The 143,275-nt window shown below is 47.1% G+C and overlaps 2 protein-coding genes across 4 annotated transcripts; one reads left to right on the forward strand and one right to left on the reverse strand.

Moving 5' to 3' along the window:
- Window positions 1–22,800: 22,800 nt before the first annotated feature.
- Window positions 22,801–100,093, forward strand: WASF3 (WASP family member 3). Of its 3 annotated transcripts, XM_072976038.1 has the most exons (11): window positions 22,801–22,941; window positions 56,811–56,905; window positions 63,554–63,667; window positions 65,577–65,719; window positions 79,548–79,682; window positions 81,785–81,938; window positions 83,537–83,654; window positions 88,209–88,384; window positions 92,051–92,314; window positions 93,570–93,937; window positions 96,987–100,093. In XM_072976038.1, exons 4-11 carry the CDS (start codon window positions 65,587–65,589, stop codon window positions 97,142–97,144), a joined length of 1,506 nt encoding a protein of 501 aa, XP_072832139.1. In that variant the 5' UTR covers window positions 22,801–22,941; window positions 56,811–56,905; window positions 63,554–63,667; window positions 65,577–65,586; the 3' UTR covers window positions 97,145–100,093. The 3 variants fall into 3 exon arrangements, with proteins under 3 accessions (XP_072832139.1, XP_072832138.1, XP_072832140.1); XM_072976037.1 differs by lacking the exon at window positions 63,554–63,667; XM_072976039.1 differs by lacking the exons at window positions 63,554–63,667; window positions 88,209–88,384 and adding an exon at window positions 91,132–91,298.
- A 35,806-nt stretch (window positions 100,094–135,899) lies between these two features.
- Window positions 135,900–137,221, reverse strand: GPR12 (G protein-coupled receptor 12). Its single transcript, XM_006208988.4, has one exon. The coding sequence runs from the start codon at window positions 137,036–137,038 to the stop codon at window positions 136,034–136,036; it is 1,005 nt and encodes a 334-aa protein (XP_006209050.1). The 5' UTR covers window positions 137,039–137,221; the 3' UTR covers window positions 135,900–136,033.
- Between the last annotated feature and the right edge of the window lie 6,054 nt (window positions 137,222–143,275).

Here is a 143,275-nt window from a genome sequence, read left to right on the forward strand (position 1 = left end):
CAAAGGAAGAAGCACAAGAAGCCAGAAACGCCTCCATTAATAAAGATCTTGCTGTTGTTGTCTGGGTCTCTTAAGTAATTAAGCATGCCTGCTCCTACTGCTGGGTGCCTGGATATGCCAGGAACCAAGCCTCTGCAAATTGAAGAGGCAGGTAGATGTGCACATGCTCCCTTCCCCCAACACCTGAAACAGCCCGTGTGTTCCAGCCAAGTGAGCGATAGTACATTTTGTCTCCATTTTTTATTCTTTTGCCTTGAATTACAGATTCTTGTTCTTGGAAACAGACATTCTTGAGCCTGATTTTCCAAGCTTAGCTACCCTAAGAACCAAGTGAGATTAATTTAATGAGTTCTCTAAGAAATCAATTAAGTTCCTTTGTTTCAGCATATTTTCATCCTTTCTTCCATTTATGCACATAGATATGTTTGTATCAAGGGGCATATATTTACTGTATACGCAGTAGTATCAATGCCATTTCAAAAAAAGATGTAGTGGATACAGCAATGTTGAAAACATAAGATGAACACCCACCCACACGTTTCTCTGTAAGTCATGGCTAGCTATGGAATTTTGTCCCATCATTTCTTATCATTTACCTTATACATAGCCCTGATGTATAATTTAACTTGCAAAACAGCATTAATAATAAGCATCTGGTATTTTGAAATCTTTTTACTCCATGACGACATTTGCAAGTTTTTTTTTTAAAATAGCAATATTTGAAGGCCTAAGGAGATCTTTCCAAACATATTGAGAATTAATCATAAGTTAGAACTACATTAATAAGGTTGTACTAGACTGCAGTAAAAGTAAAATTCCAAAAACAACAAGTGGTAAGATTATGAGCTAGGCACTGCTCTTAGTGGTTGCCTGAGTCCCTATGTGAATTTGTGTGTTCACTCTCATATCTGCATATGTATATAAATATGATTTTACACTCTCAAATACGCACATATATATTTTCCTATTTGCATGTATAAGTAAACAGAGATGACTGAATCTAAGCTATTTGCATATGGGGGTAGGGAGGATTCAATTTTTTCCCCCAAATTATCTTCCTGAAAGATTTGCAAGGGAAAGAGAGTCTTTAAAGGGAAAATTTTGAAAGTCTTTGGAGTAAACAGTGAACGAGGAGAATTCCCAAATCAAGCCAAGGAAAAGAAGCAGAGAGCCTGGTATCTGATGCTCATCCCAGCCCTAAGGTCTAAGACGGACCTTAGGAAGAGGAGTATTTTCCCCAATTCATGCACAAAAAGACAGGCCCTGTGGCTGGGGGCTCTGAAGGGAACAGTAGGCTACGTAGGGTCCCGGAGAGTTTACAGGGAAGCCCTCTGGGAAGGGCCAGCGTCACTGCACAAGATTGTGGCAGAAACAACTACCGGAAGTGGAGGTGCCCAGCGTTCAGGGTGCTGTCCACAGGCCCGGGCAGGCAGCAGCAGGGAGCAGCTTGTGCGGACGGAATAAATTCCTCAGAAACCAGCAAGGACCTAGGGACAGCATTATTTTAGCTGTGTTGGGGGAAGCAATGTCAATTTCCAAATCAGCTACGATACTTTTTTCCCACATGATGATTTATATTTTTGTAAATTTTAATTGGTAGGTATGTTAGTAGTACATGAATATATGCTTCTCTAGAAAACATTCAACAGTTAGAGGAAGACTAAAATCCCATTTGCCATCAACCCCAGACCTGTTTCCCTCTTCCTTTCTCCAGAAATAACCACAATTTATTCCTGCTATATTAAGGAACATTTTTCCAGAAGAAAAATTATTGACTGAAAGTTAATGAGAATGCAAGTTTTGATATTGCCTTTTTAATGAACTTATTTACAAAAGAGAGACAGACTCACAGATATAAAAAAACAAACTTGTGGTTACTGGTGGGGGAAACGTGAGGAGAAGGGATAAATTAGGAGTTTGGGATTAGCAGATACAAACTACTATATGTAAAATAGGTAAACAACAAGGTCCTACTGTACAGCACAGGGAACTATATTCAGTGTCTTGTAATAGCCTATACTGAAAAGGAATATATATAATGTATAACTGAATCACTATGCTGTACACCAGAAATTAACGCAACATGGTAAATCAACTATATGTCAATAAAAAAATCTTGCCTTAAAAAGAAAAGAAACACTTGCAGCATCTAACGTATAGGCAATACAAGATGGTAAAAAAGGCAATACAAGATGGTAAGTCCAGCCTCATAAATGCAACATGTCTCAACAGAAGGAAAATGAAGTGAAAGCTCTGGGCCTCAATGACTAATTGATGTACGCTCCGAAGTGTTTCCCTGAAGAAGGAAAGAAAGAAAAATCACAGCCCTGAGGCAGTATCTCCGCAAGGAAGCCTCTGCCGATGTTGAATACCTTTCTCCCCAAGGCTGTTGAAGTCTTCTATACTGATGATTCAAGGTAGGCTGGAGGCAAACAGCTGGTGCCAATCATGGGCGACCTGTTAACAGTTCACCAGGAGAATGGTATGTGAAGACGTTCATAAAATATGATAAACTCCCCTGGTCTGAAGTGTTTCAGAAAGCAGACGTGATTCCTCAGACACAATGAACGGCCCCCATGGGCTGGGTAATTCCTTCTTCACACGTTTTAGTGGAGCCTCTGGTTATTGTTCTGTAATTCAGTGAGTCAGGTGCTCTGACTGTTCTGTAACAGGAGTCTGGTCAACGGAAGCTTCATGGCCTCACAGAGTTCCTGCAGTTTCCCTCTGGCTGCTTTTCAGGGCAGAGTCCTCGGCACTGGGCATTTCGTTCTTTTGACCAGATCGACAAGGCGCATGACTGGGATGGGCTGACTGGGTAGTTCTCCCAAGAGTTAGGAGGAGAGGGGGATTCTTTCCCACCCAAGGGAGTAAGTTAGGGATGAACGAGCTGATAAGCCCCTAGGGCACGATGCCTCTGCTCTTACAGCCAGCACCCTGGTGCCCCTGGCAGGACTCGTGGACAAACCAACCACCACGCATCCTGGGCTTTTCTTCCTCAAGAAAACACGCTTGGAGGAGAGAGAGCACCCTGGCTTTCTCTCTCTGTCACCGATGCTCAGGCAATTGGCTCATGACAAGTTTGAGCAGAATATTTCTTAGAAGTTATATGGCAGCCAGATTGTTTTTGGACTGATACGGTTTTCAAAGGATTTATGAAAAGAAACGATTAGTTGGGGATTATGATGACTGCACACCTGGTAGGGAGTGGGGGACAGGTCCCTGACTGGCTGCCCTGAACCTAATTCTTGACTGCCCCATCGTGTTTGCGCGTCACGAAGGATCTGGGGAGAAGGAGAACCCCCACCCCCACCCCCACCCTGGGTAAACTTACGAAGCCGAGGAGAGGGCCCCTCGGTAAACTTCCCTTAGCCTCCAGGCTGAGAATCAGGTCTGTTGATGCAACAACCGAGGGACTGTGTAAAGTGAGGGCTACCAACAGAGCACAGCCCGTCCCTGCCCTCGGGGAGCGGCAGTTATGTACTAAACACACAGGACGGCTGTTCACCTCGCTGTCACGGGCACCACCAGGCCTGGCCCATGGCAGGTGCTCAACACATACACGTTACTTCAAGTCGTGAGTATAGGTAGGGCCGCGGTGCCCGGAGGGTAATTCAGGGAACGTGACTGCAGGGGGCGGGCAGGTGTCTTCACAACAAGGTGAGTCTCCGCATGCGAGGCTTTGCTGGCTGCAGAGTGCGGGTGGCGCGCACAGGGAGCCGGCCCGGGATGGAGGTGGGGGGGCCTTGCAGCGGGCTGTCGTTTCGCTGCGCTCCTCTGCTCACTCTGCGTCTCCCACTTGCTCTCAAGATCTCTGAAGATGCACTTTCTACTCCCAAGTTTTCTGTAATCTTCTGAGGTGAATAAAGAAGATGTGGGGAATACAAATACTGATCTTAGGGCAAAAAGCCAAAACCAAAAACCTCTCCAAAACAGGAGTTCACCACATACCAACTCTTTGATCCTGGAGGAGTTACCGAACCTCGGTTTCTCCATCTGGACAATAGGGATAGTGGTTCCTACCTCACAAGGGCTGCTGTGAGGACGCAGGAGAGAAACTGCCCAGTGCGCGGAGGCACCCAGGACTTGGGAACTGAACCCAATACCATTGCTCCTGAGCTTGACAGTGACAGTGAAACAGAGCCTAGCACCACCCAACGAGGATGCAGAGACGGGAGCGCTAGACAGAAAAGCAGTAACCACAGCACATCACTCCCTTCTGCCTCTTAAAAAAAAGAACAAAAACAAAGGTAAAAACAAGTGTTCTCTCAGGGCCTGCTCTGTGCAAAATCCCAAAATAGGTAAAATTTATTTTTGACTTTCACTACCTTTAACTTTTTTGTTGTTCTAGTTTTATTTATTTTTGATTGAAGTAGAGTTGATTTACAATGTTGTATGAGTTTCTGGGGGTACAGCTAGTGATTCAGAATATATATATTCTTTTTCATATTGTTTTCATTATAGGTTATTACAAGATATTGACTATAGTTCCCTGTGCTGTACAGGAGGACCTGGTTGTTTATCTGTCTTATGTATAGTAGTTTGTATCTGCTAATTCCATACCCCCAATTTATCCTTCCTCCCTCCTTACCTTTTTGGTAACCATAAGTTTGTTTTCTATGTCTGTGAGTCTCTTTCTGTTTTGTAAATAACTTCATTTGTATCATTTTTTAGATTCTGCACATAAGTGGTATTATATGATATTTGTCTTTGTCTGACTTCACTGCGTATAATCACCTCTAGGCCATCCATGTTACTGCGAACGGCATTATTTCACTACCCTTTTCAAAAAAATTGTGATAAAATACCCATAACATAAAACTTACCTTCTTAGCCATTTTCAAGTGTACAGTTCAGTGGTGTTAAGTACTTCACATTGTAGTGGACCCAGTCTCCAGAAGTTTCCCCATCTTGCAGAAATGAAACTCCATATCCACTAAACACTGACTCCCCATAAGCCCTACCCAGCCCCTGAATTCTGTGTCTTTGCGAATTTGACTCCTCTCAGTACCTCATGTAAGTGGAATCAAACAGTATTTGTCTTTTATGATTGGCTTATTTTGCACAGTATCGTGTCCTCAAGGTTCATCCATGTTGTAGCAGGTGTCAGGATTTCCTTCCTTTTCGGGACTGAATAATATTCCACTGTATGGATGGGCCACATTTTGTTTACCATTCATCTGTTGGTGGAAGCTTGGGTTGCTTCCACCTTTTGGCTGCTGTGAATTACATTGCTCTGAACATCGACTTACAGATAACTCTGTTCTCTCTCTCCACCCCCCCCCCTTTCTGATTTGTAATCCAAGTTTCTGGTGATTTCACCTTTTACTCAACATTCTGTCATCAGGAAAGGGGAAGTCATTAACACTTGGGTGCAAATGTGTTGAATGTGTCATCCCTAAATGAAGGAGTCTGAATTTTTAAAAGAGGATTAAAGGGAAAGCAACACAAGGCAGTGAACATCGCACTGTTGCGTTTTGGGCTGAGGGCCCTGAGCGGGGGCGCTGTGTGGGCCTGTGTTCTGGGGAGAACATCTCCGAGCGTCCCCGCCAGTGAAAGCACGACTCCGTTCCCATCAGGCCAGAACTTCCTTGTCTCAGTGCCAATTCCACCCGAACCGACTCCACCACTGAACTCACACAGGAAATCTGAAAGTGAAGCATACACTCATCTTAAACTGCAATCATTTCGTTTTATACCGGGAGGGAAAACCCTAATAACTTGCTGGAGGAAGCTCATTCCGCTCGAGTCATGGCTCACGTCAAACCCCAGAACCTTCCGTCGCCCTGAGCTTGGCCTCGCTCCGGCGTGGCGGGAGCCGGCGCTCGCGCGCGGTGCGCCCCCCCCCCCCCCCCGCGGGTTCCCTGACCTGTGGTCTTTTCCTCACGACGGCGGCGCCTCCGCACCCGCCAGGCCGCTGCAGCCCGAAGCCCGAGGGCGCCTGCAGCCCAACTCGCGCCGCCTGGGAGGTGCTTTTCCGCCTCCAGACTCCGCACTCTGTGTTCTCAGAAGACGGCAATGAGCTGCGGGAGTTCGCGGCTGCTCAACGAAACCTCGCTCTTCGCGCTTCAGTTGTAGCCTGTCACGTTCGGCACCCGCCAAGACCCGCGCGTTTCCTTTTGCGGTGCCTTTCAGATCCTCCGCGGGCAGCCGCTCCCCGGTCTGGGGGTGGGGGTGGGGGCTCGCTGGGAAACAGCCACGAGCATCCAGCCAACCCTGGCAGCACCCGAGGCTAAGCCCCGAGGGCTGGGGGGCTGGCCAACCGAGAGTCGGGCGAGTAAGTAGGGGTGAAGGAGGCAGGCGGTGAGGGTGGGTGCCAGACTCGGAACTGAAGCAGAATCGAGAGCAGGCACCAGAGACCCAGGGAGGAAATGGAGCGGTAACTTTAATCCGGGAAATAGTGTTCTGTTGACTGCTTTTGTTTATTTAGATTTAAATATTAAAAAAATTTTTTTGATTAAAATTTTTTACTTATTTTTTTGATTTACAACGCTGTATTAGTTTCTGTGTGTGGCACAGTGACTCAGTTCGACGTACTGCTGACTGCTTTGAAAAGAATGAGTAGGCCAGTCGGCTGCGTTTTGGGGCTATGTCCTGTCTTTAGGATTTCCTATTCCCAGCTAAAACTCTCAATGGTATTTAAAAAGTATCTTTCTCAGACAAGTTACATGACAGTCTCTAAGGTATGTCTCCCGGGCATTCCATGAAAACCAGCAACTTCCCAGGAGATTTCAGAGACGCCAGAATCAACCCCTACTTGAGCCCCTCCCCCTAGACATCCGTCCTCCAGACCACCTCCGGGCAAGCCTTTCAAAGTCTGGTGCCTAAAAACCCATCCTTGACTCTCCATTTACTTCTGAGTTGACAGGATCCTGGCCCAGCCCACCTCCACCTTAGCGCCTGCGGCTTCCTGCCCTCCTCTCGCGCGGCCCGTCTTGCTGTTTTTCCTGCAATGTTCTTAGACGTCCTTGGGCGGCGCCTGCTTCGCTCCTGCAGTGCAGAGGAGGGTGGGGCTGTACAGGTGCAGGTGTGGAAAGGACAGCCCACCTGGCAGGCAGAGCAGTATCTGAGGCCCTGGGAGCGAACACAGTGAAGCCAGAGCAGGGGTTAGACGGGAGCTGTAAGGGGGTGTGTGTGGCCATGTTTGGGTTCCAACAGACAGGAAGACCACAGACCAGAGCGGGCTCCCAGCCATGGATCCGCTGTCCTCCAGCCCTAGAAGGAGTCCATAGCAAGCCTAGCTGGACAGCGAGAACAAGGTCCAATGTGCAGCTTGGCTCCAGTGCAGCTCCACCCCAGTGTTTCATTATAAGCGCTTGGAAGTCTGCCCTCCACACCCCTTCTCCATGCAGCAGCCTCTGCCCAGGGAGGAGAGCTACCACCCTGGCCCTATGATGGGCAGGATTGGCACAGTCCTTGGCTGCAGACCTGGGAGGCCTGGAACCCCAAAGGCCGGGCAGGAAGGCCGGGCCACCTTTGGTGGGGCTCAGCCTCCTCTTCCCAGCAGGCGACCTCGCTTCCAGGGGCTGGCTTGCCTCCTGCTTTTCTGCGTGCCCCTCCTCACTTTTTGGATCTCTTGGCTGACCCGGCTCTGCATCCCCCACCCCTGGCCACTCTGCTCTTCTGCAGTCTCGTCGGGGTGCCAGGCCCTGACACGACAGCTCTGCGCTCCTACACCAGCTCTAAGTGGGGTTGGGTTTGCCGTCCCCGCTGCCCCATCTGGACTAGGTTCATAATCGTGAGCCCCTTTCCAAGGCCATCACCGCTCCTCCCATATCAGCCTGTGTTTGTCAGCTCCAGGACCTTCTGCCCGGCTCAGACCCCAAGTGACACCTCCCCCACCTGCGTGTGCACCTAACTCCCTATCAGGAGACAACATTGGAGGGAACGAGTTAAAATCAGGCTGTAGGTAAACGCGTACTGATGCAGACGGCTGTATGTGCTGAAGCTAAACGGTGAGAGCCGATGGCAGGGTACTTGTGTGCGCTCACCCCAGGTGTGCAGCGTATGCACGGAAATGGTCTTCAAGGAAACTCGGCCCTGTGTTAAGAGTGGCTGTCTCTGGGGGAAGGATTATGGAATCTTTTAATTTTCTTCTTTTTATTTATCTCTATCATCTAATCATTTTACAGCAAATAAGTATTGTGTTTTTAATAAGGAAAACAATAAAAAATACGCTATTTTTTATTAATTAAAAATGTAAGGCAACTCCAAGGGTCCTGGTTCTCAGAAACAAGGCGAACGGTCCCCAAGGTAAGAACCCTGGCCCCAAAGCAGAGTCAAATAAAGAACTAGAGGTTGCAGCCAAGTCCAAAGAAGTGTGGGGCCCAAGCTCCCTAGGGCAGGGTAACGGGTGCTTAAGATGATAATTTTTAGCAGTTTGCCTGGGTTTGAATCCAGTCTATCATCTGATAGCTGTGCAGCCCTGGGCAAGCTGCTAAACCTCTCTGTATCTCATTTTTCTGCTAAGAAAAATGAAATAAGGCTATGTTATGGATAATTTCATAGGAATATTTTGAGGATTAAACAGATCACATTATGTGACAAGGACTTCAAATGGTGTCTGGTACACAATTAACGCTGGCTTTTAGGGGAAGGCAGGCAAGACTGGGTTGAGAGCCCCCCCGGACCCCCTAACACCCTTTGAGTTCCTTCTTTTTATATCCCTGAAGTCCCACCTAACCTTTCAACTCCATCTCCATGCCACATCCTTTACTCAAGACTTTCTCTCTTGAGCCTCCGTCCAGGGGTGGCCTCACTGTCCCCTGCATCTGTCTGTCACTCTGCAGCAAGTACCCTGAATGGACCTGCCTTCCGCCAGTTTATTGTGTACCTGTTTTATGCCTCTTTGGACCTATATGCTAGGACACCCTATCATGCCTTCCACACCACAGTCCACATGAATTATTGGAGTTGAACTGCATGTTTTGAAGACCATCAATTTGCCCTACAAAAAATGCTAACTGGAATCGCCCACCTGTGATGGGGCGAGATTTACTGCTTCAAGGCGACTATACTTCATTTGTGGCTTCACACATGTAAGGAAAATTAATTGCACATTTAAAATATGATCCTTGGTCAAATGTAAAGGCTAAATGTTTCAAAGAGTTCCACCATGAACATCTTTACTATTTGCAAAGTCAGTTATAAATAAGATTTCAGGCGGTCTGAGTAAACCAGTATCTGGCCACAAACTTGCAAACGTCTGTGCTGGCTTCTCAGTGCTGAGCAGTGACGGCATCTCCCCAGCCCATTTTAGCGAGAGGAAGTGTGCTTTTGGTGAAGGCTGTGCTGTTGGCCTACAGTCAGCAGCATTATATTTGGAGAAGGAAAACGCTAAGCTTGCTAGAGTTTTGTTTTATACTTACCTCCTACACGTCTTGGCAAACAAACTATAAATCGTTTATTTTCCATCTAGACCATCCTTCCTCCTCAAATGTTTTTGTATTTCATTGGCCAGGGAGCTGAAGAATCTTAATTGTAGGACTTCATCAAAACCCGTCAGGGAGAAGGGGCTGGAGAGGACGGCACCTGTTTGCGCGAGGCTGTGTGTTAGCCACACCCACCGACGTGAGGGTGAGCTCGGTGCCACACACCCGTCCCGTTCCGTCCGGGTTAACGGGCGCCCCACACCACCGCCTGCCCAGAGCCCACCGGACACTGATCAGCACGGGCTGCTGCCGCCCTGCGCATGGAACAGGTGCTCCACAAACGCTTCTTGTTCGGTCACCTCGAGACATTAATTTAATGTCACTTCTCGGAAGGTGTGGAATGGAGCGTACAGACATGGTGTCTGCGTATGAGGGACTACAGGTTAATGAGACAAAGACTTTCTGAATTTGGCTAGAGAGCTGGGAGTCTGTAAAGGCAATAAAGAAAATGACAACATGACATGAGGGTAGCCCAGGGTAGCCCACGGCCTGTGGGCTCCTGTGCTGAGAGCTGAGTCCTCCTTCTCGGAGTCACGTCTGGGCAGCAGGGCACTGGGGCGATGTGGAGGTGGCGGGAAGGTGTCTGCCTCGGCTTTGGCCCAGGGTCTCTGTTTTTCTGGAAGCATTCCTGCCTTTTCCTTGGCTGTGGGAGCTCTACTGTGTGTGTGCAGGGGAGTTAAGCATGGATGGATGGATGGATGGAGATCTGCTTAATTGGAAAACAAACCTGGGAAACTGGGGAAATACACGGGTCAAATGGCAAAGTTGTTGGGAATGGAGATGTATTATTTATTGATTCAGAAAGCCTTTAGCCTCCAGTTATAATTTCAAAAATACAATAGGGACCATTGAAGGAGACAGTTACTGTTCTGAGTCATGTGAGGAGGGTTCTCTCTCTTAAAAAAAACTGGAATTATGGAAGGATTGTGGGCACTGTTGGTTTCCCCAGCCTGGCCGAGCTTGACCCCCTCTCCTGGTTCCACTGGCAATTGAGTGGCAAACGGCTTTGACAGGGCTCCGCCACAATAATCTATAAGTCATTAACTGTGGCTATATTTAAACCCGCCAGAATCAGTCTCTAAGAGACCAGCAACTGTTATTGACATAAAGGCCAGATCCGCAACAAATCCTTAAAAAACGATTCTCAGTCTGGGGGTGGGGATTTGCACGGCCCCCACCCTCCAGTTCTGACTCGTCCCCTCGGCTGGGGCACACCCCACCCCCACCACATCCTTCTTACAATAGTCTGTCGCTGGAGGGTCTTACAAGCAGGACTGGGATGCATCTTTCATCTGTATTGGGGCGGATACAAGATTGGAAACGACTGTACAAATGTAGTAAAGTTGAAGCCATGTCTTCTGGTTAGATTTTATTAATGACGCTGTTACGTGCTGAACTGTGTCCCCTGCTCCAGTCTCATGTGTTGAAGTCCCAAACCCCAGGACCTCAAAATGTATTTATATTGGGAGATGCGGACTTTAAAGAGGTAGGCGATTAAGTCAAAATGAGCTCATTAGGGTGGTGGCCACACAGGGACAGAGCTGGTGGGGGAGAAGTAGGCTGTCCCCTCTCTCCTCTTGACCCCTTCACTTGGGCTGGTCACTCCGGCGTCGGGCTGTGTGATGAGCAGGACTGGCTGCGTGGAGGCCAGAGGGACTCGGGACATCGTGAAGTGCCCTGCCCTGCGTGCTCGCTGCTGGTTTTCCTTCTTCCTCTGCCATTTCAGTAGAGAAGCTGGAGCTTCTCTGTATCGAGACGATTTCAGGGGACACCATGGCTTTGACTTCTGGGATTTTCATTGTTTTTTAAAATACTTTCTATATTCCTTCTTTTCCTCTGATTTTCAGAATGCTTAGATTTATTTTCTTTAAAATTGTTTTCTCTTCTATTACTTTTCAATTTTGTTTTTACTTGTGATTTGTTAGTCTCTGTAATTCCATCTAGCTTTATATTTTTAACTCTGAGCGCAGTCATTTTTCCCTTTCATATCCTTATTCTGAATCTTATCCTTTCTACTTGTATGTTTTAATTTTTTTACTCTTCTAGATTTTTATCTCTTTTATCCTAAATTATATTTATCCTCTATTTCTTTATTTAAACATCTCTTTTTTTTTCCAGTTTTTTGGAGGGGAAGTGGAGGTAATTAGGTTTATTTATTTGATTTTTTTTAATGGAGGTGCAGGGGATTGAACCCAGGACCTCGTACATGCCAAGCATGTGTTCTCCCACTGAGCTACACCCTCCCTCTGCCGTGTATTTTACTTTCAGTCTTGATGTGGTTGAATATATTCTTCCTTAAAGTGCATATGTACTGTCTTAAAATGCCATGAATTAATCTTAACTTACTAGATTTGTTTCCTCTTGAATGACTGCCTTCCCTGTTGTCCTTTCTTTTCTCTGGTGTTTTCGTTACTCTGTGGCTTCATTTTAGGGCTCACACATAGTTTAGGATTTTATTCAGGGATCACAAGGACCAAGTAGGAAACACAAATGTGTGACTTGGGCCAGATGTAAGGCCGGTGGCACGGGCGCCTAGAGGTGGCACGTCCTGCTGGGAAGACCCAGATGAAGAAAAAGCCACTGGAGCAAACATCTAGGATAAAAGGTAGGCGTGAATAGTGCCAATTTCTGACCAGGATTGTAGTTTGGGTTTTTTTTCTATATTTTATATAGAAAATACATTTCTATATTTTAAAATCTTACAAATATATTGCTTTTGTAACAACAGTTGAAGAGCTAAACCAAAAGTATCAGACGACAGTAATGAAAACAGGACACCAGCCGGACAGGACAGCTCTGCTGGCTGCGTGTGGCCCGCAGGCTCCGGTGTGCGGCCTTGGTTTATCCTTGTGATGGTAGAAGACGAGCCCACGTGGCAAAGACGGGGCGCTGGAGGCCTCGCGCCTGCCGGCAGCCCCCTCTCAGCCTCCCACCAGCCTTCATGCCTTTCAAGGTCGGCTCTCCCCAAATCTTTACTTGTCTGGTCTCCGTGCTCCTGTCAGCTCAGAACCAAATCAGTGATCCGCCTTTGACAAAGATTCGTGATTTCAGCATCATCTGACAAACGTCCAGCCCTCAGATGGACTCGTCCTCTTTCGTCTTTTCTAATTGATTGTATAGTTGATTTACAATGTGTCGATTTCTCGCGTACAGCATAGTGATTCATTTGTACATATATACGTTCCTTTTCATCGCCTTTTTCATTATAGGCCTTTACAAGATATTGAATACAGTTCCCTGTGCCCCACAGTAGGACCTTGTCGTTCACCTATTTTATGTATATAGCAGTGTGTATCTGCAAATCACGATCTCCCAGTTTTACCCCTCCCCTCCCTCTTCCCCCACTGGTAACTGTAAGTTTGTTTTCTGTATCTGTCCGTCTGTGTCTGTTCTTGTAAATAAGCTCACCTGTGTCCTTTTTTTTCAGATTCCACATGTAAGCGATGTGGCGTGGTGTTTTTTCTCTTTCTGGCTTCTTCACTTGGTATGATGCTCTTCAGGTCCCTCTTCATCAGTTTTTAATCCTGTTTTGTTAAATACGTGATATGAGACACCTTCAGTCTTCTTTGCAATAATATAACGTGGAAGCAAATCAATTGACTAAATGAGTATGACCTGCCTCAGTTTGCCTCCTGTCTCATTTCTGTGTAACCTGTTCCACACCTCTCTCCTACTCTTACCAACACACACACACACATGCATAGAGTTTCCTGGGCCGGTCCAGAGTGAACAGTGATGTTTACCTGAATTCACCACACATCCTGATGCCTTTGCGTTTGGAACAACTTTGGCCTAGAAGTGGCTCTTTGCTCAAACTTAACAGACTCCCCCTCCTTGGGGATTTGAGAAGCCTTCTTCGGCGAGCTTCCCTGTCTTGGCCTTTCTGCTTGCGATGCTTCTCCCTGCCCTCACGGAACCCTCTAGAAGAGTGTGCCTCATAAGCGCAATAGTCTGTTTGCTTCGCTTGATCTTCTCCACTAAACTGTGAACTCCTCGGCCATCTGAGACTTCTAATTTTTTGAACATCTCTGTTAAGTGCAAGTGAAATGCTCTCCGGACTCTCGCCCACATTGGAATGAGTGACAAAACGTCAAATAGAAAACCAGCAGGAATGCCTGTAGAATGCAGACCTCTGAGTGAATTATTACAGTCCATGCAGAGTTAATGTAGTCATTTACTCACGTGTCAGTGCCGACCAGTGACGTTACCTAAAATTGTTTGATTTCCCCCAGAAAGCAAGGTTTCACTCTATTAATAGCTGTAAGGATAGGTCATTTGCTTTGATACACATTGACCTCATATTCAGTTTTGCAGAGAGATGGTTCAGGTTTCCAGATTCTAATAAGTCAACATCTGTACTGATATATTTTTGACTATTTCGATCTTTTCATTTATGCAGGGCCCAGTGACTTTCCTTAGCATTCACTGTAAATCTCCAGATGTGTTCTTTCAAGCTTGCCCTTTCTCCAGCCTCCCCTGTCTATAGTAGCATCTTCCTGCTCCTCCCCAGAACCTTGAAACCTTCACCTGCACTCTGACATTTTAATGTCCTCCTCTTCTTTCAAGTCCAGAGCCACGTGGGCAGGGGGTATCCCCCTACCCCATGCCCCACACCTGCCTTTCCTGTGTTATCTCTGCTTCTTTCCCGGTTTGGGTCCTTGCTACCTGTCACTAACTGTGAGAATGTAATAACCCATCTCCTTGCCGCCGATCCCTCCTCTCCACTTCTCCTCCCCCCCCACCCCCAGGACGGAAGTCCTTCCAAAGCACAAGTGCCCTCCTCTGGACTCCTCCGCAGCGCTGGGCGCAGCCTGCATGCTCACACACATGATTGGATGGATGACCTGCCGCAGGGGTCCTCACAGTGTATGCAACAATGTCTGAATTTCCTAGCAAGATGCTCATGACCCTACAGAGTTGAGACCTAATCTCTTCCTCCAGCTTCTCCGCAACTTTCTCCAGTTTCTCCCCAACTCTGCCATTTCACACACCTGGGTGCCCTTCTCTGGTGTGTCGCTGGTCAGGATGACATCTACCCTTTAAGTTCAACCAAAACGCTCCCTCTCCCACGCTTCCACTCGGCTGGATCTACGTCCCCCTCTGTGATGTTCCAGGGAAATTTAATTTAAATTTACGTCTCTCCTAGAACCTATGACCTTTCTTTCTTGACTTACAATTTTTGCATTTGATAACATGCGTGGTTTTCCCCTTCCAGGCGGGAGGGAGTCTCCTTGGTGGCAGGGAGAAATGTCATACTCTGCTTGGCATCCTCCTTGCGACCTGTGTCTCCTTACAGAAATGTTTATTGAACATAATTAGTGCTTTGTAGTAACTAAGAAAACTTGATTATCTCTTATGGGCAGTGAGGGCCAGTGAACGGGACATGGGAATCACAGGAATAAAACAGCCCTTTCCACCAAGAATGACTCAGACTGGGAGCTAAGACAATTGGGAAATCTTCTGGGATTTGTTAAAATGAGTGTTTTGCGAGGGGGAGGGTAGAGCTCAGTGGCAGAGCTTGTGCTTAGCGTGCAGGAGGTTCTGGGTTCAATCGCCAGTACCTTCATTAAACAAACCTAATTACCTCCCCCACCAAAATAAATAAAGTTTAAAAAGACAGTTGCCCTGAGACCCTGGGCAAGTTATTGACCTTCCTTGTGTTTAGATGCCTCATCTGTCAAGTAGCCTATCTTTAAGGGTTTTTCTAAGGAAACATACATTCTTTTAAAACAACCAAATCTGTTAAGGTCTTTAAATTTTATGGGAAAAGCCATTGCATACTAACCCACATATGCATAGGTTGGAATGGTTAACCAGCAAAGCCCCCAGGCCTGATGGTCAGGGGAATGTCCGATCCTGAAGGCATGTTTCTCAGGTACATCAGAATCTGGGAGCCGTTTCCTTCCCATCAAAGCCTGGCTGGCTTATGTAATTAGACCTCATCAAGAACGGACATGAAAGCCGTCTCGGCGGCTGCCGCAGGTCATTCTGCAGTCTGCACCGCCAGAGAGGTGTGTATCTGTTTCAGGAGCAAATTAGGAACAGTAAAAATCCAAGCAATACAGTGAAGACTCCGTAGTTTAATAACTGAATTTGGAGCAAGTGCACTTCAGTTTTGGTGATACATGGAAATAAGGTACATGTGGATCCCAAAGCAGTGCGGGTCCCAGACAGAGATGACCTTTCCCTGGGGGGTCTATATAGGACCAGCAGGGGTCATTGTCCTCAGCAACATCAGGTTAGTGTTTGATTTTTTAAAAACATTTCTTATTGCAATAACTAGACCCATCTCATACCCTACTTACTGTGTGTTTTAACTAAGTACAGCGAACTTGGGTCTCTAACCCTTCTGCAGTGTTTGTAAAATACTGATTTAAAACAGGTCTCCTTCAGGTGGAGAAGGGAATAGATCTGATAAATCAAAGAGGGCAGTCTGGACCGGGAGAGGGTGGAGAAGGGGAATGATAAACGTTCCCTGAACACCGTACCACCGTTAAGCTCCTTTTATATGAGCCAAATGGGGCTCAGAGGCACTAAGTTACTTTCCTAGGTAAATGGGGTGGGTGTGGTATGTAAATCCGGAGTGGTTTATTCAAGAGCTCATGCTTTTCCCAGCCCATCCCCCGGCCTCCCCAGGCCCTGGGGTCCAGAGTGTGTGGACGACAGATGGAGTGGAATCGTGGTCTGTGCTGACCTTGTAGCACAATTGGCAGCCAGGTAACTTCTGACCCAGGTGCTTTCCCGCCCCTCTCCCCACAGCGAGGTCAGACCACGGGGCTATTGGATGAGGGTCAGGAGAGGCTGGCCAGTGTCGTGGGGCTGGGGCAGCGGGGCAGCGGGGCAGCGGGTGGCCTACATCGGACATGCACTGCGGGGTAAAGCCACCTGCGCACCTGCCACACCTGCCCTCCTCCTGATGCTGCTGCCATCAGCGTCATGGCCTCGGGGGGATGGAAGCCTGTCTCCCACACGCTCACCATGGAAATGTCTCAGCTGATGCCTCAGAGCCCTCTACCTTTAAGTGCTAATGATACAGGAAAATGTAGGGCGAGAGGGTGGCTGTGCGTGTCCCAGGTCTCAGCTGAGTCTCTGGGACATGCCCCGCCAAGCGTGAGTGTTTGGCTTCATGCAGGAAAGAAATCAAGAGCAAGCCACAGTTGAGTAAAAGTAGATTTATTCAGAGAGATGCAGACTCCATGGACAGAGTGCAGCCTGTCTCAGAAGGCAAGAGGAAGGCCACGAGGTGCAGGGTTGGGAGCTTAGTTTCAGGTAGAAGTCGACCCATGCTCCATAGAGTGTGGGCCGTCTCTCTCAGAAGGGAGTGCAGCCCTTCAGGACCCAGAGCCTGGTTCACGCTGAGCACAGGCTCGGCCACTGAGCCAGGGAGGCAGGTGTTGGGGGTTAGTTTTTATGGCCTCGGCTATTTCATATGCTCACAAGTGGGAGGATTACTCCAACTATGGGGAAGGGCGGGGATTCCCAGGTATTTGGACCACGCCCACTTTTGACCTTTTAAGGTCAGCCTCCGAACTGTCGCGGTGCCTGTGGGGGTGCCATTTACCATGTTAGTATATTAACGATGAGCATATAATGAAGCTCAAGGCCTCCTGGGAGTTGAGTCTCCTGCCATCTTGGTGTAAATTGCTGTGTCATTCCTCGAATGGCTGTTCCTTGCCTCCTTTCCTCCTGTCTTACTATTTGGATTGCTTGGGTATTAATTATTCCTATGATGTCATGGAATCCATTCAACAAATATTAGCTGCATGTCTAGCATGTGGTAGGGGCTGGGGAGTCAAGAGGATAAGAAACAGCCGCTGCCCTCTCGGGACGCCTTGTCTGGTGGCGGCAGTGAAATCACTGTGGTGGGAAAGGCAGTGAAGGGCTGCAAGGTGAGCACAGAGGTGGGTGTGAGTAACCGCAGGAAGGCTCCAGACAGGGTGACATCTGAGCTGCCTTGGGAAGGGTGAGCGTCCCAGGTGCAGAAGGGAAGGGCCTGGAGGCACGTGGGGAGCCTGTTAGTGGTGCGGGATGTTTTAAGAAAACTGTTTAGAGCCAGATCATGATTAAGGGCTGTACGTGACTTACCTTGTAGATGGTAGGAGCCTCTGAAGGTTTTCCAGCAGCAGAGAGATGCGATCAGATCAATACGAGTTTTAAAAAATCACCCATAAATAGTGTGAAGACAGACGGAAGGGGGATGAAGCCAAGGGACCCGTGTTAGAAATACTGTCACAGCATAGCAAGGGGTGGCAGCGACCTCAGCTTGGGTAGGTGGGCCGGGCACAGACAGGTACTGGTGTCAGAGTGTACGTACACATCACTCTGCTGCCTCGCTTGGCCACCTTCATGCCTGTCCCGGCTCATTGGAAAAACAGCTTTGCCACTGAAATATCCCCGACGCTTGAGTGCCCTGGGTAAACAGCAGAATTTCTCTGTGCCCTGCCTGTGAAGTGGGCATGATCCCATGTATCCAGTAGATGCTACGAACGTTAAATATAACAAGCACATCAGACTGCAAATTCGAGCTGTCAGCACGGGCTGTTTTCACCTTCCCTTAATTGTCCTCACTTGAGAACAAGGTTAACACCAGTACCCTGACCTGCTCTCGGGGGAGCATTGGGCTAATATTCCAATCGAAGACAAAGCTCCTCATCTGGCTGGGGTAGATTGTATTCTTGGGAGATGTGGGTGTGGAGACGTGTGTATTTATTTCACTCTAGTGTCAAGACAAAAATAGATACTCCCCTTCAAAAGCGAGCTGGAGTAAGTGAAGCGTGTTTATAAAGATTTATGTATGGAGCTAAATTAATTCTTGAGAACTGAGGTATTTGTAGTCATTACTTCACTCCATTCTGAGAACAAGTACAAATGAACATGTCAAAAATGCTGACAATTATTATGCTTTTATAATTTGATTTCTTACTTATTCTAATTATGTTCTTTTAATTAGTAACCACTTGTTCTTTTGCTTCCCCAAAGTGAGACTGAACTCACTTCCTGATGCAAAACAGTTTGTAATTTTCATGTAAGATGACATGCTATTAAGTAAAAAGAATGACAATTGTTTTTTCCACTAAAGACTTAGTGATGATAAAAGAGAACTTAAGCAAATCACTGAGCAGAGATCTAATTTATAAAGCATCTCGCAAAAGTCTCTGTGTCATCACTCTCAGATTCATCGGATTCAAAGTAAAGAAGACACTACACTTTAGCTTTGGGAATTTATCCAAGCTTTTGACCAGGCAAGGGTAAAGAGGGGCAAAGATGGCACATTCCAAAAGGTTTTTAAAAATACAGTTGTGAGGATCTCATGAGAAATATGCCTGAGAGCTTGCTCGGTTGTCATAATAGTACCACCGAACAGCGTGCCTTCAGCTCACCGGCGGGTCCAGGACCCGCTGCACACACATCACTTTCCGGAACACAAATGACTGATCACCTCGCATTACCGGATTCTCGTTAGCATGATGCCCTATCGTCACCTCCCTTGCTCCCAAATTTAATTTTACTGCTTCAGCATGACACCAGTTCGTGGGGATACGACCACTATATATCAGGTTGGACAAATGTTCACAGAAAAAAAAAAGGGAGTGATGAAGTCTTGAGTGGCTGGAGGTACCTGGTCTCCTGATCCCATTTTGAGGCTCTGCTAGTGTCTCACACACCGGAACAATCAGGACAGCTTTGCCCTTGAAGACACATGCCGAAGTGTTTAGGGTAGAATGTCTCGGTGTCTACAATTTGCCTCCAGAGGTTGAGTGAAAAAAAGTCCTGTGCACAGAGACAGAGAGACAGAGAGAGAGAGAGATTAATGAAGAGTGAAGAAGAAAATGTGGAGTGTGTAGACAGTTGGTGAATCTTTCACCCAGAACTAAAACTTCAAAAAAAGTATATGTGATGAAGAACTTCGTTAGATTTAGCAATACTTGAAGAGCAATAGAATGAGTCTGTGAATGCATTAAAGGTCCATAAATAAAGCAAAGGTGACTCTTCTAAAGCAATTTTTTCCTCTTTATTATGGTGATTTCACTATGTAGACATCATTATATTAACTACAGTTCCTATTTTTTTTAAATGAATAGACTTTATTTTTAGTACAGTTTTAGACTGACAGAATTGAGCAGATAGTACACAGAGTTCCATACACCTCCCACACCCTGGACAGTTAACATCTTGTATCAGTGTGTGCTACAACGAATGAACCAAAATGGAAACATTTTTATTAATTACAGTCCAGCGTTTACATGATGTTGGCTTTTGTGTTGTACAGTTTGTGGATTTTGACACACATATCGTGATGTGCCCACCACTATAATATCAAAGAGAGCAGTTCCACTGCCCTAAAAATCCTGTGTGTTCTGCCTACTCATTCCTCCTGCCCTTTAATCCCTGGCAACCACTGGTCTTCTCTACTGTCTCCACAGTTTTGTCTTTTCCAGAATGTCAAATAGTTGGAGTCACACAGTCTGTAGCCTTTTCGGACCGGTTTCTCTCATTTAGCAATACCCATTTCAGGTTCCTCTATGTCTTTTCATGGCTTGATAGCTCATTTCTTTTTGTCACTGGATAACATCCCATTGCCTGGATGTACCAGTTTGTTTATCCATTCACCTACTGAAGAACATCTTGGTTGCTTCCAGCGTTGGGTGATTATATAAATAAACACTTGGGTGCAGGTTTTGCGTGGACCTAAGCTGTCAATTCATTGGGCTAAATACGAAGGAGCACGAGTGCTAGATTGAATGGGAAGACTATGCTTAGCTTTGTGAAAACCGCCCTGCTGTCTTCCAGAGTGGCTGTACCCTTTTGCACCCCCACCTGCGGTGAATGCGCGTTCCTGTTGCTCCACATCCTCGCCAGCATCTGATATTATTAGTTTCTTGGACCTTAGCCACTCCAGAAGGTACGCTGTGGCATCTCACTGTTGCCTTAATTTGCAGTTCTCTCACGTAGCACACTTATCTGCCCCCTGAATATCGCCATCTCTCTTCTGGTGAGGTGTCTCTTCAGATCTTTAGCTCATTATAAAACTGGGTTGTTTGTTTTCTTATTGAGATTTAGATGGCTTTTTTCTTTTGAAGTGTGTCATCTCATTAATAAATAGAGTGAGGGAATAGAGAGTATGTGATTTACTCGGCTGCTAGGTGCATTCCCCTTCTCCCTTCCTGACAGAACCCACTGGCACAGACAAGGTCCCTGGTTTAAATTACTCGGTGTTTCAGAATCTTGGTTTTAGGAGTGGTCAGTGTGACATGGGCCTGGCCAAGAAGAAGCAAGCAGAAGGTGCAGATTGTTAAGGGGAAGACTCAGTTGGCAGGCATCTCTTTGCTCTTTTGTCCTTGACCCATCCCCCACCATTCTCCAGATTGTGATACAATGCCCAGAAGGGGAGCAGCCATCTTGTGAGAGGGAGACAAAGTCACGTGTCAAGGACAGCCAAGCCCATGGGCAGGAGCCTGAGATGCACCGACACCCTGGAGATACTGCAGAAGCTCTGGGCTGTCTCCAGACTTCCAGTCATGTGGTAAGAAGCACCCAATTTGGTATGCACTTTACTCAAGTTTCTGTTACACGCAACCAATTCATTCCCTGATTTGGCAACATTTTTCAAGCTCTATTAAGGATGAGGCACTAGTTCCTTTATGAAACTACTCTGAGCAATTTTATTTAAAGGACTGGTTCACAGAAGGACCATAAGTGAAGAAAATTCCCTGTATTATGGACACAGTACTGAGGGTAGGGCTCTATTTACCACACGTTCAGCTGGAAATTACAGTGGGAGGAAACAGGAGTATAAAATAAGTTCCTTACCCTCGTGGAACTTACCATCTAACTAGAGATAAGACCGACCTATATGAAACAATCCTGAACACTTCAGGACAGTGCGATTAAGGGCTCATAAAGGGTGTAAACTAAGTGTAGCAGCAGTTCATTTAAGGTGGAGGTCACTGAAGACAGGAGGAGCAAGGGAAATGTGATTAGCAAGCCTGAAAACACACTCTGGGTATCCCATCTCTTTATATTTTTGAATTTTACAGCAATGACCTAAATATAGACACGGAAGGTATTCCCCTGGGTAAGTGAAGACAAAATTAAGGAAAGCTATTTTAATTTGAATGCCAATTCAGCTTTGAATTCAGCAGAAAGTAGTCACTCTAGTATCAACATTTCAAATACAGAGCAGTGTAATAAAACCACAAAAATCCTGTTTACCTTAATAATTACCAGTATATTTCATGTGGACATGATATGGAAACTAAGATTATGTCATCTTAAAACAGACTTTGAAAAACTCTTCCATTGGAAGTAATGTGGGTTAATAGATTACACATGAAGAGGAGTACATGATTTTTCTTCTGCACTGCTGGTGCTGCAAACTTTGCTAAAACTGTTATCAATGGCCATTCATTTTTTCTGAGCATTTAGTTGCTGTTACTCGCTGGAGCGGATGTGTGTAGTTGTCACTGGTCTGTAAAGACAACCTGAATTCATTTTTTTCTAGCTCTCTTTACTGGGTTTTGAACTTATTTCCTAAACATTTTTCAATTTAGTGATCTTATTGGTAAGTCAAGAAGAATAAAAGCATGCAAGTAAAATATAGATAACATTTCTATTTGATGTTTTTGAACATCCCCTTTCCTCCAGGACCTAGAAAACACTTGGCTTTTTTTCCCCCTTCTCTTCCATTCCCTCCTTTTCCCCTTCATTTCCCCCCTGAAGTTTACATCTGAGTCAGTTCCATTGCCAAGGGGCTTGGCTTGGTAGTTTCAGGGATGGCCCGTGTTTAACAGGTATTGTGGATATTCTCACATTTGAGTGGAGGAAGACTGGAACTGGGGGAAATAAGGAAAGAATCTGTGCAGGGAGGTGAGACGATTCTGCAGGCAGGATGGTAACAGATTCCAGAAGGGCATCTAATGAACCGAGGTCACGGCTATAACCTTTCCGGGTTGGTAACCTTCCACCCTGCAGCATACAGGTAGCTGGATCTCTGTCTCCAAGAGCCCTCAAACCCAGGTAAGGTTAGGGTATGGAGGAAACTCAAAGGGCTGCAGTGGGTATATCGTAAGCAGAGGCGACACAGGGCCCCTAGGATAAACCGGGCCCAAAGTGTCCCTACCTGTCCACTTGGGAAGGGACTCCGGCCAAAGCCTCATCCTGAGGCGGGGGCGGGGGACCAAGACTGAGAGCCGCCTCCTCCGCAATCCCCCGCCCCGCGGCCCCGACGTTTCGCGCCCCTGCCGTCCCCCATTGGCCGAGGCGCTCGCCAATCCTGGAGCAGCGGCGGGCGAGCGCGCCCTGGTTGGTGGAACCGGCGCTGGGCCCCCCTCTCGCTCCGGCCAGGCCACCAGCCGGGAGGGGGCGTGGCCGCGGCCGTGGCCGGGCCGGAGGCGGCGTCGCTGGCGCCGCTGCGTGCGGGGCGGTGCGGGGCGGGGGCGCCGGGCGGCCGCGGCGCGGTGGGACCATGGAGCTCGGAGCGCGGCGCCGGCGCCGGCGGCGGAACCGCGGACCGGTGAGTGCGGGCTGCGGCCGGCCGGCTCCCTGGCCTTGACCCCTGCCCTGCTTGGCTCCGCGCCGGGCGGCTGCCCCTCGGGAGAGGCGGGCGCGGACCGGGCCCCGCAGCCCCGCGGCCAAGTGAACTTGCTGCATCGCCCTGGCGCTCGGGCGTGCGGCGGGCCCACTGCGGCCGCGCCGCCGCCCGCGCCTGCCCTGCAGCCCGGCGCATCCTCTCTGCCCGGCTCCCGCGCGGCCCGGCGCCGTTCTCGCCCGCGGCTGCCCCCCAGCCCTCGGCCCCGGCGCTGCCCGGTGCGCGCCGCCCGGCTGCGGGACAGGCGCCCGCCCTCCCGGCCGCAGGTGGCGCCCCGGCCTCGGCCCGCGCCCCATGCACAAGCCGGGGGCTGCCCGGCGTCTGGGACCCTCGCGTCCCTCCGGGCTGCGCGCGCCCTCGCCGCATCTGGCCCAGTCCCCGCGTGCCCGCTGCCCGGGTCCGGCCCTCTCTCCTTGGCTTCGCCCTCTCCGGCGCCCGGTGCCCCCTCCCTCGGGGCTGCGGGCGTGCGTAGTCTGGGCCTCGGCAGCCCGAGTGCTGGGAAAGGGTCGGTAGCCCGCGAGTGGCGCGCTGCGGGGACGGGGCGCACGCCGGGGCCACCTCGCGGGGATGCATCCTCCCCCGGAGGCTTTCCCCGCGCGGCCGGCGGGGCCGCGGGGCCCGGCTCTCGCGCCTCCTCCGCGCCGGAGCCTGGGCGAGCAGAAAGCCTTTGCCTCTCCGTGTGGTGCTTACAGGCAATGGCGATTTCTCCTTGGTTCAGCCTCTCTGCCGGGGATAGTTCCCTGGAGGAGAGCAGAGTTCTTAATTATTAAGAAACTAAGCCCAGGGTTTAGGAATGAATGGAGCATCTCAGTTCTCAGCTGCTATTGGGCGGATTAGGAATTCCTTCTCATTTGGGGATTAATTTAAAATTTGCAGTTACTACCAGCAATAATTTCTGAGTTGTTAAAACCTGACAATTAGAAAGGCCCGTTTTCGCTTTGAAGCTGTTCAAATGAGATGCATCATGGGGCAGGAAATAGTAACTCAAGAATTGGAATCCACATTTTTTAAGGGAAGGAGCTAGCCATTAGACATTCTTTGCATCTTAAAAATTAGGTTTGCCTAAAACTTAAAATGTCTGCTTCTCTATCAAAACTAGGTTCAAAGTATTACCATTGACTTCTCTGTTGCCTCTAGGGCGGATTCTGTTGAACTCCGGATACTTCTTTTTGTATATGCTTTACCTAACTTTGCTTTTCTAGCAGTGAAACAATGTGGTGATTCTTTAAAGCTGGTTCTTTTATCTGCTTGAGAGGTTAAACAAAAGAAAGCTGGATTTGGCTTTTCCCATAGGCAGCTCTCATTGTGTGTCTGGTCTCCTTTCTAAGAGTGTCCACGGAGTCCTCATTTTTCTTCATTTTTAAAGACCTTCTTAATTTATATTCATGAGAGTTGTGCCTTTTCAGATGTTTCAAGCTCACTAGGTTGGAAAGTTCGGTTAGCTTTATAAATTTACTGTCTGATCTGTCATCACTGTGTTCTTAAAACAGTGGAAAGAAGCTTGTTCTAGAACTATCTACATATAAAAATTGTCCTTCCACTTCTGGTTACTGACATGAAGTTGCTTTACAGCAATGCTTTATCTGTTTGCCTAAAATTTGTGGCCTAGCAGTCAGTGATACGCTACAGCATTTTTACAGAGCCTGAGCATAAGCGTGCAGCAACACACTTGTCTGAGTGGTCCTGCCAACACCGTGACCTCCCGTCTCTTCTTAGTGTGTCCTTCTAGGTAGATGTGCTCTACCCTTCCTGTAGAAACCTTTCGGTTATTGGAACGTTTCCATTAAAACAGTTGCCTGTTCTGAGTATTCAGAGAATTGTCTAAGCCGGTGAGCCAGTGCTAGTGGTCTTTGAGAGTTGCCAGAACTTTCTCTGAGGAATAATTGAGGTTGTGTTTTCCGCTCATAACGCTGTCACCATGTGTTCTCGGGAGCGCGTCCGGGCACTGTACAGACCTCAGATGCTCATTTGTGTCTTCAGTCCTTTTTTCTCAGAGACCGGTTTTCCTCTTTAAGGTCGGGTTTTTGTGGGACCTGCTCTTGTCGTTGGGCACAAGCACCCTGCTTCAGGGCTGGTTCCTTTCCCTGACTTGATGTAGGCTGGTAATCCAGGATGATTGTATACCAGCAATGCATGAGTAGTGCACACTGTGAAATAAAGAGTCGCTCTAGAGACAGGCGGGTAAGACGTCTCGGTTCCCCTTTCCTCACCTGTGGCCGCCCTAGTCCCGTTTCTTTCTCCAGAGGCGACCGCACTTCATACTGTGGGGTGTGTGTAGCCTCCCAGATTTTTTCTAATATATTTTTTAAAATTTAAAAACCATTTAGTGAATGCTTGTGAAGCCTCAGGCACTGTTTTAATACCGGGGTTGCAGAAATAAGAGGTGAGAGCTTTCAGGATGTTCATGGTGTTGCGATGCAGTTTCCGTGTGGTGTGGTCAGCGAGGGGACAGGGTCAGCAGTGAGGGACATGGGAGCATCACACAAGTGGCCGGATTGACTCCTTCACGGGCTTTGCTCATTCAGTGTACCCCAGAGTTTATAATGCTTTCTGGGGACACAAGGGTCACAAGGCAGACACCTCTGTTCAGCGCAGTCTCGGCTGCTGTTAGCCGTCGGTTATAAGTGCGGCGTGCAGTGAGTGCCCGGAGCCAGCCGCTCCAGGAGCTTGTAGGATGATCACCAACCCGAGCTTAGGGGCTGTTCAGGGAGATGAGAAAATCCTCCCTAAGAAGTCCAAAAGGGGACTTAGAGACTGGGCTGAGGAGAGGGAGTATAGAGAGAGGCTGGTCGGGGAGATGGTGCTTTGGAGCAACTAATTTGCATCCTGGTTAGAATGTTGGTGTGGCGGAGGGCAGGGCAGTGGGAGAAAGAGATAGGAGGGGTGACTGGGGCCACGGAAAAGTTGTGAGTCCTGTTACGTGGAGTTTGGCCTCCTCTGTGAGTTCTGGGAAGCAGTGGAAGAATTCTGAGCCAAAGATGGACACAATCAGATGTGCCCTTGGAGGACGGATGGACGGGCAAGGCTGGGAGGAGAGGGACTTGGAGAGGTAGGATGTGGTTGTTGGTTGTGGGGAGGCATTGGGAGAGGGTGGGGTAGGGGACAGGGCCAGCCCTGGCTGGGCGGTTGGTGGGTGGCGGTGCTGACTTTGGGCAGCAGGCATCCCAGGGGGAAGATGGTGGCACTGTCAAGTTCATGGTGCCAATGGGACATGGTACTGAGTGGGCAGCATTGGGATCTGGATATCGGGAGGTGCCTGGACTGGAGACACACGCGTGAGACTTCTTAGCACCGGTGCCAAACTCCCTGCCACGTGAACTTGCAGGGAGACTGTGGCATATTGACTTGTGGCAGGAGATGCAGAAGCCGGTAGCACCTGTCAACCCTGTGGGAACCACCTGCTCGGAGTGGTCACCAGTTTCTGCAGTCGTTTGCACCAGGTTCCTTTTGACGACATCATCTTTGCAAGGCTGGGTTTGCACTGGTCGCTGTTCCTTGTGTGAATCAGTGTGGAACAGGCATGAAGGAGGTCGTATCCAGCCTGACTCCAAGATTTGAGAAACTGTAAGGTGTTCTACTCGTGCACCCAGGCCGTTAGTGGTTTATTTAAGAGTGAAGTAAATATACCATCTTCTGTCCGTTGAAGTGTGCTTTTTCAAACGGGTGCTGAGTTGCTGGGAGATAAACGCTTGTTATTTGACCACGTCTGAGGATTCCGCTACTCAGTAGGCACCTCTCCTCGTATTCAGCGGTGCAGTGAGCAGAGCGTTCCGGAACCTCGACTTCTGCCTGCGTTTGCTGGTGGAGGCAGTGGAGTAGATTGGGTTATTCAGGAAGCATGTGTTGAGTGAGAAAAGGGATTGGGTAGGATGGGTTCTGAGCGATTCGTGTTTAAAAGGTAGGTGCCTGTGCTGAGACTGAAAGGATGGGGCCGGGGACACGAATGGTGTCTGGGAGCCACGGTGCAGGCAAACCTCAGCAAAGAGGGATGATAACATAGGTGACAGCAGTGGTGACTCAGTGATGGGGACAGGAGCGAGGCGGCCAGTTTGTAAGAGGTTTTCCTTGTGTGCAGGGGCCAGGAAGTGGGGGGAGTGTGGTGGTGAAAGGGGACGGAGGGTGCTGGGTAAAGGGGAAGTGTTTTTTTAATAGAGGGGTTTGAGCACGTTAAAGGCCCGAGAGAGACAGTGCTCGAGAGAGACCCCCCCCCCCCCCCCGTTAGGTGGTGGCTTCAGAGTCTCCACTGGGATTAGCCCTGGGACGCAGGGGCTGATTCTGACAGGAGACGTCTCGGGGAAGCCTCACCGCTGGGGGAGAGGGGGTGACGGCGCTGCAGGGGGAGCCAGTCGAGGGAGGCTGGGTTTGGCGGGGCTGGTGTGGGGCGACTTTATTTTCTCTTATCGAGACAATTCTAAGGTGCTGTTTTCCTTTTAAGGCGTGCTTTTCCCGAGGGTGTGTTCGCCTTCCCACGGCCTTGTCCTTTTCTAGGTCCTGGTGTCCTGGAGGGCATGCTGGTGATGACTGTCCTCGCTGGGGCCGTCCTGTCCTGGCAGGACTTTCTCTGCTCCTCACCTGAAGGCCCGTCTTGTTTGTTTTGTGTCGGAGCCTGTCTCCCTGACTTAATAGATGTCCCTAGATAAGAATATTTTCCTATACTCAGAAGTCACTCCTCGTCTTTGGAGCCAGTCTGTTCCTTTTCTCCTTGTCCGGACCTGGGCCTCTTCTCTTTGACGTTAGCTCTTGGCTTCTCTTGACTTTTGACTCTTTTTTTTTTTTTTTTTTTTTTTTAATTTGGAACATCCTGAACATCCCAGGGTATTTTCTCGTCTTTCGGGTCTCCTTCAGAACTCTGGGCCTTGACTCAGAGCTCAGCATCCGGGATGATTCCTCAGCTTTTTAACTGTGAGAGTTTCCCTTGCGTCTGTTCTTAGAGCGCGCTCTGACCTCCTGGAGCAGTGGCCTTGAAATTAATCTAGAGGTGTCTTCTGTCGCGTTATATATTCTGGAACTTTTTCAGTGTTTGTTTATTTATTTTCTTTTAGTTTTTGCTTTCTGCTTCTTTCCGAGCGGCCCACAAACGTTTGGTTGCCTGCTTTGTACCATTTTGATTACTAGTGGCGACGCTGTTGATGTCGCCAAGAGTCTGTCCTCAAAGAGCTAGGGAGGCCAGAGAGGGTCGATTGTCTTGTTAGCTGTAAACTCCTATTGGGCAGGAACCAGACCGTGCGGTGCCTGTCTCGGTAGGCTTGTTCTGGCTTTGGGAAATAACCTCCTGTAGAGACTGCGTTGGGTCACAGCCTTTGCTCAGAGTGGTAACACTGGCTGCCTTCCCCTAGGTATTGTGACCTCTGGTCTTTAAGTGCTTCTGGTTTCTGAAACCCGTATTGGACTTGTAAAAGTTGTGCTCTGGTGCAAGCCGAAGATTTCGGTATCTGCTGCGGCGTTTCCATCCTGGTTCGTCTCCCAGCCTCCTCTCAAGCAGGTCTGGTACCCACTTTGCGCGCACGAACAGTGCAGTCCTGTTGCAGCATAAAAGTGTGGATGTGACTGAATGTGAACTGGAGTCCACATGGCCGTATATTATCAGCTAAATGGATGAAACAGTGTATTCTTTGCACATGGAAGAGCTTCATCAAATACCTTTTCACTGACTGAATATGTTCCAAATTTGGTTCATGGCTATAAGCAGAACTCTGTCCCTGCTGTGTAATTTTAATAACTTGCTCTGAGTCATTTTGCGCTACTAGTAACACACTTATTGTTTCAGTTCCTTTGTGCACAGTCGTTTTTGGTGTTTGCCTGTTTGGTGATGTAGTCCTGGGCTGGGGGATTACTAGGCAGAGTTCAGCTTTGAATTGACTTTGTAACTCTTTGCCGCCCAGTATTCTTTCCTCAGTTTAGAATTAACGCTTTCGGAGAGGCTCAGGGATTTAAAGTTGCTCCCTGTGTGCATGGAAGGGGTAGTGTCTGAACACTTAGGGAGCAAGGTATCTAGTCCTGGGGGAGGGGTGACATTAACCAGAGAGGTTGCAAGGAGAGAGGGAGCAGCTCATGTTGATCTCATCCTGGGAGAGGCTGTGCACAGCCTAGAAGGAGGAGGAACAGACTCGCTTTCCGTCTCTACAAAGTAAGATCTTAATTTGAGGGGAATGATTGCAATTTTTCAATATAGGACATCCATCTATTTCAATATTGCCATCTATTTCAATGGCAATAGGAAAACAAATGTCTTATAACCATCCTTCTAGATTTAAAACATATCTTGGTTCTTCGTTTTCCATAGTATTTTTGTATTTGCATTTTGTACATCTTTTAATTACCCTGATTATTGATTTAAAGACCAGCAGTACACAGAAAGCCCCAAATTCCCCCGTCTTCATATTTTAACTACACACTGCAGTCAACTTTGATTCCAAAGGCCCTACTAAAGCAGGACTTGCTCTGTGAGATATTCCAGGGAGGAAGACTGTTGAAATGTTACTCCTTTTTAAAGGTTGGCGTGGTGATTTTGAATGGTCACAAGGTTTATCAGCGATGCTGAAGGCCCAGTCCCTGCCTGAGATGTAATTAAAAATGGATAGCTTCTGCACTGGGTGTCCATTGCATCACACAGGCTAATAGAAACCTCCTCCATTTCTCATCTGTCTGGTTCCTTGCAGGCCGTCCCTCCAAAAAGAAAATTACAGACACAACAAAATCTCAGGGCGTCATTTAAAAGAATTGTGTACGGAAGAGGCATTAAAGGGTTTAGAACAGAATTTTTCTTTTAAGCTGTATTTATGGCTACTTTTTCCTGCTATGCAGTTTAGAAGTTTGTGGTTTTATTTCTGAGGCTGTTTAGTTTCTTAAGATTGGCAGATTTCATCTCAGACAAACAATATTGCCCTGCATTTTAATGTTTATTCAGCATTTTTCTCTTTGTGGACACTGATATAACTTAGATCAACTGTGTAGTGGAAGTTCCAAGTTTTGTTTAAATGGAATGTGTCCTATATCCAAATAGTGGGGATTTGTCTCTCTTGGCCTCCATTAAATAAAGATGTGAATTAACTTACGGGAAATCCTCATAATAATAAAGCTGTAAGCTGTGTATAAATAGTGAGAATTAAAACTCTGTGAGGATCAGGAATTAAAACAACAAAACCTGTGCTTTCAGTGACAGTCAAGCCTCCCAAGTCAGTGTTGTAGACTTGGCGGCTTTAATAATGCAAGCCGTCAGTGACTCAGCATGGGAAGCATCTCTAGGCTGGCAGTGGTGTGTGGTGGAAGCTCTGTAGAATTCAGTTTATTCCTCTACTTACAGGTAATTTCAAGGCTATTGTATTCTGCCTCCTCTTGATGCTTGAAAGTGTGGGTCGTGTGGATTTTTTGCTTTCCTTATAGATGTTTTGGAGGGAGGTTGTACGGAGAGATTTGAAATCAGATGGACAAAATCCTCTAAGCCTGGAAGTCCTGCCAGGCCAGCTAATCTTAATATCTAATATTGTCAAGGATGTTACAAGAAAAAAGAATTACAAGACAGTCTCATTCATGAACATGCCTGTAAAAAATCCTTAAAAATAACAATTAGATCTGTCAGTGTAAAAGGGTAATATATCATGAGCAATTTGTGTTTATTCTAGAATGCGGTGTTGGTTTAACATTCAAAATCCAATATATCCCACCATATTAATGAAGGAGAAAAAACTATGCAGTCATCATTAGATGCAGAAAACACTAAAATTTAATATGTATTCACGATGAAAAACTTTTAAGCAAACTAGGAAGAGTATCAGAAAACTTATAGCAAATATCTTATTAATGATGAAATAATGAAAAGTTATCCTCTGAAATCAGGAATGAGATAAGGATGCTTTTATTACCACATTTAGTCAACATCATGCTGTAGGTTCTACCCAGTGCAGTAGATTAAGAAAGAGAAATAAAAGATACAAGAGTTAGAAAGGAAGAAAAAAAAAAACAATATATGCAGGCAATACTATGTGTATGTAGAAACATGCAGAAGAAGTAGTAAGTTATTAGACTTAAGATGTATGTTTAGGATAGTTGCTGGGTTCTCATAAACAATTAGAAAATGAAGTAAATAAAGGTTTATTTATGATAGCATTAAAAATCCAAATATATAGGAGTAGAGCCAGCAAGAAATTTAACAATAACTTTACATTGGAAACCGTAAAATATTTAGAGAATTTAAGGAAGAGGTAAGTAAAGGAGGAGTATACCATGTTCATGGATTGAAGGACTAAAAACAGAGATGTCAGTTCTCTCTACATTGATCCGTAGATTGTGTTCAACCCGAGTCCATAGCCTGAGAAATTTGGGGTGGTGGTGGAAATTGACTATTTCTAAAATTTATTTGAATGTAGAGGGCCAAGAATTTTAAGATGCTCTTGAAGAATAACAGGTGGCAGGACTTGTCAGATATCAAGAGTTTATAAAGTCACAATATTTAGGAAGTGTGGTATTGGCATAATTATAGGCAAACAGGTTGATGAAACTGAATAGAAAGCCCTGAAACAGACCCACACATGTAGACATTTAATTGTTTAGTGCAAAATAGTTTGGAAAGGACAGTCTTTGTGATAATTGGCACATGATCCTGAGGTGGATGTCCGTAAGTGACGTTTGACCCCTACCTTACACCATGCATAAAAATCAATGCCAGAGAGACTATAAAGGTGAAAGATAAGAAAAAAAATAATATAGGATAGCTTCATGGCCTGGAGTAGGGGAAAATGTCATAAACAGGAAGCCCTGACCATCAGTAGATGCTAAATTCAACTAAATTAAGAACTTCTGTTTGTTAAAATATACCACTAAGACTAAAATGTAATCCATAGGCTGGAAGAGAATATTTGAATCACAGGTAAACTGACATGTCTTCTACCTTGAAAATTGAAAGAACGGCAGAAATCATTAAGAAAACCAGCTAATCCAACAGAAAAAAATGGGTAAGAGATTGGAGTAAGCCCTTTACGGATATGCAAATATAGACATACACATGGCCAGTGAACATATGAAAAGAAGCTTAAACTCATTAGGATTTGGGAAGTACAGACTGAAATAATCCTGACCATAGAGTCATCAGATTGGCTAAAATTGGAATGACCAGCAGTCTGTCGTGTGGACAACACTGAGCACCTGGCGCTTGTATACCTGATTGATGGATGTGTAAATTGGTACAAACATGTTGGAAAATTGTTGAGCGTGGTTTACTAAAGTTGACAATTCACATACCTTATGAACCAGAATCTCTTCTGGGTATACAAACCCCCACCAGAAATGTGTGACTACCAGGATACATGTGTGGTGCTATTTGTAGCATCATTGTTTGTAATAACCCCATTTGGAAACAACCCAGATGTTCATCAGCAGTAGAATGATTAAGTTGTGGTGTATTCATACACTATTCGGTGACAGAAATGAAGAAAAATTAAGCTACATGCAACAACAATGATAATCTCACAGATTTAATGTTGAGCAAAAGATGCTAGATGTAACAGAATCCATAACTGTGAGATTTCATTTAAATAAAATTAAGAAGAGATGTTAGGAGGAAAGTGGTTACCTTTGGGATGGAGAAAAGATTAATATCTGAGCGGGGCATGGTGGGCACTTCTGAGGGCACTCACAATGCCCTATTTCATGATCTCAATGGTGGTCACCTGGGTTTGCCCACTGTGTGACAGTTCTCCAGACTGTACATTTTTGAGGCCATGAACTTTTCTGTGTATGTGTAATACTTCCAAGAAAAAAGTTTTAAAGGTTTAAGTAGGAAAAGAAAAGGAAGGAGATATTTGAGTATTCTAATTTTTTTAATGTAACTGAAAAAAAAACCCCTCTGTTTTCACCTTGGCAATCTGGAATTTCTTTAATAGCTGGATTTATTTTATAGATTACATTTATACTTATGTTTGGATATAGCTCTCCTTTTTAGTTCATGTCAAGTTTTAATTTGACTCATTTTTAAGTGATAATCTTGTCAGTGATAATCAGCTTAGTTTTTGAGCCAGCTCCTCCCCTCTTCCTGTCTCTTGGGAACTTTACTGCTACATACTTTGGAATGATGGTACATCATATGCTTATGTAACGTCTGTTCTTGCTGTCTTGAGAAAGATATAAGACAGTGGTTCCCAAATTTGCACAAAAGAATCACCTGAGGATCTTAATTTCATTTTTGATTGTTGCCTATTCTGTAGAAAAACACTTGACTTTTTTTAAAAATAACTTTTTATCTTGAGACAGTTGTAGACTCAGGAAGTTGCAAGAGTGGTGCAGAGAGGTCGTACGTACCCTTCACCCAGATTCCCCCAGTGGTAACATCTTGTATAACTATGGCACATTATCAAGACCAGAAAATTGACATTGGTGCAATCCATAGACCCTATTCACTAGTTTGTGCTAGTGAATTTTACTAATCTGTACATGCACTCATTTGTGGTCCTATGCACCTTAATCTCATGTAGGGTCATGTAACCACCATTGAGTTGTGGACTGTCATTCCCACAAAGGAACCCCTTCATGCTTCCTCTTTGTGGTCACTGCGGTTGATTGCTGTGTATTGATCTGTATCTTGTGACCTTGTAGAACCTGTCTTTTAGTTCTAGTAGTGTCATCGTGGATTCCCTGGGACTTTCTGCATGTAGGATCATGACATGCAGTAGTCATGAAATTGACTAGCAAGGCAGTTTTAATTCTTTTCTGATCTGGATGGTCTCCTTTTCTTTTCTTTTACTGCTCTGGGTGGAATCTCCGTTACAACACTGAATAGAAGTGGTGAGAATGGGCATTCTTGCCTTGTTCCTGATTTTAAGGGGACGGCATCAGCCATTCACCACAAAGTATGATGTCAGTTGTAGTTTTCGTAGATGCCCTTTATCAGGTTGAGGAAGATTTTTTTCAATTCTTAGTTTGCTAGGAATTTTTAATCACAAATGGGTGTTGGATTTTGTGAAATGCTTTTTCTGTGTCTATTGAGATGGTCCTATGATTTTGTCCTTTATTAATAGGACATACTGTACAAATTGATTTTTTGGAGGTTAAACCAACTTTGCATTCCTGGGATGAATCCCATTTGTTCGTGGTATCTAATTCTTTTTATATGTTTCTAGATTTGGTTTGTTACTATTTTGTTGAGGATTTTTGCAACTAATTCATGAGGGATATCAGTTTGTAGTTTTCTTGTGATGTTTTGGTCTGGCTTTGGCCTGGGGGTAAAACTGGTTTCATAGAATAGTTAGGAAGTATTTCTTCTTCTAGATGAATTTGTGAAGGATTGGTGTTTCTTTTTTAGATACTCATCTGTGAAGCCATTTGGGCCTGAGCTTTTCTCTGTGGGAAGATTTTAAATTACTATTTCAGTCTCTTAACTTGCTATATGTTTATTCAGCTTTTCTCTTTCTTTTTTTAGTCAGTTTTATTAATTTATATGTTTCCAGGAATTTCCATTTTCATCTAAGTTGTCTAGTTTGCTTGCATAAACTTCTTCAGAGTGTTCCCTTAGAGTCCTTGTGAACATTTTTATGGCTGGTAGTGATCAGTGTTTTTTCTTTTGTTCCTGATTTTGCCAGCTTGTGACTTCTCTTTTTTCACGGTCAGTCTAAAGGTTTGTCAGTTTTCTTGATCTCCTACCATTTAGGTAGGATTTAACCTCAAAATTGTTAAAAATTATTTGTGACTGTTTTGACTATAGAATTTTAGAATGATGATTGTCTGGGACTGTCTTTCTAATGTGAAACTGCAAAACAAGAAGAGAGAAACCAAATTGAAGTACAAAAGTAAGTAAAATATACAAGCTAGAGAAAGGGAAGGATGTGATGATTCATTATAAGCAAATTATTTAAATATAATCATTATTATTTTTTGCTTACCTTTTATTGAGTAATTTTGGATGATAGACATATAAAACTCAAATATTTCAGTGTTCCATAGATTATATAGGTGAGTAGTCTGGTTCCAGACAAAGGTTAAATTGAAATGCCAAGAACAGGAAATAAAGTTGAAAATAATTTAAAAAAAATTGAAAATAATTCTTCCTCTTTACTGAGGAGACATTTGTATTTTGGGTTGTTTTGCAGATACGCCAAAATCTTATATACATTATCACTTTGTCTATTTTATCTTTTTTTTTTTTTGGTCTCTTTGAACTCCTTTGGCAGGGGGAATGAAAAAAAAGACAGAAAAACACGAGTCTTTGCACCCTGCTCCCCCGTGCCCCCACCTCACAGTGATCTTCAGACATGATGCATAATGCCTTGTGATGCCCCCTTCCCACCCAGAGACGACACTGCAGACGGTTCGTGTGCTCACCGTGCGTGTAGTCTTCAGAAACGAATGAACGAGCCCAGAAAAAATGAAACAGAATTGTGCCAAAAACACATAATTTCTAGATTGACTGCGTTTCTGAAACCTTAGATGTCGAAAATGAGAGATGCCTGCATTTGTAGTCGTTTCTTACTGTGTATTTTTGGCTTTCCAGTATGTAAGATTGGACTTAAAAATAACCTCTTAGGTTTTTCCCTTGAGAAGAGTATTAGGATGGATTCTTATTAATATGAATGTGTCCCAAAGTTGGCTTTCATGTTTGGTTTTTTCCCCTCTGAAGTGCTGTAGCATAATGCAGCTTAAAAATATGTGCAGTTTCTATTTCTATCAGGAATGTCTGAAAGAGCCTCAGTGAATGGTATTCCACTCTCAATGGGCTTTGTATAAACGCGGCCAAGCATTAGACTCATATGCTTTTGAAGGTCCAATTAGCATTCAGATATTATTCTGAAGTGTTGGGTTTCATGTAATACATTTTGGAGCTTGTTGACCACCCCCCCCCCGCCAACTCTACTGTTAGCGTCAAATTATTTCTGGTAATGTTGAAATTTCTCTTCTCTCTCTTTTTTTAAGGCTATGTTTGTTTTGCAGGCAGTGGTTGTCGGTGAAATGGGGGGACACTTCCTTGTCCAGATGGAGAGAATGTGATTTTTGTTCCTAAATTGAGTAGAATTTTATTTATCCCAGTCTTCTCATTGAAGTACTAAAATAAATCAGAAGATTCCACAGATTTCACTTAAATTTACGTTTCTAGAACGTCTGAAGCGTTAGGGGTAAAACAATACTGAGTTAAACCGCATTTGAGGAAAGTTGAATGAATACAAACCAGAGCGGTGTGGGTCGGCCGGAGCTCTTCGATCTGTTTTGTGCCCCCACCCCCAGATGCAGAGGTGGTAAAGACTGTATCCTAAGGTCATATTCCGATGCTGTCTTGCTGTTCAATCTAGCCGTTTCATAACTTTTTTGTCCCTAATATTTTCTTGCGACCTCATGTAAGTTGTCCAGTTAGCGTCAGTTTTCTCACTTTGCTGAGATTTCCTGTATGTATGCGTATGAATGTATATATTTCATGGGCTTCTTACCTTGAGTTTTACTTTTGCTGATAATTGCTCCTTTTGGAAGGAAAATAAGGGCTGAACTTCACAAATGCATATTGTGGTGGGAGGAAGCCGCAGCGGCTGGGTTAGCCGGAGAAGCTGGAGACGGACTAGGAATTGCCACATTTCTGAGAAATTAGGATGGAGAAATCAGTTGGAAGCTTTCACTCTGGTTCCAACCAGGGTCACTCATGACCGGCTGCTGGGCGTTCAGATGAAAATTTTATTTAAAAACAAGTTTACAAAACCACTGCTCTGTGGGCAAGGGCTCCCAAGTTGTGTTATCAGGGAAGACAGTCAAAGCTTCTTGGCTTTTAATTTTTAATTCGCACTCACCAGAGATTCTTTCCTGGACAGCTGTTTGCAGGACTCCATGCCTGCGAGGCTCTGGGATCAGAGCAGAGGGGCCGTATGGAGCACTGAAGAGAGAGGACTGTGCAGAGGTGATCGTTCAGCCCCTGCTCTGGGACAGGACGTTAGCAGGTGTGGACTCAAACGTGTTGGCTGCAATTGCCCTTGGGTCTTAGGAGCAGGAGTGAAGGCACCCTCTCTGATTGGTAGGTAGACGCGTGGCTCCTGGACCCTGAGTTCTGTGATATACTCCGATTCCCCTTGCCAAGTTCTCGAACCAGATTTGTGGCTCCCCTGAAGCAGACGTGCAGGGGTTGAGGGATGGCGTCTGTGGGTCCCATCTCTACCCATTTAGTGCTTCTGTCCTTATTGTTCTTTTCTCTTTTTCGCCTGCCTCTGACAGATGCTGTCTTGCCTGTTGGAGCACCGTGGCGTGTGCGTGAATGCCGTCCTGTGTGGATGATTTCAGGCTCAGGGCTGGGTGACTGCTTGCCTCTCAGACCTGATGAGATAGAATTGCAACCCAGTCACGAGCAGGGAGGAGTTTGCGGCCAGACTGATCTGGGGCCAAATCTTGGCTTTGCCATTTATTAGTCATGTAGTTTTGAGGCCTTTTCTTTACTTCTGAAAGCCTGGATTTCCTCATCTGAAAAAGCAATGCCTACCCCACAGAGTTGGTGTCAGAGTAAAGGAGGGCACGTGAATAATGAATGAAGGGTAGAGTTCTGTGCTGAGGACGGAAAACCGCCCAGTGATGTGCAGAATAAAGCACAACAGCAACAGCAAGGAAATTCCTCAGAAACCTTCAGACCTGGGTGTGCATCTGGGGCCACACTTGGAAGAGAGGCAGGGCAGCCTCCATGTCCTTTAGCTCTTAACATGTCTCCTAAGAGGGTAGGTAACTTGAGGGCATAACTAGTTATTGAGAAAAATGTTGACAGGCACCCTTCTGGATATTTAAAAGTGGGGCAGAAAGAAATTAATACTAAGTTAGTACTTTGCAGCCTGAGGTCTCAGTGAAAAGAGGGCAACAGCCATGGTCCCGCGGTTCTCATGATCTGTGGTGTTAGGTGTCTTAGTTACATGATCGAATTTGATGTTTACAGCAGCCCTCTTTCTTTTCTTTTCATTTTTGGAGGGGGTGGTTAATTAGGTTTCTTTCTTTCTTTCTTTATGTCGAATGGAGGTGCTGGGGATTGAACCCAGAACCTTGTGCATGCTAAGCACGCACTCCGCCACTGAGCTATACCCTCCCTTCTTACAGCAACCCTCTAAGGTTGCGTTTTACTCAGATGATCCTGGTTTGCATGAAGGTAAGTTCCAGAGGCAGCGGAGAGAAGCAAGAATCAGAAAAAGCAGGATTCTTAACTACTCAGCCATAAAAAAAAGATAAAATAATGCCATTTGCAGCAACATGGATGGACCTGGAGATCGTCATTCTAAGTGAAGTAAGCCAGAAAGAGAAAGAAAAATACCGTATGACATCACTCATATGTGGAATCTAAAAAAAAAAAGACACAAATGAACTTATTTACAGAACAGAAACAGACTCACAGACATAGAGAACCAACTTATGGTTACCAGGGGGCAAGGAGGTGGGGAGGGATAAATTGGGAGTTCGAGATTTGCAGATATACACTATTATATATAAAATAGGTAAACAACAAGGTCATACTGTATTCAATATCTTACAGTAATTTATGGCGAAAAAGAATACGAAAAGGGATATGTGTGTATATGGATGACTGAAGCACCATGCTGTACACCAGAAACTGACACAACATTGTAAACTGACTATACCTCAATTAAAAAAAAAATACAAACCTGGTTAAGAAAAGAAGAACTAGGATTCTTTTCCGTAATGGATGACGCACAGAACGGGTCGCCTGTGGCGCAGGTCGCAGGTGAATGCATAAAGCTGGGCGGGACTCCTGATGGAGCAAGGGCCTTTTCCCCTCTAGCGTGTGCTATTATTTTGTCTGTATATTTCTTATTTTTGTTGTTCCTTGAGCAGTTTTTCCCAGCAGTGGCCCTGAACACACTGCACAGTGGATTTGGGGTTGTCTCTAGAGTCCCCTCCTGTGTTATGGTTACAGAAGGTCCCTGTCTCCCTTCTTAAAGCCTTGACAGTCGTTTGAAGCCACTTTTGCTATCTCGTTGTTGGTCGGGAGGCTGTGGAGGACCGTCTTCATCCCCCCCCCCCCCCCCGCCACAGCATGTGGTGACAGGCGTCGGAGGTGTGGTTGCCCCTCAGGAGCCCTGGAGGGCGTGGCGCGCAGAGGCCAAGGGCTCCCCAGAGAAGTGATCTGCCCAGAGGCCCTGAGAGCTCAGTGCAGCGAAGTACATTTTGGGCTCAGTGCACTGAATCTCTGCCCTCCTGGAAGATCCTGCATTTTTGCCTAATGTTTACTGAAACCTCTGAAGTTAAGTGGTACCCCTGGGGCTCTTCCTACCCGCCCCTCCAAGAAAAAGAACAAAAAGACACTTGGTTTTGCCCGATTGTGGACAGCCAGCTAGCATTACCACAGGGGCACTTCAGCGTTGGTTAGTCACAGGGCCCAGTAAATTAAGAGTGCGGGGCCTTTTCCTATTCCTCTTTTTAAGGGCTGATCATTTCTGCTGGAATACAAATGAACTGTCTCAGGATTTTAAAGATCTTTGCTATGAAAATCCCTGACTGTGGCAAATGAGAATGTCTTACTATAATTCATGGGAAATAGTTGCCAAGAGTACTTCCCTAGAGCGCTTAGTTTTAAAGTAAAAGTGTGCCTTTAATTTCCAGTACTAGGCGGCGAACATAATTTTTCTCAAACAGTAGTCATAGAATCTGGAATTAAGACTCTTTGGCCTCTGTGAACCGAATCTATATTTGGTATCTTCAGTGTAGTATGTTGAGAGTTCTGGTTGTTAACCAAAGAATTATTTATTGCAGAAATTATTAAGGACAGCTTATTGGAATTGACTTATAATTTCATCCATTTCTTCACAATTACCGGGTAAAAGGATGATTTATCTTGAGTTCAGTCATTTCCGTAATTTAAAATAAGGAACTTATCAAATATGTTTCAGTTTTATGTTCAGTTATCTAGGGACATTCATAGGCAGTGAAGAAACACGCGAGATAATTATTCAGGAATTTTACTTGCTAGTATTTGTGTGTTGAAGGTACATACGGGATAGAAGGCTTTGGAATCTCTTGCAAGGCCAGTGTTGCCCTGTGGACGACCTTCCAGAAAGTTGTAACTGTTTCAGAGCCTTTGTGAATAGAAAAATGGGAACAGGCCCTCCTTTGATGGTTGAGATAGTCTGTGCTGTTTGGCTGGGGGGCCGGGGGAGGACCTGCATTCCATCCTCCAGGAAAAGGCGGTGTAGAGGACAGAGTCCCTCTGAATCCAAGCTTCCGTCATCACATGCATGCTGTTCTCCCAGGTGACCAAAAGGAAGAAAAACTGAAAACACTGACAGAAGTGAGTGAATATGTACTTGTAACAAGTAATATTTTCATGTTAAAGAGAAAGAATGAATTGATAACACTTGGAGAAATACCAGACAGGGATAAAGGGGGAAGAGTCCATAGACGTCCGAATTACACGGTTTCAGGACCAAGACGATACTGAGTGATGACCTGAGTTTAAATAGCAGCCTTCGCAGGACCCCGCTCAGCTGGTGGACTGCTGCAGGGGTGCCTCCAGGTTGGGGCTGAGTCACTCAAGTGTGGCCTTAAACTAACTTTAAAAAAATCGCATGGTTAGTTATGACGTGCTTACAGCGGTATGGTAGGTACGTGTGATTTTGCTTTGTTGCTCACATGGGGAGATATGAGGATGAAAACGTGACACGTGTTGCTCCTGTTGACAAGGACATCCTTTCCTTGCGGTTTGCTTGACTAGTAAGTTAGATCGTACGCTTCTGGAAGGCAGAAGACCGGTTCTCCTTCCTCCTAGGGTTTGGCGTACAGCTTGTGCACAGCGGGTGCCTGATAGTCTCTGTGGACGTTACCAGCGAGGTCAGCATTCACGGCTGAGTCTGTGTTGTGACTGTCGGGCCGTACGTCGTACGGAATTTGGAGGAGTGCTGGGCTTGGTTGGCAAGAACCTGGTTTGAGTGCTGCTTGGAACTGTGATGCCCTGATGGGTCTTCATTTAATGCATGGTTTTGGCTGTTTATAGAATTTTCAGGAACAAAGTAATTTTTTCTTCAAGTAGTTTGACACTTGCATTCTTTTATTCGATCATGCTTGGAAAGACCTCCATTGCAAGATTATTTTAAAAACTCCTCTGTGTTTCTTCTAGTCCTTTGTTGGCTCCATTTAGGACTTTTGGTGGCAGGGGTAGGGAAGGACTCCGTTTGAGCCCCCTACCCCTACCCCAACCCCGTAGTGGGTACTCAAGTTGTTACCCGTTTATTGAGTGGGTACCTAATTAATGAATAATCTTCACTCCAGTGATTGGAAATGCCACATCATCTCATTCTGCGTTCCTAGATGTGTATTAGTCATTTTCTGCATTTTCTAACCTGTTCTGTAGAGGTTTATTTACTCAGAAGTCAGCGCCACACTGTTTTAGTTTTCATAGCTTTCTAGAGTCTAGGTGTCTGCAAGGAACGCAGTCTACTCTTGTCTCCTTTTTCAGAACTGTCTCTCTTTGCTTGTTTTCCCAGAAGAACTTTAAAGTCGGCTTGTGTAGTTCCTAAGAGGATTGTTGGGGATCCTTAGAGACAGTCGTCCATGTGATGAATGACCCTGTGGTTCTTGGGGCCCCATCTGTACCTTAAGTCTAGAGACTTGGTTTTAGACCTCGTTCTGGTATTTACTGGCTCTGTCATAAAAAATCATATTCATGTTTTACTATTTTACAGGTGTTTGCAAGTGCTTTTAAAGAATCACTGTGTACTCACCGTTTTTTCCTTTACTTTCTCAACCTCTGGACATAACTACTGTTAAGAATTCTTTAAAAATTTTTTTAGCATCACAGAGGGGTCCTCGTCATTGCAAAAGTTGGAAGCAACTGAATTAGAATTCTCTAAGCTCTTTTTTGTGCTCAGATTCAGTTCTAAGTAAATGAAAGGTGGTATATCATCAACCCAATCAAGGATGGAATTCAAATCTTTGTAGCCACTGAAAGGGCTACTCTACCCAGAGATACTGGAGAACTGGTTCTTGGCAAGATCATTTGTCTGTTTCTTTCTTTTGCTCTGTAAGCAGTTGGTGTTTTGAAAGGAAGCATATTGTCTAGATTTTCAAAGTTCTCTAAAAACAGGATGGGGGAGTGCGTTATTTTCGAAGCATGTAAACATGATTGCATCTTCAGCAGAATTAAGTGCTTTGAAAGCTTGCATTCTTTGTGTTGTCATTGTTGGCTACTGTGATTGAAGTAGGTATGTATATATCTTCTTCTCTTTTCTGAGTGTTCATTGTTAGCTTGGGCGAGAGCCCCTGGACAGAATGATTGTGGGAGAAGACAGTCAAGGCTGTGATAATTCTCAGGAGTCGAGCTTTACATTTTGAAGGGAAAATCACATCTATAGTCTGTATGATTCTGTAACAGATTGGAAAATAACGGAACGAATGATGAGAGGAAATTGGCCTTCACCTGTTGGTGCATGTCAGTCAGCATTAAATCAAAGTGAATTTTTAAAATGAGGAGATGACATTTTTTTTACCCCCTTTGGAAAATTACTTTCAGGATTCATTGATTTTAAAATTGTTATAGGACTTAAAAAAAAAAGCCTGAAGCAATCTAGCAGACATCCTGTAACCCCATCAGGGTAGTGTTCTGAAGCAGAGGGTGAGGTCTGGGATTTGCTGAGTCTGGTTACAGCAGACTCAGTCTGTATAAGAGACGGAAGTCGTGTCTTCAGCAGGAGCAGATATGATAACCAGATAAACTGAAATTACCGCTGTGAAATTAGAAAGATTAGAGAAGGGAGTTTAGGAAAGACAAGAACATAAGCAGAAACTAATCCTCGAGTGTATGTTTGAAAAATTCAAAGTGGAGGTCTCTTTACTGAATCCAGACGTGGTTCATGTGCTGAATAGGAGCCGAACGTGCCCGGAACGCGGGGCTTCTTTAGGCGAAGCTCTCCATGTGGGTTTCATTTCCTTCGTTCAGGAGCTTGTGCAGAGAGAGTCAGCCAGAGTCAGTCTCAGATCCCATCCCTGGGAGGGAAGCTGACCGGCTCATTACGGGTCGTGTCCGCCCCGTCCCATCAGCTGTGGCCAGGGAGTCAGGGGAGGGGGCGGTGTCACAAAGTCCAGGGCTTAGGGAGTCCCCTGCGTGTTTCCACTGAACAGCACCCCGAACTTGCCTTCTGTTCCAGTACGCGATCACAGGTTACATACACTTGGGGAAATACATACTTTCCCCCTTAGAGTCTAATTAGATCTTGGGCACCCTTTGCAATCTGAAACAGCTTGATTTATCGCTTATACTTGCACCAGGGAAGTGTAAGAGTGCCTGTGTACCCCTGTCCCGGCCAGCACTGGGGTTTTCCACGTGGTTTGCTCTTCGCTAATATAAGTGAAAATGGTCTTGAAAGTCACGTGAGGGCGAGCATTTCTTCACGCCTGCTTTCCTGTTAATCCCTGGGTGGATCGTGACCTGGTTCCCGTCTGTTTTTGTTCAGCCGAATTGCCGGGCAGCAGGGAGCCTTCTGTTTTGTGAAAAGATGCGTTTGGGAAAAGTTTCAACTTGTTCCATCAGACATCAAATATAGCACGAGAAACGGTTCATCTCGGGATGGCTGGGGCGGCGCAGAGCAGGCAGGTGGCCACAGAGCACAGAGGGAAGTGATGGCAGAGCCAGGAGCCGTCGTGGTCGGGGCTGGCGAGCTGTGGCTGCAGACCGAGCTCGGCGGGCATCCAGGACTGTACAGCTGGGACGATCACTGTACTCAGCTAGCGGCAAAGACCCAGGAAGGCTGTGGATTCCAGGCTGGTACGGCGTTGGCCGTAGATGCTTCTGTCCAAGGGGTCTGGCTGGTTTCCCCTGAGCTGAATGCTCAGAGGGAAACCGGTACCGTGATACTACTTTGGGAATGATTTTGCACACGTCTGGTATTTAAATCTCCCCTTCCATTATGTTGTTTCTCCAAAGCACCACAGAGCTGGGCTGGATTATACCTGTGCCTCTCTCAAAATTAAACTAAAAGCAGTCATGTTGGTGGAGGCTGGGGTGCAGGGAGCCTTCCTCCTCAGAGCACGTGCTGGACCTCATGCTTTGGATTGTCTTGAACATAAGCGAAACCACACAGCTGGGCTGGATGTTTCCTTGGATCAGAACGTCCGTGCGCATTGCCGTCATGCCTCACACACTGAATTGCGGCGAGGCGGTGCTGGGAAGGCATCGCCCTGTTCCCTGGGCACCCTTTCCTCGACTGGCCACCCTCCTGTCCTGGGTTTCCGCCAGTGCAGGCAAAGGTGAGCTCATTAGCTCAGGTTACAGGAGTGGATGGAACACGTAAACATGCCTTTGTTCTTGTGTGTGTAGCTTTCCCTCCCCCTGTGAATGAAGCCAGTTCCTTGGAGAAAATGGACACCGAGGCCCATGTCTGAATAGCACAACAGTAGTTTCTCATTAATATGCTCTGTCTGTCCTCAGCTTGCAAGATGCTGTCAGTATGTTCTGTTTTTAGTTGTTTCTGTGCTAATAAGATTGCTATCTCTTGCTCTCTTTATAAAAATGTAACATGGTATTTACTTTTGCTTCAGTAATTTTTAAAAATTTTGACCTTTTTCATTTGAGAAAAAACTAAAGAGAGGCATAAGGTGGAAAATTGATGATCCTTGTAAAATGTATTTGTTCCTACAGATGTCATCTCCAAACGCAGCTCTTAGGCCATAGATATCCCCTAAAAATCTACTCGTAGAAAGTGATCTGGCTAAGATTTAAGGACAAGGTGGATCTAGATGAGATCCCTAGATGAGATCACCAAAGAAAAGTTCCAAGTAAATACATCAAAAATCTGGTGGTCTCATAATTCTCTAGTTACTTCTGCATAAAAAGTAGGAATGAAATGCCACACCAACTTTTGGCCAAAGCTGTTGACTGCGTATTATGTGCCATGTACTATTCTGGGCACTGGGGATACATCAGATAGCAAAATATTTAAAATTCCTTGTCCCACCCTCACAGCTGCCATCTTAATGGGAGAAACAGAGTAAATATGGAGATAACTTAGCTAATCACACACGTGCACACAGGGTGTATGGGAAGATGACAGGTGACGTGGAAGAAGGGGAGTCGACGAAGGGTAAGGAGGGGGCCAGAGGCAGAGGGGAGTGAGAGAGAGATGAGGGCGGACTGGTGGAGGGAGGGAGGGAGGGAGGCAGGTATGTCTCTTAGGTCGTCGTAAGGGTTTGGCTTTTCCCCGAGTGAGGCGAACAGCTGTTAGAGAGTTTCGAATGGAGGGGAGACATGACCAGACTTCCCCCTTGACAGAATTGCTCTGGCTTCTGAGCAGAGAGCAGGCTGTTGGGAGCCAAGGTGGAGACAGGAGAGGATAAGCTTTGCTGTATTACGGTTTTAATGAAGTTTATGATGTCACCTATCTCTGCAAAGCTCTCATATTTAGCCAATCTCTAATAATATAATATCCTTCTGAAAGCTGGCTTTTTAAAAAGCAAGTAATTAACATGCATTTAAATTATATTTACTTGTCAGGAAATATTCCGGAATCCTTGGAAATACTTCTGTGCTTGTTTTTGCAGAGTGACTCCCAGGAGTTCTCCTCATGGAGTTATATGGTATTTTTACTTCATCATGTTTTCTCCGTCTCTAATATGAGGACTTCCCTGTCATTTATCTGTTGAAGAGTAATTTTCTGAAAGAGAAAGGTCATTCGATTGTGTGTGTGTGTGTTGAGTACAGGTTATTATCAAAGAGTGTTGCTTAGCTTGTGTTTGGAAGGACCTCTTGCCTTGGGGCATTTCCTGCCTTTCGAGTTACTCAGGAGTTCGTTCGGCTCACGGCGGCTCCGCCGGGCACAGGCTCCCAGAGGCCTGTTGCTTTGTGTGCTTCCTGAGTTACCTTTGAGGGTAAGAAAGGTGAGAGCTTGTGAACATTCTGCTTCCTGAAGATGCTGGAGGGTAAACCACAAAGGGCCAGACCCTTTCCTTTTTTTTTAATGCCACTCTATTTTTCTTGACCATTTATTGAGCCACCTGGAACTTGCTTTTAGTTTTTATTTTGCATTATTTTTTACTATTAATCTTGTAGCTTAGTTATGGTAAGTCAATTTCATATTTTTAGATAGTTGATAATATCCTTATGTCACCTGTTATGTTTGCTTTATAAGCATTTATTTCCTCTGAGGTTCTCTTGCCGATTGATTTATTTACCCTTTCTGGGGCACTTACCAGTAAAATCCATGCTCCCCCCAAACAAGGAATTACTTCTTTTACTTTATTTTGTCCCCAGTACCTCGTATATACAACAGTACGTAGTAGGAATTCAACAAATAATTCTAAAGAAATACCGTAGGTACTGTTTTGTATACTTTCCCAGAGTCTCACGTTGTGAGACTTTTATCATGATTTAAAAGTCTTCCAAAATGCAACATAGATGGTTGTTTGACAGTGTATTTTATAGATCTGGCATAATTTGCTTTAAATTAATTCTTTTGTTTGGCATATTTTGTTTCTTCTGAGCTTCAGTGTTATAAATAACACCAAAGGGAACATCTTTATGTATAGATCTTTGCACACATTTGTGTTTATTCCTTTGGGATGTATTACTAAAAGAATTACTCGCTGAAATAATGTAAGTCTCTTATCCTATACTGACAACAAAAGTGTAACAGTTTCTATTCCCACTGACATTCTAAGAGAGACCTCCTTCCTGGAATCTGGCCTCCAGCGGTGTTTCCTTCTCGTCTTGTCTTAATTCCCTTTGGCCTCCCACCTACTGTTCGTCTCTTCCCTTCCCGCAGTCAGGCCAGTGCTGACAGTTGGTGGACTCGTCCCCCCAGGCTCCCCTCTGTATTCACTCGGGATCTGGAGGTTCCCCTGCGCCTCAGCTTCACCATCTCCAAGGGTGTGATTATTACCTTCCCATCCAAGTCTGCTCCCTGCTGCTCTGTTCTCTGTTGAGATGAATGAAGGTTGGAGGTGTGGGTTCTCAGTTCTTCCCTCGTCCTCTGTATTCAAAGGTAATGAGTTACTTTCTAGGCGACTGAGATTTTGCCTTGTCTCTGGGGGGTAGTAATTTCCTGTTTCCGTCTCCTCTCGTGGGCGGTGTCCTTCTCCGCTTGCTCCTGGTGCTGTGCACTCAGCTCCGTCGGGGTGTGACTGGAGGCTGAATTGAATGTAGACGCATCGTAAAAGGTGACAGCCACGTTTATCAGTCTCGTTTGAGCACACGGGTCCCCTGCAGGGAAAGTTTATGGGCCCATTTGTTACAGTGGCGGCTGCTATACTGGATCCTTGGGGAGAAAACTAACTGAAGTTAGTTGTTGAATTGCACCTGAAATCTCTGTGTCAGGTTTAGTATCATATAGAAAGCTTTGAGCTAGATTTTGATCCTGGACTATGTAAAAATTGTCGTGGTAATTGGGAAAAAAGAAAAAGCCCTCTGCAGTGCAGCATTTACATCTGCTATTTCCATCTGATAATGTGCAGATTTCCTCAGTATTTTTGTGCATTTATGTAATAGTTTTTTTTGGTCCAAATTCAAGATTCAGCATATTTAATGAAACTAAATGGTAATAATCCTGATTTGGTTGTGATCTCTTTGGTGTCTGACAGCAGGTGGCTTGCTGACTGCGTGGTGTTTTAGGAGGCTGTTGCAGTGTTTAGTCTAAGTTTGAAGAGGAAGGATGTCGGGTCATGGGGAGGTAAGAGTAGGTGCCACTGGTACCCAGGTGCACTCGTCCTCTCCTCTTGGAGGAGCTGTGGGAATGCGGAACTCCAGGTGGGAGCTGGAGATACAAAAGATGCAGCATCCCTTTTCAGTGGGTTGTGGACGCTCTGCAGGTCCCTGTGAAGGGCCAGCCTTGGCTGACGTGCTGTGGGTGAGTTAGAGAGTCAGGGTTGAGAGGACCAAGCAGGGCTGGAAGTTAAAGGTGTGGGTCCTGGCGTGAACAGAAGCCAGGTGGACGTGGGAATCAAGGCAGGTCACATCAGGAAGCTGGAAACCATCTGGATGCCCAGGAGGTCAGGTGCGCAGGTGCCTAGGAACCGGCACACAGTCAGAAACCAGGGACCGTTTCTAGATGTGTGGGGGGGGCAGCCAAGACTCAAGCCAGCTGAAGATGTGAAGCTGTTCAGTCAGCGCAGAGAGCACCTGTTTCATATTTATTTACTGGCCTGGGACAGACTTCCAGGATTCTCTAACCAAGTTGTAGCTCAGAGTCAGGCCGTGGTTGGGATGCTGAAGTTAGACTTTGGTCTCCTTGGTGATTCTCTGATCGGTGGCGTCATAACAGTAAGCCGGCGTAGCCCTGTGATGTGCATGGTGTTCTAGACAGTACAGAGTGTGAGCTTCCATTTTTACCCTCAAGGGCTTCTCATTGTGTTGGGAAGACCGAACATGTGCATCGGAAGAGAAACCACGATGGAAAGGAAAGGTGTGGGCCGCACCTGGGAGTTGGAGGAAGGGGTGGTCTGGCCGGGCAGAGGCCGTCCAGGAAGCGTGTGAGTCACAGGAGGGGCTGAGGCTGGAATACAAGGTGGGAGCTCAGGTGAGGAGGGCGTGGGTGCGTGCCTCTGCACCTGGACGTGCTGCTTCAGTCTTGCAGCTGTTTCCTGATTTGTCAGGTAGTGAAAGTAACATCTGCCGTGTTTGTGTCACGGCTGTTGTAGAGGTTAAACGAGATGATTTATGTGGAAGCCCTTTGTAAATGGCACCATATTCAGATGTAAGGTGTTATTAATAATTTGCTGTTTGCAGTGGGAGCCTGTTGGATGACAGCTCTGTTTTAATTCATTCATCGTATGTAAATGAGATTGTATTCTTGCAATCAAAGGTGTTTAATGAAGGTCGTGATTAGGTGTCGGGGGAGAGTCAAGAGACTGCTTTTAGGTAAGGTTCATATATATGTGTCTGCGATTTTATTTGTAAACTTATAAATACAGAATTACTTACTGAAAGTTAATGTGTGATGTGTATCTGAAGTGTTCTACATTTTTGGCTAATAAAAAGGAGGCACATTTGACGAGTGCGTTACTGAGCTGTGAGGAAACAGGAGTCCATTTAGTAGCAAAATTACATGACGCTTCTCGTCCCACATTCTGGAACAGACTATTTTTAGCCTCTCTTTGATTCAGTGACGAATTCCAGTTACAGGATTCAGTAATTAAAGCAGAGAAACATATAGCATCATTCAGGCAGGAAGATGTTTTTACTTGAGTTGGATCTGGCTCAGGGTTTAGACTGTTACCCTCTGGGTCTCCGGAATCACTGGTTCGTCGTCTCTGTGGGTCACAAGCAACAGGAAGAGTGCCAGGACTTCGGTCAAGGACACAGTGTCCCCTTTTTAAGGAAGGAAGTCTAGAAAACTCTGGGATTTCTTAACCGGTGAGCTTGTGGTAACTGTGTCAGCGGCAGGATTCTGGAACAAGCGTTCAGGGACCCCTGGGCCTGCCCCGGTCTCCTGTCCTGGAGTCTCTGCCTTGGCCAGCCTTCCCCATCAGGGCCTCCGTCCCTCTGTCCCCCGCATCTGTCCTGCCGCTCCTCCGTCTCCTCCGTTCTCAGGCTGCCTCTGAACATTGTGAAAGAAAACGATGTGAGGCTGCCAGTTGGTCCCACTCCACATTCGTATTTAATGGTTGGGGATTGTTCCATAATGTTGCTCAACAGCTTTTGGAGAACTTGCTCCCAGTCAGCGGTCTCCTCAGGCTGGAAGCTTTGTTTTATCTCGTGGGAGTTATGGTTATTCTCTTTGTGCCTTTCCGCAAAAGCTCATTAACTGTTTGGTGGACCTGCAGCGAGCCTTCTGCGGACCCCACTCTCCTGCCCTTCCCCTGGGGGAGCCCAGCCCTTGGAGCGGTGACCCCGGGGCCGACCCCAGGTCCTGGGACATCTGTTTGAAGTGGGTCAGGAAGACGCATCATGATTTTTTTTTAACCCAGGCACTTGAGAAAATTCACCTGTTTGACAAATTTCTTTTGAATGTCGCTTGTGTGCTAGGCATTGAGCCAAGTGCTAGGAATTAGGAAAAAAGAAAATGAAAAAGCTCTTTGACAGTGAGGAGTGCAGTTTTAGGACTCATGTGGCTGCCTAGGGCCAGACCTCTCTGCCATGAGCATTAGAAATCTCATGTATTTAAAAAAAAAACAAAACAGCTTAACAGTCATGGGTAGGCAGAAGCAACACATAGCGAGATAATCCGTTTTTTCTCCGTCTGCTGTGAGTTTCTGGACTTTTTCAACTTCGGTTCTTTGCGCTCTTAGCAGCCTAGTGCTGTGTGTTGCAGTCGTGAACTACTAGGCAGATGTAAGACTGGAGCTCAGTCCGGGCTGCTTGCATCGTCTTGGTGTGAGGCCCTGTGTGCTCATTTACTGATTCACTGTTTCATTCTGGACCCAGCACTGTTTCGTTGGGCTCCTTTCTGTGTGACGCCCTGGGGATATGGGGTCACAGGTGACCCTCTCCCAGCCCAGGGGGATGTCACAGTGCCCAGGGGACAGGCAGGAACGGTGCTGGGGGAGCAGGAGTAGCAATGACGGATGCTCTCAAGAGCTTGTTCATCACGTGCGAGGCCAGGCTTGTCCCGGGGACCAGCTCCTTTGATTCTCCTACTCTCACTTTTGTAGTTGGGTGAATTTAAGCTTAAGTAACCTGCCTCAGAGCCTGTAAGCGGGGCAGCCAGTTAGAGCTCAAATGTGGCTCAAGAGCCCACTGCACTGTGGCATCCCGTGCTGCCTGGCTGCTTCGGTGGGCACAGAGAAGGGGGTGGACTCTGTCTGCAGCCAAGCGGGGCTTTGCAGTGGAAGTGAACCCTTGCTGGTCAGAAGGGGGACATGGAGGCCCAGAGGCGGGAGGGCAGGTGTGGAGGGCGTGGGCATGATGGAAGCGTGGGGAGAAGTGGCGGGAGTGAAGCCTGGGGACGCTGCTCTGGAATTGGCCTTGGCCGCCCCATGGGACAGGGGAGACTTTCTAACAGGACTGCACCCAGTGGGGACCCCACAGTAAAGCCGATGGGACAGGCAGACTGGCTGCGTTAACAGGAAGGATGCGGCTTCCCCGGCCATTCCTGACACGCCTGCATCTGCGAAGGGCAAACTGGAGCACCTGGGACAGGCCGGAGGGACCAGACCCCTAACCCTCCTGCAGATCCTTGGAGGTTGCAGGGTTAATGGGTTTGGTAGATTCGGTTTGGTTTCAGAGGGCAGAACAGAGCATCGGTTGGAAGTTGTAAAGATGCAGGCTCTCACCAAACATGGAGCTGGCCGTCTGAGCGGGTGGCTACAAATTCCCGTCCCTGCACAGTGTTCATGCAGAAGTGTCCGGGCTGGCGGTGAGGAGCCTGAGCCCTGCCAGCGCCTGCCTGTGCGTTTGCTGCAGCTCCAGACACAGGCGGGCCGGCAGGCTCTAATTCATGAGACGCTTGGACGTGGGGGCTTTTGACCTCTCAGTGAGCTCTTCCTGTCTGGGTGGTGACACAACTCTTGTCTTCACGTGCACCTTGCGTCCTCTGTGTGTCCCAGAGGACAGGGGTCAGTCTCTCGGGGTCATTTGTTCAGCACACACATTTTCAGTCTTTTCCTGGTTATTGCAGCCTCTTCCCCAAACGTCCCACACAGATCGCGCCTGCCACCTGCACCTCCGAGCCTTGACGTGCCGTCTTTCCGTGTATCACCTCTGCCTGACTCTTGGTTGTGTCTCATGTGTGGTAAGAGGATGCTCAGTTTGACTGGGTCATGAGGGGTTCACGTGGCCCCGATCTCGGTCTGGGTTACTGTTATCTGGCCGAGGACTGTTAGTGCAGAGGTGTGGGCTGGCCACGGTTCTCTGCACAGTCAAATCGTATCAGGAATTGATCGTTTTTGTCTTCCTATTTTGTGAGATAGTTATTGTTCATTAAATAAAGGGGAAGAAACTGTTGTTTTATGATCCTAGAATTTAGGTCTGTGATAAATACTTTTTAAATGAACAGATTACTCAACACTGGGAGACTTTTCCTTCATCAGCACTCTCATAGAATAATTAATGTAGTTTTATTAATTATTAAATGAAGTGTCCCTAGCTGGGAGTGGGGTGCACGTAGGTGTTCAGGGAATGTCAGCTCACGTTATTTTTGTGTTATTTATAGCAGCATCCCTCCTGCTGCTTGCTTTACACACACACACTCACACACACTCGTCCTCACCAGATGGAGCTTCCTGGGCTTCGAGTCTTGCCTCGTTCCTCATTCACCTTCTACATAAGCGCTCACTTACAAACTGGGTTGAACGGTGGGGCCAGCTAAGTGTGTTCCTGGCGGCCCTGATTTAAGCGACGTGGGACTTCTGTGGCGGGAATTGAAACTCAGGTAACCAGCCAACCTGGGAGGCCAGGGATGGATGGACAGAGATGCTGTTTTATCGTGTTGCTAGACACGTGCTTCCAGGTAGAAACATCCCTAGCAGACGTTCTGACGAGTTGTGTTTCTCTGATAGAGTCTGCACGTTTTCAGGTGTCTAACAGTCTTGTGCGCAGAGCTTTCCGTGTGCATCGTTAAGAATGCAGGCGACACGGTCTCCTGGACGCAGAGGAACGAGGCGCTGAGTCTGGTTCCGAAGGTGGCCCCGGGGCCACGCGCAGAAGCCGCCGCCCGGGACCGCGTGTGAGCGCCGCGCTGTACGCCTGCGGCGTCTCGTTTCTGGAAAGCTGGGATTCAGAAGCTTAGGAGAGCTGGTGGGACCGAAATAGCAAACCAACCGTAATAAATCAGATTAGGGTGGTACTGGCGGATTACCAGCCTGTTCTCAGGGTAGGTGTTTTCGGGTCAGTCGCTTACTTCGTGTTGACTTCGAGGTCGTGGGTAACTAGGAGGAAGAGGCACATTACTGGGGAGGACTTTGTTATCACTGGCCTTCCAGGACGCTCTGTGGAGCAGAGTCAGGCATTCCGTGAGACGGGTTCAGCCCTTCCTCTCACCAGAGTGCCCAGGAGTGCGGGCTGACTGCGGCCTGAGCTGCTCGGAGCTGAATGGCCTGTCCCGTGTGTGGCATGACCTGGACTCGTCCTGAAGCTGTCCTCCCCCCTCCCCCTTTCTTTCTTTGTTTAAGAAGAAGACATATTTTTACTAGACAGCTGTCTATCCTGGCTTGATTACCTTGGGCTGTGAATATCTCCTAAATTATGACTTGCTGTGATTTCAAAATACAGTTTTTTTCCTTTTTCCCCTTTATCCCCACCCCCCAATTTTTTTTTTTTTTGCACTGTGTAGCATAAGGAATTTCAAGTCAGTAGTAGGATTTTAAGGGTTAGGCTGAGGTCTGGAGACTGCACGAGTGCATTTTGATGCCTTGAGGGCAGATCCAAAACCCGACCGGCAAGGATGGACACCTCTTGAGGGGCTTTTAAAGGGAGGAGCCCTTAAAGGTCACCCAGTTTGCTCCTCCGTCCATTGACTTGTTCGTCTATCTGTTCAGCAGATATTTGTGTGTTCACACACCTTCCTCCTGGTGTCCCTTTCCCAGGTGTGACAACCCTCAGCCCAGCGTCTCGAGCCCGCGGCATTGAGAGCTGCGCTGTTCAGTCCGGGGCCACTAGCCACACGCCGCTGTTCGAATTAGCACTAATTAAAGAGAAAGAACATGGGAAGCTCAGATCCTCAGTCACACCCACCACATGTCGGGGTCCGTCCAGTGCCCTCTGTGGCTGGAGCGGCCTCGTGGGCTGGTGTCCCCCTGTGGGACAGTCCATCAGTGCAGGAAGGTGAGCCAGGTGGGGCTGCCTGTGTCCTTGGGATCCATCCCGAGACTTCCCAGCACCCACACAGCCCATCACCCGGCGCCTACCTCTCCCAGGTTCGTCCCCATGAAGACGTTCTCCCCTGTCTTATTTTAGGTCTCTCTCATCTGAATTAAGCCTGCAGCGTTACCAGGACCGTGAAGCCTTCCCTGCCCGCCCCCCATCCCCATGGCAGCCGCCCCCTCCCGTGTCCTCTCGCAGTACCACGTGCACACCGTCATCACGCCGAAGCTAACTCCTTGTTGATAGGACTTTTCTTCCGGGGACCGAGAGGTGGTTGGAGTGCAGGGTTGGGCTTTGACTGTCAGAGTAGGGGCACACACAAAGCCTGACACATCACCCCAGGAAATGAGCATTTATTGAGCAGAGGGAGGAAGCAGGGGGTGAAGGAGGCTGCACCAGGTTGCACTGTGAGGACCGGAGCCACTCTGGATGCACGGAAGCTGGAAGAGAGGAGGCGTTTGTGGCCCAGGGAGCATCATGGATGCGAGCCTGTCGGTGGAAAGTCACAGGACAGCTATGCTCCTAAGGTAGCCACAGAGGAGTGTGTGTGCTCAGCACCATTCAGGGCTTAACTGAGGGACACAGACAATTTGAATTATGGTGTCGCATGTGAATGTGTTTCTCTGTGCAGATACGACATCTCTTACTAGAGGTGCTGAACTCCACACTTAATAGCCTTCACTTGGAACTTCAAAGGTGTGATAGGGACCCTTTCCCTGTCACAGCAGGTGGCACACCCTCAAAGCCTAGTTAATTCTTCAAGACCGTTGTGGCTCCTGACGTACCTCAGTAGGAAAGAAGGATGCGTGTGTGCACGTGCAGAGGAGGCTGTGTGATGCGGACAGTGAGAACAGTGACTTAGCCAGGCAGCCCTGCCCTGACCTGTCTCTTGCAGGCCATGTCGTCCTGGGCAGGTGGCCGTCTGAGCCTCAGTTTCCTCATTTTTTAATGGAGGTACTACCGTGTTGACTGAAGAAAATCACACAACCTAAAAGTTATGTCACATTTTGTTCAGGGACCTTACTGAAGACTGCAGCTCGGGAGACAGCCTGTCAGAGAGCTCTGAGGAACTGCTCCACAGAGGCGAGGGAGGGGCCAGGACATATAGGAGCTTTTGCTGAAAAAAATAACAAAATCATAGAGCCAGACATCAGAAGATTACTACTGATCACAAAAAGCAGACATCTCAAGTTAATGATTTTAAGGAGGGTGAAGCTCAGTGGTAGAGCGCATGCTTATTAGCAAGCGCGAGGTTCTGGGTTCAGTCCCCAGTACCTCCTCTAAAAATAAATTGCCCTCCTCTGCCAAAAAAAAGGGGGCATTCTCAAGTTAACGATTTTAGTGCTTTTCTAGGTATAGGAAGATGCAGGGGTCTGGCTCATTGAGATTATTCCTTAGATCTGCACCTTAACTGTCTAGGGCCGGTATCCTGTTTTTGTCCATCCTGAAATCTCCTCTGGGCGCACCGTCCGGGCGGCCACAGTGGCCGATGGCTTCGTGGCCGGCAACATAGGTTGTTGGCTGGAATGGCCAGCAACGTCCTTTGTTTACTGAAAAGGCATTTTTCTGTCCTCAAGTGATAGCTGGTAACACAGTCCTAGCCCCATGGCCTTTCACACAGATGGGAAAATTCATGACTGTGTTTCCCACGGGAAGAGTTAACCATGATTGTGAGCACGAACGGTCGTCCGGGAAACACCCTCGGACACCTGCCTTGCCCTGTGTGCTCGATCAGCTGGATGTCACTGTGTCTGACTGGTTACATTCAAAACCATGCAGATAAGGTGATGTGGTTCAGGTGGAGCTGGGCCTGGATGATCTGAAATCCAGGGGTACTTCTCTGCGTCTGGAAACAGGGTGATCACGTATGCAAGTTACTTAAAAAGTCCCTTTTTTTCTTGCACAATCAAGAGCTGTACAGCTGCTTCTAAGGAAGAGGATGAAAATCATGTGCTGCTTTCAATTTTAAGGGAGCTAGAAACCAGGAGGAGGTGTGTAAGTTAGCATGTCATTGAATGATCTGGGTTTTTTCTCACACTTTACAAAGGACGGTGACAGCCTTAGCCGTGGTGTTCTCATCATCCACTGGCCCGCGTACGATTCATGCACGGCCAGACCGCCTCTTTGAGACTTCAGGTTGCTTTCCTTCTGCACGGAGACTGCACCCTCTCCTTTCCTGGGGCTTCATGCCTTCGTCTGGCCTCCCCCGTCCTCTCCCTCCCTTGACTTCCCTCCCCAGAAGCTTTGTGATGTTCCCCAGCCTACTTCCCAGCTCCCTTGCTCTTTCATGCCTCACCGTATCAGATTATGATTATCCACATGCATCCGTCACTCTCACGAGACTGAGTTCTTTCACCAGCAGGCATTTTCTTAGACAGTTTTGTGTCTGCGGTGTTTAAAGAGGGGCTGACTTACGCAGGATGCTTGGGAAAGTTTAACTGAGTGAATGGATGTTTGTTCACTACGTGTTTCTTAAATGCAGCCTCCCAGGTGAGCCACGACTCTGGGTAGGAAAACTCCACCTTATTTTTGGTACCTCTTAGCTTCAGCACGCTGGTAAACAATACTTATCTTCATGTTGCTCTGTGGGCTTGCTGTTCTGTCAGCTACCCTGGAAACTCTTTCTCGGGTCAGTTCAGCAGGTGTTCAGTCTTCGTTACTATTTTACCCCCATATGTACTATTAAAACATTTATGAAGTGGTCACCAAGATTTTTATTGACTTGAAGTAGAGCTCTTGTGTGAATGATCCAAACTCAGGTCATTGTGGATGGTCACAGACCTTCAATGTATGTGTTGCTGGTGAGTAAGTTCACTGAGTGGAGCAGTTCAGTTGACTAGACCTGTGATATGCTTGGCATTTTGTTTTTCCCTTTGGCTGTTATTTACTAGATTCCTTGAAGTTAATTTCAGAGCTTCTTCCAGGATAGGAGGTGGCGAGTGGGACTGTACTGGAATTCTCATTAGCTCCCTGCTTAAACTAATTAAAAAAGAACTAGTTCTGGGACTGGAGCTCCCTTGATGAAATTACTGAAATGTGAAGTATGAATTTAAGACTTCTTGGAGACCTGAATGCGTTTTGCTTGCCGGTATTTAATTTTGTTTTTTTCTTTCTTTCTCTTTAGTTTTAGTTTTGTTTGCCGTTACCACCGATACCTGAGCCAAAGTGGTGATGCCACCTGAGAGACGTTTCTGCAGCCCATAAGTCAGCAGCCACGCGGTAAGAGTGTGCCTTTCGCCCTTAATGCCATTCAGTTTCAGTAACATGACGGTTTAGATTTTAATTTGAAATAGAATAGGATAAAATATTGTATTAAATATCAATATATTTTAGTATGTAAATATCAACTGCAGATAATATTTGAGAGCTTTAGGTCCTAGTCAATAGTGAGAATTTAAAAAACTATAATTTGTTTCATTCATTTCCTGTCAGTTTTTATGTGAAGAGCAAGTAGAGCTGTGTGGTTTTTTGACTCATTAAACTGGAGTCTCATTTTCTTCCCAATATATTTTGCCCATTTGCTTTCCATTTCCTGGGCTTTATTTTCTGAATCTTGTTAATAACACATGGGTATGAGACGTCAAGATGATGAAGATCCCCCCACTCGGGTGCCACTATAACTCACTCTGAACGGGAGTGGTGATCCCAGCAGTGCTCAGGTGAGGTCTGAGTTATTTGTGGTTTAAATGGTCGGTATGGCTCTATCTTCGAGGATTGTCTCCAGAGTAACACGAATGGCAGACCAGTCAGGCAAGCTCCTCCTCTGAACTTCACTTTCCTTCTGTACAGAAGGCTGTCGTCCGTCTTGCCTGTTTTGCAGAGTTGTGAAAATCGCTTGGCGCATGTAGAATTGTCCTTTCTTTCTTTTGAGGGGAGGGGAAGGTAGAGAGAGAAGAACAGATCTTTTGGTTTTGTGAATGTGTTGAGAGAGAACACACTGCTTCTTCATATCTTGAGGGAGGGGATGCTGGAAGGCTCGGTCCCTAAACCTGCCTCACCTTGGCCTTGGGCGTATCCTTACTTTAACTTACTGTCGAAAAGTGGAATCTGATTCCCGTTGTCTCACATTACAAGCGATTTTTCAGGAATACGTCTATATTCTTTGACCACAGTGGAATTAAGCTAGAAGTCAGTATCAGACATCTGGGAAATCTCCAAATACTTTGAAATTAAGTAGCACCCTCTAAAGATCCCATGGGTCCAAGGGGAGGTCGCAGGGGAAATCGGAAAACATTTTTAATTGGATGAAAATACAACATATCAGAATTTATGGAATGTTGCTAAAGCTGTACTTGAAGGGGAAATTATAGTGTTAAAGGCTCATATTGGAAAAGTTGTGAAACAATAATGTAAACTTTCACTTTGAGAAATTAGAAGGCAAAGAGCAAATTAAACCCAGAACAAGCAGAGGAAGAAAAGAAAGATAAGGGCAGCAATCAATAAAATAAAAAACAAAAAAAGAGGAAAAAAAATCAGTGAAACCAAAAACTGATACTTTGATGAGATCAATAAAATTGATAAATCTGTAGTCATACTAATCGGGGGGAAAAAAGAGAGCAAGAAGGCAAATTTCTAATATCAGAAAAGAGAGACCATCAACATAGATCCTACAGATATTAGAAGGAAGACGAGGGAATATTATGAGCCACTTAATACGTTTGGTAACTTAGATAAATGGACAAATTCCACCAAACCTCACTTGAGATGGAATGGGTAACTTGTATAGCTATTCATTTAAGAAATTGAATTTGTATTTAAAACTGTCCCAGAACGAAAGCTCAAGCCCACATGGTCTCGTTGTTGAATTCTACCAACCTATTAAGAAAGAAATAATACCAATTATACACAAACTCTTCAGAAAACAGAAGGAAGGGAACACTATTTTATGAGGTCAGTATTACTCTGACACAAAAAATAGACAAAGATACCTCTCAACAAAATATTTGCAAATTGAATACAGTCTACATAAAGAAGATAATATATCCTGCCAAAGGGCCACTTGTTCCAGGACTGGTCCATCATTTGAAAGTCAATAAATATAATTCACAGTATCAACAAATTAAACAGCAGAATTTTTAAAGCCCCTGTGATCATCTCAGTAGATGTAGTAGCAGCATTTCACAGTGTGCATCATCCGGTCATGATAAAAACTCAAGAAAGATAAGAACAGAGGGAAACTCTCAGCAAAGCTGGCGCAGAAGGGAGCTTCCTCAGCTTGATAAAAGGCATCTATAAAACACCTGCAGCTAAAATGGCAGTTCCTGGTGGGAGGCTGAACGCTTTTGCCTAACCGTAGGATCAGGGCAAGGGCGGTCACTCCACATGCCTGTTGAGAACTGTCTAGGCCATGCAATAGAGCAAGAAGAAGAAGTAAAAGGCATATGGATAGGGAAAGCGAGAGCAGACTTAGAACTCCATATATATATATATATATATATATGTATAGCACAGGGCCTGAGAAATGCAGATTTTAGCCCGCTGGCCTCTGTGATTCAGGGGAGAGGACAGAGGAGGTGGGGGGAGATGCTGAGGGCAGTACATAATACCTGGTCTGTTTGGGTTTCTGTGGTTATGACCTGAAAATCATAAAACAAGGCAACATTTATATCACTTGTGGTTTCAAGTTGCTGTTTTCTTTAAAGTTGCAAGCCGGCGAACTCTGTTGGGAGAGTCTTATTTGAGCATTGTCTTCTTTCTGTTAGGGTGATGGGGAAGCCATGAGTAGTACTTAAAAGTTAAGCGTTGATTTAAACCTCACTGAATAGCTTTAATTTTTTAATTTAAAGAAAAAGGCTATCTGAAACAGTGTGAAGATGTCCTCTTAAATTCTGTGAGGATGAACAAAATTATTCATTAAATCTGTTGTTAAGTCTCATTTAACTTTGGAGGCATTACAATTGTTTTATATGTTTGCTGCCATGTCTTAGAACATATTGACATGTTTTGCATAATAACATAGGACACATGTTTTGCCTACTGACTTCTGCTATGTAATTTCCAAGTACTTGCTTATTTTTATGGTGGCTGGCAGCGTAGAGTGGAGGAAACCTGGAGTCCTGGTCCCAGTTGCCTGGGACCCTTGCGTAACAGGACATCGTCTCTGGGTGGTTTCCCTGGAATCATTTCTAAGACTCTTGCAATGAAGTAGCTTTTCAGCCCAAGTAGACTAGTTACAAATTTAAACAAATATGTAAGTATTAAATTAGTGTGTGCGTTTCATTGCGTATTGCTGGCCCTGTCCGTTGGTGCCGAGTTTGGGGTGGCAAAGTGGTCTAGTAGAGGGAATGTAAGTTTAGAAGTTACAGAAAATCTTGGGTTCAGATGCTAAAAACATACTTAATTTAAGGCTTAATTTACGCTGTTGAGCAAAGTCCACTTAAATCCCTGACCCTTCATTCCCCTCCTCAGTAAAAGGCAGGTAATAATCTGGACGAGCTGCTGAAAACATGAGAGCATCTGGGAGCCCGTGGGCACTCAGCTGGTCACACTCTTAAAGGGTCTTGGTCGCAGTGACACGGTGAAGACTTCAGCATCCGACAGATCTGGTTTGAACTTAAGCCCTTATACTTACTGGTCAGGACACTTTGGATGAGTTACTTTCTGAGCCCTGATTTCTTAATCTGCTAAGTGAGGCAGTGCCAGCCTATGAAGCTGTAGCGGGGTGTAAATGACATAGTGCACACGAAATGCTTGTACGTATAAAACGCTCCCATTTATCACCTTTAATCGGTTCACCGCTGTTAGCTCTATGACTTTGTGGCTTTGGTCGAGTTTCTGTAAAGTTGCCTGAAACCCCGCCTGGTTCTTCTCGGTGGTGATTGCAGTTCACTTGGTGGACTCTGTTCAGGAGAACGGAGCAGGGAGGGTGCCAGACTTGGTGTTGGGAGACCAAGTGCATAGGTTGCAAATCTCAGGTGTTTTACTATCCAGTGTTCCTCTTCCTGCTTTCGCAGTGCAAACAGTTGGGAATAGTTAACTAAATAACTGCTCCATTTATAGTAACTTTCTTTCATGAGCACAGCTTCCAGTTGCCAGAAATACTGACCTTGGGGTGCTCTGTTTCTGAAAACACAGAGACTCAAGGTCAGTCACGCGTAGGCTAGGGAGCAGTCGGTGGGGCCCACAGCGTTACTGCTACTTGGACCTTACTTTATGCTGTCAGTTCATGCGAATTGCCCGCATTGGGCTGTTTCTGAGCCGCGAAAGTGGTCGTTTGCGACGGCTCAGGCTGGTATTTCAGGGTGTGGCGGTAGTGTTTTCTTTGCACACTTGGCAGATGATCTAATTTTGTATCTTACATTTGTTGTTTCCTCTAGGAACTTAAATGTATTTTTTAATGCATTTTGGATTTCCTTTGTTAATTTGGTGAATGTCATGCTCAAATAATTTGATGCCAAAGACTAAGGTAGAGAAAAACAAGTGATAACGTCTTTCTGAATAAAAAATGGAGATGCAGAGCAATCTTTGAGAAGACTTTCCATGTGTGGTTAAGTAAGTAATTAGAGACAAAAGCCAGCGCCTTTAGAGAATTAAACCTTGAGGTCATTGGTCATAACAGGCAGAGCCCGAGTGCCTGGAAGTTGTTTGAGATGGGTGCTTTTTGGAAAGTCCTCTCTCCCTGGCAGGTGGGAAAACACTCTTGACGGTTTTAGCTTCTGAGGGTTTATTCCTGTGTTTTATGTTATAAAACAACGCAGCGTGCACTCAGTTTAATATCGTGTTTGTAAAGTGTCCGTAGGTTGGATGTTTATTGGACTTTGAATAAGAAGCTAACAATTTCAGTTTTGTTTAAAAGGGCATTAGGGAGGGCCATGGTAGAGCACGTGCTTAGCATGCACGAGGTCCTGGCCATTAAAAATCCCCAGTGCTGCCATTAAAAATGAATAAGCAAATAGGCGTTAATTTAACAGATATTCAGTGTGGATCATAAATAACAGTAGTAATATTTTGGTAGTCAGCTTATGAGCTTTTCGCTTTCATCGCAGTGTGATCACAGCCTGATTGCAGTGCTGATAAATGGCCTCTTCCTCTTCCTGTCCAACTAAAGGGAAAAGGGAGGCAGGCACGGTGTCAGGTGAGCACTGATACCCTAACAGCAATCCCGTCTGGTGTCTGTGGCCCATTTTATGGTGTCTGTAGGCTCCTGGCTGCACCACCTCGTCGACAGCCCTGGGGGGGTCGTGAGGACTTGAGTTTAGTGGGATTCAGCTCCTGGAGAACTTGGGAGGCTGCTCGCTGCTCCAGGGCGGGCCGTCCCAGCACTGGCCCCTGCAGAACAGAAGTGTCTGTTCAAATCTTTTGCTCATAGTTTTAATTGGGTGGTTTTATTATTGAATTTTGAGAGTTTATATGTTTTGCATATAAGACCCTTATTAGATAAGTGATTTGCACTTTCATCCATTTTGTTAGCAATCTTTCCCATTTTACTCCAGAATGAAGCTTTAGGAGTGATGTGGGGGTTATTTTACAGTCTAGATCTCCCATGTTCTATTTAACTAAAAAAAGTTAATTTTATTTAAATGGCTGGTTTTGCCTGCTGGTCAAGACAGAGGAGGAAAATCGTTCCTGGTAAAAGTGTCTCTGAGGTTCCTGGATTATAAACTTGCATCAAAATAAACGTTTATACACAACGAAGAATTACAAAACAGGTGGAGACTCGAGTATACAATAGATCCTGTGGTCCCAGGTGTCCCAAGTGTCCAGTCATCTGGGCACCAGGACCCAAATCCAGTTCTGAGGTGCCTGAAAGCCGGCTGGGTCTCTCGCAAAGGGGGGGGGGGTGGAGACAGCAGCTCAGGGCTGGAGGGCCCTGTGAGAGCGAATCTGTTTTTCAGAAGAGGAAACCGAAGCCCACCTTGGTTAGTAATGCGCCCAGGGTCATGAGGTGTTAGTGGCAGGACTGGACCTGGAACCCAGGTCGTCTGGTTCCTCAGCCGGTGTTGTTTCTCTGGGCCTTTCTGCCCATCGTCGTGCGGGAACTTACAGACTGTGCTCTGACAGCCACGCTGGAACGATTATCCCGGGGAAGCACCGTCACAGAATCTTACAGTCCCGCCCCCCCCGCCCCCACCTCATCACGACTTCATCTGAAGCTTCCCTGGAAGAGGTGAGGTCGTGTAGCTCTGGAGGGTGACAGCACAGGCTCTCCTCCACCCGTGGGAAGGTGACATCTGTGTGGTGTCTCCTGGGTGGTGTTGGCAGGCGAGCAGGATGCCACCAAGTGGGGGGAGGCAGACACGGTGCTGGGTCTTCACAGTGAAAGGGGCTCCGTGGGAGGAATGGGGGCGGCACTCAGAGGACTGGCTCTGGCGGGCGAGGTGGGAGCGGGGCCCCTCTTCTGCATCACTTTTATTCTGAGGACAGAACTCGTACATACAAGTCCACGTGATTAGAAAGCCAGACAAGTGCAGTGCACGTCCGTGGCGCTTAGCGTGTGCGTGTCTCTGATGATCAGTTTTCAGTGTTTTTCTTTCCTACACTTTACGCTTTTATTAAGTTTGTTAATGACTTTCCTTGTTTTCTTTATGAGGGTTTCTAATTTATTGTGGGTAGTTACCGACCTCTTGTTCCAACAGATTTTCCTGAAAAGAAATGACAACTCACAGTAAATCCTATTTTTTAGTGTATCTAGAACTTCCATGTTTTAACTTCTTCCTTGGGTGCGTACCCCTTCTTTGACATAATTTTCATGTGAATATTGTTACCTGTTTTCTGTGGCTTAGCCTTATCTTCAACCAGTGAACTGTTCCTTCTTTACTGTTATAAGCAGAGTAATAACTAACATAACAGCATATAAGATATAATGAAGTTAATCGGTCACGTTTTAGGGGGAGGTGGTTAGGTTTATTTGTTTGTTTATTTTGACAGAGGTGCTGGGGATTGAACCGGGGACCTTGTGCATGCCAGGCACACACTCTACCCCTGAGCTGTGAACCCTCCCCCGGGCCGCTCTGTGAGTGGCCCTGTGCTGAGTGACCGTAGGTAGGTGTGATACCGCAGTAGGTCCTCCCCTGAGGGAGGTACCTTGTTCCCCTGCTCACAGGGAGGGAGGGAAGGCGCGGGGCAGCGGGGAAGTGGTGAACCGGAGGCGGCACACCTCGGTCGGGACGGCATACTATTCAAGTGTGAAGACACCGTCAGCGTGTTCCGCCCCGCCCTCCTGGACGTAAGGCGGAAACAGTCAGTAAAGACACAGACGTTGAGCAGCACGTGCCCTCTTCAGCTGGCGCCCGCTTTGGCGCTCCTCCATCCGCCCCGTTCCCTCTCCCAGAGCCCTTGTGCCACCGCTCTCGTCCACCTTCCGGCCAGATCAGTGTCACGGCCGCAGGGAGGCCGCCCTGGGCTGCTCGGAGGTCCGCACCCGCCCCTCCCCAGGGTCTCATAACCCGAGTCCCCTGACCTGTGTGCTTGGAGCAACGTCTTTCTTCCCTGGGGGAAGGGACCTCGTCTGCTTCCAGCCACCTCGGGACCCCAGTGCCAGGTCAGTGCTCGGGTGGTATTCACTGGGTGGATGAACAGCGGGAGTGAAGAGAGCAGGAGGGGAAAGATTTCCTCCGGGCCTCACACGTCCCGCCCTTCAGGGGAGTGCGGCATTCAGTGTCTGTGCCAGGAGTAAGTTTAACCGCAAGTGACTGGAACCCAGCGACGTGGCGTGAACACACAGGGTACTGCGTGCTTTACACTGCAGGAGCTCCAGGTTGGCACTGCAGGGCTGGTTCGCCTGCTCCGGTGTCGCCGAGGTCCTAGCTTTTCTGTTTCTGCTCCTGATCATTTTGTCAGCGTGACAGTGCATCCCAGTCGTCGGGTTTCCTGCCATCGTGAGCAGGAGGCTTGTTGCATCAGTAGTAGGCTTGCAATTCTGTGTACCTCCTGAAACAAGAAGTTGAGATTTTGCTTGCTTTATGGTGTCCTTTTTGAGGTGAGAGGTGGACTGCTTTCCCAGGATAACGGGGAAAGCTTCCCTGGGTGTCTGGCGACCTCCACTACCTTTCCTGACTGAAGTCTGTGGCACTGAAAGCTGATTGGAAGCTGCGTGTCCGGAGAGGTGATTGGCAGGTGTCCCTGTTGGTGGCCTGGCCGGCTGTTTTAATAGGGAGAAGCCTCGTCACAATGCCAGTGTTTGTAGACCTTCTCTCTCCAAACATTCCTCGGGGAGGCATGTTCCAGTCTTCTTGGCTGGTGTCCTGGGAGCCCCGTGGAGAAGGGAGCTGGGGTGCGTGGGGCAGGTCTGCCTCACCACTCAGCACAGGCTGGTTGGATGCTCCTGGTTTCAGTGATTCCCCAGCCCCCTCGCTCTACCTAGTGTTTCCAGTCCAGATCTCAAATTCACCTTTTCCAGAGAGGAAAGCGCGCTGGGCCAGGGGAGGAGGGGCAGCCCAGGAAGGGAGGAGAAGTTCGTAAATGGATCTTAAGAGGCCTCATGCCTCCATCTCCCCGTTTTAGGTGCCCGGCCCCTCCTGCCCAAGCCTTGGTGGACAGGCAGGCAAGGATCGGTGGTCCAGGTGGGTGGGCACCATCCTGCATCCTCCTCTGTGTCCAGGGCGGCCTCTCCCATGTTCTGGTCCGTTAGCTCTGCCCACAGCTCGCGGCTGCTGCTTCACCCCCTCTAGTCGCGTCGCGGTAAGACGCGCGCATTCAGCCCCCGGCTTGACTAGGAGTCTCGCACGTGCTGCTTTCCTGTAAGAGCAGGACTGTGCTGTAATCTGCCTTTGGAATCTGTAGCGTTCCTTTAAACACTTCTGCCTCTGTTGCGTATTTAGCCGATTCTCGCGCGTAGAAACGATAGGATAATGCAGATTCCCGGGAAAGAGTCCATGTTCCAGGGAGTTAAAACTCAGGGCTTGTTAAAATGCGAATGCAAACTCTGAAGAGACGTCTTGTTAACTTTCAGACCACGAGCCATGCCTCTGGTGAAGAGGAACATCGAGCCCCGGCACCTGTGCCGCGGAGCCCTGCCCGAGGGCATCACCAGTGAACTTGAGTGTGTCACCAACAGCACCCTAGCCGCCATCATCCGCCAGCTGAGCAGCCTGAGTGAGTCCTGCTTTCTGATTACCAATGACGTATTTATTAATTTGAACACATTTAGCAAATCCTGTTCTGTTAACACAGTTGTCCAAAGGAGAGACTGCCGCTTGAGGGAGAGAGCGTCCCCTCTCCTTCCCTCTTGAATTTCCCAGCATGAAGTTAACTGTTGCGTCCTCAGTAGTCCGGTGATACCAACTCCGTGAAGTTAGAATGGACCAGTCCACAAATTACTAGACAAGACCAAACGTGTAGATTTAAAGTAGTAGTGTTTTTTTTTAAAGCTTGTTAAAAAAAGAGGATAAAGTAACTGGTAGGAAATTTTTTTCAAACGTGGGTTATTTATTAAACTTGGACAAAACTAATTTTTTTTATTGTACCACATTGAAAATAGGTCACACCTGTATTATGCTTGGCTGCTCAATAAATGTTTGTTGATTGACCAACATCCCAAATAAATCAAAGAACAAAGTCCCAGACTAGTAAGATTTGCTGATTTTATCCTACTGAAGGTTAAAATGCAGGTACTGACTTCCACCCTGCGGTCAGCAGGCGAGCTGACGGCCGCACGTGTGCAGTACCCTGTGTGTGTTACGCACACGGGTTACACAGACGCGAATGCAACCGTCAGGAAGAGAAGGCCTCCTGTTTTTCCTGATGTTGGACATTAATATGAAATACCCAGGAATATTCCGATTCTTACGACTCAGATGTGCACGAAAATGCTTTTCCTTCAAAGCGTTCTGAAGTTGCCGTGTTCCTCCCCGGCTTCCTCGTTTCCGTGCGATCTTACTTTCTCACTTCTCCCCACTCCTTTCAGTTTAGATGGTTCACACTGCGTCTTGGGTGACAGGTGTTCACAGTGAAGATTTTCAGAACCTCTGCTAATAACTAGAAAATCCTGCATGGAATTTCACATCTTGCTAGCCTCAAACACGGGAGAATGGTTTTTAAAAACTCTAGTATTTTTATTTATTTTGAAGAAGAAACACTATGAGTATTTTTTTCTTTAAAAGAATTGCACTGCATCATTATTGATATATTTTGATGTATCGACAACCATTGGCTAAGGCAAAAGTAACTTGGCAAATACTTAAAATGGGTTTTAAAATAGATTTCTCTTGAAATGTGAACTAATTATAGTTGATTGTTGGTAGTGGTTGTTGATAAAATGTACAAACTCATATAAACATGGGGGATCCTTTGTAAATTACTGAAGGGTAGAAATGCTTCTGTTTGCATTCATATACTTTTGTAAGAATGCTTTAGTCTCTTGTTTTTATGGCTCTTGGCATAGAGTCCAAGTGATGAAAACCAGCATGACTTGTTCAAGTTTTAATGATCACACCTCGCCTTGTGCTGTAATATTCAGTCCAGTGTTACGCCGGTCTTGTCCATGGTCCCTGCCTGGCCACAGACCCTTGTAAGTGAAACTACCCACACGGTATGTTTTATTCCACGAAGTCCACACGTAGGCAGGATGGTGACAGCCCCTCAGAGGATGTCCGCGTCCTAATCCATGGATCTGGGATGTGCTGTGTGGCAGGGCACGGGGGTGTTGAGGCTGCTAGCCAGCTACCCTCCGAGGAGGTTACCCACGTGGGCCCCGTGTCATCACGGGGGCCCTTTACCTGTGGAGGAAGGAGTGTCGGAGTGATCTGACGTGAGAAAGATGGAGCAGCCTTTGCTGGCTTTGAAGATGGGAGAAGAGGCCACCGGCCAAGGACGCGGGTGACCTCTGGAAATGGCAGAAGGAAGGAAATGGACTTTCCCCGGAGCCTCCCTGAGGAGCGTGGCTCCACCAGCCCCTCGGCTTTAGCCCAGTGATGCCCCTTTCAGGCTTCTCAACTCCAGGGCTGTGAGAAGGTGACTCTGTGTTGTTTTACTCCACTACGTTTGTGGAAATTGGTACAGCAGCAGTGGAAGCAGGGCAGCACTGGAGCCTGGTCACGTTTTGTACGCACACCCGCTCCAGCCTCGTGAGTGGACCCAGGTGGGTTCCCACCTCACGGACAGTCAGCTCCGTCCGGCTGCTCAGCGAATCGCACCCTGTCTCTGTTGCAATCATCTGGGAGCTTTAAGAAGAAGATGCTGGGAGTCGCTGCAGAGGTGCTGTGGGAGTGTGCACCGGAGATGGGGCCTGCGGGTCAGACACCAGGGGCTGGAGTGAGAAGACCAGCCCGTCAGTCACGTCTTTTGGGAAGTTTGACCTAAGACACCGAGCATGTGCTTGTTTATTACGGGATGTGCTGCTGAAATGTCATTCAGGACTGGAGAGGTCAGGGTGGCAAAGTGGATGGACCTAGAGAATATTACGCTCAATGACTTAAGTCAGTCAAAGAAAGACAAGTACTGTATGATATCGCTTGTGTGTGGAATCTAAAAGGTGAATGAATGTGTATACAAACCAGAAACAGACTCACAGATACAGAAAACAAGCTAGTGGCTACCAGTGGGGAGAGAGGAGGGGCAAGAAAGGGGTATGGGATTTAAGAGAACAAGCTATTATGAATAAAACAGACAAGCAACAAGGGTATATTGTGCAGCACAGGGAATTGTAGCCATTATCTTATAATAACTTTTAATGGAGTATAATCTGTAAAAATACTGAATCACTGCACTGTACACCTGAAACTAAAATAATATTGTAAATCAACTCTCCTTTTTTTTTTTTTTACCTTTTTTAAAAAAATTGAAGTATCTGTTACAACGTGTCAATTTCCGGTGTACAGCACAATGTCCCAGTCATGCATATACATACATATATTCATTTTCACATTGTTTTAAATTAAAGGCTATTATGAGATAGTGAATATAGTTCCCTGTGCTATACAGAAGAAATTTATTTTTTTTAATCTATTCAGTTCTACTTTAGTTTAAAAAAATAGCATGTTACTTGCTTTACCAGCAGTGGGGTGTTGATTTTTTTTGTTCAAATGATGACAGTTTAGTGCAGCAGTTAACATTACATCAGGAGTGCTTTTTCATCATTTCCCCTCATTAATTATCTGCCTGCTCTTGCTCCTATCAGCTAGTTGCTCAATTAAAATTACACTATCTTGCAATCAAATTCCTACTGATATTATAATGTAATTTTAACGTAATTTGCTTTAAAAAGGAAACAGGGCATTTGTGCCAAGGATGACGCACATCCTTTCCAGTACCTCACAGGCTGGCGTCCACTTCTTTCTCTTTGTTCTTGTGGTAACAGCTATCTTCCTTTTTCTTTCTTAAGAAGGCCCCCCACGATGTCATAAGGAAAGGAGTGAGACCTTCGGTGAACCCTTTGCCCCAAGGTTTTTGGTTGTATCTGATGGCACTAATGAGATAGAGAATTTAGCAAAAGGGAAAAAAATTACAACATTTCTGTTAATCAGAGGAAATCACTTATAATGCTTAGTATATACATCTTTATAAAAATGGTGTCTCCTAATATGGTTTGATAGCCTATACACACTTGATATGTAACAAATGTCTTTGTTAATTCTTCTAAGACACATTTTTTAATAGCTAGAGATTACTGTATTATATTGATATACCACTGTTAACCATTATCTTGCTGTTGGACACGTGTATATTTCTTTGTTGTGGGGGCACCGTCATAAATTCATGTATAAAATTGGTACTTACATATCTGGTCCTTTTTGGCTTTTTTTTTTTTTTCAATTTCTTATGTCTTGCAAGTCATCAAACCTCACAAAAAGCTAAGATCATTTTTACAAATGGTATACATTTCTGGGACTCCATTAATTTTAAACATGAGTCTCTTTTAAAAAAACTATTACAAAATTTATTTTCCATTAATTTCTATATTTTGAGCACTTGTATAAATGAGAAAGTCTGTTTTCCTCTCAGATTTTAATTAGTGATTACTATTTTATTAATATTATGTCTCCTTATGGTACATATTATGTCTCTTATGAAACCAAATTCCAAATCGACAAAACAGGTCTTCCCAGAGGGCTTGCAATGCAGCCCTTTGCTTTATGCAGTTGGATCTGAAATGAGGAGTTGTGTTCGATTATACCGAGTGCAGTTCTACTCAGAATAGAGACTTAAATATTTTGAAGACATGCACTGAAAAGATTTCTTGGATATTTTTAGCCAAATGGGATCTTAGAGGGGAAGAGATGATTTAAATGCAATAAATACGAGAAAAATAGATCACAAGTTCATTTCCATGCAGGCTAATGCTGGGTTAAGGGGAATTTAAGAGAAAATGTATTAGAGTTGACTGGAAGAAACAGCATGAATTTTTAGAAATTTACTGCTTCAAACTGAGATAAGTGTTTGCATTTCTTGTGGATAAAAATAGAAAGCCACGAATGGAGGCGAGAAGTCATGTGCACTTGTGAAAGCGTAGGGTGAAAGTTCTGTCAGCCGTAGAGTTGGAGGCAGGTATGTAATAAGAACCCCTTCCCCACGAAGGCAGGGTTGCTGGGGATTCAGACGCTTCCTCGACTCCCGTCACTTGGCCTGGAGCGTCAGGCAGCCTTCCTTGCGGGCGTCACAGGAGTCGTGACGAGAAATGCTGCTTGTTTCTCCTGGCCCTGGACGGCCTGCAACGGAGCAGGACTTAAATGCTGAGTAGGTCCCGAGAGCAAGGCTGGAGAGTCAGCGCGTCTGAGTGTGCGCTCAGGCCGCCAGACCTCTCTGGTCTCATCTTCTGTGTCCTTCCCTTACGTGAGTTTGTGGGCTCGGGTAACACGTCTGAAGTGATTTGTAAGTGCGTTTCTGATTGTTTTGACTTAGACTGAATTGTCATCTAAAAACTTTGAGGGAAGATTTTAAAGGTTTTTAATCCCTTTTTCTAAACTTGTGCTCATTGCGATCACTGTCATATCAGGTACATGACTGATTATCCGCAGCCCAGACTTAGCAGCGTTCTTTCTGGGACTGGGGCCTTTTATAGGCGTGAGCATTGCCTGCTCCAGTCCCCGCTGTTCTTTCACACACATTGTCCAAACAATAAACATAAGGCACATGGAGGAGGAGAAGAGTGTGACCTACAGTCAAGAGGAAAACAAGTCAGTAGAAACAGGACCCACAGATGACCTCAGTGTTGGAGCTTGCTAACAGGTACTTTAAAATAGCTATGGAAAAGGTGCTGAAGGGACTTCAGTTTCCAGCTTGGCATCTAAGGAACGTTGAAGTCAGTCCCGTCTGTCGAACGAAGAAAAGCTCAATAAACTGAAATCAACAACTTCTTTTAGATCCATCAGAGAACTGAGGTTGCAGGACAAAGTGCAGCCCCAAAATTTGGAGAGACAGACAGACATACCCTGAGAGTCACAACTCACCTGGCCGGAGCCCTGAGGGGGTTTGGGAACCAGCTCCTGGGCTGGATTACAGGGGGTTCCGTGAGAACAGATTTGAGGGTTCCCGCCCTGGAGGGCCTGGTGTTAGCGGGGGCCTTACTGTTGGGAGCCCCAGCGGGGTCTCGCAGCGAAGATCACAGAAAAATCCCCTGTGCTTCCATCCGAGGGAGGGGAAAGGAGCCATTTTCAAAAACAACCAGAGCGTTCTGTTTTTCTTGGCGTGTACCTGCCATCCAATGAAGCTGTTGAACCACAGCCTAAGGGAGCTGGGTTTTACCAGAGCCTAACAGACCTGGGGGAGGGAAGCACCCCTCCTGTCTCAACTGGGAATGGGGGGAGACCAGATCACAGGACTGCTGCCGACAGATGAATGGATGAAGAAGACGTGGTACAAATGCAGTGGGATATTATTCAGAAGCAGAAAAGAAGGAAGTCCTGCCATTTGTGATGTGGGTGAACCTAGGGGATGCTGTGCTCAGTGGAATAAACCAGACAGAGAAAGACAAGTGCTGTGTGGCTTCAGTTATATGTGGGAGCTAAAATACAGTCAAACTCATAGAGACAAAGAGCAGATGGTTGTAACCGGGTGACGGGCCGGAGGGAGGCGGACAGGGAGACTCTGGTCAGAGGGTCCAAGCCTCAAGTGTAAGAGGAAGAAGCCCCAAGGCTCTGATGTGCAGTGTGGTGGCTACAGTTAAACAGTGTGTATTGTACACTTGAAATTTGCTGTGAGAGTAGATCTGAAGTGTTCTTACCAAAACCCCAAAACCTCCAAACTATGTGAGGTTAATTTACCAAGTTGATCTGATCAGGATGATCATTTCACAGGGTGTGTGTTTATCAATCGTCACATTATAAACTTCATGTACAGTTTTATTTGTCACTTACTCGTCAGGAGAGCTGTCCCCTCCCCTTACTGACACATCACGAAAGGCCTGGGCACCCCAGGTCCTATTATCCCTATGTCGTACTTGACTTTCAGCAACTACAGAAAAGATTTAAAAGGCAAAAAACACAATTTGAGGAGACAGAGCAAGCACTGGAACCAGGCTCAGATGTGGCAGGGATGTTGGACTTCTCAGACCAGGAATTTAAAGTGACTGTGATTGATATGCTGAGGGCTCTGATGGAAAAAGGAGACCGCATTCAAGAACACATGGGTAGTGTGAGTGTAGACACGGGAGTTCTAAGGAAGGATAAAAAAGTATACGGACAGAGTGAAAAAGGTGGACAACATGTGTGAAGAAATAGGGGATTTCTTCACAGGGAAATGGAAACTATTAAGAAAGAAACAAGAAATACTAGACCTGCAAACGGCAGCACCCGAAGTGAAGTCATCGGTGGCCCTAAGAGCAGACCTGAGCAGAAGTCAGCGGCGAATCTGGAAACAAAGGCAACAGAAATTACCCAGACTGACTCACAGGAGAAACGAATAAGGAAAAAAATAAAACCTTAAGAGAGCATGCAAAACAGGGGACAATAACAAACTGTCTGAAGTGTGTAACTGGAGTCCCAGCAGAAGAGAGAGCGAAAACAAGGCAGAAGAAGTGACAGATGAGCATTTTTGAATATTCATGGTCAGTATTCAACCAGTGGATTCAAGGAGCTCAGCAAATTTCAGGAAGAAATTTTTTTAAATTAAAATTAAAAAATTAAAACAAGAAAAGCACACCTAGTCACACAGCGATACTGCTAACAGGACAAAGATACAAAGAAAGTCTTAGAAGAAGCAAGAGGAGAAAGCACGTGGCGTACTAGGATGGAGACAGTGTTAAGAAAGACAGCTGACTCCTCACCAGAAACAGCAGGGACTGGAAGCCTGGAAGTAAGAAGTGAAACGACGTTTTACCCACACAGAGTCTGAGGCAGCCTTCAGCCGACCTGCACTGCAGGAAGCGCTGTGAACATTCTCTAGGCTGACGGGGATGGTGCTGGATGCTAGCTCTGACCCATGCAAAGTACTGAAGATCACCAGATAGAGCAAACACGGGCGTACATATAAAAGGCCACCTAAAGTACGCATTTCTGTCTATTTCTTTAAAACACTGTTGACTGTTTAAAGTCTATTGTGGAGTTCATAACCTACGTGACATGAAAATATGTGACAGTAAGGCGCTAAGGGAAGAAAGGGAAGCAGAATTATCCTGCAGGCTTCACGTTGTGTATGAAATGCTCCATTAGAAGGGACGGTAAGCTGAGTTAAGGATGCACATTTTCATTGCCGGTCACCTCTAAGGATAACACATAGAGGAGATAAAACGGATCCTAAGATAATTATTTGATCACCCCAGGAGAAGGCAGGAAGGGAGCAAGGGAACAAGGGACAGGAAGGACAAATGGAAGACCAGGGCCCAGGTACAGAATTAAGCTGGCCGTGTCGGCAGTCACGTGAAGAGGAACCATTGCACCCACTGCACTTAAACGGCAGAGCTTATCAGGCTGAATAAAACAATCAAGGCTAAAATACTTGTATTTTTTTAAGGATGGAGATACAGATTTAAAGAAAATAATGGGAAAATTATACCATATAGACATAATACATAAGAAAGCTGACGTGGCTATATTAACACTAAATGAAGGAGACTGCAGAACAGATCAAGGACATTTCATGGTGATAAAAGGGTCCATTTATCAAGAACACACAAGCTTGATTGGTTATATACCTAAAAAGAGAGCTACCGAGTACACAGAATAAAGACAGAACCAAAGGGAGAAATAGACAAACCCAGAGTCATAGAGATTTTAACAAAAACCTCTCGATAATTGATAAAAACAAATAAATTAAAAAATCTACGTGGATATAGAAGGTTTGAACAACACCCCCAGCCGATCTGACTTAATTTTCCTTTCCTGAACACTGAACTCCCACCTGTAGGGTACACGTTCTTTTAATGTTCAGTTCGCATGGAATGTCCTTGAAGATGGGACATGTGCTTGGCCATAAGATGATACTTTTGGAAAGACTGATATCATAAAGAGTATGGTGCTAATGGAAAAAATATTATAATAATCTTTTTAGCTAATTTGCACATACTGGAAATCAAGCAATATCTTCCAAAATAATCCTTGGGTCAGAGAAGAAATCAAAAAGGACGTTGCAAACGGTTTCTAACTGTGTGGGTAATGAACACACAAAATTACCGATGTGTGTGTGGGATTCACGTAAAGAGGTGCTTAGAGGGAGGTTGGAAGCGTCAGGGGCTTGTGTTGGAAGGGAGGCGTGAAGCATGAGGCTGCTCTGCTCGGCAGCCCTGCTGGCCTCCCTTTGCCAATTAGCTCTGCCCGGAGAGTGCCTGCCTCCTCTCTGCTCTTTCCACCTCAGACTCTGAGCTCATGACTGGCTTCCTATTTCACTGAGAAAGTAGAAGCCGTGGGGGGAGAACCAGACACCCCACTTCTGCCAGACCTGCCCTCGGCCATGCCGCCGCACCAGCCTGTCCCGCGCACCCCGCCCTGCGGTGGGGACTGTTTGCGCTTCTGTCGGGAGCACCGGACCCCACGCCTGATTCGCCCTCCGGGACCAGGTCTACCCCCTCTCTTCCCTGCATCATCCGCCCCCACCCCTCGTAGCATCAGTCCTGATGCCAGATATTAACACACTGAGAAGCCTCCCAACTTAGATCCCCCTCACGTCACCCTCTGCCTGTCTCCCCCTTTCCTGCTCCCTTCACAGCAAGGTTCCTGAAAAGAACCATTCACGTCTCCGCTGCCTTTACGTCCCTCGTCGTCTCTTGTCCCCACTGGAGTCTTGTCCCATTTTTCTTGGAACTGTGTTTGTCAGCACCACCAGTGACGCCCTTGTTGCTGGCGCCTGCGCTCAGCCTCGGGCGCGCGGCCTGATCCCTGAGCACCGCTGGCTGTAGCCGATGACCGCCTCCTTCTGGAGGGGCTTTCCCACCGCCTCGGGCCGCACATGGTGTTTCTCCTGCCCCGGGCGCTCTCCTGTATTCTCTCCTCTGATGATCTTCCCAGCCTCCCCCGTTGGAGGGCTCCAGAGTATGGCCACAAAACTCTCTTCTACCTGCTCCCGTTCACCTGGCGACCTCATCTGTCCTGTGGCTGGAAATGCACCTGAAGTCCACGCCGATGACCTCCACATGTGTCACTTCGGTTCTGACCTCCCTAGACCTCCAGCTTACGTACACAGCTGCCTGCTAGAATCAGTCATTTTTTCAAGGAGCCTGGTTCCTTGCAGTAGAGAATGAAAAGCCAGAATCTTGGCAAAGCAAAATCTAGGTGCCAGGTGTATATGTTAAAATTTCTAAAGGCCCTCCTTATGACCAATTTTTTGTTCCACAGAAAGGACTCTTATTGGATCCACTGATTGTTTACCGTAAATCTTCGCTTTTAAATACCGTTGAAAACCCACGTGTAATTCTGACGCTTTGGCAGGTTGGAGGCGTACTTCTCAACCTGACATCCTCGGACGCAAGTTCACAGTGGTGCTAATTAACCCGTGAATAGATTCTTCATCAGTAAAGAATGAATAACTTGTACTTACCTCGATATGGTCTTCAGTTCAATTCAGAATTATTTTAGTTTAGCTATTAATGGACTTCCCATTGGAAGAGTGAGTAAAATTAAGTTTTTCAAATAGGACGCAGTTTGCAAAACTGTAATTGCAGCACTTTATTCTTGCTCATCAGAAAATAGAGTTCCTTCCACTTTCTTCTCTTTAGTCACTTGTCAGCTTTCAGCAGCTGGCAAAAGATTAAGTATGCAAGTCTTTAATTTCTGTTTCTTTTTATAAATCGAGTACTTGGTCCAATGGGGGTATAGTATCAGTTGAATTTTTTTTTTAAATAAGGTTAAGAATTAAAGGTAAAGGGCCAGTGCAAGGGGAGGGAGGGATGAGGGGCACAGGGCTTGGGTTTTGCCTTTAGGTGATGGGGGCAGTGACGAATGGGAGCAGCAGGCACGCAGACAGGTCGTTCTCTTGCAAACGTCACTTGGCAGCAGCACGATGAGCGGGTTAGAGGGTGGGAGGTGAGTGTGAGGGCAGAAGAACAGCACTGTTGGTGTAGTTCAGGAGAGGAGCAGGGGGCCGGAGCGAGGGCTGGGGGCAGAAAGGGACGGGGCTGGTGTCCGTCCGCCGTCGAGGGAGGGTGCAGCCGGGATGGCTCTGTTTCTTGCTTGGGCTTCGTTTGGGATGGTTGACGCCTTTCTGCGTGGAGACACGGGTTGGCATTAGTGTGAAACGAGTTCGTGTTAGAACCTGTCCAGGATTTGCGATTCCTATAGGACAGCAGTGTGGGTATGTTTGTTAGGTAGTTAGACTCACAAGTCAGTTGCTCAAGAAAGAGTTTATAAGGCAGCAAACAAACATTAATTCTAGATACATCTGGTTACAGTGTTTAAGAACGTATGTAATTTGGGTGAAGTTTTGTTTGTTTGTTTGTATACTTTGCCTTTTGGAACCATTCTGTCTGTTGTGGGAGTGGGAGCTGTTGGCAGTTTTAAGCTACTCCAGAGAAGCATCCTGCAGATCCACGGCTTTAAGAGAAACCGTTTACTTCTCGGCTGAAATAAGTAGTCTGCCCCCACCCACTTCTGGCAAGGGTGTATGTGTGTTTATTGATTTCTTTATTACTCTTTTTTCCTAAGACAAAGTCTCCCTTGCTAAGACAATTGCACTGTTAAGACTTATGGAATTATACTAATTTTAAATTCAAAAGAAATACTTATCCAGTATCTGAGATTAATCATTGAAGCAACAAGATATTTTAGTCTGTTTCATTAAGTAAATAGGAAGTTACCAGGTGTCTCATGGCCTGAAATAATTCATGGAAGTTGCTGATTTCTAGCCAAGAAAGTTGAGGGATGTATGTGATAAGGCAGAATCAGAAGTGAGGAGACCAAGGTTTTGCTTCATCTGTTTCTCCCACTTACTTACCACGAGATTTGGACAGACCAGCTTTCTGGCGCCCAGCTTAGTCATCTGGAAAGTGGAAGCAGTGACTCCCTGTTTATCTCCCGAGCGGACTCACTCCTGCACAGGTGACGCCTGGAGGCACTGGCCTAGGTGGGGGCGGCCGCCCTGAACCGGCCCAGGTGGCTTTTACTCTCATGGGGGTTCTAGTGTCATAGTTACAGTGAGAGCACATATAAACTGTAAAGCACTGTGGAAACATTACGGCCATTCTTGCTTCAGGTAAGTTTTCTTCCTGCAAGGTCAGGTTCTCTTTCCATTTGAGCGATACCTCGATAAAACACGCAAATAAAAAGGAGTTGTGAGTCTACGCATCTTACACCTGTCACAGAAACTAAGTCAAAATGATGGTGGACCTAGATGCAAAGCCGTAAAGTGCCTAGGAGATAGCACAGGAGAGGTGCCCTGGGTGGGGCGATGGCTTTTTATTCTTTTCTTTTTGGGGGGGGTTGCAGGGGGGATCATTAGGTTTGCTCATTTCTTTATTTTTAGAGGAGGTACTGGGGATTGAACCCAGGACCTCACGCGTGCTGAACATGCACTCTGCCACTTGAGCTATACCCTCCCCAAACATACTGTTCTTTTTTTTTTTTTTAAATTTTTCATTTGGGTGAGGGGAACAATTTTTCGGATACTGAACTAAAGGCATGACAGTGAGAGACGTAATTGATAAGCTGGACTTCATTCAAATTAAAAACGTGGGCTCTGCAAAAGTTACTGTCAGCAGTAAGAAGACCAGCCACAGACTGGGAGGAGATGTTTTCAAAAGACATAGACTGATAAGGGACTGTTATCCAAGGAACTCTTAAAACTCAATAGAAAAAAAAAAAACCTGATTAAAAAATGGGCAAAAGCCCTGAACAGACCCTTCACCAGAGAAGATACACAGGGGGCAAATAAGCACACAAAAAGATGGTCCCCGTCATATGTCACCAGGGTAATGCAAATTAAAACAAGATGCCACCACACATCGATTAGAGTGGCTAAAATACAAAACACTGACAACACCAAATGCTGGCGGGGATATGGAGCAACAGGAACTCTCGTTCATTGCTGGCGGGAACGGAAAATGGTGCAGCCACTTAGGAAGACAGTTTAGATGTTTCTTAAAGTACTAAACGTATTCATACCGCAGAATCTAGCAGTCACACCCCTTGGTATTCACCCAAATGAGCTGAAAACTTAGGTCCACACAAAAAGCTGTCCCCAAATACTTACTCAGAATCACCAAACCCTGGAAGCAACCAGGATGTCCTTCAGCAGGTGAATGGATCTGTAAAACTGTTGCATTTAGATAAAGGGATGTTATTCAGTGACAAAAAGAAACGAGTTGTCGGGCCATGAAAAGACACGGAGGCACCTTAAATGCACATTACTAAGCGGCAGGAGCCAATCTGAAAGGGCTACATACTATGTGATTCCAGTCATAGGACATTCTAGACAAGGCAAAACTATGGAAACAGAAAAAAAAGATTAGTGGTTGCCAAGGTTCGTTGAGGGGGCAGTGAATAGGTGGAGCACAGAAGATTTTTCGGGCAGTGAAACTGCTCTGTGTGGTACTATAGTGGTGGATACATGTCACCATATATATGTCAGATTGTACAACACCTAGAGTGGCCTTAATGTGGACCATGGACTTGGGGTGATGATGACATGTCAGCTTGGGTTCATCATTTAAACAAAGGTCCTCCTGTGGTGCAGGACGTGGATCGTCGGGGAGGGGATGTGTCTGGGGAGGGTGGGGGGTGAGGTGTACGGGAACTCTCTGCTTTTCTGCCCAGTTTTTCAGTGAACCTAAAACTGCTCTGAAAAAATGAACTAGTTAAAAAAAAAAGTGGTATCTCTATCCGGGAAGATACAGTACAGGTGTACCTCACTCAGTAGGCAGTTATTAAATGTTTGTTGAGTGAATAAAGGAATGGTGGTATTATTTGGAAATTCAATGTAAGCAGATACTGATTACTATCTTGCTTGTTAAATTTTCAGGAATGTTATTAATTACATTTTAAGATTGAAGAGATGATCTGTGCAGAAAAATTTAACTCAGAATTCAACAGACCGATTTTTAGGGAGTGCCAGAGTCAGCGCCATATACTTAGATTTCAGAATAAGAATTAGAAGAATCTAATGCCAGGGGGCAGTTTTGGGCACAACGTAAGATATCTAAGATTTCCAGCTGTGAATGAGATAAAATCCTAAATTTAGAAACCAACATGATTTGTTCACTTACCTTGGGAAGTAAAAGGAAAGTTTAGGTCCTGAGATGTTTACACATAAAGCGTGCAAAATAAGAGTAATTTTTTCTTCCAAAGAAGTTCAATTGAATGGGAAGCTACTTGTGTGGCAGCTCGTGTGATATGTAAGTAAAAATTCTATACTGCCTGGGCATTTAAAAACCCTACAGCTTTGGGTCAATTTCAGATATGTATGAATATCCATCCCTAATAATTTTCAAAAATTCTAAAGGCCTTTGACTGGGATTCTTTATTTTTGTGGTCATTCGCCCAACATCCCACGTGTTGTCGGTAATCGGCGTTGGTGAGGATGCGAGTTCTCACCAGACGTCCTCCCCCGGTCGCTCCTTCTCCAGGCAAACATGCGGAAGACATATTCGGCGAGCTGTTTAATGAGGCCAACAACTTCTACATCAGAGCAAATTCTCTGCAAGACAGGATCGATCGCCTTGCCGTCAAAGTCACCCAGCTGGATTCAACAGTGGAAGAGGGTACGTAATTGCCGAGAGCAGTGAGCACTCAGTGATGTGGGCAAGAGGCTAGTGATTAATCGCAGGGCAGTTTCTGTGCTTCCTGGGGTCGAGTGCGCAGACTTCATCTTGCCTTCTCCTAGAAGAATGGCGAGGGGGAAGCCCACAGCATTGCGTTAATCAGTGATTGAAAGAGTCACATGTTGTCTGCCTTGTGTGCCGAAATCTCTGTTTAGATAAACTACAGTACATGTGTTTTAAAGGACACTTGGAGTGCGTTCAGCATTGGAAATCCTAATGTTGGCTGTGGGTGGTGGTTTTAAAGATGCTTTCTTACCTAAAGATCACAGCTTCACTCCGGAGGTACCGTCCAGCTGGGGGGCGGGGGGGCTGTGACAGGTGGCGCAGCCCAGCGGGGCCCTCCACGCGCTGCTGTTCTCGGGCGGGTACTTGTAGGTAATCCTGGGGATCCGCTGATTTAAGTTCCCAGAAGCAGCCTTTACTGAAGGCCCCTAGGCCTTGGGGTTTTAAAACAAAGTTAGTGTGACAGACACTGTGTAGTTAACTGACGGTCATTAGGAAGATACACTCTGGAGTTGGGGTGGTTTCAACAAAATGAAAATTCGGAAAGTCCTTTTTAAAAATTTCATTTGCCATATCTTTTGAATGAAAGACTGAGACTAGGCTGGAAAAAAAATCTACAAAAAAAAAAAAAAGTCAAGATGTGCCATTTTATATTTACTTTGAGAAAAATGTTCAGATTAAAAATTACTTTTACCTTTATTTTACAGTTTCTCTTGTTACATTAAAACAATCCCAGCATCTCATTTTTCTACTAGACCTATAATAATAGTATTAATTTTTAAATGAAGGCTTTATTTTTTAGAATAGTTACTTACGGAATTTGTCCCTGATCATTTAAAACAGATGTTTTCTCTTGTTGAAGTCTTTTTCAAAAGTCAAAATTAAATTAGTGAACTAAAAATTTAACAGAAAGGTAGAACATTGATATTTTAACATCCATTATAGGCATTCTTTTCCAACAATAAGTAGGAAGCTAAATTTATTTTTCATTTGAAAAAATAAAAATTTGAATAGCTACTTGATCTATTCATAAAGGGAACTTTTAACATTTAAATCAATCATTCACTTTTCAAATTGGTATCATGAATGCTTTTTTAAAATTCTTACTCATCTTCAGTTTTTTGTTGGCTCTTGCAATTGTAAATCTTGTGATAAACCTTAAAAAGGTTAATCCGTAGGTTAAATCTCATGAGATTCTACAGTGTATCTCATATCCTTAACATCCCTTTCCAGTCAGGATTTTACCTCATTGCTCTTCTTAGCATGAATGTTATTGTTGAAAAATCACTTGACCAAGTTGGGAAATCTGCCCCCTGCTTTGGCCGCCACTGTTTTTGCTGGGTGACCTTGGGAAGGTAATTTAATACCCCTTCCTGTCAGCTTCATTGGTCCAGCTTGCCCGCCTCAAAAAGTCTGTGTCAGGGTCCAGTGAGTTGACACCTGAGACGTAAAGTGTGTGCAGACACAGGAAATGAGTGTGACTAGCCTGGTTCGCTCACTCCTCAGCGTAGACTTGTGCCATGCTACTTACTTTCTGGAACGACAGGTGTATTGGAAAGCTTTGCCTCTTTCCTTAATGTTAGTGGCAGAGAAATTTAATGCACTTTTTACATTTGTGTAATTTTTGCTGAAGTGTTTCCCACATGTATTGTAATTAAACTGGTATTAACTGAGCAGTTTTTCCCCCCAGGGTACCCGCATCTTTGTATTTACATGCCTTGTACACTCATGCCTGTATTCCTGTGTGGTTTCTGAGAAGTGCTGTTTAAGTGAAGAATGATGCTCTAACACTAGGTTCAGTGAAATAATTATGTCATTACAAAAGAAGACAAGGCATAATTTGATTTCATTTTGCAGAGATAACTGCTGTTCATCAGAGGGAGGGAGTGCACGTGCTATTTAAGTGTGGTTTTAAATGAACCATAAAAGACATTCGGTTGGTCTAGGAGATGTGTGCGATTGTGAGTCCACTTATGCTTGTTTCTAAACAGTAAAAATATCCCCATGTAACCCACCTTGGGGGACTTCTCTCTAAATAGTGTCACTACAGGACATCAACATGAAAAAAGCTTTCAAAAGTTCCACAGTCCAAGACCAGCAGGTGGTTTCAAAGAACAGCATTCCAAACCCTGTTGCCGACATTTACAACCAGAGCGATAAACCTCCTCCTCTGAATATCCTGACACCTTACAGGTACGGCTTCGTGTGTCCGCAGAGCCTTTAGTGTGAGGAAGTCGAGAGAGGTGGGCGGGGCGGTGGAAGTACTTTTTTCAAACTTTGAAAATAACAATTTCGGTGTTACACACAGTGAAATTACTTACTGGTACAGAATTGCTGAAGTTCAAGTATTTCAAAATATAGATCAACTTTACCAAGAGAAGTGTGAGCTCTGATGTTAGCTTTTAAATGCAGATGCCTGGGGGGGGGGACGTAGCTCAGGGGTAGAGTGAGCGCCTAATGCACAAGGTCCTGGGGTCAACACTCAGTACCTCTTAAAAAATCAGTCTAATTACCTCCCCCCCAAATTTTTTTTTAAAGAAAATAAATAAATGCAGGCAGCTTAAGTAGAAGCGGACACGTTACATAATAATCCTGTGCGGTTCTGCTGTTCCTCGTATGCAAAGTCCAGTTGAAAGGAGCTGCGTGACTCATTTATAATGCAGCAAAATACCTACCTGCCTCAGCGTCTCAGCCCAGCAGAGACGTTTGCTGCTTAATTCAGGAAAATTCGTTCTGCAGCACTGGGGCTCTCCAAGAGTGTGTGTGTAGTCAACAAACTAACCTTCTGTTGTGGTGAAGATGGGGGGACACAGCATTAGGACCAAACTCCCAAGAAAAAGAATGGAAAATAAGTCACACAAAAGGTCAATATTAAGAAACTAACTAAACATGCTCTTTGAAACGGCTCTTCTCTCTCCTGCCGCTTCAGGGGGCTGTTTCCCATTTTCACACACCTTCTCATGTCCCTCATTCCTCCCCATCTTTTCACCCCCCTGGCGAACTGACTCCTAAGGCAGCCCCTGATGGGCTCAGGCTGGTGGGAGGTGGTCCCCACTGCCCCCCGGACTGGCTCTGCCGGGCGGTGCTCCTGAATTCAGCGAGTCCTTCAGCTCCACCTCTGCCCTCCCGGGCTGGCCGGCCCTCCTCGGGGAGTAAGCAGAGCTTTTCCTGGTCTGAGGGCCTGTCCTTTCTCAGGGTCCGGCAGGAGATGCTCGGGCCCTTTATTGCAGCCCTGCTGGTAGAGCAGTGGTCCAGACTGCACCCCTTTCTTTCAGTGTGGACAGAAAGGTTCCCCAAAAATGTAAGAGATTCCAGGGAAACCGTGGTGGGAGAGGGCCAGGACGCCACTTTTTTCTATGAAACGTGTATACTTTTCCGTCGGTTTTAGCACACTCCCGCAATAATTAGTGACGTTGTGAATAGTAGTAGTGTAGGCCTAATATTTTAACTTGTGATTTTGCTTTTGTTCAGCCCTCGTTAGAATAAAACAAACATATCTTGCAATAACTGAGGTATTAAACAGCACTGTTTCTGAGCTGTCTTGTGATTTGGGGTTAGCACTTTTCTATACCTAAATCTAAATTTGCAAGAGTGGTTTTCATTTGATTATTCTAGAAAAAGTTGCTGTTCTTGCGTGTTTCCTCATTTTTTCAAATAAGGGGAAAATTCAGAGACTTAACAATGTATAGGACGGTTAAAATGCCCATAAACGTAAGTTAATATTAATCCCGTGTGAAAATGTCTGACAGCCTTTTCTCCCAACCCCCGACTTGTCATATGCTGATTTACAGAGATGATAAAAAGGACGGACTGAAGTTCTATACTGACCCTTCCTATTTCTTTGACCTCTGGAAAGAAAAAATGCTACAGGACACAGAAGATAAAAGAAAAGAGAAAAGACGTCAGAAAGTGAGTGATGCTGGTGTGGGGAACGGGCGCGTACACGTCTCAGTGGGATTCTCGCGTGCAAATTAGAAACTGAAAATCAGTAAATTCTTTCTTTGAATGGTGAGGTGTTGGGTTTAGTGCTGAAGGGCTTTTAGAGGTTGCGTTTTTCCCATGAGGGCAGGGACTGTTCCACCTAACACAGTAAAGCTATTTTCAATAAACACTCTGACTTGTTCTCTGATACTTGCTTTGCTTTAATGAAAGTAGTGGCTAAAATTTCAGTTTTGTTTGTAACTGTGTTTTATGACTTCTGCTCTTTCAAATTTTGTAAAGCAGTCGACATTCCGTATCAGATAGAATTACCTGCTTTGGTCTTTTTAACAGTATTCATTGCTGGGTTGCCACCTAACTGTAATTAAGACCTTGAGATATTCATGTTGGATTGAGGAGCACGTGTGATCTGCACGTTTAGAGGATAGCATTTACTGAACGTGAGGTTCCCGGGGATGTTCGTAGGCAAGACTGGCAAGTCTGAAGGGAGAAGCATCTGCATTGCAAACACTCTTGGAAGGACCGAGTCCACTCTCAGATGAAGGGACTTCTGTTTTGAAAATGGTGTCTGTGGGGCCCAGAAATTAGACTTAAACCACTGGAAGTTAGAGTTAATTCTCCAAAGGCAAATATTTGCTAAGACTTTCCTGTGTGACCTATTTGAAAAATGACCACCTGGTTTGTTTGACAAATAGGAAGATGTATTCATTAAGAGAAAAGCTTAGCATTGTGTGGCTTGGCTGCCTTAAGGTCTTGGGGAGTTTGGGTCTATTGGCCCAATAGGAGGGATGGCTTGAGATGGAAGAAAACCTGCGATGTGAAAACAGGAATTAGGAAAGGGGACATGGAAACAGTTTGCAGGCTGCAAATGTGAGATGTCACCACGAGTTCTAGGACAGATTCCGCAGACCGGCCACCCACACGCCCTTCCCGGGCTGGTGGGTTGGAGAGATTGTTTGTGGGAGATCTTGGAAGAGCTGCTCAGAATTCAGGTGGAGAAATACTCAAGTGAAGAAGCTACAAAGCATTCAGGTGAAGAAAAACAAGGCACTAATCTCTTGAAAAGAAAAGGAACAGATTTTCAAAGGCCTGTTGGTCTGATTCCCCGAACGTTTTTCTGGCAACAGGGCGAAAGCCCAGGGTGCTTCAGGGCGCTTCAGGGTGCTCTGCCCTGACGCCTCCTTTAATCCTCAGGCCTCTCAGGGCTGTCCCAGAAGAGCCAGCGATACTTTCAGGAAAAATAAATAAAACAGAATAAATAAGTAGATAAACCTAAGAACCTCCCCCCAGAAAACATTAAAAAATATGTAACTTTTAAACTACTGTTCTTCAGGGAAAAACAGTCTTAATCTACTGTGTGTGATTAGTGTGTCTTCAGGAGTTTCTGTCATTTCCTTGGCAGTTTCGTCTCATTCCATGTTTCTCAAACACACAAAATTCTGATGAGAATGTATCCATTCACTTATATAATGGTTCTTTTTTTGAATGCCTTCTGAATGCTGTGATGAAAAAGGAAGCATTTACCGCCCTCAAGGAGATTACAATACAGCAGGAGAAACAAGCGTTAAATAATCCCGCAGTCCTCGGAAAATCACAGAGGGAAAGAAATTTGAAAATCTTAATGCAAGTCTGCTTTCCATAGGAACAGAAAACGAGGCAAGAGACCCTTTGTTTCCCAGGATTTTGGAAACCCGAGAGTCACTTTCGGTTCGGAACTGACAAGTCCATCTGAAGGAAAAATTAATTTTGAAAAATTTGGGGATAAGAAATCCCATGTTCCTGAACTTTGAATTTCCCTAGTTTGACAGTTTAAAAACATTTTTTAACAGTTATGCAAATAGTGATGTCGTTGTAAGGCTGCAGGTGCAGTGCTGGGGGGAGAAGTGGGGGGTGGCAGCAGGGGGGTGACAGTGATGAAGCGAGGGGGGTGGGTGCTGGTGGACAGACGGGGGCTCCTAGGGATGTTAATGTAGGCCAGTCAGATGCACGACAGTTAACCTTGTGTCGTGGTTGGTTCGTGTGTGTGTTGGTTGCCTGTTGTTGGGTAGACTGGAGGGTAAATCATTGTAAAGACAGTGGCAGGTTTCCAAACACTCACCCCAACTGTGTCAGCACACATCTCTTAAAGGTCATAATTATTCATCAGTTTAATACGGAGACTCTTAATCGGATTGTACATTGGAATCCATTGAAACCTCCCCCTTTTCTTTTCTTTTGGTTTTAAAAGTATACAGACAATACAGGCCAGCTGTAAAATGCCCAGCCTACGCTGAAGGAAATACCTGGGTTTAGAAAATTTGGGGTTGAGTTTCTCCCATTCCCAGGCATAGCTACCCTCTGGGAACAGATGGGTGTGCGCATTATTTTACTTTTTAAGCCTTTGTAAATATATGTGTGTGCCCATATATGTGCAGCTCACGAAGTACGTTTTATTCCTAGCACTGTGCTGCATATGACCCCCCAACACACACATATGTGTAGTGACATCGTGAAGATGCACTTCGTCCTTTCCAGCAGCTGTGTCATGTTCCAGGGTTTGGATGCCTCAGAAGCTGTTCACTCATTACCGTGTTAATGAGTATTTACGTGGCTTCTGAATTGCTGCAGTTACAGCACTGTGGGGGGGTACCTGTACACGTGTGCGGATATTTCTTCAGGGTAAATTCCCAGAAGTACAGTGTGGGTTTAAATTTTTGGAAGATACCATCCTGCTGCCCCTGTCCCTTAAAAGACTGAACCAGTTAATACTCCTGACTGGCCTCCTCCAGTCCGGATGGTGATGGTGCTTGGCCTTATCCTCATGTATTTAAAAAAGTTTCATATGCTCCTCCTCCACCCCTACATTGCCCCCGCCCCTGGTGACCACTGATTTGTTCTCTACGTCTGTGAGTCTGCTTCTTTTTTGTTACATATTCACTAGTTAGCTGTCTTTTTTAGATTCCACATATACGTGATGTCATACAACGGACGTGTTTCTCTGACTTACTTCACTTAGCATAATGCCCTCCACGTCCATCCATGTTGCTGCAAATGGCAAAACTTCGTTCTCTTTATGGCTGAGTAATCGGAATACACGCACCCTGTCTTCTTTATCCATCCGTCTGTTGATGGACTATTCCTGTTTTTTTTTTTTTGATGAGCTCCCCAACCCCTTAGAAAATCTAATATGCATCCACATCTTTCCACATCTCATTATTATTTTATTTATTAACCATTTGTATGTGTTCTGTGAATGTCACATTCACATCCTTTGCCGAGGCATCACCTGAGCCTCCTGGACACCTGTGTGAACAGTCAGTTCTCCTTACCCCGCCACAAGCCACCTCCCATCCTGTCACCTGGACAGCTGAGCAGCTTGCTGATGGTGTCCCCACCTTCCCCGTTGAACGGGTTCTCCACGACACGACACTTTCCCTGGCTCCTCAGTGCACCAGCCCCTCCCCTCAGTCATCATGGTTTCCTGTTGCTCTTGGGATAAAGAACATTTCTACACAGCCTTCAAGGTCTTGCCCACCGTCCAGACCCTGGGAGCCGTTTGCCCTGATTCACATTCATCTTCTGTCATTTCTCCTAATGTCCCAGTGTCTGTCCCTCCTCCTCACTGCCTTGCACATTCTGTCCATTGCACGTGCACCTGGCCTGTGCTCCTCTGCAGAACTCACACCTGCTCACCTTGCAGGATTTTATAATCTCTCATGTATCTGTGAGACTCTGTGGGCTTCCCCTACGCGACTCAGGCTCCGTGAGGGGAGGTGTGGTCATTCAGTCGGCGTATCCTGAGCGTGTCCACTCTTACAGCCACAGGGTGGAGGTACTACTGGAAGGGGGCATGGGGCTTAAAGGCACATAGTTCAGCAAATCTCATGCGGGAACCAGGAAGAACATACAGACTCACACAGGAGTGACTGTCCTCACCTGTAAAGCACCCACATAGGACCCAAGTGTTTACTGAGCACATTTTTGCTGGCAAAATAGGGCTGCAGCAAGAACGCTTCTTTGTGTAGGAGGGTAAGTTTTTATCTCATTTTTGTTTTATGTTGCAGGATTAGCTTAAATATTATGTGGTAACCTTCTAGAAACTGAAATGAGCCATTTAAGATAATTTATTGAAAGATGATTGCATGTTAACCAGCCAGAATTGTGCAGTGATGGGAAATGATTTCTGTGTCTGGTGTGGTCAGTTACCTCATCTGTGGAACAAAGACCTAAAAGGTGGAATACATTTAAAATAAGCTACATTCTAGCGAGGGGGGAATTCTTGACCAGAAATGATGGTCAGCCCCTCTTGAAGTTGCAGCGCAGCGGCTCTTCCTCATTTACGTCCAGTCGCTGGGTGTGCGTTATTTTCGTTGGGTCTGCGTCAGTAAGAGGAGCATTTGCGGAGTTGGGGTGCTGTCGGCCCGAGAGCAGTGGGAGTGGGACTGTCTTGTCTGCACACCAGGCTGGCCCCTGCGTGCCGACTGCACTAACCTGCTGTTTTCCTTCCTTCTGTCTCGGACGCTTGCCTCCTTTCCTGGACGTCAGGAGCAAAAGCGTATAGATGGCACCACCCGAGAGGTGAAAAAGGTTAGAAAAGCCAGAAACAGGCGCCAGGAGTGGAATATGATGGCGTATGACAAAGAGCTTAGACCCGACACCAGGTTGTCCCAGAGCGCACACCACGGAGCGTCTTCCGAGGGATCCTTGTCCCCAGACACTAGGTGTGTGCGTGTGCGTGCATGTGCATGTGCGTGCGTGTGCGCGGTGCCCTGGCCTCCGAGCTGGGCTGGGCTTCTCTGTAAATGGAAATGCACCAGTAGCTGTGTTTATGTGGCCTGCAGTGTGTTTCCAAACTTTCCTTAAAAATTCACAATCTATGTTTTTTGACTTTGAAATAATGCTTTAAAGCAGTTTTACTTTGTGTGATTTTCCATCTTTCTGACTTAACTCGATCATTTAGTTCATCTAGATGTAGTTTTGTTAACATCGATTCTGAATTTGAGCTTAGTAACTGCCAATGACTGACGTTTTAATCTTCATAATCATTTAATTCTTTCTCTGCCTCTTTTGCTTAGAATGTTGCATTTCCTTTGCCACTTGGTGTTTAAAACGATTGGGAGGTGGTAATTGATGTGATTAAGGGATAACTTCTTTTTGCTAACCTTTTTCAAAAAGTGATGAATGAAAGAGATTTTTTTTTTTCAGTTCACTAATCTTATGTATTCTAATTGCAGGAGGAGAATTCTGTTGGCGTTTGCTTTAAAAATGTGTTAGCAATTAAGTAAAAATATTTCTTGCAGATATGAGAGATGTGGTCACTAAGCAGCGTTTATCACAAAAGGGCTTCATTGAAACGACAGAAAGTGACCGATTTTAACTTCAGGTTAATTTCCTATTTCTGTTTCTGTAAAGTTGGAGTCTTCTGTCGGCATTTAAACATGTGAATAGAGAATTCTTACATGATTCAAGGATGTTTCAAAAACAGCAACAACTTGGACTTTGCGTTATATCTGTTTTTTTTCCTTGCGTGTTCAGCACAGACTGAGAACCTGGTGGCCGCAGTTCCGCCAGCACTCCTGCCCCCCAAGGGCTGTCAGTCACTGACTCTGAGGCGAGTTCTAGGTAACTTTCTCTGTCGTCAGTTAACTCTTAGGGAATTATTGCCACTTTACCTGAACCCTTGCCTCAAGTTTGAATCTTTAAGCCAGTTTATTTCTATAGAAGGTAAGAATGATGACACACTTCTGTTCATAGTTCTTCAGGTGGGGGAAGCACTTGAACTTGGTAGCTCCCAGGATGTCAGTTTGCTTTTTGGTTTTCTCCAACTAATTCAGTTGTGATTATTAACTCATGCAAAACATATGCTTTATAATGCTCCACATATATTCTTTTTTTTTCAATAGATACAGATGGAGAGTTGACTTTTTAAAATCTCAGTTGAATGATTGATATTCATTCCAGCATCTGAGATTAGATTGTTCCATGCTGAGTATGAAACTGATGAATTATGCCCTTTACAGTATTTTGGAAATTTTTATTTTTTTATTCTACTAAAGTGTGTCACTTTTTCCTTATTATGAAACAAGATAAACTTTTCTATTTGGAAATTATAGGAAAAAATAGAAGTATTATTCACAGTCCGATTATCCAGAGAACCCACCACTAGAATTTTAGTGGACGTCTTCCTCTGGTCTTTTTTGTATATGTGTGTGTGTTTTTCTTTTACAGAATTGAAATCATGCTCTCTCTTTTCTGTCTTTGATTTTTTTTATTTCTCATATTCACGTTTTGAGTATTATTTAGAAACATGGTTTTTAATGGACGTATTCGGCATAATTTGAGTGTCACGTTCTATGGCACGTGTGTCAGTTGTCTGTGTAAGTGACCCGTCTCAACCCGGCCCCATGAACTACTCAGGAGTTCTGCTCTCTTCTCAGAGCGTCAGGAGCGGTTTGATTCTAAGCGTGAATTGAGGCTGAGGCTTGTTGAGATGCCTGCCCACTGCCCTCTCCCCACTGGTCAGGAAGCACAACGCCTCCACGCCCTTGACCTTGTGCCTTTTCTCGTCCTGCTCTGGGTGTGACCGCTGCCCGGCTCTGCCCACCGCGCGCCGCGCAGCCCCGAGGGAGTCACTGCTTCTCCCGCCGCGCCTCCTCTGCTGTGCGTCCTTCTTCCTGTTTCCACACCATCTTCACTCCTCCAGTTCTCTTCTCTGTGACAGATAATTACTGATGAGCACGGAGCTTCAGGACCGCCCGCCTGTGCGCACACTGTACCCTGGCTGGCCTCTGCTGTCCTGTGGGGGTCCTTGCCTCTCAGCGGTCACCGTCCTTCTCACCCCCCTCCAGCCCACCCTCCATCAGAGCCCTGCCCTCCAGGCTCTGCTGCCGTCACTCTGGAGTCAGACGTTCACTGCCGTTCCCTTACCCCCTCCTCCGTCCGGCTGTGCTCTTCTTACTGGCTCCTTCTGGCTGTGTATCACAGAGCCATCTTGTAGGGTAGCACTCTCAGTGGTGCCAGGACAGTCACCATTTCTGGCTCTTCATCCCCTCTGAAGCACTCCATGGTTTGTTAGTTGAGCTTGCTCCCTTTAGGAGGTTGCTCCCCACCTGGGACATAGCGCCCCCACCCCGTCATGCAGTCATCAGGGGCTCCAGAGATTTCGGTATTTGTTTTTAAAATATGCTAGATCCAAACACAGGTCAGATTCTTTCCCCCTTAAAAATATTTTTAACTCTTTTGCTAGCAGTTGGCATGGTTCAAAAGACAGATGTGCACTGTCATCTAGAATTTATACTGCAATTACAGAAGAAGAAATGAGTTATGAGTTATTATTACACTGCAATTAGGGAAGAAAAAAAAGTCAGTCTTTGTCATCTAGAGAGCTCTCTGCAGTGTGATGCTTTGGTTCAGGGACGCGACTGTCTGAATCCCAAAGACCCAATGTGTGTTTGCCTGTTTTCTTCAGAGAGAGAGACACAAGCTGAATCCTAACAGAGCCCAGCAAGTCAATGTGAGGAAAGTGAGAACCAGGAGAGAAGAGTGGGAGCGGAGGAAGATGGGCATTGAGTTTATCAGTGACGCAAAGACTCCGCCGCAGGCAGGGAGCGCGGGCCAGGACGGGACGCCCAGAGGGTTTGTGGCTCCGCTTTCCTGGACTGCAGCCCAGCGTTCCCCGCTTCGGCTGCCGGGGGCGGGGTGCCCGCCGTAACCCAGTTACTAACGCCGGCGGCCTCGCCGCCCCGCAGTGCTGCCCGCCGCGGGCCCCCCACGTGGGCTGACTAACACGAGGCCTCGTTCCTTTCAGAGCCCCGCGCCCACCTGTGCTCTCAGACAAGGACGCCCTCCTGCGCCCCGCATTCCTTGTCTCTTTCTTTGGCTAAATACATTTCTTCCATTCAAGAAAACTGCGACTCACCGTACTGCACTCCTGGCTCCTATTTCTGTCCATACTGTTAATATTTATCTGGTTTGTCTGTCACCTTAGAGTGTCTAATGACATGCTGTCTGTTTTGTCACCGCTGAAAACTTCCGTCCTTGACGCTGTTTTTAAACTAAGCACAGCTTGTCCCGGAGCTTCCCTCTTAGAGGAGAGGCCGCTGCCACGCTGGTGTGTAAACGGGCTCTGCCGTCCGATGCTTGGCCGTCTGACGCGGTCGCTTCAAGCTGTGGCTCTGAATCCCTGTAACACCGTTCTTGCCGCTAAAGCCATAACGGTGCTGTTGCTTGGAGGTTCTCGTGGGCCTAGACCTTGCTGACAGCCGGGGGGCTGAGTGTGTGACGTCTGTGCCTTGAGTACGTGGTGGTTCAAATGTATGTTTGTGCGTGCGAAGGGAAGTCATCCTAACTTAATTTCACTTCCCCCCACCCCGTGTTCCCACTGCCAGATCCCACGCCTCGGATGTCACCGATTATTCGTATCCGGCAACCCCCAACCATTCTCTGCACCCGCAGCCCGTGACCCCTTCCTATGGAGCTGGTGATGCGCCAGCACACGGGCCCCCAAACCAGGCCCCCGAGCACGAGTACCGGCCGCCGTCGGCCTCGGCCAGGCACGTGGCCCTGAACAGGCCCCAGCAGCCGCCGCCGCCCCCGCCGCAGGCCGCCGAGGGCTCGCAGGCCTCCGCGCCCCTGGCTCCCGCGGACTACGGGTAAGCCGCGTCTGGCCCCTGCGCCGGGGCCTTGCTGTGTGTGGTGGAAGAATTTGAACTGACTAATCATAGTTTGGGGGCCTGAATGCAGCCAAGAATGACTGGTTACGAATGTTGTCCGTTGTGAGGAATTCTATGTTAAAAATGTAGCGTCGGCTGCCCCCTCTTTTGTAATTACAGATGAACCTCAGGTTTGTGTCTGTTCACGAATACACGTTCCCTTTGTGTCTGAGTGAATGACCGAGCCAAGGCGTTGGCAAAGGACGAGGTGCCGGTGTGGGGAACTTGTCCCAAATCCTCCGGGTCTCGGTATCTCCTGGGCGGGCCGCAGAGAACTCATATCTCAAGGAGAAAGCTGTACAGCACAGCACCACGGGCACGTCTCACACCCGCACATGTAACCCTGACCTCTCGGTGCCCAAACGCTGTTCTGCCAGCAGATCCTCTTGCTTTCTGCCATTTGGGAGAAATTCAAATGCCTCCTAAAAAAGACCCTGGCGTTCAAATGTTTATTCATTTCAGCACCCACCTGTATTTTGACAGGCTGTCTTTTTGGCTTCACCTTAGTCTTTAAAGAGCTAGCCCCCTCCAAGTCAGTGCCCAGTTAAGTCCGAAGTGTGTTTCCACTGACAGTGTTTTCACTCCAGAGCAGCGCGTGTCACTTGCTAACTGTACGTCTCTCCGTCTCCAGAGGGTTTTCTCCCCGACCACACAGTCGCGTTTCCCCTGGTTGGTTCTGAGTCAGGATCCCCAGAGTGTGTTCTGAGGCTCCTACCAAATGTCAGGCAGAGAGAGGGTTTGTGGTCCAGTTGTTTGGAAAACCCTTGGCTGAATAGAATACAGCAGATTTCTCGGCTGTAGGGGTTTTCAAAGCTTTGGCGATTCTGATAGTCATTGTGGGCTTGGGGAATTTCCCTCGGGGCGTTGAGAGAGAAAATACAGAATTTTCCAATCTGACTGGCCACAGAAGCCTTGTAAGATGGGTTTTTGAGCCACCACTTCTGAGATGCCGGTAAAGGACGCACTTGTGAGGCCTTCTTACCTCTGTGGTCGGCTGTTCGGAAAGTCACTTTCTGAGGGGTTATCTTTTTGGTGTGTGTCAGTAGACGCTCTTGAATCCCGTCATAGTGAGTGACTCTGACCTGCGACCCAGAGTGCAGGATGCGTCCTGCAGTGTCTTAGAGGCCTGTGCGAACCTCGGAGATGTGACCCTCTGTTACTGCTTTAGTGACTCTGTGTTTCGTGTCTTTGCCAGGATGCTCCCAGCACAGATCATTGAGTATTACAACCCCTCCGGACCGCCGCCGCCGCCGCCCCCGCCCATAATCCCTTCCGCACAGACTGCTTTCGTCAGTCCCCTCCAGGTCCCCATGCAGCCCCCCTTCCCGGCATCCGCGGGCTCTTCCTACACGGGTCCTCCTCACCCTCCCTCTGGCGGGCTCGTTGTCACGGCCCCGCCGCCCCCGGGCCCCCCACCGCCCCCGCCAGGCCCTCCGGGTGCAGGCTCTTCGCTCTCCTCCTCCCCCATGCACGGCCCCCCGGGAGCTGAGGCCAAGAGACAGGACGCTGCACAGCCGCCCATCAGCGACGCCCGGAGCGACCTTCTTGCTGCTATTCGGATGGGTGAGTGAAGCCCCAGGCCACCCTGTCCCATCAGCGGGGCCACGGTCCCGGCCACCGCCCCGGCTGCTCCAGATGACTCCTCCCTCCACCTGTAGACTGTCCTGTAGAATGCGGCTGAAATGGCCTCGTTTGGTTGTTTTTTTAGGAGTAAATGTACTTTTGCCAGTAATTGTATGTGTTTGCAGAGCAAACACATAATGATAAAGCATTGAGAATTCAGGAAAGCTTTTCTTGACTAGAAATAGATAATAAAAAATGATAAAATTTTAAAACTATTGGGGTTGAATAAACCCTATTTTATTTTATTTTTTTATTGAAGTATAGTCAGTTTACAATGTTGTGTCAATTTCTGGTGTACAGCATAATACTTCAGTCATACGGAAACATACACATATTCATTTTCATATTCTTTTTTATTCTCGGTTGCTACAAGATATTGAATATAGTTCCCTGTGCTATACAGTATAAACTTCTTGTTTATCTACTTTATATATAGTAGTTAGTATCTGCAAATCTCGAACTCCCCATTTATCCCTCCCCACCCCCCTCCCCCCTTGGTAACCATAAGTTTGTTTTCTATGTCTGTGAGTCTCTCTCTGTTTTGTAGATAAGTTCATTTGTGTGTGTGTGTGTGTGTGTGTGTGTGTAAGATTCCACATATAAGTGATATCATATGGTATTTTTATTTCTCTTTTTGACTTACTTCACTTAGAATAATGATCTCCAGGTCCATCTATGTTGCAGCAAATGGCATTATTTTATTTTTCATGGTTGAATAGTATTCCATTGTATATGCATACCACAGCTTCTTTAAAAAATGATCATTTTGGATCATCAATTGGATCTTGTCAAAAAAAAAAATTGGATCTTGTCTCCACATTCCACTCTAAGGGTAAAAGTATAAATGAAAGCAAATTGGCTCATACCAAATGATTCAGTTTTTAAGAAAATCTAGGATGTGTCTTAGACTGTTCATCTTTTTGGTTTGATGGGCTAAGCCAGTAGCTTTTTAACATTTATTTAAGCAGCAAAACACTTGTCAAATGAAAGTCCACCAAACCTCAGAATATGAAACATTAAGAAGTAGAGCATCTCTGGTCAGATCAGGGTGGAGGAGCCTGGCCCCTCCCCATCTACCCCTCTACCCTGAGAAGCCCACGTTAGGCATCTGTTCCACGTCATTTATTCCTAACCCTCAGTCCCGGCCCATGTTGGCTGAGGGTCACCGACAGGGCGTGGAAATACTCCGAGGGCTTCCCATACAGCAGGGAGCTGCACGTCTCCTGATCACAACTTAGCTGTCTCAGTCCGGGGGTGGCCGAGGAGAGATCTGGCTGCAGAGTCCGTGACGTCATCCTAGGACTGTCCCTGCTTCTTGCCTGAGCAGCCACCAGCCGGGCCCTCCTGCAGGTCCTGGGGTTGTTGTATATGTTGGCTGTCATTGTCACACAATGGTTTTGTTCAGAAAAAAAGTCCCAGAGTTGCAGTACCTGACTGATAATGAATTTGGGGTCCTGTTAGGACAATGTTTTTTGCTTTTTGACACCTGTGAGCCTTGCCCAATAAGAGTGATGCATTACCTGGATCTGAGCACGGGGAGACCTCTGATGAGCCCACATCAAGTGGCAGCCTGTGAAAACACGGAGGTCATAAAACACAGAGACTGAAGAAGTGCCCAGGTTAAGGGACGCTAGTAAAACACGACACCTAATGTGACAGGTGATCCTGTGTTGGACCTCAAACCTGGTGTAAAACTTTCATCTGTTGTATTAGGTCTCTTTGCAAAATTTAAATAAAATTTCTAGAATAGACGGTACTGTTGTGTCTCTGCAAATAGTCTGATTTTGGTCCTTGTTTTTTTAGGAGAGACACATGAAGCATTTTAGGGGCAAAGGGACATTATTGTGCCACTCACTCTCAAATGGTCCAGGAAAAGTGTGTGTAAATCAGAGTGAAGGAGAGGTCACGACGTGGTCACATGTTACCAGCTGGGGAATCTGAGTAGGTTACATGGGAAATTTTTTCTACTAGTCTTACAGCTATTTTATAAACCTGGAATTATTTTGAGAGAAAAAGTTAAAGAAATAACACATTAAAGAGTCAGGTATCCTGTTTTGTTACTTACTAAAAGCAAGAGCATGGATGGTTGTATTTCATACCCATTTTCAACAATAACTATTGAAACAGAGCTTTCTCAGTTACCATCCCAGCCTGGCCAGGGGCTCTCAGCTGTTTTCCAAGCCTTTGGGTTCCAGTGCAGTCCAGGTAATGACAGAAGTGTTCACGTTTACCCAGTCCAGGATGGGACCCCCGGCCAGCATAAATCCACCTTGAAACAGCCTCACACAGCCGGTGGCTCCGTGCTTTCATGTTCTTTCATGTGCCCTGAAATTGTAACTGACTCTCTTACGTTTTAATACATTGCTGTAAAGAATGTTATGACTTGGAGTACACTTTTTTTTTTTTAATTTTGGTCATGAAACATCTATTTCCCAAGCATCTCCCTTCAGATTTCTAAAACTTCTTTTAAATTTTAATTTAATTTAATTTTTTAATTGAAGTACAGTCAGTTATAATGTGTCAGTTTCTGGTGTACAGCACAGTGTCCCAGTCATTCATATACATACATATATTTGTTTTCATGTTCTTTTTCATTAAAGGTTATATGATTACAAGATACTGAATATAGTTCTTTGTGCTATACAGAAGAAACTTGTTTTTTTTAAATTAGTTTTATATATAGTGGCTACCATTTGCAAATCTCAAACTCCCAAATGTATCCCTTCCCACCTGCTTCCCCCCGGTAACCATAGGATTGTTTACTATGTCTGCGAGTCTGTTTCTGTTTTGTAGATGAGTTCATGGTGTCCTTTCTTTCCTTTATATTTAGATTCCACATATGAGTGATATCATACGGTGTTTTTCTAGATTTCTAAAACTTTCGATTCTAGTGTCAGTAGGAAAAGAGAAAGTCTCACTAAACTGCCTCTCTAATTTGGAGCAAGCAGAGCGAGGGCCGTCATTCTCAGCTGCGCGTTTGTGTCTCTAGGAATTCAGCTGAAGAAGGTGCAGGAGCAGCGGGAGCAGGAGGCCAAGCGCGAGCCGGTGGGCAACGACGTGGCCACCATCCTGTCCAGGCGCATCGCCGTCGAGTACAGCGACTCGGACGACGACTCAGAGTTTGACGACAACGACTGGTCCGACTGAGGGGGCCGGGCCGGGCGCGGGCGGCGTGTTGAGGATGCAAGTGGTCCCAGCACCCGCGTCGTGGTGTTAAAATCCTGTAGCTTAGCGGCTTTTGTATCGATGATGTGATATTGCTTTTGCACATCCGAGAATTCTGGGTTTTTTCAGTATTTACTGTGTAATACTTAAGTGCCACTAAACATAGCAAATCGTGCTGCACATGAGGAAACACGCTGTAACTGTTGCATTGTCCTGACAACAGCCTTTGCATCCTTTCTCTTGGCCGTGAAAGTGTTTCGTGCGGGTTGGGTTCACTCCCCTCGGTCACCCTAATTCTGCAGACTTGCTGTGTGTCCTTGAAGCTGCCTGGTGTCAGGTCTCTGCAAGATTAATGGCTGTGTCAGAGTGATGTCTTCCAGTCAGTGAGGTTGTTTCAACTTTTTTTTTTTTAAAATGCATTTCAGAAGGAGAGTTTGGTTCTAGAGAGAAAGGTTTGACGAGCAGGAGAGTCCTATCTTTCTGCTTCCATTTCTTGGCCTGGTAAGCTCTGTGAATTTGAGCCTTCTGTTGAAGAATTGCATTCCCTTTGCTCGCTTGAGAACCGTGGGCTCAGAAGGGCGCTCTCCAGGCAGGAGCCCCTGCGGGCGCTCAGGCGGTCAGTGCTCGCTGACCATTTCTGTACGAGGTTTCAGCCGCACAGCAGTCACGAAAGTGGGGAGCCGTCCTTTATCCTCCAGGGGCCGTTGGGGTGACCCTCAGGACACTCGGCAGCTGGGGGTCCAGCCTGCACAGGCCCGGGTGGTCTGGAGCTGGTTGCAGAGACCCGCACAACCTCTTTCCCAGAGCCGCGTCCCGGGGAAGCCAGCGGAGGCCTTGGTGCCGCAGAGATGGCTTCCGATGGCACCTCGCTCCACTCAGCCTAAATCCTGAAAGCTTCCATTGAGGTGGGAATAGATTTGGACAGCTTTTCGCCTTTCCTGGTGCTGTGGCCAACTAGGGCCCCAGCCTTCACTCTGTCCTAGAAGCACACAGGGTGGTGGGCACATGAGACTCGACCGGGTCCCTCAGGTCAGAGGAGACCCTTAGATGTAGTGCCACCTCCCTCCCCTTTTCCCCGATGTGCTCACCCAGGACCGTGGGCCGGTTTCTGGCCAAGGCTGACCCCTTGCAAACTCAGGAGTGAGAGCTTAGATTCCGCCATTCTGGAGGAAAGGTAACTGCTTCTTTGGAAGAAGTAAATGCCCCAGGCTTTGAGGTTAGATCTGGCTTCACAGATGCTCGAGGACACCTGACTCCCTGAGGACATCTGGGCCACGTGTCAGACGGACCACGCCTCTTGGTGACTGTCAGTTGTGGGCAGAAATCTGAAGCCAAAACAGAGCAGTTTGGGAGGATGGTCGGGATGGAAATGGAGCCTGATGGATGGGTTTTGTCAATGAGTTCTCCCATGGGGGTCGCCGGCCCCCGGTCACGTCTGTGTCCCCGAGGGACGTTTATGGCCTGTAGGAGGTGTGGTCCTTGTACAGAGCTTTCAGAACAGGCTTTTCGTCACTGGGTTTGGATCTCTGAAAAGCCTCAGGTCCTGCCCCCTTTCCAAGTGCTCACGCCAAGGTATCTGAGTCTTTTCGGCTCAAACCTGCTGTTCCGGCATACGCTTCTTGAGTTTCTGTTTCTTGGAGCTAGGCACCGTAATTTTATTGACTGTACGTAGTAGTTATCAATGACTTTTTAGTTTCTTTCTTTAATTTCTCTCTCCCTTCTTTTTTCAACGTGAAGGCCAACTGTGTTGGCATTTTTCTTGGGACTTTTACCAGTTTGAGGAATATTTTGTCTTACAGTATTTTGTCTTTAGTGTCACTTTTGGATTAAGAATCACCCGTATAATTCTAGAACTTATATTTGATAATGCTGCTTTGGTTTTTTTTTTTTTTGGCCCTTCTGTTCTCAGGATGGAGAGACCACATAAAGCTATTATCCATGTCAGGATTTCTTCTATTTATATCTTACTACAATAAAATAGTGGCACTTTACTCATAAATATTCATGAGCCTGTTAATTACTGGTTGTCTTCCTGTAGTTTAATCAACAAGTTGTTTTCAACTTGGTTTTCTGACTAGTGAGAAAGCTTTTTCCCTGATGTATTAGGCAGCCTTTAAAAGAATGGAAAAGGACTAAAATCCAGCTTAGACTATTTTTTGCAGTATTTTTCTCAACACATTTGATTTATTCTAAAAATGAAATCCAGACTTTTTCTAATATGATATTACAGGAAAAGGAAAAAGTGACTATTTTGAATTGCCAGTTTTCATTTTCAGAAAGTATTTACAAAACAAACAGAGATAGACGTTTAAATGCATACTTCATGACTATGAATTTTACATTTTAAAGTAGTTACATGTTGTAAAGTCATTTTAAATTGTCCCAGTCCCCCGCCCCAATCCCGTGCATATTTAGTTTTAATTTCTGACAAGCTTTTTCTTCATGTCATAGGTCAGGCAGAGGGGCTGAGGTTCCTCAGGACCGCACATTAACCGCACACACACGACGTGGTTGATTTCCCATTGTTAGCGCCAAACTGTAAGATTTGGTCACTTAGGTTTTTCTTTGGTGAAAGTACACTGTTGGAGAATTAGCGTCTTCATTTCAGTAAATTTTTAGAGTATCAAAAGCTTTTCTGAGCACCAAGTGGCTAGGTTGTGAACGTTTTGTAATAATTTGCAGCTGAAATACACAATCCATTTTAATTCATTGAAGACTCGTGGGAATGTATCATCCAGGTAGCAAGTAATTTTTGTTTTCCAAAGCGGAGTCTCTGTCTGTCATCCTGCAGTATTACCAATGCTGTTGTAAATTGAATTTAAAGTGGTATTAAAACAAAAACCTCCTGGTAAACAATTTTTATCTGTTTGTATATCTTACTATAGATTATGTACAAGTAACATCTAAATAAAATTACACTTTTAACCCTAAGCACTTTGGCTTACTTGTAACAGTGTTGTCAGTTTAACCGTCTTTAGGGGGGAGAGGTTGGGGATGGGACGCGATTTTTAATTAGCATTTCCATTATTAGATAACAAAGATGCCTTTCTGATTTCCATTGAAATTTCTACACAGTTGTTGAGTAACCACGAGTTCAGGTTGGAGTCTGTACGTGACTTGGGAAAGCACTGGTGTTGTTAGAAAGAAAAAGAGCCATTCCCGGAGCGGAAAGCAGTGCCTCCAAGACAGGTGTCTTGACCACATCTAGTCTCAATCATAGTGACTAATACTGCGTAGCACTGATGACTCCTGAGATGCTTCCACTTGCTCCGTAATAGTGTCCTTTAGAAGGGGCATTCTCTGTCCTGTATGTGAGGGGACAAGAGTGGAGCGGAGGCACCAACTCAGGAAAGGGCCTGGGTGGACATGAACCACACGTGGGGGCAGCGGTGCAGGGGGGTGAAGGAGGGGAGCTTGGGGAGGGGAGGGTGGCCGCCTTAGGGAAAGCAGGCCGGCGGCGCCCAGAGCCGCTGCCCCGAGGGGCCCGCGCGCGCGCGCTGTGCTCCGTGTGCGCCGCCTCCGTCCGCGTGCCCCGAGCGCTCCGCCCAGCCCTGTCGGCTCCGCGGGGACCGTCTGCTTGGGCAGCGATTAGACGAATGATGGATTTCTGAGTTACCTTTCTGCCAGAGGTTAATTGTGTGCAGTTGTGAAAATATGAAGCATTTTGCCACGTGCCCTGTATTTCCTCCGTACTAGTACTGGTCCCCTGGCGCACGGCTCCCACCTCGTTTGGGTGTGCTCCCCGAAGACTGAGACGGTCGAGTGCAGTAACCCGTGCAAAGCACATAGAACGGCCGGCTCTTCCCACTGCCCTTGCAGTGGGCAACGGCAGAACGCCTGTCAGCTCTTTGAGCTTAGCCTAATGACAGAACGTTGTCAGCTCTTTGAGCTCAGCCAGGCTGCTCGGAGTGTGCTGGTGCCTGGCTGTGTGATCAACCAGAGATTCGAGCAGTTTTATGCAGAATGTCGGGGTCCCCTCTCTGGCTCTCCTTTCTAGGACCCTCCCTCACTTTCTGTGCGCTCTGATCACTCTGCACTTGGTCCTCTTATTTTTTAAGCCAGTGAGGCTGTGGGCTTTCTACTCAAGTTGAGCTGCCCTGCTCGGCAGGACAGAGCCTATCCCCAGACAAAAAAGCTATTAAAAAACAGGAAAGGCACCAAACTCTTTTCCTTCCAGGCATCAGCTTTCTGTAGCATCTTTCTGTTTCTGATTTGTCTCCACTGCCTTCAGTAGTCATGAGGTATATTTTGTCCAGTTTATAATTGTCTTCTGTAAAGAACTGGTCTGGAATGAGTTAGTCCTCCATTCCCAGGACTCATTCTATAAATATGTGATGCAATGTTTTTGTTTTTGTTTTTTATTTTAAAATGTAATTTGTAAAACCAGAGACTGTTGTTGAATACCAAATTGTAACAGAAGACCAATGTTTCGATTTTTCTGCCAGGCGAAATTGTTTTTGCCAGGACCCTGCAATAAACTTGCGGTATCTTTATTTATTAAGTGGTGTAGAACAGTTGCATGCATGCTGTGCTCTGAAGTACTTGCTGTTTGCCTCTCCTTGTGTCTGTGAATCAGGATAGTCTCTCAACGGTGCGAGCAACAGTAGGTAAATAATGTGGCGATTGAGACTAGCAAATCGCCAGCCTTAACCCCAGTCTCAAATTTTCATGTTCACCCAATAACATTAATGTTTTCACTGAGTGTTAGAAATGTAAATTCTATTATTGGGGGTTCATTTGAAAAAATGGTTTCACTACCTCAAAGTTTGAAAACCACCACTTCACATTACTATCTGATTTTCTTTAAAAAAAATTTTTTTTGAAGTGTAGTTGATTTACAATGTTAGTACAGCACAGTGATTCAGTTACACATATATATACATACATATTTTTTTCTTTCAGATTCTCTTCCATTATGTCATAAGAAATTGAATATCATTCCCTGTGCTCTACAGTAGGTCCTCGTTGTTCATCTATTTTATGTATAGTAATATGTGTCTGTTAATCCCCAACCCCTAAGATAAGATTTTCTTATATTTTTAAAAATTTTCTTTAAACCAAGAAGTATTCACACTGTCACAGCACATTGTACTGTGCTCTGATTTCGTATTCTGCAAGGGCAGCGCAGATGCAGAGGTCAGAACATGAGGAGACTTACATATTGCATTTGGAGGTGTGAGCAACTTGCAGAAGTATCTTGACAGGGGCTTAGATGATAACAAGTGACTTGCTTTCCAAGTACAGTTTCTCCCCAGCGCTGACACCTGCTGGACATTTGCCAAAACACAATCGCTCTGTTGGGAATTATTTGCATATGGCTTCTTTCTAAATCCCCCACCGCATTCATCCTGCTCACGTGTGACTTGAGTAATTAGCTTTGAATACAGCACCATGATTAGTCAGAGGTGGGGATTTGGTAGATAATTTACCGTGAAGAAAAAAATGAAGAAAATATGGCCTTTGAGAGTAATTTAAAACGTACCAAGTGGTACTTACCACGAAGTGACGTTTCAAAGCATTTGATGTTCTAGGACGTGTGTCGCCTGTTTTGGCCTAAAACCAGTTGAAATAGAAGTCAGGCGATTTGCGGCCGTGTAGTGTAACTGGGTGTCTGTGGACGAGAGGTTGCCTTTTGTGACTGCGTGACTGTGGCTCCAAATGTCCCCTCTTGAAATCAACTTTACCATCTTGATAATTAAGTTAGGGTGTTAACTTTCAGCTCCTTCGAAATGTCTTTTAATATTTCCAAGACCTAGGCATTCGTTTGATTTGCAAATTAGAGATTTTCAAGGGCGTGTGCATTGAGGCAGATCCGCACAGTAGTCACTATGGGGAATCTATGTCGAGACCCCCTGGATCCCCCCTGCCCCGCCCTGAGGACATCCCCACACCCCACCCACCCCTCCAGCTGCCAGGAGTGCCTCCTTCCTCTCTTCCCCCACTGCATCCATTCCTTGCCCAGCCAGCCCATGCCACACTGGGTTTTGCAACACCACTGGGGGCACAGAAGCCCAAAGAAGTTAACAGAGGGGTTAGGACAGTGCATCTGAGCTGAGATGCCCCTGGACACTGGGGGAGGAGCCAGGCCAGTGTCCCCTTCACTGCCTTACCAGGTGAGTAAGTTTTCTCCAGGGGCAGGTCCACACCACCCATAGCAGAGTTACCTGAGATGCGTGTTAAAACAGATTTCTGGGCCCCGTCGCAAACCTACTGAATCAAACCTTGAGCATGAGACCCTGGAGTCCACAGTTTATCCTGTCACAGGGAGTGATTCTCAGGAACACTGAAGTTCAAGAAACAGCAGCTCGGCACCTGCCCTGACATGGTCGGTCCACTGGAACCCAGAGATGCCACCTGCAGTGATCTGGGCTGTCGGTCAGCCGACAGGCACCAAAAGGACTCCACGCTGGGTCCCAGTCCTCAGCACAGGCTGGAGCTGTCTGCCACTCTGGTGCCTGGTAGGGGCAAATGTGCACCCTTGGTGCCTGCAGGCATGAGCTGAGTCACCACCCGGCGATCTTCATCTTTGGACCTCAGGTGCAGGAGTGCAGACTCACCACCCTTAATCTCACACCTGGTGGCCCCCTTCCATGTTCCTTTCAGAGCGGCTGTCCCTTCATTTCCAGACCTGCCTGCTGATGGGCCCCGACCCCCGCTGCTCGCTTGCTTGTATCCTTGGGCCTTGGCTGCACAAAGCACCTGCAGCAGGCTGTTTAGGAGCCCCTTTCAGCTCTTGTCCTCAGTCCCTGGGGAGGAGGAACGCTGGGGCCTGAGCCTTGCCGGCAGGCTGTCCCCATTGATGTCACTCACTGGACAGGCCCTCATCCTTCCGTGGCTTGGGAGGTGTTTGTCTGATTTTCTGCTGTTTCTGCCACCGTTGGTCCCTGGAGGGGGAACAGGTGTGATGCACGTGGTGAGTGAATTAGCCCCGATCCCCAGGACCTCTCCTGGAGGTGTGAGCCCCGGGCTCTTACAAGTTCCCTTGTCTTCCTTTGTGGCCCCGGTCTCCTTCCCCTGTCCCTCCCCTGGTCTGTTTGCTCACTGTGTCCCTCACCCCCCTGCTCCTGGCTGCACCAGCATCGGGGTGGGTGAGGCACTGAATGATGCTCAGGGCTCTGCCCCTTGGCCCTGCTGGGACAGGCAGCATCCAAAGTGGCATCAAGGAAAGCAAAGTCCTTCCGTGATTTTCTCTGGGCCATGCGTCTTACAAAGATGCTCTTGTGGGGCTGGCAGTGGTCTGTCAGGGGGGAAGGAGCCTGCCTCTCCCGACGTGCAGTCAGTCTGCTGAGCTGACGTGAGCAGGCGGGTCCTAACCAGTCCTGGTGTAGGGGGGCAACCTAGGGTGTCCTTTCCCATTTAGTAACTGACTTTAAACAGGAAACAGAGTAAACGCTGAGTCGGCCTCATACCTAGTAACACAGTTATCTGCCCTCTGCTAAGAGAATGATTTCTACCCTGGTAGGCCCTCGACCTCGCCATGAGAAAGGCCGGCATGCGTTCAGCCCGGGGGCCCCGGGAGCCTGCCCTGCCCTCCCGGCCCTGCCCGCTGCACCCATTCCCAGTCTCGCGCCGAAGGAGGGAGCAGCACTGCTCTGACTCCTGGTGAGAAAGCAGTCTTGAAAGTAGGTTAGCACAAGTGCCTGCCTGCAGAACTGGAGAGGGCGGGGGCGGGGCTCTCCAGGTTCCAGGTCCCCAGCAGTGTTAGTGAGGGACCGGCAGGAGGCCAGCCAGGGCGAGGAAAGGAGGACAGTCCCTCCCCTCTGTGGCCTGGGGCCACCAACAGAGGGGCCAGGGCCAGTCCAGCATCCCACTTAGTCCAGCAGAAAGTGGCACAAAGGTGGGTCCTGGTGGAGAGGGCGCCTGGGGCCTGACACTCGGGCTGCTCCCCTCGGCACAGGCAATGTGTGAGAAGCAGTGGCTGTGTCCCCAAGGGCCAGGACGTGTCAGCTGAAAAAAAAACAAGCGTGGCTCGTGACCCTGGCGGCATTAGTGCTGTCTCAGACCGACCCATCTCTGCTGGGAGTGTGGCCCAAACGCCTGGGTTTCCCGTGGACTCTGGCACATGCTTGTCCCCTGTGCCGGGCCCCAGACTCACACTGCTGCATGAACTGTCTGATGTAACACAGTGGTCCTGGGCAGCGGGAACTCTGACCCACTTCATAGGTGAGAACACTGAGGCCACGTGACCTGCCTAGGGTCATAGGACTGAGGCTCAAACCCGGCCTCCCACCTCGGCACACCCCTCCCAGGCGCTTGGAGGAATCTGCAGGAGGACCCAGTGGGCAGCTCATGGGCCTTCCCCATGGCTGTGCCTCGGAGCTGAGGCAGGACTACGAGGTGGGAAGTGAGGAGTTAGGGCCCAAACGGACCCCAGAAGTGGATGAGTCCCTGCAAGCGACAACATGGCTTCTTAATAGTAGGTGGCAGGGCTCAGCCCAAGAGGTCTGCTGGTCCCCTAACTGGGACTAAAAGCAAATTGATAAACATTCAGAGACGTTGTGTTGCTTCCTGGAACTGTCCCTGACTCCAGCAGCCCCTGAGCTCCACCCTGGATCTCCGTGGTTGAGGTGAACATCCACCCAGATGGGATAGGGGTCCATGCACCCACCTCACTCGATTTTCTGGGAAGTTTCCACGCAGTGGAATCATCCTGACATCAAAGCTGCATTGTCAAAACGTCATGCTTTTGGCCCGGCCAACGTTTGAGAAGCAGCATCTGGGGAGGCAGGGAACTAGGGGGTACCTGCCCGGGGAAGAAGGCTGGACACTCAGCCTGACCCACGCGCCCGTGCATGGGGTTCTGCCTGGGTGCGACGCCTGCCGCGCACGGATGGTGCTCTAGGCCAGGCGCAGCGGATGCGCAGGAAGACAGGAGGTGGGGGTTCTGGGGGCCAGCACGGCGGGAGAACAGTGGGTGGGGATGTCAGCGAACTGGCATCTGTGCGAAGGATGACCTAAGAGCAGGCCTGCATCATAGGATGTGAGGTTCCGCAAACATCCTTGAGGAGGGATGGATGCAGAGTGGGTGCCGCTGCCCCCGGGATGCCACGCCCGGAGCCAGATAGCCCCGTGGGGGCGCACTGTCCCGGGGGCGCTGGAGGTGACGGAAGGCTCTGCACGCGGGAGGGCGGGCCCCCGCGCCGCTGCCCCCTGGAATCACCTGGGCGGGAACCTGCGCGGGTTCGGCATCCGCTCGCTCGGCCTCTGTCCCTCCGAGCACCGCCCGTTCTCCGGGGCTGAGCAAGCCCCGGCGTTTGGGGGCTTAACACTGAGACCGTTTGAGAATCTGCCTTTGAAGGAACCGCATCAAGCCCCCGAGGCCCCTGAAGAGGACAGGCCGGTTCTGAGTTCCGGGCCTGTGGTTCTGGGCGGACTCTCCACGGAGAGCCGACTCCCCCTGAACTGAAGAGCCGGAGGGACGAGAGCTGCGGTCCGGCCTCGCCTCTGCCACCCACCAAGGCAGCGACGTGCGGCGTGACCCGCAGCGCTGGACGGGCTGCAGGGAGCGCCCGGCCTCCCTCTGCGAAAGCGAGCGTCCCGGCGCCGAGCGGCCTCCCGCGGGCGCCGCCCTGCGCTGCGCTGGGGAAGCGCCGCCCCCCAGTGGCCAGATGGCTGAGCGTTTCCCGGGAGACCAGCTTCACTCCTGCTACTCATCCGCTCATCCATCCGCTCCCCGTTCTTCAACCCGTCTCATTCCTTCATCAAACAAATACGTGTTTCTCGTGCACCGCTGTAGAGAGCGAATTGGGCCACATTCTCCAAAGGGCAATTAGCAAACATCTATCAGAATTAAAATTGTACATTTAATGAGCAAGTCCAAATTGAGACTGGATTTTCCAGAAGTCGAAGGACAGTATTTCTGGGCCCACATTCTCCTCCAGACCTTTGCCCCCTCAGTGTTCACAGGTGGATTCTCTTTCCCTCCCCTTAGAGCTGGGTGGGATCTGGGGGCTGCCTTGCTGCAGGCCTGACTTTCAAGGCGAGATCTCAAGGGCCTGGCTCTCTCTCAGAATAGCCACCATGTTGTACCCAGGCCACCTGAGGGGCCACATGCAAAGTCTGGTCCCAGCCACAATCTCAGCCAGCGGCCAACATCACCTGACAGCCCCATGAGTGGGCGAGACCTCTTCCAAGGACTCGAGTCCCCCATTGAACTGCCACAGTTGGTGCCCGCCGGAGCAGGGACGTCCCTCCGCACTGAGCGCTGCTTGCCAAAATAGCAGACTTGTGAGCAAAAATAAACGTCATCATCGGTTTAGGTTCCTCAGATTCGCGGTCATTTGTTAAACACCCTTAGTAACCAAGACAGATTCTCGTAACTGGGACAGAGAAGTGTTTCAGACTTATTTGCACATGTGCCAAATGACATATTCACCACAGCATGGTTTGAAATAACAAGATTGGAGACAACCAACTGTTCTGTCAACAGAACACTGACTCAGTCATAGTATATCCGCAATGGAATACCTGCAACTGTACAAAGGACAAAGATGTTTCAAATGGATTCATATGGTTTTCAAGACACATCATTAAATTGAAGAAACAAAGAACAGGAAAATGTGCCTATGTGCTATCCATTAGCTAAAATGAAGAGAAAATAATATATGTCTTTATTTATATGTGCATGAAATATTTCTGACGGAAGCCAAAGGAAGGTGACAGCAATATCTCGGAGGGCACCCGAGTATCTCGGGGCAGCGGGGAGGGGGACCGTCTGCTCTATACTCTTTCAGTATCTGTACATTTTGTAACCAAGTGACTGCTCCCTGCCTACAAAATTGACCAATTATTTTTAAAAGTATAAAGGCCTTTTGATGTGCCAGACATTGTGATAGAGAGACGAAAGACAGCTCCTGCTCACCGTCATAAAAGTCACCTTATTGTTCCACTGTCAAGGCCAATGGTAAAGCAAAAGGGTAAAGCGTAAGGGTCTAGATTCAGGCTGCTGGGGTTCAAATCCTGCCTCTGCCCCGTGACCTTGGGCAAGACACTCAAATGACCAATTCTTTAGTATCCCCCTCAGTGCAGTGGGGAGGGATAGTGTCTTCAGTTCAAACTATTTGCCAGTTTGTATGTGTGAGTTATTTAGAAAGGCTCGTTTCTAGACATGTGAGGACCTGGGTTTTTTGGTTTGTTTTTGATCTCTAGCTCTACTGCATGGAGTTCTAGAACATGTTTTTCATGATTTTATGCATGCTTTGTATGCAATTTGATGAGATTTACTTTAGGACCCAGGATATGGCAAATTTTGGAAACTAATGTGTGTATGAGGTTATTGGTGGCAATGTTTTATCTTTGCTCATTGATTCAAGGTTTTTCTATGTTCAAGTCTTCCATATCGTTACTGATTTTTTTAAATCACTAAGAGGATGTGCTTAAAATACCCCACGAAGAATTTGGACTAGTGTCTGTTCTTTTTTGTAGTTCTATTAAACTTTCCTTCACATGTTTTGATGCGCGTTATTAGGGTTTGTAATTTCATGCCTGTTTATATAATGCCTCCTCTGCACACACATGCCAGGCGTGTTCTGGGTGCTTTAAATATATGCCAGTTCTGTTATCCTTTCAACCACCGTACGTGAGGTAGGTACTCTTTGTATCCCATTTACATGTGGAAACTGAAAAATACAGAAACTACGTAATTTGCTGAAGATTATGCATCCAGGGAGGAGCCAAGCTGAGATTCGAGCAGGCCGCCTCTGCAGGCCGTTCGTGGAGCCACACTTTCACATCACTGTAGTGAATAAGCTGCTATCATGGCATGAGCTTCCTGCTGGTACTTCCTTTTGCCTTAAATCTATTTGTCTAATATGAACAATACTCCACTGGCTTTCTTTTGATTAACATCTTCTTGGTGTATCTTTTTCTGTCCTTTTATTTTCAACCTTCTGTATTCCTATGTCTTAGATATGCCTTTTGTTAGCAAACATATTTGGATTTTTTCCCCTCATTCTGACAGTTTATGTGTTTTAATTGGAAAAACGTTGATGGGCCATTACGCTAAGAATCACAACAGGAGACTTTAACTTATCAAAGTCTAAAGTTAATCCATAGTCTCCCCTAGTGGCAATAAAAATACTTGCTTTCTGACAGACACACAGACCCGTCAGAGCCCAGAGTGGCCAGTTCACTTGGGATGAGGTGCAGGTGCGTGCTGCCGGGTGCCAGCCCTGTCTTCCATGCCCCTGGGACAATCAGAAGGTCTTCACAGCACGCACCCCTGTCTTAGCTGCACAGCCTGGGGGGCTTAAATGACAGAGATGTGTTTTCTCACAGTTCTAAAGTCCAAGATCAGGGTGCCAGTGTGGCCGGGTTCTGGGGGGGCACCTCTTCCTGGCTTGCAGACGGCTGCCTTCCCACTGTGTCTGCAGGAACACGTAGGCTGCTGGTGGAAAACCAAACCAAACCCAAAACAAACCTGAGAGTGTGTAAAGTGGCCACCATTCCCAGAAGATGTGGGCAGGTGGGAGCCTAGCCTGGCCAGAGAGTGTGGCCCAGGTGGAGCCGGTCTGGGAGAGGGTGTGGACGGGCCAGTGCTGGTCTGAGAGGCGGACAGGCAAAGACAGAGCAGCCGGCATGATGTCGGAGGAGAAACAAGCTCAGAGGATCGATGCTCCCAACTTAAGACTCACTATAAAGCTGCAGTCCCCAACACAGTGTGGATGGACCTAGAGGTGATCACACTGAGTGACGTGAGTCAGAGGAAGACATATACCCCCCGATACCACTTACATCTGAAATCTAAAGAAACGGCATGAATGGACTTGTTCATAAAACAGGAACAGACTCACAGATGCAGAAAACAAACGTACGGTTACCAGGACGGAAGGGCAGGAGGGGTAAATGAGGAGTTGGGGATTAGCAGATACACACTACTATACACAAAATAGATAAACAACAAGTTTATACCGTACAGCACAGGGAACTATATTCAATAGCTTGCAGTAACCTATAATGAAAAAGAGTAAGAAAAATCATGTATATGTGTGTGTGTGTGTAACTGAACCACTGTGCTGTACACCAGAAACTAACACAACATTGCAAGTCAACTATACTTCAATTTAAAGAAAAAAAAAGTGGTATTAGGGGCGGAACAGGCACGCAGGTCAGAGCGGGGAGCGGGAGCCTAACCGCGGCCGGAGCCCCGGTCACCCACAGGCCCTTCACGGACCTCGTGGCCCCAGGCAAGTCATGTACGGTCCCCTCACCTGCCACGCGGTGCGGGGGCACCGGGGATCCAGCCGCAGTGCCGGCCCTGCTCGCGCGGGGGCGCTGTTCTCGCGCTGCTGCCGCCGGGAGCGCGGTGGCGGGGAAGCTGATTCGCGGAGAAGTTCGGAGGCCTTCCACAGGGGGTCAGTGCTGCGCTCCCGGTTGGGATGGAAAGGGTTAGGATGCGGTGTCCCCGGCTCCGGGTCCTCAGCGCCGCTGCAGGTCCTCCTGCCACCTGTCTTGTCGCCCCCTGCCCTCAGGTGGCCGGCTGCCCAGTCCAGGTGGGCATCACCGGAGGGCCCGTCCTCCCCGGCCCGCGGCCAAGCCTTCTCCGCCCAGGGCTCCTGTCCTCTTCAGGGAGACCCAGTCTCAACCTTCTGCCCGCCAGGGCTCTCTGTCTGTCCGAAGAGCCCTCTCCTACCGCATGGAACGTCTCCTGGACGGAGCCTGGGAGAGGGAGACTGGGGCTGTCCTGCCCGGCAGAAGCAGGTGTCAGATTGTCCCTCCACCTGGTGGCCGTCGGCTCTGCCTCGAGACCCGCGTCTGAGGGGGCCGCTCCCCGGAGGCAGGATGCTGCGTCGCGTGGGCCCCTCTGCTCTCTAACCGCTTCCTGATGGGCTCGAGGGACACTTCAGTGACCTCGATGGGGGACTGGGCTGTGCGGACAGAGCTGCGGGGTAAACGAAGGCGGCTGTCGCTTCAAACCCAGCAGCCGGGCAGGCGAGCGCCTCTCCCACGTGGACGTTGTCTCCGCAGCCTCCTCCCTGCGCGTGAAGCTGGGGGACAGCTGCTGCCTCCGAAAAAGGAGTCACGGGGCGGGGGGAGTTCAGTGGCAGAGCTGCTGCTTAGCACGCATGAGGTCCTGGGTTCAATCCCCAGCACCTCCCTTAAATACATAAAAATAAACCTAATTACCCCGCCCCTCCAAAAAAAGAAAGAAAAAGAAGTCACAAAAGTGCAGTAAGTCCCGTGTTCAGAGCTGCCAGGCTGCTGTAAAAGAGAAACTGAGGTCACAGTGAGCTAGACCAGTCAGCTGAGGCTGCCACGGCCCACAGAGGAAAACCACAGACTTTGTGCAGCCATCACACTATCCATACCCAGAAATTTTTCATCTTCTCAAATGGAGGCTCTGTCCCCATTAAACACGAACTTCCTCTTCTTCCCTCCCCCAGCCCCAGCATCCACCATCCTACTTTCTGCCTCTGTGAATTTGACTGCTCGAGGCGTCTCATGTAAGTGGAGTCACCCAGTGTTTGTCCTTTTGTGTCTGGTTTATTTCACTTGCCATGATGTCTTCAAGTCTGAACTGGGTGTTTGTTTGTTGTTTTATCTCAGTCGGAATTGTTATACCAGAGTGGTGTAGACACAAAGACTTTGCCTTTCCTGGCTGTGTGATTTTGGACAATTTACTTCATGTGCCTGGGCCTCCGTTTGCCCTGAGTTAAAGCAAGTCTTACAATTATCTCCTAAAGTTGCAAACATAGGCAGCTGGCCCAGTGCCTGACCCATACAGGTACGGAGGGCTGGTTCCTCCTCTTTCCCAGACCAAGGAAACACTGGCTCAAAGAGGTTAGGTGGCCTCAGCAGGGATGCTTGGCTCTAGGTGGGCAGGTCATGTCCCGATTCACACTGCTTCCTGGATGGGTGTTTTCTGTCTCCTGCAAGCAGGAGTCTTGTTTCTACAACGCGAGCTTGCACTAGCTCCATGTCGGCAGTACTGGCGTGTGTGAAGGGCTGCTTTGCCTTTTAGAGTATTTTAAAATGAGCTATCTGCTCTGTTCTTTTTTTCCTCTCTCTCTCTTTTGTGTTTAAAATGCAGTGCTAACAAAATATTTCTGGCCTAGTAAGCATAATATATTGAGAGATTTTTATAAAGAATTAATGTAACTTGGAATCCAATTAAGACTAAGAAAGCAGTTCTCATTAAGATTCCAAATTATGCCATGCAGTACAATTTTATGATGATTAGGATAGCAAAATAGCAAGAGAGCTGACTTCTTAGCATAAGGCAAACGTATGATCATTTAAAGCCACTGTCCATCAGGCCTCAGCTGGTGGGTGAGGGCTGCTTTCCAGCACTGGCTGCGTGGGGAGATGTGGCAAGTCCCAGTGCCCGGGTTTGCTGGTGAACAGGAACGTGGTTGATGTCTGTACATTAACCTTGATTCCTGCAACCTTGCTGTCATTGCCGGTGTTTTAGGAGATGAACCACATTAACCGCGTGTGTAGCTCTCAGCCAGCTAACAGTAATATTGGGCTTGCTATGTGTCCAGCAATCTTCTAAGTTCTCTATCCATGCTAGCTTCTCTGTGCCTCAGTTTCCCCACCTGTAAAATGGGGAGAGGGAGTTGTTTCGAGGATTGAGTTCACTTGCCTGTGAGTGTCACCCGGCAGGAGGCAGAAAAAGAATTTGAAAGCCCAGCTTTGTGGCTCTTGGGCTGAAGGTGGTCACGTCATTAGCATGTTTGACTGAACAGCCCTCTCACTTTGAGAGGCTTGGCCCTTTCTGACTGAAACCTTAGTGTTCTTTTGAATCACCTGCTTGGCTGACAGCTTTCCGGTTTCTCTTCTTCACAAAAACAGGTTACATCGAGATCTTATTCTCCTGAAAGCTGAGTCTTGGTCATTTTTCAAAACGTCGTGCATGTGTTTAGCCCAATCACATGCAGTTTTACAAAGAGAAGAATGTACCTGCAGAAGAGGCTCTGTTATCATCACAGAGTGACCGACATCACGGGCTCCCTCCCAGGGCTCTGGCTCCTGGTGTCACTGAACTTTGTGGCAGATCATTGTTTTTAAAGAAGCAGGTGAAATGATATTAAATATTGATCATGTGCAATGAATTAAACTGTTGAAGGAATGATCACAATATTGGATATTAGATCCCTTGCCCTCTGGCTCAAATGTAAATATTTTATTATTTATATTTCAGCATTACTAACATAAATGCTGAAATGGGGGTTTGTCTGTATCTTAACAGTAATGGTGGGCAGCTCTAGTTGGTACACATATTAAAATAGGCAAAGGGATGTAGGAAAAATGCTGCAATAAGCCGCTAAGGGAATAGGCAGATATTTATGTGTAACAGACGTAAGACTAGGGAAGTGGCCACAGACGCCTTCCCAGATGCTCCGGATTATGTGGGTCGGTGCCGGGTCAGGGCCGGTCATGCGAACACACCCACTAAGATGTGACTGGATGGCATCCACTCTCATCCTCACGGCTGCCCCCTTATCCAGGTCAACATTCTCTCCCTCTCTCTTTGTCGGGGGGCACCACTCTCCCATTGTTCCTCTCTGTCCACTCTGCTCCCTGAAATCCACACCTCACAGAGAGTGATTACATAACCTTTGAGCAGAATTATAATGCAAACCACAGATGTGAACCACAGGTGTAATTTTATATTTCTGGTAGCCCTGTTGTCCAGTTTTAAAAAGTGAAATTAATTTTAAGAATATTTTATTTAGCCTGATCTCATCTATCCAAAATAATACCATTTCAGCACAAAAACAATATTAAAAGTGCTGAGATATTTAATGTCATTTTTTCTCTAGGTCTTGGAAATCCTGGTATATTTTCCACGTGCAACAACACATCTCAATACTCACCCCACTGCTCAGCGGCACCTGTGACAGTGTCCCCCTCACTGGACGGGGCGGCTCCAGAACCTCTGGCTGCTGCCCACCTGGAGCTTCCCCCAGGCTCCTGCACTCAGATCCACTGGCTTTGGTTTTCATCCTTAAACTTGCAAGTTCTTCTCTGTCTTAGAACCTTCATGCAGGGGCGGACCTGAGATAACACCCAGCCCAGCAAGCAGAGCACAGCCTCCCAAAGGCCCCCCGATGGCTGATTTAAGCCAGGTGCCGGCTCAGTGTGAGGTCCCAGAGGCAGGAGAAGGAGATTCCTCACTGGTGAGCCCCTAGCAGAGTGCCTCCAGGGGAAGTCTGGCCGGCAGGCAGCGGGTTTCAGGCACGGAATGGGGATGGGAGTAGTAACACCTAACAGAGAGGCGGATGCGAGCCAGGCAGGCCCCAGTCACAGCAGGTCTGGGTGGCAGGTGGACGCGTGGACATCTGCCTTCTTCCTGTGGCACGGAGGGCCTTTCAACCCCCTTCCTTCTATCTGGGCAATTCCTGCCTTGTGAGTCCCCGTCCCCAAGGGAGAAGCCAGAAGGAGGCTTTCTCCTCGCAGCTAGGAGCAGATGGGGAGTGGGCCCATCACACACATCTGCCTGAGTCACGGGTGCCAAAGGTGAGCACAGGGGGACTTCCTGACTGGCTGTGGGACAGGAGGTGGGAGGCTCCAATCTGGAAGCTACTGATGGAAGCAGGGAGGCAGGTACGGGACCCACGCGGGCCTTGGTGGGCGGGGCCTCCGGGTGGGCGGGGCCTCCTGCTCTCAGAAGCTTCACAGCGGAGGTTGGAGCCCAAGGTTGCAGCCGCGGTCAGGGTCCGTGTCCAGGGGCAGCAGTGGCGGTGGGCGCCTCCCGGGAGCAATTCCGCAGGAAGACTTAGGTCTTGCGCCTGAATTCCAGGGCTGGTTCTCTGGATCTCTGGGAACTTCATAACAGTTTTTTTTTAAATCTCTTTTCAGTTGCAGCTGGTCAGAGTGAGCTTCTGTTTTGCAAAGATGCTGTACCCTGATGAGAGAGAAAGTTACTAAGATCAGGACCAGGGCTCAGAGCAGCGATGCAAGGGTCTCATTGCCAGGCCTGGGCCAGGAAGGCAGCCAGCATGGCCTGGACTGGGGCTGGGGTCACAATTCTGAAGACTGGGGTCAATAAGGGGGTAGCAGAGGCAGAAAACAGAGGAGCCTGGGGGGGGCGCCCCCTGCATTCCCACCTGAAATTAAATTATTTCATTTAATTACTAGTCCAGAGCCCAAGGCCAGCCCCCTCCTCTCTGTAGCCCCGTTGGGGTCTTTTCTTTCCCAGACCACCCAAGGATCTGGCATCTCTGCTGGTGAGTATAAAAGCAGTCACGCGAACACTGGCCTCAGGCCTCGTGCAGCAGTCCTGGGTGACTCTGGAAGCCAAGTGCCGCCTCTCCCTTGCGGGGGACTGGCAGGGTCACCCGTGTCCTACCTGGTGGGCCAGATCTTCCTGTCTGCATATCAGGTCCTGCAGTGTCCTCGTGGTCAGTGACACCAGAGAGAGCGGAGAACCTGATGGCATCTCAGGGAGATCCCCATCCATCACATTCCAGACTCCGCTGGTTCTGCCCCCACAGGCCACGCCCACCAGGGCGGGGCCACGCGTGAGGCGGCGGCTGTCTCGGAGAGGGTGGGTCTAAGCACTTGGCACTAGCCAGCCGGAACCTTGACCTGGAAGGGGGGCTGTGTATTTTGCCCTATCTCCTCCCGCTGCAGAGCATTTTTAAGGGAGGCCTTAATATCTCTCACCGAAATCTGACTTCCATCTGCCACTCCCATCCTGAATGTCAGGGTCTGCAAATGTCTGGGTGCCGGTTGTAGACAAAGGGCGAGTGTTCTCCTCCAGCTGAAAACTGGGAGTGTGACAGGTGCTTGAGGAAGCGCAGACTCCACTTGCTGCGCAGTTTGAGCCTCCGCTCTGGCCCAGCAGGACACCGGGTTAGACACCTTGGACAGCTCCGGGCAGAGGATGAAAGAGAAACAGGAAGCAGGACACAGCGGAAAGAAGCGGGCCAACCCATGAACACTGGACTTTGACACAAGGGAAATGCTGCTGTAATCTCCACGGAGACCACTGGGCAAGAATGAAAACCTGTATGATGATATGACAAAAATGAGATAATATAATAAAATAATGAAAGTAATCTCTTATACACAACGTCATTAACTGTAAACGTGATCAGTGCTGCCATTAATACACCGTTTGCCAGACTGGATGGTGCTATTACAAGAGACACATCTGAAATATAAGGAGGGTACAACAAGTTCAGAAGAAAAGGATTCAAAATGAATGTACAAACACTAACCAAAAGAAAGCTGGCATTGCTCTATTGGACATATTACGTTTAAGGATGAGAAGCATAATCAGTATTATCATAGACAAAGGAGGATGCTTCATAATAATGGAAAGTCTAATATTCCAGAAAGATACAATCACTCTTAATTTATATGCACAGAATAATATATCTTTAAAATATATAAAGCAAAATTTACAATCATTGTAGGAGATTAAAACATCCTTTTCTCAAACATTAATAAAACAAATACATGTAAAAATTAGTAATAATATAGAATAAAGTTGAACAATACCATATTAGCAAACTTGACCTAGTGAATGTATGTTAAACACTGCATTCAATAGCTGCACAATACACAGTCTTTTTCAGGACATAGTGACATATGGACCACATGCCAAATGGTTTAAGTCTCAAATTTTTCAAAGGATTACACTCTTATAAAGGATTTTTTTCACTTCAATGCAATTAGGCTAAAAATTAATAACAAAAATATAATTGTATTTGATTGGAAATTAAGCAGTACTTCTTTTAAAGAAACTATTGGACAAAGAAGAAACCATAATAAAAATTAGAAAATATTTTAAGTTAATTATTAAATACTACATATCAAAACTTTTGGGGTACAGCTAAAGCTATGCTTAAAGGAAAATTTATAGCCTTAAAATATTTCAATTAGACAAGAACAAATGCTAAAAATCAATGAGCTAAGAGTCTACCTCAAGAAGTTTGAAAAAGACTAGGAAAATAAAGCCAAAGAAACTAAAGTAGCCTCTACAATAAGGATTAAAGCCAAAAATAATAACCCAGAAGAATAAACACACAAAATAGGCTCAAGAAAGCGAAAGACCAATTCTTTGAGAAGACTAATAAAAATCACAACTCCTTGTTAAAGAAAATAGGAAGTACAAGATCAAAGGCAGGAACTGTAAAGGGGATTTTTGCTAAAGACCCCGCCATCATTAAACAGACAATAAGCAATTATGCCAATATGTTTGAAATGGACAAAGTCCTAGAATCACAGCCTGGGTGTTGCTGTTTTTATTAAGTCTGAGGCCATGATGTGCCGATGTGCCACCTGCGAGTGTCACTGCTGTGCTCAGGAAGTCGGTCTTGGCAGTGCCAGGCTGATGTGCTTTAGAGAGATGAGTCTTTGTACCAAATCTGGCCTGCAGGAGGGATGTGGGTGTCTGTGACAGAATCCTGGGGAGTCTGAGAGGCAGGACGGGGATCCACTCAGCCCAGTGAGGTCTCCTCGGAGCATCCACCACTCCCTGAAAGGAAAGAGGGCTCCGGGAGCTGACCCCTGCTTACACGCCTCTCAAATCAGCATCCACATCAGTTCACCACGCCAGGCAAACTGCCCAGAATGGGCCAGCACCTCTCTGTGAGGCCTGCTTGGGAGGCACATGCCCCAGGGGGCAGGGGCTTTAAACACCTTCAGCTACTGAAGGGCAGGTGCCCTGTCTGTCCCCAGATTGTGCTCTGACAACCCTGAGTCCCTGCACAGGCCCCCTTGAGGTGGCTTCAGACGGTTCCAGGAGCTGGCTATTGGCCCCCATGCAAAGCTGGCTCGCAAAGAGTGCCTAACTGAACGCACTGCAGAATTGTTTCTCCTTAGGGCAGGTGCGGCCCAGTGACTGCTCCCTGCTCTGCAAAATCACTCAAAGCAGTCCCTGGAGCTCAGCGGGACAATGAGCCTGGGCAGTCCCACCTGCCTCCCTGCAGAGGAGGAGGACCAGGGCAGGATAGTGGAGGGGGACCAGGGATCGTCCCGCAGAACTTCCACAGTCTGCCTCCAAGACCAGGTGTGTCTAAACGCAGCCGACCACATTCCAACTGTGGCAAAGAGCCTTTCAGCCTTGCCTGCTGGAGAACAGCTCTAACGGCAGAGATGACTGTTGAACAATGAGTCACAGGCTTGGGGCTACTGTGAGCTGGCAGTCAAGGAGGGGTGGGTGGGCGGCCGCGCTGCTAGCAACATGCTGATGGAGGCAACTATTTTAGACGCTGCTTCATCTTCCCCTAATACAGTCTTTAGATGGCTTTGCTGCACTTGTCTGCCTTTACAGCCCTGTGCTTTAATTTTCATCCCTCTAAGACTCAGGGATATTGACTCTTCTCCAAATGCTCATTCTATGGAACTCCCCCCACCCCCAGTTCACGTGAAATGGTAATATATTGAGCACCCGCTGGGTAAAAGTCATATCAGAATATTGGATTTTGTATATCTCACCGCCCCTGAGCACCTCCCCCTTCAATGGAGGTGGGTAGGTTCAGAGAGTGGTACAGGATAGAAAAATCTTTACAGCGAGGAGAGCTGGATTCAAATCCTGACTCTGTTGGTAGAACCTGGGGCCCCAGGTGAGTCAGGAATGTCTCTCATCTGTGATGGATGGATGTCACTGCTCTAGTGCGGAACACGCTTGGTTGAGCTCTGCACACAAGATACTCTTGATTTCCTTATTTGTTCCTTCCTTTCACTGAAGTATACTCAGTTTACAATGTTGTGTTAATTTCTGGTGCACAGCATCGTGATTCAGTTGTACATATACCTATATGTACGTTGTTTTTCATATTCTTTTTTATTACAGGCTGTTACAAGGTACTGAATATAGTTCCCTGTGCTCTACAGTAGAACCTTGCCATTTATCTCTGGTTTCCTTATTAGAACCTCTCTTTCCTGTCATGTTGAAAAATGACAACTTGGCAGATTCCAAATCTTGTCTCCAACTTTTTTTTTAATTAAAAAAATTTTAATAGACTTTTTCTTAAGTGGGCTTTTCGGTTTACAGAAAAATTGCCCAGGAAGTATAGAGGATTCCCACAGACCCGTCTTCACCCCTTTAACATCTGCACTGGTGTGGTACACTTGTTATAACTGGTGAGCCAATATTGACACATTCATGGTTTACACTAGAGCTCACTCTTGTTATTGTCCATTCTATGGGTTTTGATAAATAAAGACATATATCCAACATTATAATACCACACACGGAGCCAAGCCTGCCTCGTGACTTTGAGGACGTTGGGAGAAGACGATGCGGTACGTTGCTGTTTTGCACGTTTCAGCAAAGCACAGTAAACGTGCCGAAAATTGAAAAAATCCTGAACGGACCACTGACTTTCACAAGCAGAGCAAACCTGTGTGACCAGCGCCCAAACGAAGCGAGCGGGCGCCCACAGAGCCCCCTTCCCCTCCCTGCTGGTCACGACCGCCCACCCCCAAGGGCAGGCGCCACCCTGGTCTCCAGCAGCTGGGGTTGGTCCCACCCGGTTTTACAGTTTTACTAAATACAATCGTGCAGCACGTATGCTTGTGTCCGGCTTCTCTCACTCAACATTGTGTTTGTTGAGTTAAGTTGTTTTCATTTCACTCATGTAGGGTATCGTTGGGGTCAGTAAACTTTTTCTGTAAAGGACCAAATAATAAATATTTTAGGCTTTGCAAACGGTACGAAATCTCTGTCCCATTTCCTCCCCCCCCTTCTCCTTCTCCTCTTGCTGGGCGGGGGGTTACAGTTTACTGCCCCTTAAAGGTGTAAAAACTATTCCCATCTCTCAGGCTGTACAAAACCCGGCCATGGGCTGTGGCTTGCTGGCCCCTGGAATATCCTGCCATGTGACTGCAGTTTATCCATTTTACTCCTGATGTGAATGTGGCGGGGTGGGGGTGTCTCTGCTCAAACACAGGTGATGGCGGCTGGGCAAGCTCAGAATAAACGGCCCGCACCTGTTCTCGTCTGGTGGGGCTGCGTTTGTTTTCATGTATCTTAACTCTATGCGTGTGATTATGCCATATCTTATTTACATAAGAGCTGCCGTTTAAAAATGTAACGACTGCATCGTGCTCCGCTGTATGGAAAGAACTTCACCTCTGTCACCCTGATTCTGCTAATGGACATTAGCTTGTCCCCTCCCCCACTATTTTTGGAATTGAGGATGGTACTATCATTTATGCCTTCATTTCACTCATGTATGAATCTACCCATAGAACAGACAGGTGGGCTGGCTGGTCTTACTTATTTATCCAGAAGTGTTCCCTGAATGCCTGCTGGTTGGGTGGGGTTCCCTGGGAAGCAGACTTTGAGATAAAGGTTTGCGTGTGGGATGTTACAGAGGAGGGCCCTGGGCAATGGGGCAGTGGAGCGAGGACCTTCAGCACCCTGAATTGAGGCGGGGGCTGTGCCTTTATCTTGACCCTCCTCCCCTGACCAGTCACTGGAGGAGAGCCCGGGGGACTCCATGGTGAGCCCACAGCCACTGGGGAGTGAGCCTGGGTCCTCAGGGGGCATCTGGGCAGTGCAGAGCACCCCCACCTTGGGACCGGGCTGGGCACTCAGGCCTTTTTGCCTTCCCCTCCCCGCATCCCTAACAGAACTCAGTCTGGGCAGACAGGTGGGTCACTAATTAAGGACAAGCAGGTGTAATCTGGGCTGCGATAAGGGAAAGCCAGGGGCTAGTGGGGAGAGACGCCAAGCACGTTATGAAGATAATGGGGACGGGGCCTCCCTTCTCCCTGTGAAGGCAGGACTCAGGCTGTCTTGGCCCCAGGAGTCGAGTCCCAGTGCCCAGGGGGACCTTGGCTGGCACCCAGGAAGCCGCGCGGCCCCAGGCTCTGCCCTGGAGGGCGAGGGCAGCCTCTGGGAGGACCCTGCTCCCAGCTCTGCACAAGTTCTGTCCTGTGAAATGGTCTCATTTCCACTGAAGTGTGGATCCTGTCCCTCCCAAGAGTTGGGAATCCTTCAGACATTCTTCGTGTGACATCCAGCAAACTCGCCAAGGAGGAAGAAACGCAGCTCGAATTGTTTATTCTTTCAAACACATTTAGAACAGATTCAAGGTTTCTGCAGGGTGGCTGTCATCCACACTTGTATCCGGGTGGGTTCTCTGGAAAGAAACTGGAACGGGAGGAGTCACAGGCTCTGTGTGGGTGGCAGGGCTCAGGGCTGGTCCTCCCGGCGGGACCAGCCACGGGGCTCCACTTGCTTTGGGCTTCGAGGCACAGTCTCACTTGACGGTATGGTGTTCTCTGCGCAGAAGATACCGCCCCTCGGCCCAGACGGCCTTGGCTCTGCCAGAGAAACTAAAGAAGGAATAGAGTGACGGGGTGGATGGAGAACACCCGGGGCCCTGGGGCCTGCGTCCTGGGGTGGGCGACTTGCTGGCGGGAAGCGACCTGAAGGTGTGCCCTCTAAGGGCAGTCTCCACCCGCAGCGCATCGTGGGCCAGGGCAGCTGGGCTTGGAAGCTTTAGGGAGGAGACACTGTGCAAAACCACCGTGTGTCCCTCTGCCTGCCCGCCTCCCAGCCCCCGTCCTCCACTGAAGTTCAGCCAGAGGGGACGCCTGAGAAGATAAACCTGCTTGTCCTCGCCTATGAAGAGGTGAGTTGTGATGTGACAGCTCTTGCCCACCCATCCTTCGATTTCTGCTGAAACTGTGTGCACCTCGCTGGCCATTCCTAGCCAAGGAGGTGTTTCCTGAGCTTTGATGGCTCTCTCAGCTCCAGGCAGGCGGCCTTTTTTTCTTCTTTGATGAATCTGCTGACCTTCAGAAGCCTGGGGGCCAGGGACCCCACAAGGTGGCAGGTCAGGAGACCCACCGGACCAGGCTGGGCTGGTGGTTCGAGTTGGGCTGGGCGGGGGAGCGGGGGTCCCGGCAGCTGTGAGATGCGAGAGGAGCCTCGCCGGGAGGTTCCCAGAGGCTCATGCAAAGCAAGTGTTTTTATACCTTTATACCAGGTTTATACCGTGTTAGTAAATGCGATGGTGAGTGAATATCACTTTCTCAGCAGCTGGATGAGACTCTCCCCTGAGTGAGACCTGCGTCTGGAGACTTTCCTTAAACTCATCAGGATTTGGGACAGAGGCTGGGCTCCCGGGCCGTGGGCCAGCTGCTGCCTGAGCTGGGATCAGCCAAGACAGGAGTCTTTCTCTGAAGACAGTGGAGGAGGCCGTCTGGGCTGACTGCCCCCGGGGAGGAGGGGCGCGGGACGCTGCTGGTGGGGCGGAGGAGGGCAGTATGAGGTTGGAGAAGAGGGATGTCCGGGGGCATCTGGGGTGAGACAACACACTATATGACGGACACTTCCCTTGACCTCACACGTGTTGGGGAAACCGGTGTGTCACAGCAGGACCAAGATTTATGTCAAGTTCGCAAGGGAACAGCTGATGCTGGGTTACACTGATGCTTCCAAGTGCATCGAACACTGACTGTGCTTTGGGGACAGTGTGTCCCAGCGGCTAAGGGCACAGGCTTTGGAGTCCAGCACATCTGGGTTCAAGTTCTTGAGTCAACAGTGAATAAACACGTGTTAACTAACAAACTCTCGTCCAGGCATAGTTCTAGGGGTTTGGGCATAAAACAGAGGTTGGAATTTCAGCTCTGGGGCCTTCATCAAGTTAAGTAATTTCTTTAAGTGCCCTGATGTGACCTGGAGATGAGACATTTGATACCTACAGAGACACACCCACGTCCGAAAGTTGTCATCAGGGTTAAATGGGATTAAATGCATTGAAAGCACTTCCACGGCTCTAACTGGGAAAAAACCCTGTTTTAATACCATCTCTCCTTCTTATTCCATTCCCCACTAATACTGAAAGATTGCTCTCCTTAAAGTCCTTTATAGCTTTAAGGGAGTAATTAGGTCGCTAACTGACCTCCTTTCCTCCAGGACAGGTAACTCAACTCTTTCCATCTTTCCTCATTGGCTCTACTTCCTGACCTTTTCATCACCTTTTAAACTGAATTGATTCCAGCTTCTCTGTAACCATGTCCAAGATGGTGTCCCCAGGTGGGCACACGGACTAATAAAATGCAACCCGGGCAGAGGTGAGGGGAGAGGCCGTTCTTGGCCCTCCTTCCCTGTTTGCGTGGAGCCTCATTCCTCACAGTCTCTCCTCCCTGTGCCTCTGTGGGTTGAGAAGGAGCCACCAACAGTCACCACTGGGGTATGACCCGCCAGGCAAGCTACTCACTCAACAGAATCATTCAGATTCTGCCTGCCCCTGTCTGTGCAAACATACTGAGAGTAGAATCAAGTCTGCTGAGAACATCTGCATGTATTGCTGGCAAACCTGTGAGTCACTACCTGGAGGGCAGTTTGGAATGTTGATGCATTAATTCCTCTTCTAGGATTTTTAGAGAAAAATCGTAAGTGTGGACAAACGTGTGTCTGGAGATGTTCCTTGAAGCATGTTTCTAGTAATAAAATTGGAAATGGTCTGGATGATCAATAAAAAGAGGATTGGTTAAATAAACAACAGTATTTTTTTTAATTGAAGTATAGTTGGCTTACAAGGTGGTGTTAATTGCTGGTGTACAGCATAGTGTTTCAGTTATACACACGTGTGTGTGTGTGTGTGTGTGTGTGTATTCCTTTTCATTATAGGTTATTACAAGGTATTGAATATAGTTCCCTATGCTGTACAGTAAGACCTTGTTGTTTATCTATTTTATATACAGTAGTGTGTATCTGCTAATCCCAAACTCCCAATTTATCCCTCCCCAACCCCCCTTCCCCCTCAGTAATCATAAGCTTGTTTTCTATGTGAGTCAAACAACAGTGTTTTCATTTGATACCGTGCTATAGGGCCATTAAAAGGTATGTATGCGGCCAAAGACCAGGCCACGCCTGTGGCCATGTGTTCACCGTACAATAAGTGACAAAACAGTAGCTTAAAAAAATTCTGTTATAAAACAGAATGCAGGTGACGCACTTAGCACTTTGCCTGGCTCCGTAAGTGGCAGCCCCGCTTCCAACAGCATGAGCCGCGGGCTTGGAGGAGCGTTCGTGAGTAACGGAGGGAAACACATGACAACTGCCCGTGGTTACCAGCGGGCGGGAGCGTTCCAGGAGCGTGTGTCCTCCTCCGCGCATCCCTGAATCTTCCGGAGCGTCAGGAATGAACCAGGACTTTTCCTCTAGTGTCTCGCTGACATCTGCTACACGGCCCCGGCTCCATCCCTTTAGAACAGTCTCAGCTGGAAGCGGGGACAGGCCAACCCACTCCGTTTCCTCGAGCTGTGACTGGAGCCCACCCCTGCCCTCTCTAGGCTTTGTCTACCCATTTGGGAAATAACAGCTGGCTTTTTTTAGGTTGGGGATACTTGCTTATGCTGACACTCAGGAGAATCCTCATTTGTGATAATAAAAATAGTTCCACTTGTGATGAAATAAGAAGGTCTGTTTCCTGTTTCTTTTCCCCATTTGGTGGGAGACAGTCCCACTTACTCTGAGTCTGGGCTAGGCCCCCGCAGCCGCCCTGGAAGTGCACGACAGGAAGGACAAGGCCTGGGGCAGGACAGGCCGCTGCTACCTGGGCGAAGAGCATCTTCCCGGATCCTGTGTCTCCTCCAGATTCACAGAGAGAAAAGGCGGTGCTGAACCCAGACCCAGGCACGGGAGAGGGTCCCGTTCCTGCTCCCTCCCAACCCTGTCACCTATCAGAGGAAGGAGGGGTAGACTAAGGACTCTAAAATCTGACCCCAAAACTTGCAGGTCAGGAAAGTGTCAGTGATGTGTGATGAGGCAGCCTGCTGGCCTGCCTACCCATCTTGGATCAACGCCCGCCTTCTTTCATCTGACTTGGTTCCCTGCCCTGGAGGCAGGAGAGCTGGCAGGGGACCAGCCCTGGGAACTTGTGGACCAGAATTACTCCGTGCAAGGACTTGCGGCTGGGGAGAGAGACCAGGGCAACATGCTCAGGGGCTGGTCTCTCTCCACACCCACTGTCCCTAGTACAGGCCGGGGAGGTGGCCGGGCAGAGCACAGAGGGCCAGCGACTTCCCTCCCAGAGCCCACAGCCTGGGGTTTGTCCCCTAGTCAGACTTCATGAGCTCTCCCCAGCCCAGAAGAAAAGGGTACATACAATGCATTTCCACCATAGACATGTTCCTAAAACACGCTAAACCTTCAAAGGCAAAAATCAGAATTCACTTTGGGAGATTCAGGTAAATTTTATTTATTTGCTGCTTAATTTATGGCTTGACCCATATCATCTTTGCCTGTTTCAGATCTTGTGCATTCTAAAGCTGTTTAGTTTAAGCAAAAATCAGCCTAATCAGGATTCTGCAGAAATTCAATTAAATGAAATTTTGTTACCTTTTTGAGGTTTTGTTTTTCCAGAAACCTAAACTTCTAGAGTCAAATCTCTGCAATCTAGACACAGGTGAGCCCCTGTTTCTAAAGGGCACATTTAGATACACTGAAAAGAATCAACAAATGTGTCTATTCAGCATCAAGAAATGCACAATCTTTTCTACGAAGCAAAATTTGTCATACATACCACGTATGAAATGACACAAACGCCGTGGACAATTATTTTTTAATAAAGTACCGTGGACAATTGTCTTTTAATAAAGTATTACAATGTGAGCGAAAACTACATTTTCAATTTAGCAGCAGTTACAGTGCAGTGCAAACTGGGACATTCGACAGAGTTGCTTTTTGCCATTTAAAAAAACTAAAGTTCATGAGTCATCATGCAAATCACATGAGGCTGATTTTAATCCACAGTTGAAACCTTGAGGAACTTAAGGGAAGAACTGAATCTATTTTCAGTATTTGACATTTTAAAGATTAGGTTTCAAAGAGTCACAATCATTTTGTAAGAGAAGGTATGAAAGTTAACGACAGGCTCTTCACACGACGAGCCTGCAGCTCCCGGGGCCCGGGAGGCAGCCCCCGGGGCCCAGGCGGCTGGGGCAGTCAGCGTGTTGCTTTCACCGGAGGTGGGGCTCGAGCCGCGAAGTCAGAGATGAGAGTCGAGCAAATTGAACTCTCAAGGGAAAGTGATACCCAAAAAATGATACAGAAAAAAAAGTACTGTCAATTGTCTCGCATCTTTCTCCTCCTGTTTCTCAGGAATCAGTGGGGGGATGGCAGTGGGTGCAAAAGAAATTGCAGGAAATGCAGAGTTTGGAAGATGACAGGGTTTTATTAGGATCTAGGAAACGCCTTCCTCCTTGTGGCTGATCTGACAAGCAAACCTGCAGGTGACCGTGTCTGTGATGACGGCCACCCGTTCAGCTGCTCCAGTGGAGGCAGAAACCGGACTTCCCACTCTTACCTGGTCCTCCGGTCGGGCCCCAGCTCCCCCACCACGCCCTGTGCACAGATGTTTCAGGGCTCAATGCACTGTTTCTAGTGCTAACGTAGCCCTTGGGAAAGGCTCAGTTTGCTGCTTTTGAAGCCAAGGTCAACATCCCTGAATTCCACCTTCACTCTTTCCCGTCCCTCTGCCCTGCCCGTCTCCAGGGACCAGACAGGACAGGAAGGGTAATTCGTAGATAATGGATTAGGTATATTTTATTGTTCTTTAAACATTAGAATTTGGTACCATATATTTTATTCATTTATTTATTTAACTACTTGATTGAGGCATGATTGAGATACAAAAAACTGTCCAAAATGACTGTAGGTAACTTGATGAGTCTGGCGATAAATATACACCTGGGAATCCATCACCACAGTCTATGCCAGAAACCCACCCATTACCTCCAAAAGTCCCCTCCCATTCTCTTATTCACTATTATCATTTATTATTACTATTAGTATAACACTTAACATAAGGTTTACCCTCTTAGCAAGACTTCAGGAACACAACGCACTGTTGTTCACAGCAGGCTATGCTGTACAACAGAGCCCTAGGACTTACCTTGTATGACTGAAACTAATGAACTGAATTTGCAAGGCAGAAAAAAATACCATTTTAAAAGAATCATTGGGAATCTTGTGAAGTCAAATTCTTGTCCAAGGTGACCATCGCTCCTAATGTTTCAGTTTCCTCAGTTTAAAATCTGCACACACAGATTTTCCTGAAACAAGGTGCTGTGCGTAATTTAAAGCCAGCAGACTGTCAAAGAGGACCAAGAGACAGAAACTTAATTCCTAAAAATGACACCTTTTTTTTTTAGTTTTTTTCGAAGTTTGTGGCTTTTTCTTTTCACTTTTTGGTTTGCAGTGCCGCGTCAGTTTCTGGCTACAGCGCAGCGAGGCAGCGGAACGCACGTGCCCGTCTCTCTTCTTCCTCACAGGCCGCTACGAGCCGCCGAGCAGCGCTCCCTGTGCTCCACAGCGCGGCGCGGTTATTTGTAAAGCGGTCTTTCCTGTCTTCGTCTCCATGAGAAACGCAGGGCGTCGCCCGGCACAGCAGTTGATACCACATGTGGCTTTTTTAATTGATTGAAATGAAACAAAATGAAAAATTCCGTTCCTCAGTCTCGCTGGCCACCTTTCCAATGCTCAGTTGCCACGTGGGGCTGGCAGTTTCTGTCCTCAGTAGCGCACACAGAACATTTCCATTGTCACAGAACGTTCCATCGGACAGCCTTGCTCTAGAATTATTCTAGATCAAAATAGCTGGATATACACGGTATTACATAGAAGTACAGCTGATCCAGCTTTTAAAATAAGTCACCACTGACATAGCTTTTAATAAGTGCTTAGATTTGATTGCTCTATAGTAAGTATTTACCAAACAAAATTATACAATCCAAAATATGTAACACTGACATTACACACTGATATAAAGAACAACTCACTACTTACTGAATTGTATGCTTTTATAAAGTATATAAAAACACATTCTTGATGCTTCAGTTTTGTCCTGGTCCCATTTAATTTTATCTCTTGCAGAAAACTCAAGCTTGATTTAATACATCCTCAACAGTTTTTCATTGCCAAAACCCAAATGAGAATATACAGATTACACGTCCATCCTAGTGTGTGCACACGCACACACTCCCGTGAATATAATTCTAGCTGTTCCTTGCTGTAAGGATTATTATTTTGGGGTCTCAAGTTCTATGAGTCAGCTGATTGCTGTGCTGAAACGAACTGTCAAATTCATCATTTTCAGTGAAATCCTTTATCAAATACATAGACCATCATCTTAGAAAGTCTGTAAGCTTGGCAGACTGGGAAACAGCCCGTCTGGGCTTCTCTCCCTCACTAGTACTAAGAAAGCAGCTTTAAAAAAATCCTGCTTTTTGTGGGTTAGCTTATGCCGTCGAGGGGTTCTTCAGGTTACCTGTGTTTCTGTACTTCAAATGTTTTCTAGGCTTCCTTCAAAAAATAATTGAGACTCAGGAAATACTCTTGTATTTAAGGACCAGGCCCCACTGAACAGTAGGGTGGAAGTCGGGGGATGGAGCCCCTCTATTTAAACATTCAGTGCAGATTACTTGATTCGCATCCGCTGTTCACAGAGTCAAGGAACGTCTCTCGGCATGTGGTAGAAGGCAGTCTTGTGCTCAGAGGAGTTACAACAAAGACAGTCTCAGATCCCGTCTTCCAGAAACTGCCTTCAGTATCGTGTAGACAAGCCTGCTGAGGACAGACACTCAGGTTAATCCTCAAGACAAATCCAAAGGAACAGGGTCTAGCGGGAGAGAGGGTGGCTGTGACATCTGGCAGACCTGCCACTTAGCAGGCGGAAGATCACGTTCCTTAGTCTCTCAGTCCTTGGTATCCTCCGCATACTGCGGTGCCCGGGACAGCCGTCCTCCGATGAATTTTGCTATTTGCTGTCACTTTTAGCAATAGTTGTATCAGGATTATTTCCACAAGCTGGTCGCCTGCCATGTGCGGGATTCCCTGCGCCTTCTCATAAAGGCTTCTTCTAAAAGCGTACTTGTCATGTCTGGTACCAGCCACGCACTTTCTGGCAGGACAGAAACGGGTTCTAGGCCTTTGCAAATCCCCCTTCAAAGCGTGCCAGCCTTGCTGTGACACAGAATCACAGTGGCTGGTGTGTCTGTCTGGCTTTGTACTGATATTCTGGACGGGCAGAAGTCATATAACCTGTACTGAAGATGCAATGACTTCTGAAATGCAGCGTCACTTGTTAAGGTGATAAATGGTTTTGGAGGATTTTGGCCAGAAGTGTGTTGAGCTTGCTCTCCATCTGGGTATGTAAACAGCCCCCCTTTTGAGGCTAGTTTTCAAATTCTACCTTGAAGGATGTGAAGAATGGCTAAGTCAGTACACGTATTAGCAGCAGTGCTAATAATAATAATAATACGAACGCAAAATAACATCCAAGCCGGTGTGTGCAGAGCGCCGTCTCCTAAACCTCTCCTGTGTCCTAACTCACCCGGCACGGTGGGTTCCTGGGTCAGGCCCCTTGCACAGAGCCAGGACACGGAGGGTCAATCAGAAGTGACAGAGAAGGGACATGACCCCAGGTGGTCTGTGTCCAGAGCTGAGTCAGCAGGGCTGAGGTGAGGCCGGAGACTCTGCATTTTTAACACGTTCCCAGGAGATGCCACTGCTGCTGGCTGCGGCCCACACCTACAGGCCCCGGGACCAGCAGAAGCGGAGGATAGTGGGTCATTCTGCTCCATGAAGCGCTGCATAAATGAGCCACTGTAGCCCAGTCTTGATGACTAGAGCTGAAGAGGTTGCAGAGAAATGGTAGATGTATGGGGGGAAAGAACAGGAAAATGAGCAAAAGGATATAGCAGAAAATAAATCCAAAAAAATGATTTCAGTAATTGGGATAACCTCGTGTGAAGAAGAGGATAGGGTTTCACTGATATTTCCAATATATAAATGTTGACTGCGATGAAGGCATTCTCGGTACCTCCAGGGGCTGGCCAAGATAAACAGACTTAGAGAGTAACAGGGAAGACTTCCACGCGGAATATTAACACACTGCTAAGCACTGAGGGAAGCTGTGCAGCTTCCCGAGGTATCCTGACTTCGATGATTTTGATTCAATATAGACAGTTCCACTCTGTGAATTTTCTTCCCATTGTTAGACCCTGTGGGTTCCAAGAATAAATTTGCTCATATTTCAAAAGGATCTCTTTCCTTTTAGCATCTTGTACTTGCCTGTTCACATAGTCAGTTACCAGGGAAATCTGTGCCCTGGTACTGTTTCCTCCTCTGCTCCAAACTTGTTTTCAATTGAAAGTTTGTTCACTGATGATCTGATGCTAGTATTTGAGTGTTTATGATTTTTAAATTCCTAGATTTCTTCCGTAAATATTTTATACCACGGAGATATTTAAGCTAGATATTAAAATCCATTTCAACTACGTACCTTAACATACTTCTATTGGATACAAAACGTTCTCATCTCCTTGGGCAGGAAAGAAGCAAGACGCAACGACCACCGTGACTACTAACATTAACATCGTTTCTGATGCTGAAAAATAACAAAAGCTTACAGATACATGTCAGAAGTCAAGGTGGGATATTTCAGAAAGTCTCTGATTTACCAGACTAGAAAAGGGTTGCTTTAGGATGAGTTCAGCTGAATTTTAGAACACAGAGAAAGAAAGTTTCGTCTCAGTTATCTCAGGATGAAATCAAGCAAGCACACACAGCCCCTCAAACACAAACCACGGGGGTCATGCAGAAAACTGACCTTGAAAAAAATGGAGGTGCAAACCTTTGTTGCTAAGTATGCTCACACACATATATAGAAACACATTGCATTGTTATGTAGAGTTTCTGAAAGAATTACCCTAAGGCAATGGTAATCTGAATTTTTAAAAATGAGAACATTAACATGGAAAAAGTATATTTATAGAGCTTTACTAGATACTGAGAAATTCTAGGAAAAGTTCAAAGTTCATATCCATTAAACATAGACTAGTTATCTATTAACTTCTGACAAGAATACACACTTTAAATATATATATTTAAAATACATTAAATTTGTATATTATATAATAATTATTATAAATTATAGTTATGACTTAATATGTATTATATATTCTATTTAAGTATATATATTTTAAATTATTTATTCTTATCAGAGGTTTATATATGTGTGTGTGTGTGTGTGTATACATCTATATTTTAAGGATGCTGAAGGTGTGACACTTACCCTTGTGACTCCAAGTGTTGGCTACAGACCATCAGCTTCAGCATGACCTGGGAGCTTGCTAGAAATTCAGCAATGCCCAGATCTACTGAAGCAGAATCTGCATTTTAACAAGAGTCTCAGGTGATTTGTGTATCTTTTAAATATTTAAATTTTGAGGATCCCTAGTCAAAATTACCAGTACCTTTTTTCTGCATCGTTTGCCAGAGGACAATAGATCAGTAAACCTGTCTGTTAATTCAAACCACATTTTTACTTCCTTGATGTACATAAACTATGGTGATGATTCTAAAAGATCTAACCAGATTTTAAGATTCCAGTAAAGCCTGCCACCCCCCACCCCAGCCCCTTGTCTATAAAAAAGCCGAGTCTCCCCGCCTCCGTGAGTCACAGAAGAGCAGCTCCAGCAGTTGGTGAGGACAAGCCTGCAGGCACCGAGGGATGGCAAGGACTCTAACCACCTATCTCAACAGTTAACTGAGATCACTCACCCATTTCCCTTTAAAACTTTCATAGCTGAACAGAATCTTTTGAAATTGGGGGGGGGAGGGGATGCTGGGTCCACCAGATTGCAGGCACTCTGATTAAAAGGCAACTTTCCTTTTTGTTACCAAGGCTGTTGCCCCCGGATTCATACCCCTGGCCCTCCCTCAAACAGAAACCAATTACTCTTATCTAAGTGTCAGGAGGCAGCTGCAGAGAAGAAACAAGAACTGGTTAGAACCGACACAGAGTCCAAGATGGTGGAGGACTTGACTTCCAGTGACCTTGAGCCTCATTATTCGTTCGTTGTAATGCATTAGCTGCTAAGTGGCACACCCACCAACACCATGACAGTCGCAATCACCATGACAACAACCGGAAGGGTCCACACAAGCACTGAAAAACCCGAACAAGGACTGATTGGCTCCACCACGCCCAGAAGGAGGACTTGATGGTGGGAGCCTCCCGTAAAAGTCCACGTGGCCCAGCCCAGGCAGGAGCTGTCTCTGCCGCCCACCTTGGCTGACGGCTCCCCACCTGAGCGCCTCTCCTGCTTGAGAGCTTTTCCTCCCTCTCTCTGCTCCAGCACTTGCCTTTCACTTCCCCTTCTGAGCAATAAAGTGCCTGTTCACTTCATCCCTCTGCCTCTGCCGTGCAAATGCTTCCACAGCCAGCGGCAAGCACCCACACTTCAGTGGGCTTCCTCATTTAGGGGTCCCTCCCTCCACTACCACAGCCAGGTGTCAAAACCATCCAATAATCACGACATCTTTTAAAGAGGACAAGAAGGCCATCTGTCCCTTTATTACACCAGGCATATAATCCAAGTGGAAACAAATGTTCAATATAACACCAACATAGTCACTTATTTAATATGCATTTTAAATTTGAAATGCTAAGTCATCCTAATTTCATAGGATATATATTTATCATGAAATAAAGTCAATCATTTTAATAATGGACTAAGCATTTCTCTAAAAAAACTAAGTTTAAAGTTTTTAAAGATACTTTCCTTGGCACTAAACATTTATTTCTCATTTTCTCTTTTAAGTTTGTTTAAATCCTGCTTTAAATTCTGGAGGACTCCCAGACGATTCCTGCTGCCAAGTCAGCCGAGGACTTCTCCCCTCCTGAACGCGGCTGTGTAATTTAGGCTTCCGGGAAAGGAGGTGCTCTCCTTGGGTCACCCCCTCTGCCTCCAGGTACCAGAGGGAACAGCCCCCTCCACCACCAAGAAACAACCGTGACAGAGACAAAGAAACAGAGCTACGAGGGATAAAAGGAAACGAACCCCAGGACGCCACAACTTGGATACTGAGCCTAGAGCTGAGCTGTCATCATTACAAGTGTAACTCTTTCTACCGGAAACAACACAAGTTTCTTGGCAGCTAAAAATTTTAATCACATGGAGTAAGATCACCTGCTACCTTAGGACTGCTGGCAAATGACTGTTTCCATGCTGTTTTCAGTTGCAAAGTTCATCTTACTGCACATATATAAGCATATTATACATACAGAGACATACACACAGATAACAAGACACACGAGCATTTCTTAATCATTAACCCGGTAGAAACAAGACGCTTTGAAGAAACCACATAAACATCCAGAATTCTTCACAATTTAAAGTCCACAGAAAGGACATGTTGTAGTCGACTGGAAAATCTCAGTGGAAAGCAGATGTTTTAAAACTAGGAGGCAAAATCAACCATTTACAGGACTTACAAGATCATTATGTACTGAGGTAAGTGGGTAACATGAAATTTAAAATAGTAAATGGTCCCGGGCTCAATCTCCAGTACCTCCATTAAAAAAAGAAAAACAGTAAATAAATAAACCTAATTTCCCCTCCCCTAAAAATAGTAAAGGAAGGGACAATCTCTGCACAATAAGAGTGCCCTCACGTCTTTAAATTAAAATATTGCCATGTGTCTCTGGGGGTTGGTCTCGGCTCCAAGTGGAGGAAATGCTTAGGGGAGAGGAGACCTAAGACCCCTTTCACGTAGTAGGACCAAGCTGATAGTCACATCACATGTAATTTTAAACAGGAACTTTATGTCTTAACTGTGGAACTAAAGCTTTAGTGGCAGTACCATGTTATAAACCTTTTCCTCCCTCTCGGATCCAGGGGGGCATCAAAGGCAGCCCCGTGCGGGGAAGGAGAAAGGCAGGGACTTCCGAAAACCTGGGTTCAGAGCCTGGCTTGACCCTTGAAGCTCTGTGGCCTCGGACCAATTTCTTAGGTTCTCTTAGCCTCAGTTTTCTTAAATTTAGAAGTGTGTGTTTGTGAATACAGGAACAGAGCAGGTAAAGCCCCCAGCAAGGGGCCGGCACACAACATGTGGTGAAACACAGTACTTCTGCTGATCACTATCATTTTTACTACTAGAGATATGCAAATGGCAACCACCATTTCTACAGAAACGTCATTTATTGCTTTCAAGCCTCATTATGGATACTCCCCCGGCCCCCGTCGAAACCAGTCTTACCTTCCTCATTTCTCACATGGGGATGCTATTAACTTTTAAGTGATTAAAAACATATTCAACATATTCAGCCTACCAACTGCATCCCATGTGGATGGATTTTTTTTAAAGGCATCAGCTTGACGAGGTTGATCATACAGTGATATGTACTGAAATCCTTCCCCACTTCTGAAATATTTCAGCCCCTCTCCTGCTTCAGAGTAACCTAAGGGAGGAGGCACAGATTCAAGCCTAGGATTTGCTCACGCTTGTGCTATGATTTGAGGGGCGCTGGAGGTGGTATCGGCATGCGGGCTGTTGTACCGGTCCTGAGACCACCACGGGCATAATGTTTGGGACAGACCAGCGACGTCAACTTATTACGAATGATTCCCCAAGGGCCCTGAAACACCAGGCTTGGGCTACGCTGATGTGCTGTCCAGAAAGTCTTCCACTGGTTGTACAGACACAGCCATAAACGCACTGCAAACAGAGGGAAGGTTATCCGTGTCCAGAACGTCTGTCTCGCTAATGGAAGTGACACTCAGACACAACGATTTTACAATATATATAAATGAATTCTTCTGTATCATTTCCTGACTAAATCCTTGATCTCTGAAAACAGGCAATATAGTTTTTATTGCATTTAAGTTGTTTTTTGGTGAAGAGAAAGATTGGAGGTCAAATTTAACTTTTCACAAACAGCCACATGGTCATTCTGGCTGTAAACTTACAGGACAGAGCTGATACACATCACAATCAGACGGGTACATTGTTCGCTCACAAATTTAATCAGGAAAATAGGAGACCACCTGTTTCAAATGCACCGATACCACAGACAGTATGAACAGAAATGCTTGTCTACTATATTTAATTCTGTTTGCTTCCATCAAGAATACCTATTAATATAGTCTTAAATAGAGAGAGGAAAGGTGGTGCTTTTCATATTTTCTGATAGCTTTCCATGGATTTATTTTTTCAGAATATACTAAAATAATTTTAATCTACTTTTAATAATATTATTCATTTTTTTCTTTTGTTTCCTGAACACAATGAGACTGTAGTTTAAAAAACTACCATGGTGTACCTAATCAATCTTACTTCATATGTAAATCAAGACAAATTTCACAATTCATTTTAGAAGGACATATTGAAAACCTATATTAAAAAGTGACTCACATTTGATTCTGGATTTACACGGCAACATTTGAAACTAGTGGTCTAGCTGACACAGGCAACCATGCAGAAAGAATTACAACATTCACAGAAATACCAAAATAACTCTGGTAAACAGTAATTGCTGAAAGGAAGGAAAGAACGAATAAGAACGGGGGTTCACGGTTTCAATGTTGGTAACTTATTACTGAGTTCATGTCACTAAACTCAGGTTCCTTCCAAACATAACCATGTAAACGATTTCTGTTGGCTTGAGAGTGACTGCATTCTGGTAGATACACGCGGCAGTGAAAATCTACCTTGACATTAAAACAAAAAAGCCTGCAAAAAGTAACTTCTCCATTTTCCTCAATAACTCAGTTTTATTTTAAAGTCCGGTAAACTCTGGGACGAGTTTACTTTTTATAATTTCATGGACGCGTCATAGCCCTTCCTTTCCCACCCACTACCAATCCTCCCCACAGAATAGAAAACAAAAACCCTACCTCCGAAGATTTTTTTTAAAGCCCACCCCCAAAACAAAACAAAATAATATTGAGCAAAGAACTCAACCATTTTTTTTTAAGAGTGAAAACACTAAGAGCATTATTTTCACTTCAATCACTTAACTCATCTAAACGAACGCTTCACGAGTGCTGAGCTCTCCTATGGCTCAAAGAGAATCCAGCAGAAAGGATTTAAGGAAAGCATCTCAACAGTTTGGCCAGGCAGTGGGAGTGCTTGGTAAACGCAGTGTCCCCCTGCGTGGAGGGCTGCTACACGTCGCTGGGGGACCGCGCTCTCTGGGAGAGGCTGGACGGGACGCAGCCGCAGCAAATGAGGCAGAGGGCTTTCTGGATCTCTTGGTTTCGGAAAGCATAGATGACAGGGTTGATGATGGAATTGTAGGTGGCGGGCAGGAGGGTGGCATAGGTGTAGATGGAGGGGTAGGTGTAATCAGCTATCAAGGAATAGAGGGTGAAAGGCATCCAGCAAGCAGCGAAGGTCCCCAGGATGATGGCCAGGGTCGAGACCCCCTTCCTGGTGGTCACGTAGTGCGAGGTGGCCAGGAAGTGGTGCTGCAGGGCGATCTGGTGGGCGTGCCTCATCACGATCTTGCAGATCTGGATGTAGAGCTGGAGCATGAGTGCAAACATGAAGAGGAAGGAGATGGAGAGGACGGCGGCGTTGTTCTTGGTGAGGGGTCTGACCACACTGCAGGTGGACTCGTCTCGGAGGCAGTTCCAGCCCAGGACGGGCAGCAGTCCCAGGCAGATGGACGTCCCCCAGAGCATGATCAGCATGACATAGGTAAATGTGACCGTCCTCTCCGAGTGGTAGGTCAGAGCGTAATACAGGGAGAGGTAGCGGTCCACAGTGATAGCCAGCAAGCTGCAGACAGAGGCAGAGAAAGAGGCGACAATGAGTCCAACTGTGACCAGCTTGGTGGCTTCTGACTGAAGCAGGTAGGCAAAAACAAAATTGATGATCAGTCCGACGCCGGCCAGCAGGTCTGCAAGAGCCAGGCTGCCTATCAGCAGGAACATGGGTGCACGCAGGCTGGGGTTATGGAAGATGATAAGGACCACGACGGCATTCTCACAGGAGATGAGGGTACCCGAGGTACACAAGACAATGTCCCAGGGGTTGACCATAAGCTCTGGCTCTGGCTCTACAACAGGAACCTGGGAGGAGGCAGCAGCCGAGACGTTCTCCGCAGCACGGGCATCTAAATAATCCCGAGGCAGCCCGCTTACATTGCCCTTCAGGTCTTCATTCATTTTAACCCCTGTCCTCTTCAACGAAAAGACAGGCTGTTTAATGTTTAGATACAGCAGGGAGACAATCCAACATCATGCAAAAAACACACAAACAGAAAGCCAGCCCCCACTCAGATGCTACCACCAAATGCCACAAGCTTCGTGAATCACAAACTGATATGAAATAAAACAAAAGCCAAAGTCTCCGTGGTTTAAAACCCACACCACCAACAACAAAAAAACGCCGTCTGGCGTTGGGGAAAGCACAGGACTTGAGCACGCGAGCGTGAGCGGGGCAGGCACACCCGGAACCGCGGCGCTCGGTTTGCTTAAGTGCTGGGGACACGCACGTGAAAATCCGTCTCGCAGGCTGACAAGGAGCAGCCGCCTGGCATCGGGTCGGCCGCCGGGGGACCCCGCCGCGGGGACAGGTCGCCAGCCGGGGGCTGCCATCCTCGGTGGAATATTTAAACCGCCCACCTCCCTCGAACTCCCACCCGGCAAGCCAGCCAGCGCGCGTGCACACACTCACACCCCAGCCAGAACAAAGAGGGGTCCCGGCCTCCCCCGTGTGCACGGGGCGGTCGCGGCAGGGCCACAAAAGGCGTGCGCGCGCGATGGAGGTGTGGACACACAGACACACAGATGCCCGTGCACCGCGGCCGCTGCCCTGGCGGCGGGGGCGCGCGGCGGACGCGAGGGGACACACGTGGCGCCGGGACAGGCAGCCCGCGGGGGCGGGGGCATCAAGGGGGTCACCTTGCGCGCCCAGGCCGGGGGGCTCCTCCGCTGCTCCCGAAGCGCGCGGGCTACCCGTGTCGCATGTCGGCGCCAGCCCGCGGGGCGAGGGGCGGCGGCTGCGCTCGGGGCTCCGCGGGGGGGACGGGGGCGCACTCCGCGCCAGGTGAGCCGCGGCGGCAGGTGAGCGGCGGCTTCGGCTCGCGCGCCCGGCTCTCCCCGCCCGGCCGCCCGGCCGCCCGGCCGCACGCTTCCCGCGCGCGCGCGCCCCCGCCCCGCGCCCGACTGCGCGCGCCGCCGCCGGAGCCCCGGTAGGCTGGCGCGCGCCCCCGGGGCGCTGCTGCGCGGGGCGCGCGGACAGGCGCGGGCGCGGGCGCGGAGAGCCCCCCACCATCCTCTGGGAGCGAGAGGACCCGGACACCCGGAACTGCACCGTCACCCTCGCTGCCGCCGCCCTGCATCCCACCGGGCAGGCGGTCGGCGCTCGCACCCGCGCGGAGGCGGGGCAGCGCTGCCTGGGAGCCTGGTGACCCATTTCGTTCCTGAGGTCCCGCTAGGGAGTCCCAGTCTCCAGCGTCCCGCTTCTCCACGCCTTTCCCTAAACTGCTACAGTCTTGGTCAAAAGAATTACGATATTCAAGATTAGCAGCGGGGATGGATGTGGGGTGAGCAGATTAGGCAGGCAGATCCTACAGCAGCAAAATGCTCAGCCAGCTTTAAGAACAGCCGTTGACCACATTGCATCCTGATCCCAAAGGAGCCCCTTCCGTAGTGCGCCCTGGATCTGCCTCACTGTTACTATTCCCCAAGAACATCGGCTTGACTGGATGGACGCTGCTGCTGTGTAAATCACCACTGTGCTCCTCAGACTGCAATTACTCACTGCTCCTCGAGCTGTGTTTTCAAACGGAAATCATTTACCGAGTTCCTGCAGAAGCAGATGCTGGCCCAAATCCAATTCATTTAGGTCCTGAAGTGGCAGTGTTAATTTATTTGTTTTTATTTTAACCCATCAATAGTCTCTAAAATTAAGAACCTGATCTCTGCCTGATTTTATGAGCCTGTCTCCTCTGGATACAAAAAACAGAGCACTCAGTAGATCTTAAGTTTAAAGATGATCTCTCCGTCTAAAGATGGGAGAAGGAAAAGGCGTGATATTCTGGTGTTTCCCAGTCAGCAGAGAAGGTTTTCCCAACTACCTTTCCCCACACTCAGGGAGGGGCTCCTGCATGAATAGAGATGGCCTGCAGGATACAGGACCCCAAAACTAACTCCTTCCTGCAGAGGCAACATCCTCCAGGACTATTAAAGAGATAACGAAAGCAAGCATCACATAAAGACAGTATTCCGCTTGAGATTCTGTATGAGAAAGAGAGCTCTGTGGTCAGTGCCTCATTTCTCTATATATTTTTGTGTTGTTAAAATGGTATTAAAAATTTTTAAATTATATGTCTTTTTTCTGATTGTAAAGTAACACATATTCATTACAGAAATTTTGGAGCCTGAAACTAAGATTAGAAAGTAAAATTACTCTCACTTTTAAGGAGAGGCACTGTGCTCGTTCTGTCAATACACATTTTTAATGAGTTTATTTGGGTTTTTTTGGTTTTTCTGGTACAGTAACTTGAAGAATTACTTTCAGAAATATTTTATTCTCGTTGTTGCATGGAACAAAGTTTTTCTTTTTCTTTGGATTCTGAACTGTTGGTTAGTCCGGCCCCTGCCCTGGAATGTGGATGGTCAGGCAGAGACAGTGCTGTTCCCCCTTGGCCGCTCCTCTGCCCCTCGGCCACCCGGTACGCTGTACACCCCCAGCTCCCACCAGTCTGCTTCCTGCTTTGTTTCTGTCCTCAGCGCTCATCACCACTGCTGTGCCGGGTATTTTATTTCTTCACCTTGACTGTGCGGAGATCCCAACCCCGCCCCCAGGTTGTTTCCTTGTGGTTTAACCAAGGCCCTGGTGCATGTTTTCCTCTGACCCTTAGGGGCCTTAAGCTCATGGTGGGAGAGTACTAGTCAGCTCGGGTGGACGTGACCAAATGCCACGGCCTGAGGGGCTGAAGCAGCAAAAGGTTTATTTCCTCACAGTTCTGGAGGCTAGAAGTTCAAGATCAGAGTCCTGGCAGAGTTCTGTTACTGGTGAGGATCTTCCTTCTGGCTTGTAGACACCACCTTCTTGGAAGGCCTCACACGCTTGTCCTCCGTGTGGGCACATGTGCCTGTGGAGAGGCCACGCCAGCTCTCTGGTGTCTCTTCTTATAAGGACACTAATCCTTTCAGATCAGGGCCCCACCCTTATGACCTCATTTACCTTAATTACTTCCATCAAGGCCCCATTTCCAAATACAGTCACACTGGGGGCTGGGCCTTCACAATACGCGTGTGTGAGGGGTGCAGACGTTCACTCCACAGCAGGTGACTTGCTTTAAAGCCCAGCGCATTGTCTTATCTTCTTTCTTGTCTCACTTCTCCACCCCTACCAATGTTTCCTGGGGTCACATCCAAAATTCCTGACGGTAAATCTGCACCTCAGGGCCTGCCTCTGGGGAACCCAAACCAAGACAGAAAAGCTGAATGTGTTTGTCCTTCTAGGAACATTACAGCCCTTAGGAGCATGTTAGAGGCTAAAGTCTTCAAAAAAAGACACTTCGTTGAGTTCAAGCCAGGGCTTCACAAACTTTCTCGGCCAGGATCTGCTCCTTAGCCACCCTGGAACACCCCTGAGCGCTTCCAGAATTTACTTGGACATGCTGCTGTAGGATGGGGAATGCCGGGAGTGCCTGTAGTTGGTTTATTTTACAATTGTTGCTGGGGAAGCAGGGGGCGGTCTGGGTGGACCACAAGTCGAGGACATCCTGAGTAGAGGATTGAGTGTCAAGACAGAGGTCGGGGCTGCACGGGGAACACTGGCCAGCAGCATGAATGGTTCATCCGAAGGCACTGGACTAGCAGCTACTGGTACAAGGCCCCAAAGGACAGGGGACCTGACTGCTGCCCTCACCAGGCTCACGGGGGAGTGAGGGGGCAAGGGGGCTGGGCCACAGTTGTCATGGGATACCTGATGCCACGATCCCACTACGCATGCTCGGTGACTGGCCTCAGGACACTCATGATGGAGAGGAGAAGGGGCTGAGTCTCTAGGTGCTTCAGAGATGCTCAAGCTCTGGTTGTTGGTTTCAGGATGATGTTTTATCCATCTGTCCCCAGGTTTTTCAGAACTCCAGTCAGCCACCTCTGTGGCCACTAAAAATGCCTCCTCTGTTTCCTCCAAGACCAATCAGATTAAATGATGTTGAAATAATACCTTTGGTTCAACATCGACTTGCCCCTGTTCACAGTCCAACTGACTTAAAAGTGTTATTTATGGGCTGATATTCATTCTATTAAAGTTAAATGGCATGAAATCTGAATTAGCCCAATTGAATTAGTTTCCTTCTCTGGTGTATTTATCCATGACTCAGAGGAGTCTGGGCGAGGGCCACCTTGGTTTCTTTCACTAAGACACATTCTGCTCCATGCTCCCTAGTTTGGACTCTGAAAGTCCCTCAGGGCCTGGAGGATGTGAAGACACCCTAACCGCCCCCCACCCTACTTAACTAGAAAAGGGGAAAAATGGAACCCATTTCACATGGGTTCACAAAGAACCCATGTGAAGCCCTTGGCACGGGCCTGGTACCCAGCAGGCAAGCTCGAAGTTCCTGGTAGCACGATGCTGTCAGCACTCCCAGGAGCCTCCTTCTGTGCAGACACGAGGAAGCAGCGCCGGAGGCTGGGCCAGAAACCGGGAGACCCAGATTCTCATCCCTCAGTCGAGGGAAACCCAGGTCTTGTTTTTCCCTCTGTTCCAATTTTCTGATCCACAAAGGCAGCCACACCCTTCCAGGCTGGAGGAAGAGCCAGGGGCGGCTGCAGGTGAACCTCTGTGGCCGTGCTCCCTGCTGTAGTGTGAACCCAGCCGGAGGCCTCGGTGTCCCCAAATGAAGCTGGTTTAGACCCCCAGGATACCAGGACAATGAGTTGGCAGCTTTTCCAATCACACCATTGCTTGAAGGTCTGAAAGGCCAGTTCTGCCGTCTCTTGCGGCTCAGCCCAGCCCCAAGCCCGTGCTTCCTGTGACCTGTGCTACTGGGACTGTGGTCCAGGGTGGGCGGTGGGGACGGCGGGAATGACTCCTCACCTGGGACTGAAAGGGGCTGATGTGGGTGAATTTCCTGTTGCCAGTTTCTGGGATCGTGACCCCTACATTTGCAATCCTAAGAGCCCCTACATTGTTAGAGGCTCTGAAACATCCGGGCAGCAACAGATGAAGATGGGGATGTTCTGCTCGTCCAGTGAGTACAAAAGAGTAGGTATTTTTAGTAAAACTTTGTTTTAATTCTATATAAACACACATATATACATGTACACATGCAGACTCCGAAGATCAACCCTCTCAGCTGCGGGATGTAGTTGAACAACGTGACAAACACTGATGTGGTCCATCACCGTCACTTTTCAGAGGAAGACACGCAGGTCCACGTGGATTTACTGCCCGGCTCCCGCTCGCCAGATACGTGTGGTAGAGGCTGGACTTGTCCTCTGCTCACTGACCCGGAGCATTCTCCTCTCCTGGTTTGGCTCTGTCCATTTCATCATTACAGCGCTGGATTGTCAGAGCTGGCCCCGTGGGATTCTGTCATCACTAAAAAGTTAGATCTCATTTAGAAAATAGTGTTTATTATTGCAGGAAAGTGGACTAACCCATTTTAGAAAGACTTACATGAGAGCTGACATAAAAGGGGTTTTCTAGTGAATCCATCTTCGGTGAGAAAGGACCTCGTGGATTCACACCATCCCATCTCAGGCTCCGAGGAGTCCAGTGGACTGTACCTTCTTAGAGCCTCCTGTCCCCCCATCGCATCCTGCCCCAATTCTTTACGTCAACCTGAATCTGGTTTAGAGTTGCCTGGGTGAAGGAACATGATCACTTCCCTGCTGTTCTGGGAAGCATCCCAGTGAAGGGCTGGGTGTTATAGGAACCCCCATTTCAATCCAGTTTCCAGGAAGCATCCTTGGACTCCCGTGCATATTGTAATAGTCCAGATACTACTGACCAGTTAGATGGGGCTGCCCACCCGACCTCAGTCAGCCAATTATGATGTGTTTTGACCTTTGGAGTCAAATAGACCTGGGTTCACATCCCAGCTCTGCAACAAAAGGACCTGGACTCTTGGGAAGTCCTATAATCTCATTCACCCCTGTATCTCCATGGTTCATTCAACAAATACTTCTTGAGAGCCTACTATGTGCCAAGACAGTGCTGGGAAAAATCAGAGCCAGGCAGCATCTACTCTCATGGAGCTTAAAATACACCAGGGAAGAGATTCATCTCACAAATAGTAATATAACTATAATTGTAGTGAAATAGCAAAGAAATACCATTGGGTTAATCAAAAAGAAATAGGAAATATCACAGGGCTATTCAATGAAGGAAAACCATAGAGTCAATCCATAAAGGAAGATGTCCGGGCACTGTGAGAC

This window comes from Vicugna pacos, chromosome 14, assembly GCF_048564905.1.
Source record: "Vicugna pacos chromosome 14, VicPac4, whole genome shotgun sequence".
In the NCBI taxonomy this organism is placed as follows: domain Eukaryota; kingdom Metazoa; phylum Chordata; class Mammalia; order Artiodactyla; family Camelidae; genus Vicugna; species Vicugna pacos.

What these genes read in the sequence shown, in the direction of transcription:
- WASF3 (XM_072976038.1), top strand. Translation starts at nt 65,587, where the DNA reads ATGCCTCTGGTGAAGAGGAACATCGAGCCCCGGCACCTGTGCCGCGGA. An exon ending in AATATCCTGACACCTTACAG is followed by an intron (nt 81,939 to 83,536) that starts GTACGGCTTCGT and finishes GCTGATTTACAG; the next exon opens with AGATGATAAAAAGGACGGAC. An exon ending in TCCTTGTCCCCAGACACTAG is followed by an intron (nt 88,385 to 92,050) that starts GTGTGTGCGTGT and finishes TCCCACTGCCAG; the next exon opens with ATCCCACGCCTCGGATGTCA.
- GPR12 (XM_006208988.4), bottom strand. Translation starts at nt 137,038, where the DNA reads ATGAATGAAGACCTGAAGGGCAATGTAAGCGGGCTGCCTCGGGATTAT.